Source organism: Ptychodera flava, chromosome 15 (genome assembly GCF_041260155.1).
Source record: "Ptychodera flava strain L36383 chromosome 15, AS_Pfla_20210202, whole genome shotgun sequence".
Classification (NCBI taxonomy): domain Eukaryota; kingdom Metazoa; phylum Hemichordata; class Enteropneusta; family Ptychoderidae; genus Ptychodera; species Ptychodera flava.
The window spans coordinates 22,132,930-22,245,265 of NC_091942.1; the positions used below are offsets into that span (position 1 = coordinate 22,132,930).

Sequence of the window (112,336 nt, forward strand, 5' to 3'; positions counted from 1 at the left end):
AAACTTTCATTCATCAAATTAAACAAAGACAAAAGTATTATTTTTTTAAATGTGCTATTTATAAGCGTCTGCTCTAACCATTAGATGTCTTTATTCTCACTTGTAATGCTCCTGATCATAGTCGTTTTAATATGATTGAACATGCCTGGGCCCCCTTGTCAAAGTTTCTCGCTTATTTACCGCCCCTACCAAGTACAAATTGCGTGTTCACAAAGACAAAGAAAAGCACAAGAGATTCAAAAAGGGAAAGTAAAATAAAATGAAACTTTTATGCGTCAAATCTGATCGATTACTTTAATTGTAATGTGGCAAGGGGCATACGTCTTTAGTAGCTTTAGCAAAATGCAACGCTGTACTCTCAGGCAGACATGAACATTTCGCACTTTTGAAGTTTCGTTTAGGGGAGGGGAAGAAATTTCGTTTATTGAACTTCTGCGACAATCCGAGACGGTCCCTAAAAAGTCACAGTTTTTGCCACAAAACACTCTAGGACGCATGCGCATTGGTAATTCCTGGCAATGCGACCTCAACACCATTGTGTAAACAGCTGTTTTGCATCCGTAACGTGCATATGTTGTTTTCCGTCGAGCTCGAGCTCGCACCAGTTGTTGACAAACTGAAATGGATGTACAGAGGCCACGGACGAAGACACATCGGCAGAAATGTAAGTTCATAAATCCCCTTTAGCGTACCGTGTGCCGATGTTGGAAGGGAGTGACTGTGATGTGATTCAATCGGCGGTACGGTAGCCTTGTCCTTTTAGGCTCAGAGCTATCCCTCCACATTTTGTGGAGAGACCGTGGTCTCAGGAGGGACTATGCCTTGTCGTGATATGGTTGTGTACTTGACGCATGTTGCTCTTTTTTGGAGGGACTGTGTGTTGATTAGGGCTCCATGGTTGAAGCATGGAGGTAAAAAAAGAGAACAGTCTAAATGTTAGAAGCAAGGAAGATGTATCTATAGTACCTTCGATGGGCGTTCCCGACCTCCCACCACAGCCCTGCGAAGGTCCATATCGGCGACGTGATGCGGTCCGAATAGGGACCGCACACGGAGAACTACTTTTCTGACTATTTTCGGCCAAATTCATTTCCATTCCGCTCTATGCCTACCCGAATAATTCAATCGATCACAGACTGCATAAAAGTTCGCTCTCGTGACGCCCCAAACCGCTAGTTTTCCAGCGAAGCACGGTCAAGGGCCTAGTGGCCGGCCATGCCTCACATGAACGTATCTAGTGGCCGGCTACTGGGCCATTGACCGTGCATCACTGGCAAACTCGTCACGAGGGCATTAAAAACGCCGGGGACACACAGCATCGTACGCAGGGCTAACAGGGCTAACGCATAGTGCTGCTACCACAGCTTTAGTAAGGTAACAGTTGTAGTCCTCGCATGTCAAATGACTCAGGTTGAAGAAAGACATGACCTATTCCAGTCTCGAATGGAATAGAAAAACACTGTAAATAACTTTTTTAATGTAAGGAACCATCTTGCTTCTACTGTAGATGATAGAAATAGAGCTGTTTAAATTAAATATTTAAATCAAGGCATATACAAGACTGTACATCTGAACAAAATCAAAGTTTCTCATTCAAGGGTATTATTTGAGATTTAAACCAAAAGTTGTTTAAAGTTCTTGAAAATCATTTGAATGTACTTTATACAGGGCTCAAAATTAGCGGTAGTCCCGCGTCCACAGACTACCATCTTTTCCCTGGGGCTACCAAAATCCATGAAATGGTAGCCCACACGGACTAGTACAAAAGACCGGGACAGAAAATTCAGCCAGTACTTGGCGTGCAATGGCAAATATCAGAACTGACGTACTTGACAGGCGCTGGAAACGATGATCAATGAAAACGCATTTTCATTGCATTTGATCATAATGTATCAATCAAGGCAATATGCCTCCTCCCTACAGAAAGTCCATGGCCTATTTTTAGCACTGCTCTACAGTATGTCTAGTCTGGACGTACTGAGAAGGTCGTGGTCATTGTCATGACGACTATCAAAATTTCATGCAACTCTGAAGATGAAACAAGTTGCCAATAGATCACCAAACTTTTTAGTATCACTGCTGTCCATTAGGTTAAAACAGATCGCTTCTGGTCATGGTGTGCATCAATTCAGAACCTGCACATCATGGCATTTTTATTGGGTACTAGGTGTGTAAGTATTCACATCAAATGACTAGAAAATTCACTTCATGGACAGAATCTTGAAAAATTGCTTTTTCCTTGTCTGGTTAATGAAAAAGAATATCCCTAAACTGAAATATGCATGGTTTACCAGCCATTGTCACTGGACTACCAACTTCAGAAAATGGTAGCCCAAGTGAACTACCAGTTAATTTCAAGCCCTGACTTATATATTGTCTATCAAGCATGTCACTGAATCCAATCAAAGCAAACCACTCGACTGGGGAAAAATTCAAATGTTTGATTTTCACAAAAGTAAGTTGTTGAAAACTATATTAAGCCTGAATGGTTGAAGATTAAAAACGTATTGTAGAAGTTTGACATTCTGAATATGTGTCACTGAGGTGCATTTCACATTAAAATAAGAGTTACATAAATTGGGAATATAATTTTTTAGCACAATTTCATTATACTGTACTTTTAGTGGTGTAGAATTCATGGAGACTTGGGTGTCTCCCTGCTATGGCCATACTACAGTACATACTTGATTCAACACAACAAAGAGATGATTGCAGATCTGTTTCTTCAGATAGTGCTAAGTAAAGTCAGACAGACTACTCCTGATAGGCAAAAAGAGGAAGGGGTTTGCAAGAAAGTGCAAAGTTATAGACCAGTCTGGGTAAGAGGATAGTAGGAAAGAGCCATACCGTATATCTAATGAGGGTCAAGGCAAGAACCAATCACATACTGTATATGTAATTAGGGTTAAATGTTCCATGGGCTCGCTTTGAAATGTTATGCTGAAAACATGATCTGACCTGACAGATCCACCAATCGAGTGTGACTGTTGTCTACCGGGAAGTGTCTCAGCCTGATTCGATTTGCGATGTGCTCCCATATCAAAATTTTGAGGATTTCTTCAGGAATAGTTTTCTGATTTTCTTTCCCCTTCCCCATGTTCAACAAAGAGTTATTTGACGTTTTTCATTCTCTCTTCCTATTTTTGGTTAACTTTTTGGCAATTTCATCCAGTGTGCATTTTTGGAGCGAAGGGTCAATCGTACCGGGAAATGCATGGTGATCGAAAAAGTCATACTCCATTGTACTCCAATGACCGACAAGAACAGTTCACCCATCGTTGCAAAGCTTGAAAAATGCTCCATGCTGCAGATGGCAAGGTGATATTTGGCGTCAAATAACTTATTGTAAATTTACAAGAGTCAAATCCTGATTTCTAGGAGCAGTACCTGCCCAGGAAAACCACCTAAAGAAGTATTTTTCTATGTACAGTCACAATCTCGACAATACTGAACCATGTGCATCACGTTACATCTAAAAACTACTAAGTGCTAAAAGAAAGAGTGAAATCTAGCCGAAAACGTCGAACTTGTTGCAATTATCTATAAGCGTAATTTCACATGTTTTATTATTCATGACATTGGCAACTTACGTTCACTGATTGGTCAATCGTACTATGCTCCATGGTGACATAACCAGGATTCACAGATGAAAGGTTTATAATGAGAAGAGAAGGAGCCAGAGAAAGGAGGGAGAAAGTGGGAGGAAAGAAAAAACACAGCAGAGTAATTGCAGAAGGCATTGCTATGTTACATGTCTTTTTTCCAACATAAGTAACAATTCCTTTTTTTTGTTTACAGAAAACCAGGGGGAAATATCGCACAAACAAATGTTGGATGTTGACAGAAGCTGACGGCATGCATACCAGTAAAGAGGTAGACAATGGCAGTGTGGATAAGGAGATGGAGAAGATGGTATATCTGTGCAAAACATGGGATAAAATACCGGGTCAACTTCAATGTAAAGTCAAAGAATACTGCTTTAAAATCATCAAGGGTGATGATGTTGAGAAACTACAGTGCTTGTTGAATGCTGGGTTCAGTCCAACCACTGAATTCAAAGTGGATGTGTTCATGGAATGTTTCATTGAAAGTCGTGATTACAAAGAAAATTTTGATAGTGATGATCAGTATGAGCTAGATGACCCTGGTCTTCATCCTGGTCTTCATCCTGGTGTCTATACAGCTTTGGAAGTCGCCATTTCCAAATCAAGTGTCAAATGTGTAAAGTATTTACTTGCAAACGGTGTCGACCCAAGCAAGCCCACAACTCAGAATGTATCACCACTGTCTCTAGCCTGTTGCAGTGACCACATTTGCGAGATTGTAGAACTACTGGTCCGGAAAGGGGCAAGATTTGAAACTGACAAGTCACTGTTGGTCTGTTTTGCCATATATGGATGCTTAAAGTGTGTGCAGTTATTCATCGATTGTGGTGCTGACCTCGATGTGTGTATTGCCGGATTTAATGGTGCGTTACATGTTTTGGCTGTACCACAGTCTTATGAGAGTCATGCTGTTGCCAAGTTACTCCTGGAACATGGTTGTAATGTTGATCTCCCAGACAAAGAGGGTAAAACACCCCTTTCTGTGGCTATACGGACAGGCAACGTTAAAGGTGCTGAGATACTCCTGGAGCATAATGCCAATGTTAATTTGCATTGCATTAAACAAGCCTTGCACACCGCATTTAATTATGGCTGTGTTAACTGTGTAAATGCTATCATTCCAAAACTGGATGATTTATTCTATTTGGACGATGAGGATGGCAGTTCCATTCTAGACATAGCATTGATTAACTCTTCAAGTTATGTTCACAGCCACTGTAACTACACACCAGAAGGGCAGGAATCTTTTATAGATCCCATACCGTACATCAGTAAGCTTCTCATCTATGGTGCACGGACGAGTATCTTCTGGAGCAGTCACTTACGAGACTTGCTTCAAAATCCAAAGCTGTCAATTGAACCCATCGGTGCCGCTGTGAACTCTTTCAGGACCTTTAACCTTGACCTCAGAGGCTGTCCAATCCCAGAAGATAAACTGAAGCAGCATCCAGACTTTTACAAGAAGCTGTTGAATCTCCAGTTTACACCAAGATCGTTGCAACATCAATGCCGTTCATTTCTCACACAGCATCTGAATCACAACTACTATCAGCAAGTGATTCAGTATGACATACCGGCAAACTTGAAATCTTATCTCCTGTTCCGTGATCCAGCAAATCTTGATTGATACAGAGACATTCCAGACCCTTCGTCTGTTCCTCTTCAAATGAAAGGGGAGTTAGGACTTCCGGATATACATGTAAAGTCATCCATGAAAATATATGTTTAAGATAGAATATTTTTAAGGTAAAGTGTGCCTCCTTGACATATTTGGACTCAACACAATTGGAACTAATTTGGAATAATTGGATAGTGAAGTAATGTCGATTTAATCTTCAAATGTAATCTCATCTGCCCTTCTTTTTATATTATATTACCATGCCCTGCCTGTCGCATTTTGATTGGTCGAGCTGAACCACGTGACTGACCACAAATACACAGTAATGGTTTGTTTAGATGCCCGTGAATATGAATAATAAGATTAACAACTCAAAGTATCGTAACTTTACCTCAAACGTAAATCATAATCAATCACAAAATAAAATGGAGCACTTGTAGGTCAAGTTGAGATACTTTTTTTCTGAAAGCATCTCCGGATTTGCCATTTTTTTACAGCACGCGTGACAGTGCGTCGCGTATTGCTCAGTTTCAGGGGCCCAGTTGTCGTTGGCTCCTGAAATTTTCGGAAATTTTGACGGTTTCTTGGGTTCGCTGATAATATAATGGAAATAACAGACTCCACTCTGACCATTAACATTTATTTGTGGGCGCGGGCTCGAGGAAAGCCAAATTAACGGACTCGGCAAGCCTCGCCCGTTAATTTTTGGCTTTCCTCTCGCCCTTGCCCACAAATAAACGTTAATGGTCAGCGCGTCGCCCGTTATTTCTATGTTACACACTCATTTTCATGAGTAATTTGCAATATTGCAACGTTCGGCTATATGGCACCTGTTTTGAGAAATTTGAAAAATATGAAAATCCAATTTTCCCAAATAAGTTCCAACCGTGTATCTCTCAAACTTGTTCAATATTTTCCTGATCTACCCACTTGTTTAGGTTCATTGTAAAGCTCCTATAATGCGGAAAGTTTTCACTGTTTTAGTTTTTTGAAAATTCAAAATTGTATTTTTTCGCATTGAGTTTTAATTTTATAGAGATGTTGACCATTTTGAATATCAATATCGATATATGTTAGATTATTTTGTTTCTCTGCTACCAAATTTGAACAGTGACCAATTTTTATTCTCCATTTGGTAATATAACGATTGAAAGTTTTATTGAAAAATGTTTAAGTGACATGTAAGTCTTTCATCTTTGAGGTGCATACTACCTTAAGACTGCATGAGGATTTACGGTGGTTCTACATGTACGTGAAAAATTTCAAGAAAGAGATAAGGAAGTTAAGTTGCCAGTAGAACTTCAAAGAAAAAAAAAAGTTGCCCATAGAATCCTTCATCTTAGTATTGTCTCTGTTCTTATGACTCTGTTCTTATGATCATTGATGAATAAAGTCTTTCTGTTTTACCCCTTCACTGCAATGGGCTAGCCCAAGCCGGCTGTTTTCAATTTAGAAGTTAGGCTATAAAACTGCAAAAAGGGGTGAATATGTTAAATGGCCTTTTTCGAAATAGAGACAAGAAAAGGCAAGTGAGAAATGTAAAACTGTTAGCCATCCTTTCTGTCATTTCCACTGTTTACAAGTACTCTTCATTTTAACAATGAACAAATGTCACAAGAAAGTTTTGTTTTTAGTCAATTGTTTTTCAGTTGTTCTATCGAATTGCTTTTTATCGTTCTCTTAATTTTGTAGCTTGAATTATTCTATATACCAATTTTTATTTATACTCTAGTGGGTAAAAGAGAATGGTTGAAAGTTTAATAACAAAGTTTAAGCACCATGTAAGTCTTTCGTTTTTGAGGAACATTCGACCTTAAGACTACATGAGGATGTAAGGTGAAAAATGAAAAATTACGAAAGAAGTTAAGTTGCCAGTAGAACGGTTACCCTACATCTTAGTATTGTCTCTGTTCTTATGGTCATTGATGGATAAAGACTTCTGTTTTACCCTTTCACTGCAATGGGCTAGCCCAATCCAGCTGTTTTCAATTAAGAAGTTCTATTACAGCACTGCCAAAAGGGGTGAGTGGGCTTCACGGCCTTGAATGGAAAAAGATTCAAGAAAAGGGAAGTTTGAAACTGTTAGCCATCCTTTCTGTCATTTCCACTGTTCACAATTACTGTTCATTTTAACAATGAACAAAGGTCACAAAGGTTTCATTGTGATCGGCTTTGAAAGTTTTGTTGAGTTTTTGATCGTTTTTTTGTTGTTGTATTGAATTCTTTGTTATTTTGTTCTCTTAATTTTGTAGCTTGTAATTTTGTGACTTGAATATCATAGAAAAGGTGAAGAAAGAATGGTTTTCACAATTCTGCCCCCCCCCCCTATTCAATTGTATTTGTTTTGTATTACTGATACATTAACCTATTTGAAAATCTCATTAAATCCAGACATGAAAGACAGATTTTCATAATATCTTGTTAAAGTCTTTTGTCTGCTGATCTCAATCCCACCGTACATGGATCTAGATGAAACATGAAAGCAGTTTTGACAAACTATTTTTGAAAGATTAATGATTTTTCGTTGTTATGCATTTTATGTCCTCCTCTTTGCTGCTGTCTTTATCATGCAGTAATTCATTTATTAAAGTATTTATATTTTCACGTTCGAACATTTTGAGTCATTTGTCTGATTTCACCATCAGCGTTCTTCTTTTAAAGTCCCGTACATGATGATGGAATCAATGTGATGTACAACTGATTCTCTCTGATTTCAGCGGTACAAGAAAAATACTGGTTTACTAAGTTTCTCACAAATGGAGCTGGGGGAATGTGCATTTCTTTATTTTGGCTCAGTAGAGTGCTTTTAATGAAGCATTTGTGCAGTTTATCATCTCTTGCCAAGATCCCCTCAGCATACCCAGAATCACACTTCTGTCTTCCAAAACACACAAGAATCATCGATGTATAATTGAACGAATATATATTGCGGTTTGCCTACTTTCTGTGAAAGTATTCTGGAACCTGTAATTTCAACTCTCAAGAAAAGAATGATGTTGCTAAGAGAGATACATTACTTTCAAATCATATCAGTATATTGGTGGCACAAATACAGTGATCTGACTGGTCGAGAAGCGAAAAGAACCGTGCTATATTCGTGATGTACCACAGCTAGTATACGCACAAGCTCTTAGCTTGAGCAAAAATCCGTTTTTGAAGTTCCGTGCCAAAATTTAAATATACTGTTATGATATAATAGCAATAAATCACACCCAGCGACGGTATACCACTCGATTTTGACCAGTTCACTTCATATATGCTCTCGCTATCGCTCGTGCATATATGTCGTTAACTGGTCAAAATCTCGTAGTATACCGTCGCTGGGTGCGCTTTATTGCTTAAATAACCTCTAAGTATTTATATCATTGTGTACTGACTTCAGAAAAGGAAAACAAAATTGAGAATCACCTGTTTTCACTTTGTACACTAAAGAGGGCTTACTTACAGACCGAAGAACATTTTCAAAATCAAGTAAACTATTAAATTGAAAACATTATGACAGTCCTGCAAATTTCGATCCTCTTTGATTTTCCTTGCCCATTCAACCAAAATAACTGAACGCTTCACAAGGAACGAGACTGTATATTTTATACAAAATCAAGTTAAACCGAGAATAAATCACAGCTTAAATTCTGTATTTGCTGTGTCTTGCAAAATAAATCTCAAAAATCCTGTACGTTTAACAGCATAACGTTCTGTGTTGCCTTGTGTTGTATGAACTTGATAAAAGTTTGAAAGGAAAATTACGGAATGTCACTATCATCGTGTAATAAATATGACGTTATCAGGAACTAATACGAGAAAGGGTGATTTAGGACTACCGCTTTATTGTCATAAGATAAAAATCGATTTATCAAAGACACACATTCAATGTAAATTGCGAACGATAATATGCAAATACTAACACTTCTCTCCTCGCATCGCCTTCGTAGTAGGCTGACAAGGCGTACAACCACGACAAAAAGGCTACCAAAACTTGTTTCCGTTTACGCCCACATTCAAGTACTTTTATTATAAGAGTCAGAAAGTTTCGACAGAAAACTTAACACGAAAATAGTATCTTGCTTTATTCTCAGACACGCAGTTTCCCCGCCCTGTTAAAGGAACGGATAAAGAAAAGAGGAAGAACTTTTCGATGACCATTTTTAGTTATAGACTTAACATGTTTGCGGTAATATCTTTAGAAGACAGTATATAACGCCCGATTTCTTTTGGCATTGACACGAAATATTGCACGGACATCACCTTCATCACAAATGTTCCTACAAATTTCTTCCGAATATCAAATGAAGGTGGGGTGATAGATTGAAAGACCCGTCGCTTGAGGATGCTCTCCACGCTCACCCTTAGCGCCCTCGAGCGACGGATCTTTCAGTCTTGGTGGGTGACTACGCAAAAGTAAAAATATTATTATTTTCTGCATAATTGCATATGTTTTACAATACATTGCAGGGCTCGAAATTAGCGGCAGTTCCGCGTCCACAGACTACTAACGTTTCCCTGGGGCTACCAAAGTCCATGAAATGGTAGCCCACACTACCAAAGCCTGGGACATGAATTCGGTCAGTACTACGGTAGGTATGCCATGTCCGGTCCGTCACTTTCGAAAGAGCGAAATGCAGTCAAACTAAGCTGGACCCAGAAAGGCCAGACCATGGTCCTTTTGTTGAGAGACTGCGGTTTTGTTATACTAGTCATACATTGCGTTCATTTTCAAATGGGGAAATTAAGTTACACCAACCCATCGGCCGCACAGCTTACTATGGTGATAGGGCGTTTTCAATATGTGCGCCTCGTCTGTGGAATTCTTTGCCGTCGCACCTTCGTGAATCTCAGTCACTTGATAATTTTAAAGTCGGGTTAAAAACTTACCTTTTTAAGTCATTTTATACTTGAGTTTAATTGGCTGATCTATTTTAACCATTTATTTAGTTTTTTACCAGCTGTTACTTTTATTGAACATTTACAATTTACTGTTTTATTTGTCACTTATTTCTTTTCTTTTTTTTTAATGTAAAGCGCATTTAGATATTTAAGTATGTAATGCGCTATATAAGAAATAAAGATTATGATTATGATTAAATGATAAAGAGGACCGTTGGGTGGAACTATGCAACAAAGTTTTAATATCTGAATTGATGTACCTGGATGACAGACACAGAAAATGATGGCCACCAAGAAACAGTATTTTATACATTGCATAGAAATATTGGAAAATTATTCAATACAGCCTAACTATACATGTGCGCTGCATAATAAAATGGAGTAAGGGCTGTATTGAAATTTGCAGCGCATATGTAGGGCCTATAGTTAAGTTGTATTGAATTTAGCAGCGCATACTTTGTTCTTTTCTGCAAATACTATCAACAACAACAACAACAATAATAATAACAACAACAACAAAACCAAATTTACTGAGTCCAAATACATTTTTATTTTTCGTCATTTTTAAATATTTAATCGTAATCAACATCATCATCATCATCATCATCATCATCATCATCGGAGACTGAGGACCCCATTCATTGTAACATCAAGATCAGGCCAGAGAGCAACATATGGGAGACCAGAAAGCTTAACACTTATCAGGGATTGTTGAATTCTGGCATATGAGAATAATAAAATTTTAAAGAAAAAAGACGGGGTCACTATGCTTGATTTTTACAAATGTACGGTAAAAAGTCACAATTTTTGCCTCAAACCCTTTAGGACGCATGCGCATTGGTAATTCCTGGCAAAGCGCCCTCAACATCATTGTGTAAACAGCTGTTTGGCATCCGGAACGTGCATGGATGTACGTGCATGGATGTTGTTTTCCGTCGAGCTCACAAACTGAAATGGATGTACAGAGGCCAGCGACAAAGACATATAGGCAGAAATGTAAGTTCATAGATCCCCTTTAGCGTACCGTGTGCCGATGTTGGAAGGGAGTGACTGTGATGTGATTCAATCGGCGGTACAACGGTAGCTTGTCCTTGGGCTCAGCGCTGTCCCTCCACATTTTGTGGAGAGACCGTGGTTTCAGGAGGGACTTTATAGCCCTGCGTACAGGTCTGTGTGTTCCCGGCGTTATACAGCCTCCACCACATGTGATGGAGGCCGTATAACGCCGGGAACACACAGACCTGTACGCAGGGCTAAGGAGGGACTATGCCTTGTCGTGATATGGTTGTGTACTTGACGCATGTTGCTCTTTTTTTGAGGAACTGTGTGTTGATTAGGGCTCCATCGTTGAAGGTAGAAAATAGAACAGTCTCAATATTTGAAGAAATCCAAAGCCATTCCCGTAGCATATTATACACGTAGTGCTGCTCCCACAGTTTCAGTAAAGGGAGTGCACGAATAACCAATATTACATGGATGTGGGGATTGGCTTGGTCGCTTCGCTCTTGAATTTCATATCAGTTTTATAGGTTTAACCCTTTCAGGCCTGACTTTCTGATCACTTACCAGAGCTACCTCTATATAGGGGTTTAGGCCTGCAAGGGTTAAGTATGTAGGCCTTGCATAGGGGCAAAGGCAGGAACCACAAAACTCAAACAATGTATTATGACAGTAATTGAAGCAGCACACAAATGGCAAAGGGGTGACGTGACGTCATAAGCTCAAAGTGGGATAAAAAAGTACCCAATACTTTTCCCCTTGTTCCCCCTCCCCTAAAGCCAGACTCCTTTCTTTCATGTCAAATGAAGGAAAACATGACCTATTCCAGTCTTGAATGGAATTGAAAAACACTGTAAATAACCTTGTTTAATGCAAAGAACCATCTTAGTTCTCCTGTAGACGATAGAAATAGGACTGTTTAAATTAAATATTTAAATCAAGGCATATACAAGACAATACAACTGAACAAAGTCAAAGTTTCTCCTTCCAGGGTATTGTTTGAGATTAAATGTCCAAAAACTGTTTAAAGTTCTTGAAAATTTAAAGGGTACTTATACGTTGACAAGCATGTCATTGAATCGGATCCAATCAAAGCAAGCCACTCAACTGGGGGGAAATTTAAATGTTCGATTTTCACAAAAATAAGTTTGTGAAAACTTTATTTAATGGTCCACGAGCTTTAATGAGCGTGAACAGTTGTAGAGCAAAAAAATATTGTAGAATTTTCACATTCTGAAAATGTGTCACTGAGGTGCATTTTACATTAAAATAAGAGTTACATAAATTTGGAATATATTTTCTTTTGAACAGTTTCATTATGCTGTACAGGTCCGTACTTTGAGTGGTGTAGAATTCATGTCAACTTGGGTGTCTCCCTGCTATGGCCATACAACATGCTTGATTTAACACAGCAAAAGAGATGATTGCAGATCTGTGTCTGCAGGTAGAATTCTTATGTGCTGACACACTAGTGCAAAGTAAAGTTAGACAAACTGCTGCTGCTGATAGGCAGAGAGAAAAAGGGCTTTGCGAGGAAGTGCAAAAATTATAGATCAGTCCGGGTTATGACTTAATAGAGGATAGTAGGGAGAGCCAATGGTATACCATATATGTAATGAGGGTCAAGGCAAGAACCAATCATGTACTGTGTATATAATTAGGATTAAACATTACGTGGGTTCACTTTGAAATGTTATGCTGAGATTGCGATCTGACCTGACAGATCCACCGATCCAGCTCGACTGTGGGCTACCCGGAAGAGTCTCAGCCCTATTCGATTTGCGACCATCTCTGGTGTTAAAAATTGCAAGGATTTCTTCAAGAATAGTTTTCTGAGGTTCTTCACCATGTTCGACAAAGAGTTATTGGATTTTTTTCATTCTCTTTTCCTGCTTTTGGTTAACTTTTCAGCGATTTGATCCGACACACATTATTTGAGTGAAGGGTCAATCGTACTAGGAAATGCATAGTGATCGAAAAAGTCGTGCTTCATTGTGCTCCGATGACCGACAAGAACAGTTGACCCATCATTGCAAAGTTTGAAAAATTCTCCATACTACAGATGGCAAGACCATATTTGGCGACAATAACTTACTGTAAATTTACCAGGGTCAAATCCTGATTTCTAGGAGCGGTACCTGGCCAGGAAAACAAGTAATTTTGTATGTACTAATCCACATGTGTTGGTCAACTATGTGTGTAACATTTTCATCTAAAAAGTACCGACTGCTCAAAGAAAGGGTGAAATCTGGCTGAAAAGTTCCAAACTCGTTGCGATCTATAAGCCTAGGTTCCCACAGTTAATTATTCATGACATTTGCGACTGAGGTTTACTGATTGGTCGATCATACTATGCCCAGTTGGGACATAACCTGTACTGCAGATGAAAGGTGCATAATGAGAGAAGAGGAGGAGCCAGAAAAAGGAAGGGAGAAAGTGGAAGGAAAGGAAAAAGACAGCAGAGTATTTGCAATAGACAATGCCATGTCACCTGTCTTTTTTCTATCACAAGTATCAATTCCTTTTTCTTTTTCTTTTTGTTTACAGAAAACCAGAGGAAATATTGCACAAACAAATGTTGGATGTTGACAGAAGCTGACGGCATGCATACCAGTAAAGAGGTAGACAATAGCGGTGTGGATAAGGAGATGGAGAAGATGGTATCTCTGTGCAAAACATGGGATAAAATACCTGGTCAACTACAATGCAAAGTCAAAGAATACTGCTTTAAAATCATTGAGCGAGATGATGTTGAGAAACTGCAGTACTTGTTGAATGCTGGGTTCAGTCCAACCACTGAATTCAAAGTGGACATGCTCTTTGAACGTTTCATTGAAAGTGGTGGTAACAAAGAAATTTTCGATATTGACGATCCGTATGAGCCAGATGAACCTGGTGTTTATGCTGGTGTCTACACAGCAATGGAAGTCGCCATTTCCAAATCTAGTGTCAAATGTGTAAAGTATTTACTGGCAAACGGTGTCGACCCAAGCAAGCCCACAACTCAAAATATGTCACCCTTGTGTGTAGCCTGTCGCAGTAGTCACATTTGCGAGATTGTAGAACTACTGGTCCGGAAAGGGGCAACTTTGGAAACTGATGAGGCACTGTTGGTCAATTTTGCCCTGTATGGATGCTTAAAGTGTGTGCAGTTATTCATCGACCATGGTGCTGATGTCGATGTGTGTGTTGCAGGATTTGATGGTGCACTACATGTATTGGCTGTTCCACAATCTGATAAGAGTCACGCCATCGCAAAGCTACTCCTTGAACATGGCTGTAATGTTGATCTTCTTGACAGAGATGGTGATACACCTCTTGCTATTGCTATAATGAGAGGCAATCTTAAAGGTGCTGAGATACTCCTAGAACATAATGCCAGTGTAAATTTGCGTTGCATTAAACAAGCCTTGCATACCGCATTTACTTTTGGCTATGTTGACTGTGTAAATGCTGTCATTCTGAAACTGGATGATTTATTCTATTTGGACGATGAGGATGGCAGTTCTATTTTAGACATGGCATTGATTAACTCTTCAAGTTATGTTCACAGCCGCTGTAACTACACACTGGAAGGGCAGGAATCTTTTATAGATCCCATACCTTACATCAGTAAGCTACTCATCTATGGTGCACGGACGAGTATCTTCTGGACCAGTCACTTACAAGACTTGCTTCTAAATCCAAAGCTGTCAATTGAACCCATCGGTGCAGCTGTGAACTCTTTCATGACCTTTAACCTTGACCTCAGAGGCTGTCCAATCCCAGAAAATAAACTGAAGCAGCATCCAGACTTTTACAAGAAGCTGTTGAATCTCCAGTTTACACCAAGATCGTTGCAACATCAATGCCGTTCATTTCTCACACGGCATCTGAATCAGAACTACTATCAGCAAGTGATTCAGTATGACATACCGGCAAATTTAAAATCTTATCTCCTGTTCAGTGATCCAGCAAATCTTGATTGATACAGAGACATTCCCGACCCTCTGTCTGTTCCTCTTCAAATGAAGCGGGGAGTTCGAAGGACTTTCAGATATAAAGTCATCCATGCAAAATATGTTAAAGGTAGAACATGCCTTCTTCACAGATATTTGGACACACAAACTTGTTTAATATTTTCCTGATCTACCACTTGTCAAGGTTCATTGTAAAGCTCTTATAATACAAAAAGTTTTCATTCTCTTAGTTTTTTGAAAATTGAAAATTGTGTTTTTTTGCATTCAGTTTTATAGAGATGTTGACCAATTTGAATTGCAAATATTGGTACATGTCAAATTATTTGTTTCTCAAGTACCAAAATTTTAACTGTGACCCATTTTTATTCTCCATTTGGTAAGTTAACGGTTGAAAGTTTTATTGAAAAAATGCTTAAACGACACGTGAGTCTTTCATCTTCGAGGCGCATACTACCTTAAAGCTGCATGAGGATATACGGTGGTTCTACATGAAAAATTACAAAAAGATCTAAGGAAGTCCAGTTGCCAGTAGAATCCTTCATCTTAGTAATGTCTCTGTTCTTATGACTCTGTTCTTATCATCATTGATGAATAAAGTCTTCCTGTTTTACCCCTTCACTGCAATGGGCTAGCCCAAGCCGGCTGTTTTCAATTTTGAAGTTGGACTACAGCACTGCAAAAAGGGGTGAGTGGGTTACATAGCCTTGAATGGAAAAAGATCCAAGAAAATTTTAGAAATGGCAAGTGAGAAAACTGTTAGCCATCCTTTCTGTCATTTCCACTCACTTGTTCATAAGTACTCTTCATTTTAACAACCAACAAATGTCACAAATGTTTTATTGTGATCAGCTTTGAAAGTTTTGTTGAGTTTTGGGATGTTTTCTTTCAGTTGTATTGAATTGCTTTTTATCGTTTTCTTAATTTTGTAACTTGAATATCATTTTTGTGATACTCATGCTGCAATCCATTGAAACAGTGAAGAAAGAATGGTATTCCCAATTCTGCCCCCCCCCCCCAAAAAAAAATTAAATTTCTGTTTGGTATTTGTTTTATATTACTGATACATTTACCTATTTGAAAATCTCATGAAATCCAGATAGCTTTTCATAATATCATATGAAATTCTTTCGTCTGCTTGATCTCAATCCCACCGTACATTGGATCTAGCTGAATCATGAAAACAGTATTCACAAACTATTTTTGAAAGGTTAATGATTTTTTTCGTTGTTATGCATGTTAGTAACTGCTGCTGTCTTGATCATGCAGTCATTCATTCATTCATTCATTCATTCATTAAAGTATTTATATTTCATGTTTCAACATTTTTATGTCATTTGTCTGATATCACAATCAGCGTTCTTCTTTGAAAATCAGTTATCCTGTACATGATTATGGAATCAATGTAATGTACAACAGATTCTCTCTGATTTCACTGCAGAGGTGCGAAAAAATTACCAGTTGACCAAGTTTCTCACAAACAGAGCTCAGGGACTGTGCATTTCTTTATTTTGGCTCAGTAGAGCGCTTGCAATTATGTTATTGTCAGGATTCTTAGCTCTTGCCAACAACTAGCCCCACGAGTATTGCGAGTGTGTGCGGCTTTGGCTACCGTAGCCAAAGCCGGACACTCTCACCATACTGGTAAGTCTTGCCAAAAACATGCCAAGATCCCATCAGCACACCCAGAATCACCCACACCCCTGTCTACAAGCGTACACGAGAATCATTTTATCTATAAAATGATGTATAATTGAATGAATATGGAGAGATGTTGAAGTGCACGAAGTGGAACCTGCCTCGTGAAAAGGGAATTATGGGGAAGTATGCTGACCTGATCAATCAAAGCACATCTTACCACCACAGCAAGGCTGGTGAGGATGTCGAAGATAGACCTAATTAAAGTCACGTGCAGAAAAAAGAGTTTCGGATGTGGAGTTTAAAATAACGGTTTAGACAGGAGGCAGAGTTTGGTCAAATTTGTAACTTTTGTTCCTAAATATATCCCGGTAAATTATCTCTTTTTGTGAGCAAAGATTCCGTTTGAGTCCTGTTAATACTCATTCATTGTTCGCTATAATCTATCCAATCTTGTAAATAAGAGGACCCTCTGCAGGAAGTTTCCTTTTCAGACACATGTACCTTGTGATTTGCCCCAGAGTGCCCGCCTATGCAATCACTTAGGTGTATAGGGTGTTTGTGTGGGTGCATAACACCTTGCGATGTCAAACAAAATCAAATGTACATAAACATCACAAATCATTATCTGTCGATCCATATCCACGAACCAATAATCAAGCAAAAAAAGCATATTTTTGACATGTCTATAATTATCCCATATTGGTGATCAAAGACATGTACACATTCATTGAATCTGGAAAATCGCAATATGGATATAATATGACAAGTCTTTCATTATTTTGTCCTACAAAAACGAATAATCTTCCCATTCACCCTTCAGTATTGATGAGGTAATCCTCCCCCGTACACAGCGCATATATACAAAATACACATACAGTCTCTTTTCACAGGTTGAAACTAAGGATTTCTAATTTTTTTACTGTTTTACATGCAAAGCAATAGCGGGGGAATAAATTCTTAGCTTCCAGCCAATGAAGTTTATATTTGCAGGGACTATCTGACCTCTGTCTGCGTTAAAGGGTTAAAGTCGGCCATTATCTGCAATTTTTTCATGAATTTGTTTGATTCGAGACATTGGCGGGTTGTCGGGTAGTAATTTAACCTAATATACTGGTATATTAGTATATTACTCAGTGTGTTAATTGGTCACATTTCATCCAATTTTATTCAAGTCAAAACGGATGTTCCTCAAGGTAGTGTTTATGGACCGATATTATTCTTACTTTATGTCAACGACCTCCCTACATGGCATCAAGCCACAACTACACCAATTTATGGTTTTGCCGATGACATAAACATTCTCAAAGCGTCCAACATTTCTGATATTGACATCCTTCACCATGATCTGGAACATGAAATTCACCGCTTGACTACTTTGTTCCATTCCGATTCCCTGAAACCCAACATTTCGAAATATCAATACATGCTCTTTGGTACTCGGCAACAACTCGAGAAAATACCAAAGTTCTTTCAAACCAAAGTTTTACAAGCATATTCTACTACCTGTGAAGATTTGACCGAACAGTCGGCTGGTTCAACCATATTGCCTAGGCCTACCTCCGCCGAGCATGTGGCTTCCGGGATGTTGCTATCGTCAGACGAAATTGGCCCGTGTCAGACGGTGTATCCCAGAGAAAATTCGGAAGAATGTTATCTCTGCTGTGCTACAGTTTTCTCCCTTTTAGACTAACGTGACACTGTCTTTTCCAACTGTAATATCACTCTTAAAAGCAATTTACAATGCATAATTAATTTTGCAGTTCGCATTCAGTGTGGGCTCAAAAAGTAGACCATGTTACATTTTACAGAAATTGACTCAACTGGCCAACTATCCAGGAAAGGCACGACCAACACTTGAAAGTCTAGTTCACAAATGTACCAACAACAAAGTTCCTATCTGCTTGTCTGACCTTCTTACCAAAAATTCAACAAGTCAGCAGTATAACACCAGAAGTAAATATCATGTTTCTAAGAATGAACACTCTGTAAGTTTAATATGTTTATATTTATGAAGGTTACAGGCCTTGACGTCTGTAAGGCCATTAAATGAATTACAGATAAGTTCTTAGTAACATTACCTGTCACGTTTTTGAAGTCCTTTACAGCACCACGCCGTCGAAGGGAGAGATGTTCCCTTTCTAGTTCATTTTGCCATATATTGATCGCATATTCCTACACTACATTTCTCAATAATAGAAGTCTACTAAAGGGATGATGTCGCCAAGAATGCTCTATGCTATGCATCTCTACAAGCAAGACCCGAGACTTTATTTTTGATTTCGAAAGGGAATGGTTTAAGGTAGTATGCGCCTCTAAAAAGTAAAAGACTTAACCTTTCGATCAAATTTTCCTCAAGGAATCTTTCAACCATTCTCTTTCTAAATCAAAAATAAAAGTCGGGGGTCACCGCGCAAATTTTGGTACTAGAGAAACAAATTACCCCAGATTTATCGTTATTTGAAATTCAAAATGGCCGCCATCCATGTGTTAACTCTATGGCGAAAAATAAAATTTTCGATTTTCAAAAAACTAAAACGGTAAAAAGTTTTCTTACACCAAGAGCACTAAAATGAACCCCACAAGTGGTAGATCAGGAAAGAATGGAAAAGGGTTGAGAGTCCAAATATGTCCCCGAGGCGCAATCTACCTTAAAGCTCCCTTTCGGAACTTTCGAGCAAAATTATTATTACTATTTCGATGCGCGTACTACCTTAACATCGATATGTTTTAATGTGTATTTTGTTGATAATGAATGTAAAATAAAGACTTTAGAATTATATTTCGTATCTTAAAGCCCCAGTATTTGTAACTTTTAACAATTTTTTTCATATTTTTTATTAAAATGACATCCTCAGTATGTGAAAGTAGACCATAATTAAACCTGAATCACATGGTTTGCATGCCCAGCCCGCCTCACGATTAACAGTAAAAGGAGTGAAAAATGACTTCTTGTCCGGACCAGAAGTCAGCTTTGTTGACACACGAAACGAAACGTAATCACACCACTGCGCATGCTCAACCACATCTACGCAAGTTTTACTGTGGCGTCCGTAGAAACTATACGCTCTTCGAAAAGGTCTGGTCCATCGAAACTGGAGACTCAGCTAAAAACGCGCCAAAGTTGGGTGAAATACCGGAAAGATATAAATATGTAAGTGTTTACAGATTGTTCCGACTATAATGAGCCGTGCAAACAAACGTCTTGAACAGCTAAACTAAAGACGGAGGCAGTCGATTGTAAGCTTCATGCAAGGCACTGCACATTGTGACCGATGGTACGGAGATCAAGTTTGCTGAATGAATTGAGAGAGAAAAACATATATGAATAAAAATTCAACACTTCACCATTGTAATCATTGAACTAGTCGTTTCTTCCATTATGGAGTATAATGAAAATTTCGTTGAAAATAAATGACGGGACTGATTCTGCTCCGTCTACTCAAACGAAGTTTTGTGTACGGCCAGGCTACGCTGCAGGCAACACAGCCTATCAACTTCGCATATCGTTGCCGTACGGCGTAATTGAAAACGCTCAGAAAGGAAAAATTATATCTTGAATGCAGTACAAAAGTCTTACTTATTAAATTTAAAAGTATTTCAAAATAATATCGAACGTAACGGGTATCTAATCCTCACAAGGACTACAGTAGTACAATTATCGGCTAGCTACGATGCGATGGAGCTCCAGGCAGGCATTGTAAGCTTAGAAGTTCGAACACAAGAGAGATCCCGCCCGGCCTCACTGCAAAGTCGTCCCCTGCGCACCCGGCCGACAGCAAACTAACCTCTTGGTTTGATTCTGTTGTTTATATATTTTTGTATAAAGTTCATGATACATATATCTGACTTTCACAACTGTACAATTTGCTCAGGACTGTGAGTTTGGCTGTAGTCTACAGACGATCGGAGGGAGCTAAGGCAGGCCCCAAATTTGCATGGACAATGCCCGGGACAATTATAGACGCAGCTCGATGAGAAAGTCATTCACATAAACCTAAATGAAGTGATCAATACAAAACTTTTAAACATCACTGGTTCTGAAAATTTATGATCAACGGTTCTGACCTACGGATTTTACACTGTGACGTTGTTTTTTGTGTGTTTGGCCGGCTACTAGTCCTGTAAGGCTGTACTACATGTACATGGAGGTAGTAGACTGTACAAGTGCAGCGGGCGGCCGGGCCGAGATTGGTGTGGGGCCTGCAGCAAGGTAAAATTGACAGCGTCCATTGCAGAATGCCCGCGTGTTATCTTTCTCGTCTGGGAGGAAATTAACCGCTGTATTCAGAATGCCTTTTTACCAGTTAAAAGCTCAGTAACTGATGCATCAAGAGCCAAGAGTCTGTAAATTTCTTAGCAGTAGCTCCATTGTTTTTTTCTAAATTTTCGCTGAGATACAGCAGTGCGTATACTGGTCCCGATCGTTCTGACTCAGGCGTTCACAGCTGTTTAGGGAGCCGTCATTATTTACGATCTGGGGGTCGGAGAAATTACATTAGAAACTCCGAAATTTTGAGTCACACCCCAGCCAACCATGATGACTTTGAGTACCCCCTCTCTAACAGAAAGTTTGGCTTACCTGAGCCCATGTAACAATATGTAGATATAAAGCTCACCTAATAAGCAGTCTCCGACCATATAGTATTGCTAAATTTGGATGGGTAGCATGTCAGTATGGTATGGTATGGTTAAATGTCCAAATGGTTGTCTGAACTCAAGTCAAATAAAATATACATTTCTATGATAATATAAAGGATGAATTCACACCAGTTCAGTTTTGCCCTAGATCCTGTGCACTTATAGTGATATCTGTCGAGAACATTTCTCCATGACCCAGCCTCTCCTTCCAACCCTGGTAACGACTGCAGAAAACTACTGTGTGACATCATCATCACCAGTGTTGATCCTCATCTTTACTGTCGCTGGTGCCATTGCGTACATGAACACTAATATCATTCTCATCGTCACTATCTTCTCTTTCATAATAAGTATTGCTAGTAGTACCACCTACTTGTAGTTTTTTGCCTTCCTTCATCTAGTTGATATTTATTTGTACTGTTAGAGTATTTTTCTTTTTATTTAATATGTATCAGAGTAAAATATATATAATCAACTAATCATTATTTCATTGAGGACAGAGTAAGACAAAGAAAAAACATTTTGAGCACCCCCTTATAACTTTCAATTTTTGAATGACCCCCAGGTCGTAAATACTGACGGTTCCCTTACTTGCTGCCAAAGGCCATCGCGTTCACTGCATTCAACAGCCTACCATACATTGCCAAACTATGTTGCTTCGATTTTGCAATCACCTTGCCGCTAAAGCAACAATCAGCTGAAATTTATTACTTCCATTACATTCCACTTCAATTTTGATAGCTATTTGCCTACAGAAGTGAGCCAAGTGTATAAAGTGTCGTCTTGATTTTACATCGGTACCCGGAGTTCTGAGTGACTGCAGGGTGCGCATCGGTGCACTGCCGACTGCAATTTGTAATCCTTAGGTGACGCACACACTACCAGAATATAATGTTAACCTCCTCTGCCAAAGTTCTGTATCCTCTGAAACACAGTAGCAGTACGTATTTGAACAGAGAAGAACAAAATAAAACCATTCGCAGGTCATTCAGTCGGCGACCATGGGCGATTACCCAGGCAGTGTGGCGTGGCATGGCAAGGCCCCAGGAATGTTGCAGGCTCAATGATGTCATCAGTATCGGCGTTCTCGGTCACGTGCACAGCCAACAAGTTGTCAACAAACCCGCGCGGCAATCCAACTCGATCGGGCAATATTTAGCGTTTGTATGTCACTACAGGAGCACAAATTTGGCTTATTTCTTTACTAAACAACATTTCACGATGGATGTAAGAGAATAACATGTAATTTCGAACATAAAAAAAGGTTAAAAGTTACAAATACTGGGGCTTTAATTTTGTTGTCATTTTATTGCAAACAAAGCACTAATTTAAAAACGCAAGACATTGTCGTGATTCTGGGAGGGGGAAATATACACACATGATGCATGAGGCGAAAGTAAAATTCTCTGCATTGCTTAACAGTTTTTGAAGGTAAATTAATAAAGTTCCGAAAAATATAACACAGTTGCTTTTTGAGTTGACCTCGCTGTAACTGTTACGGTGTAATGCATGAAGTGCTGTAGACATGTGTAATGCAGTCGCAAATAGATCAATGCGCACTATCGTTTGAATCAACATTTGCGTCTCTGTCTGTCTGTCTGTCTGTCTGTCTGTCTCTCTCTCTCTGTCTGTGTCTGTCTGTCTGTCTGTCTGTCTGTCTGTCTGTCTCTGTCTGTCTGTCTGTCTCTCTCTCTCTCTCTCTCTCTCTCTCTCTCTCTCTCTCTCTCTCCTCTCTCTCTCTCTTCTCTCTCTCTCTCTCTCTCTCTCTCTCTCTCTCTCTCTCTCTCTCTCTCTCTCTCATGGCTTGTTATGTGATAAAGCCGACAAGATGCGTTTACTTTTCCCGACGCACAACGAAGAATATACACGACCTGAAAAATTACCTATTTTGGCCTTCTTCCACACATACTCCAAGTTGTCTTTTGTTTTGCTTGTCGAGTTGCATGGCATGGAGCAATGGCGACCCTTTCACTTCCTTTCAACAGAATCTTGAAGACATATGTGACATACGGATCTTTCTACAGAACACATACAATTTATCCTATTGTTTTAAAAAGGCTTTTCCTCTCCTTCGAAGACCTTAATGGTGAATGCCCCCCCCCCTCCCCCGGCTTACCAGAGATGGGTTAAAAGAATTTGTACTTTTTTTTTGACAAATTATCATCAATACCGTTCATGATCCACAGACACACAAACCCAGTCAGAGATATCGCCACCTTGTGAAAGGTCACTGATATACGATTATGTCAACTTGATAAAAGTCGAAACGATAATTTGAAAAGACTGTTTACATTTGATACACGATGGATGACCTCAAAAACTTTTGTAACGTATGGTCTTGCACCATAGATCATGGCTGCTACACACGTCTTTATTTTTCTTTCTTTTGTACGATATGTGCTAGTCAGAATCATGCCAAATTAACGAAAGCCACCGAAGCTTTTGGTTCATAATCCAGGTCAAGTATATCAACTTATCGTTCTAAACTAAGATGAATACAGGGGTTTTTTATGATATTCGTTGTAGACTTTTCCTGACTATAGGCTACGCACTGCAATACGTGTAACAGCTTTGAAAACACAAATGTGAAATTAAAGAATGTTGGTAGAATACCCTGCGATAAAAGTGTCGTTTAGTGTCAGCAAATTGCAGGACTTTTGCGAAATACTCGGAATTTTTCCTAAAATTATCTGTACGTAAAACAAAAAAACTGTTAAAAAAGATACTCGCAATTTATTAAAGTCTGCCTACTACTCCTATATTGTACAAACGTCCTTTTTACATAGCATTAGAATACATGTCACTCTTACATACACGTTTTATGCATTACTACATCACATGCTTTTCCGATTCCTATTTTACAGAACTGGGAATTACCATGGTTACAGGCATACAACTCTACAAATGCAGATAAGTTACATAAAATCGCGTCGCATTGCCCTTTTGACCGCGACGCGCCTCTGTGGACAAATGGTGACGACATGGTTATCAGCAACAGTCATTGATTGTGAGGCGTCACGGCGTCAGAGATTGGAAACAACGTTGACGGTGGCCAATATTTACATGGCCTTCCGTGGTCCATCCCTGTGTAGCAAAACACGGATTTTGAGCCCCCCTTTCTTTGCAAGGCGACGTGCTGCTTATTAAGTACTGGTATAGTTAGCGCTGATAAAAAAACTCACTTCGAATGATTTTAGCCTAAATTTGTGGTACTATGAGTTTCTGATGCAAATATCGGTAAATGTCATGTAATTTGTTTCTCTAGTATCAAAATCTGCACGATGACTCCTATTTTTTTTTTTTATTTGGTGAGAGAATGGTTGAAAGTTTCATTGAGGAAAGTTTGGGCAAAAGTTGAAGTCTTCACTTTCGAGGCGCTTACAGTACCTTAGACCTCTAGTATCCCATAAGGTAAGTAGGAGATCACACTGTTCTTCTCGAAGATGAAAGCGTTACATGGAGGAATTGTCAGGAGAATTATCACAAGCGTCCGTGGGCTGGGTACGACTGCTTCATCGGTGGACCGTCTACTCGATCTAGCGACCGCATACTCGTTACGTGATCTGCCCTCTACCGCAACTAAAGTTTAGTTTAGTTAAAGTTTAGTTGCGGTGGAAGGGCAGAGCAACGAGTACGTGATCGTTACATCGAGCAGACGATCGATCAAGCATACTACCCAGTCAACGAACGCCTGTGAGAATTTTTATATATTTTTACCTGAATACATGGGTTTATGTGCCCGAGAGTAGGTGACAATTTGCCCGATGCCAGGGGGGCAAATTGTGTCCTACTGCGAGGGCACTTAAACCTATGTATTCAGGCAATGATATTTTTATTACATGCCTCTTCACAGTTAATACTATATGGCATTTAGTTACAGGGCATTTTCAAACAATTTTACCATTATCGACCAGTATCGAACAGATTTTAACGAAAGTCAAAATACCAGTGCCCGCATGAATATTTTACATCTAGCGTTAAGCGTCTACTTTGACGTCGAAAACATCGAAGGGCTTCACTGGACCTGGTAACCATGGAAACCGGTCAGTACATCGTTCACCGGCCCGCCAACTCCCCGGATGTTCTTATTCAGATCAATGTACTGACTTGCATTCACATCGAGGCAAAAAAAATCAAGAGAGAATGGCTGTAGGCATTATAACATTTGTTCTGAAGGTCGCCAGAGAATTTGCACGACTGTAATGGAAGGTTAACTTTCTTTTTCAATGCTAATATCGAAGGAAAGCAAAAAAAGTTAGTCGTGTTTTGTTTCTGTCTCTTCAGTAAAGGTCGATGTTTTGTTCAAAATGTGATGAAGATCTGGTGTGTAAAATATTTCTCTAACACAGACATACACAGTCTTTGACAGTAACCTTGTATGTTATGGTAGACCGGTGTTTTGAGTCGACATACTATTATTGGCAGCACAATGAACACAAGAATGCAGATACACTATGAAAATCTAGACATAATGCAATTTTTTTGTTCAATCTGTGACGAAGAACGAACATGACAAATGTGTATTATCGGGCATATTGGAACAGTGAGCAGTTGTAAATGTATGTCGATAGACGTCGGGAACCACGTGTGCATTTCTCCACATATCTCATGTATCTGTTTCCAGTCGTAGAAAGGCCCCGGCATGCATTGCCAAAGAGGCCGTTAGGACATTCATACCCTAGGCCTGGAACCGGTAGATGTTGGTGGCACGTGGCAATTAAGTCAGTCAGACGTTTGACCTGTCGATGTCTGTCCCTGCCCCACCAGATAATTGCACGTTCGTGTAACAAACTAGTATTTACAACGTTGATATAGAGGCCACCTTAATTCAATCTGCAGGCTGACAGGAAAGGTGTGTCGGTCTGAGATTAATTCCTGGTTTCTATATACGTTTTGAGATCATGGTTCGTTTCGATGTATGTGGAGTCTTGTTGTTATATGGGTCGCAGGTTTTCCTTCGCCAAATATTAGCTGATATAGTTGAATGGAAAGAAGTTGGCCGGCAATTAGGCATCGTTGATGAAGAGGGTTTCGTTCAGTATTGTATTTTTCTATTTTCTAATTCTCGAAAACGCTGTTTCGCCTGATCATAGCAGGTAGACGAACAAATGATTTATCATAAAATCACGATAACACAGCAAGTGTTAATCCTTTGAGCACCAAAGTCATTTTTGTCGTCTTTATAGAATATGTCCAAGTATTGGCCACAATTTTGATGAAAAACTGTAGCCAATGTAATTTGATGTCCACTGAGTCCAAAATTATCAAAATATCACAGAAAAACTCGTAACAATTCGTAATATTTTGCACTTAAATTTTTGTGGGAAAATATTACAACACTTAGGCCTAATCAGAAATTCAGGATAGTAAAAGTGCTTCCTTCGCAGTTGAATATACCCTTAGCATTGTATCCTGACACATTGTCAAGTCCCGTGATCTTAATTTTGTATTCGTTTTCACCGCATGTTTATTGTGAGAGAGAATTTGATGACATAGCTTGAATTCGAATTACTGGACTAGTAGAACTTCCGATTGGTTGGTTAAACATGGAAAAGTGTACGGTAAATTCATATCACTGGGAAATGATTAAAAATGTGGAATTTCGGCAAGAAGTATACATGTCGCATGTTTCCTTCTGGAACAAAGCATCCCTAATGAAAAATATAATTCGAAAGGCTTAACGCTTCTCGCAAATCGCATTCATGACAACTTTTCCCCACACACACTTAGACGGGGTGGCTGAGACCAATCTCTATTGAAATTGGTCTCAGCCACCCCGTCTATTAAAATTCATGAGTTTACTTTTCTTGTTTACGTACATACCTATATCAGATGGAAATCTGAGGATTTGCGATTACATCAGGTTGACAACCCCCCACACGAGAGCAATGAATGTAAAAAGTGTGAAAGACGCTCCCACCTAACTATCAAAAATGTTTTTGTGTCGAGTTTGTGTTTGATTCGTTTCAAAAATGTGTTCCTACATTCTTATCCGATTGTTTGTGTTAACAAAAATGTTTGTTTCGCCTCGGATATTTGTAGGGAGGTTTGGATCAGTGTGTACGGTAATGTTTTGTTTGTGTGGGGAAAGCTTATGGCGAGACGCAGCCGGACCTATTGTGTTAATACAGAGTTGATAGAGTGGCCCTTTGACGCTTGCGTTTCGAAACCCGAGTGTGGTTTCTCATCAGTCGCAGTGTAGATTCTTTCCTTAGTTTGTGTTTGTGAAAAATTATTTTAATGCATTTTAGTGGTCTTGCTCTTCGAGTAGCGAGGCAAGTATATTAATGTTTGGGTTTCGTTGTGAGTCCGTTTGGTGGTTCAGTTTGTTTGTTCTATGTTTCTTTACTTCAGTAAATTTTGTTTTGAATAGTGTGTCTTTTAGAATTTTGCCGAGGTTTGTTAATTTTTAGGCAATAATTACCACTGCGGGGTACGGATTTCATGTTTTCTTGATCAAGATACTTACAAGTATCATGATCGATGTGTTTGTTCTGGTACATTTTGTTTAATAGTTCGTGTACTTTGTTTACTATTTGTTCTGTGTCGTCACTGGCTAGTTGTGTATAATACTTAGTGTTGCGTAATTGCCTTTCGCATTCGTGTACGTAATCTTTTGTGTTGACAAAGACAAAACCCGACCCTTGTCAAAGTTTTTTTACGGTAATTTGTCTACTGTTGGCAAGCTGGTTTATCGCGATTCTTTGGGCACGCGACATGTTTTGTTTCCTTGTTTGAAAGGGTATCTCTAGAAGTGCGAGTTTAGCAGCTTCAGATAGCTTTCAGGTTTTTGTATTTTTTGCTGTTCGTGGAGTCCAATTTGACTTTTCTTTGAATTGGTGTTGTTGCGATTGTTCGTGTCTCATGATGTCTCCGTTAATGTTAATTGTTTTCCAAGTCAACTATCCAAGCATTTTAAGAGGGGTGATCAAAAAGGCCAGAACAGCCAATTTTGACCAACCGGGTTCAAGAACCCGGGAAAGGTGTTTAAAGTGTGCGATAGATGTGTTTACAACATAAACATTACGAACAGTAGGATTAAGATAGGTATGAATAATCCAAACTGCCCAGTTTCTGTGTGGGGAAAAGTTGGAATGTTCCGTCCATCCCTAATGTGTGCGTCGTGCCGACTGAACCGCTAAACACACTTCAGCGCGGCCATGACGTCACGTTCATGCAGCCTTGTCGGGTGATACCGATATCTTGAAATCCCTCTCCTTCAGAAGCAAAAATGAGCAGAAGTTTATCAATTGTGTTATGTCATGTCTGTGGTGTCGGTTTTTTAGTTTTCAGTTCGAGCCACACGCGGAATTTCAGGGTAAAATGTGCCTTTCCAGGGCATCGCGAGAATAGGCCGAGTCATGTTTCGACTGTCAGCCACGTCGACCTCTCTGATGCGAAACGGAGGGGTTGATGCTTGATGTGCTTGGAACTTCAAATGGTTCCTTTTCAGAACTGAGAGCAAATTGGCGTATTTTGCAATCGTAGGTAAAATCTTTCGTCAGGGGCGCAAATGCTTGTGAGAAGTACTTATTTCTAAAGCTGTAAAGATTGATATCGCGTACACTCTGTGGCCTCTGGTTCATTCATTACCGGAGACTGACAATATTGTGAGCAGTAGAATTACATGCAAGCACCACGTGACCCAATCAATCATTTCAAGTCTACCCAACTCAACCATCTTCAGAGAAGGCGGGTATTTTGATCCGGCCGTTTGAGTGGATGCGAAGTAGGGCGGTGACACGTTGCACAGGTGTTCAACTCATCTACTAGCATTTCGAAACTTTTTGATGTCCGTTTTTATCGTGCGCCAGACGAGAGGTGTACCTCAGTTGGATGAGGGAGATTTTTTAAGTCTAGTTGCCCAGAAGCAGCAAAAGTATCAGATTTTTTACTTTTCGATAACCGGGTAGACAGTAAAGGGGGGGGTTGTGGTCTTCCCCCTCTACTGTCTATGTCTAACGAATACATTGAACTACTCGGAGCACGGGCATCTCAAGATCGACTATAGGCTCCAGTCAAGAAGACTAAGTATATCATTTTGTACGAAAAGCTACTAAACTCTTATTTGTGCAAGATCCGTGACTTTGTCAGAAACCTCACAAGGCCTACATTTCTTTCATTGAAATAAAAGGTGAGTCTGTACCATTGTCGTTTACCTATCAGGCAGGAGTAACTGTAGGCCTACAGCGATTTCTAGTGCAGACCACTTCATTCAATTTTAAGTGGTAGTGCTACGTTTCGGTATTTCTATTGAGAAATTGTTGTATAAACACGATTGGAACTAATTTAAGGATAATTGGATTTTCATATTTTTCAAATTTCTCAAAAGTGTTTGGTGCCGTGTAGCTGAATGTTGCAATATTGCAAATTACTCTTAAAAAAGACGTGTTTACTGTAAACAGAAAAACAGATGAGATTACATTTGTAGATTAAATCGGCATTACTTCACCATCCAATTATCCCAAATTAGTTCCAATCGTGTTTATATCACATTTTATATTTTCAGGGATAACAGTGCACTTTAAAACTTGGCATGCGTTTAATCACCGGAACCCAGCCTACTGTTTCCAGACAGCCAGTATCTTTGGTATTGAAAAAGTTCTAGCTCTGAGTATATGTCTGTCTTTGCGCGCGTCGACAACGGCTGCGCGTCCTAATGTTGAATTCACAGCAGGTAGCGACACACAGACACGTGTCCGCGCAGAGGTATGGGCTTGTACCGTCAGGCCGGATTTTCTTGCAAGCTGTAAGCACTGTCCTCGGGGACTTAGGCCTGTAAGGAAGGGCTGATACGCTTCCTCACGTCCTGATGAACACCAATTTGAGGTAGATGAAAAGGCATTTCAGTTTTTTACAGTTACTGTAGTATGTATTCTGGGTAATTTTTTGAATTTGGCGCCAAAATCTCGAACTTTGACGCGGGTATACTTTGGGCTTAGAATTCTTCTTTTGCTGTTCCCAAGACAGTAATGATAGAGTTGACATGACCGGAAAGAAAAACCCTTGATGTCTGTTGCTTTAGCCATAGCTAACAGCAATATCGTTCAACGGTGAGTTGAAGTTGAAGTCGGTTCAAGAAATTCGGTGAATCTTACAGACCGAGCCCTAGGCTCTATGTGCGTGTGGTGGGATACAAAAATATACACTAACTGCATATGAGTATTTCTAACAGATGAATTTATCTGGATTTTATTGTCACACCTTATCAATTGTACAATTTCAAAACCATGGCTTCTCCCAGAGCATTGCCACTGCTCATTTGGTCAAAACATTTTTAAATACTTATAAGATTTCATAAAAATTATGGATGGAAACATCGATTGCTGGTTGAAATTGCTAATGCCTATTTTGATCCAAAATGGATCAAGTGAGAATTTTTATATTTGACCGATTACAAAGACATTGTAAAGCTTCTTGGCCTTTACGTCTTCTGCTCATATCTATGTTGATTAGTATAACCTTCGACCCTTACATGGGAATGGGCAGTTTTGAATCACGTGACAGTTCGACTGCCTCCATGTCATTGCAATGACTACGGTTGGTGTTCAAAACTTGAAACCTGGCCTTATAAAGAAACTACATCAAGTTTTGAACAGTTTTTGTCAAAATTTCTGGCAGGAAAATACAGGCAGTGAGAAAACATTTGAAAGGCGATTTCTTGTTTTTCAAGAAATGTAGGTGTTCCAAATGTAAATAATTTCAATTTAGTCCAATTCCATTTATATGTTATCACACGGGCTTGCAACCGCAGAAAGAAAAAGTTCGCCCACTGCATACCCTAAGGATTGTCATTTTCATAGAAGTCGTATACTTAAACACAAACAAACACCACACAGTAAAGTCAAAATTGTTGAAAGTTATTCAATCCGACACAGCTCGTCACTAAACAAAACCGTACAATATATTAAGACTTACATTAATTTAACACGCTGAATGAAAGTGGAAGGATGTTTCATTCAAAATTAATTTTGTATACAGAACGATGTAAATCATTCAAAAGATATACTGAGAGGGGACAGTAATAAGAATCTCCCTCCCTACACACTGGGTGAATGCACCCAATACACTGATGGTATAGCAGACGGTTGGGTCAAACCATTTCATGGTAGGTAGGTCGGTAGGTAGGGAGGGAGGAATGAAGAAAAGAGTGTCTTACTGATTAGTTTCAGGGGACCTGAAAACACAGCAGAAGATAAAGGGCAGCTGATAAAGACGACAGATGCAAAGCGACACACAAGAAAAACGTTAGGAAAGCATCACTAATAATAAGCTTAAAATCGAATTTTCTGCAAAAGTATTTCATTTAAAATATGAATTTTCATATCTGTTAAATTTATCATATTAAGAATTCAATCTTTCTGTACAGCTATAATCGTAGACGGATTACTGGCATTTCACCATTTAAAAATATTACATTTTTCAAAATATATATAATGAAGAATAATTATTGGATTTTAGCGATCACCACCCTGTACACACTCTATGTACAAGAAGAAAAATAGGATCATTGGTTCATGGCAGGATAGTTTACACATCTATTTCATAAAAACTTTGGTATTTTTTAAATACAAAACGTCTACTCAAACACTTCATTTGCTTCAATACTAATCAATTACAATAATTTTTCCTTTTTTCAGGTTGAGATTGTTTGACAAAATGCTTGCGCATATTTATGGCACACAGCGGAAGCTGAATTCAGTGCTAGCATGAAGCTTGTTATTTGTGAAATAAATTATATATCTATACGTGCTTTGCACACAGTTAATTGTCTCGTCAAGTAGAGTTACTAGTTTATGGTATTACAGATTTCTCTGGCACAACAGATCAAGCCGAGCTCTACCAAGGCCTTGAGTAGATTACCCAGGGTACACTCGTCTGGATATTGTTCTCTCCATTTGTATAGCATTTGGAATGCTTGTTCGCGAACATCATTCGGATGTTTGGCCTCGACTGTGCACAAATCCCTTTCAGCTAAGCCAAGTGAGTGTCCCAGTCCTCTCCATTCAGAAGTGATTGATCTAGCGACGAAAGTCAGATTCTTCTCTGTTAGCTCTTTGTCGGCATCGATCATCTGCAAGTCACGGCGTGCTGTGCTGCGAGCGGCCGGCGGCGGATCAAGGTGCGTTGGCGTAGAAGTCAACAGAACCGGTGTTGAAGGGAACGAAGTGTAGTCTAAGACTAGGTTTTCAGACGGCGGTGTTGACCCTCTGTGTACAACGGTGTACGGACCATTCCCATCGAAGAATTTAACGGTCTCGGAGTTTCCGGGGGTCTTCAGACCAGGAAAGAATTGCACCACCGCATCCTCGTCGAACCTGAAGCTGGAATCAGGGGTGGTTTTCATTTTCTTCCCAGGACTCGGCTCCCCAGATGATGGCCACTTCCTCTTCCCTGATGCAATTCCATCCATTAAATCAGCTGTAAACAACAACAACAAATAAGTAAATTGTCATTTTGTGTCAACCCAAAAAGTTATGCATAATTGTGATTTGACGAGTGAATACTCGAAGTTGTATCAAGAGTCTTTTTTTCGAAGTCAAGTTTACACCTTCTGAAAGCGAAATGAGTATCTTACCATGGCAAGATGCAGCTGTTCTTTCGGATTTGGAGCTTGGAGGAGAACAGGGATCTAAGGTGGGCGTCATCAGTAGCAAATAACGGGAAATATCTGTGGTTCGAAGGACATAAATCGATGGTTACCACAAAAGACAGTACTACAACTACAAATGGAATCACAGAAGACTGGCGAGGCACACAGTTGAATATAGTCCAAAAACTCAGTGATGCAGAAAAACAAAGTTGGCAGGTCACAATGATAGGAACTGAAAATAAAAAACCGTACAGTCTTACCAATTGTGACTGTAGTCTTACGTGTACTGTATGATTCACTGACTAGCATAAATATACTTAGAAGCTCTACATCTGCCATTGAAACCTTAAGTAAAAAAGTAACTTTTTGATAACACACATACCTGTCAATTCTGTACCAGATTTCAACATTCCAGGGCCTGTCATCTTCTCTTCATTTTCATACTGAAAAGAATAATTGAGATTTTCGCTAAATAAATTGCAAATATATTATTTACGAACTGTCTACACATGAAACCCGTCTCTTTTTCTCGTCCATGACTATTTTGTCACAATCTTCCAACAATGTAGAGTGAGAGATGGGGTAACACACATTAACTTTCACGATGTGTAATCTCAGTGACCTAGGACAATATGTCGCATTTTTCAAAGAAAACTGTACCAGATCATCCTGGCTTGCAGGTCAGATGAGCAATGCTGGGGTTAAAGGTCAAGAGTCATAAACCATTCATGCTTTCATTTCACCAGCGCACAGACTAAACTTTACTGTCCAGTACACTTCAATTCCCACACCCACATGGTACCTCAAATCCGAAAGTTGAATCCTGGGTCACTTGTGAAAGGTGTTTTTTTTCTGTCTACATACTTAGGTGGGTTTTCAACATTAAATTTGAATACATCATTCAAGGTGAGCTATCTTACCATGAGCAGATTGAAGTTGAAGATGTCCTCCTTGGTACCATCAGAAAGGCGGCGTTCAACGTAGACCTTGCCGAATATTTCGTTCTTCTGTGGCCTCTTCTTGAACTTGCATGCAAACTGCTTCTCAAATTCACGGCCCCTGAAGTCCTGCTCATTCTGTTCCAAGTTACGATTCTCGCCGGCGTTGGTGTCTGCCTCGAAGCATTCGGAAACTAGTCTGACACTCAGGTAACCTGTAAAGACGAATAAAAAGAAACACATTCATATATTAATGACCAGTGTTTCTTTACTTTTTCAGCATATATTAACAACAGCAGTTATCTTTCACGTTGGGTTTTGTATGTAGCAGTATGAGAAAAAAAAGTGAATTGGGTCGATGTGTACCTTGCTTTAGAGGCTTTCCAACTGTCGCTTCTCCGACCAAATGCTGGTTTTTGTCAGTTTCTGGTGATTTCTCGTCGGAGGGATAACAGCGCACCGCAAGGCCAAACGTGTTGGTGTTTGACGTCTCGCCCATCAGCGCAAGACATTTCATTGGGTATTCTTTGTCCGAGAACAGCTGCCTCATTCCCTGTATGGCCTTGTTTAGCATCGTGCCGGCTATGTTCACCAGATCTCTAATGAAATATACCATGCAATCCTTTTTCCAACGATGTCGACAAGGGATGTAGTTCTCTCGATGCAACAGAAGACGACCTGATCAGCGTAGGTTCAATGATGTTCCAGCGCGGGTTCTGATATCTCGGTAAGGGAGCGTTTAGACGGGATTGGAAATCGATATGTGATAGGAGTCTGCTTCGAATGGTCTGTATTTTCTACAATTGTAACATCATTTGGGATTTGCTATCAGACAATCCTGAGAAAGTAAGAAAAACGTGAAAAAGGATGGGTTAGAAAAGAGAAACAACCGTTACGATACAATTGTATTGCAACAAACTAAGAATATTGAAAACGTTGTTTGATTTGATGTTTTAAATGTTGAATAAAAATAATTCTAAGCCAGTTGGAAAGTTCTTTTACTTCGTCTTGTGTGCTCCCAGTTGGATATGTTCCAAAGGTACCTTTTTGATAATAATATTACTCTTTACTAAACTTGTTTTAAGAAGAGACAAATCATTGAAGAAATGATTAGTGAAACCCCAGTTTCGAGAAACAACCCCACGGCAAGTGTTTGATAAAATATGTAGATTTAGCGCACATTACAAATAAACTGATGAGCGTCTCTGATCCGATGGGTAAATCTGTCTGAAGTAAGCAAAAGCGGAGTCGCTTTCAAATGCAAAATAAATGTAGCATCAAAACTCTAGCCAGCGAAATGATATAGCAATAAAGCAGGACACAATTAACTTTTTATTTCATCATAAAAATCAATTTATTAAAATCTCCAGGTGCGCACCGACCTGGTGGGTCGGCGGGAATTTTCATATCTCTCGCGAGACTGAAACGAGAGTTTGAAATTACTTCTTTCTCGTCCAAACTCGGAAATTTTGTCAAGTAATTGATCCCATATGGTATCAAACGAATCGAAGGGAACCCCGAGGCCCAAGCTACCCTGGATATAAATTTCGAAAAACAGGGTATAATGAGAAACGAAGTCAGAATCGCGCAGGTCGAAAACCTGCGACATGTGTGAAGAGGTCATATCGTAGTGGTTTGCTCGTGCACTACACCGAATTGGCCAATCACGCTTATTTCTCCTCCGCACTCGATGGAGCGAAAAGAGGATGCCCCTATTTTCCATGCACCGAATTTTTCTGAGTGTCTTCATTGAATCTTTGTCGACATTGCTGTAGTTCCGACACGGGGTTACAAGCCATACCCTTAGAGCCCAGTTCACAACGGTCTGCTTCCCACATCCCTCAGTGTGCACACTGAACTCTTAGAAAAAAAAAGCGTTCTCTGTACCGAACAATGCTTTGGGGTATGTCTTGACAATTTTACTGCAAGACATAGTCTACATGTTTTCCAATGAGTTGTTGATCATAAGCATTTATGGGTTCAAAGATGAATTGCTCTATCGCGCTTCATCAACACAGAAAACAAAAACACATCCGGGGCCACATTGCTTCAGCTATATTATAACATAAACGGCAGACATTAATTAGTAATGTGGCCATTTCCCCCCTCGAACAGTGAGTTCTATGATTCGGCGCCTCTGTTGAGAATAAATTATTAAAGTTGCCCGCGAGCCATCCTATCATTTGGCTTTACGCACCCGACAAGACTCGTGTTCCATTGCTCAGTTATAGCCCAACCATATTGGAGGGACTGGATTGTCTCCTTCCCACTAGCCCTTCGTCTACCCACCCCACGACAATCTCATGACTATCTGCGCAGAGCACGGAGGATATCAAACTTCGGAGGGTCACCAACAATCATTTGGAAAATCACGATTGCGATTGAGTGTAATTTATTGGTTAAGGTTTGGCTCTTTCGATTGACAGAATAGCGTCCGCGTCGATCCAAATCCCCTCCTCCATCCCCCTACCAACCATCCTCGTTTCTGCATCACTAAGGTCGGGTATATAAATCTACGAGAACTGGTTCATGTCCCATAATGCCTCACATGTTAGGTGCAACAAGTGATTTGTGTTACAGTAAGTTTGCTCCGACCGGATGGAAACGCTCGATTAATTTTCTAGTGAAGGTTACACGCTAACCCCAGAAGCCATTGATGAAAACAAGAGGTTTTTTTGCGCTCCAATTTAAGCTGCGTGTCAAAACTGGTGTTCTCACGTAAGTTCTCATACGTCTGTGCGCGAGAAAATATATAGGACGATTGTGGCCGGCGGGGAAAATTGAGGTTGTTTTATTTGTCTGGCTGCGGAAAGTTACTTCCTGTCCATGAATGGAAATTTAGATTACAGCAGGGATCAACAATGAGACGAACATAGGTAATGAGCCATGGCTATCACACGTTGATTTTTTTATGCAAACCTAGGGGGTATGTTTCCGGTCCCCTTTTGTTATCCTAATTTTTAACATTTAAATACAGGTGGCACGACCTGCGACTAACTACCTTCTTTCAGAACATGAGCTCAGATTGCTGGCTATGCTTAAAGTAGAAACTGGCAGCTATATCGGTTATTGAGTTCCAAAAAATCGGGATCAGCGCGAAGATGTGGGTAATGCGACATTGGAACCAGTGGAACGGCCACCTCGGCCTACAACCGCAGTGGAATGAGTTTTCCGCGTGCAAGGAGGATTACATTTGAGGCGCTAAGATACCAGCTCCTTGGATCGTTTAGGATGTCACATCCTTTGTCCGAAAAGATGCAACGATATTAAGATATATAGCTATCTTAAGAAAAGCCAAGGTTTCGACCTATCAACAGGTGTCTGGCCATCATCAGGTGTTGTCTCATACTTACATCAGGTAAGAAAATGATAAAAAAAACATTCATTTGTTCACTCTTTTAAGATTTGTCTTTTATTTGATTTTTTTTCTTGTTATCATTTTCAAAGATGGTCATGGTGAATAGGTTTCATCTTTTGTGGGCAAATCAAATCTAGTGGAACAAAAGAAATGCAACTGGCGGTTTGTTTGTATCGGTACTAGAAGCAGTCGGGTAAATTCATCCTATGCGCACCATCTTTCAAATCGTGGCTCTATAAGTTGGCGAACTCTTCAAATTCCATAGCTAACTGTACAGGGTTAGAAGGCAGGTGGGGACCAAATTCAGTTGTTTATATCTTGTTTTGCCAGTAGCAGCAGCAGTAGCTAGCAGCTGCTGCTCATAGAGATAATTCGTGTTGATCTTTTGATTTTAATCATTTTTCTTGAGCGCAGTTATGTTTGCTCACACGTGGACTGTGTCATTGATAATCTCCAGCCACTGTCTCTGACTGAAATCAAAGCCCGTGTTTCAATAACTGTATCTCTCGCGACAAAGGGAGCGCGCTTCAGCAAAACATACATCATGAGCGATCTTCATCCATAAAGAATCTCTTTGTACTGCAATTTTACCACGAGAACTTCTCTCTGATCTGCGTGATACTCATCAGCGATGATACGATGTCGGAAATGAATACTTCTTAATGTCTTGCCCATAATGAATTTATTCCGGTTTCTGATCTCTTTATGTCGCTTATCACCTCAAAAATTGTATACATGTCAATTTTTATCAAGCTTGAACTTAGACAAAATCGAGTGTCTGCCGGAAAGAAACATTCGGGAGAGCCACTTAAAATATCCGTTACCTGAGTGACAATGTTTACCGAGAATTATGTGTATTACATCAGTATCAGGGGGACTGCGATTTGATACTGACAGAAAATTTTAGTATCTTAGCAACGGCATGAAACAAGCAATTTTGATGCATCTTATTGACATGAATGCGGAATATTATCAAGTGCTTTCTAATTAGATGCAAAGTCTATGAATGAAAGAGGAAGTTTTTTCCTAAAACGAGTTTTGTAGACAGTCTCAATAGCTCCTTTTATTGGCTGAAAGCTTATGTTGTTATCGAGCTGATCTACGGAGCGGAAACACGGAGCCCTGTGTACACATTGATTAGAAGAAAGGTTACTCGACAAGTAGGCTTTATGAAGGCCAGAGTGGCTTCATAGAATCTGTCACTGATTGCAGTCGATGAATGGTTTTGGAGTTCTTTAGTAACGCAAAATGCTTTAATGATCCCCAGTTGCAGCCGCAGAATCGGAAAAAAAATGTGCTGAGACATCAAACACTAGGAAGCGGAAAAATCATGCCAACTCTACCAGGGTTCCCCATAGAACGCGCAATGTTTCGATGAAATACATAGGCTGGAGTTGATCTGTTATTGAAAACCTCGGGAAACCTAGTGAATATAGATTTCTGTCTGTTCCGCCCGTTTAGTTGTACATATACGTCACGTTTCAATTTGGGTACTGCAACGGGAGGCACGGATAGAGTACGAGATTCAAGGATTTGTGGTCGCAGTTAAATGTTAACTTGAAACTCAGCTCTATTAATATGCAAATATCCATACCACATGATTGGTTTGCGTGATGTGCAGAATAGAGCCCCGGGGATTTGGCGGGAAGGTTGAACTCTGGTTGACGGTCGTTATTTCTGGAGGGAGAGTACACTGAGTAAATAGAACAAGTGTTTGTTCTTAGTCCACCAATCAGAATGCAGCGCGGGAATTCTGATTCAGGCGCACATTGCTTAGGCTTTTTAATTCAAGGACCGGGTGTTCATGGGAACCATTAAACTTCGATATGAGAAGTGATGTTCTGCTTAAGGAAGTTATGGCACATTATGTAAAATCTAACATATGAAAGTTAAGTCTGAGATAGCCATAATTTCAATATTTTTTCCTTCTAGCAAACTATTAAAGTTCAAAATCTGACCAGAAGAATAAGCAACCTCGTGCTACCCAAACGGTGTGAGCATCAGTCAGTCTCATTAAAATCTCGGTTTCCTTTCGGCTTCATTGGATATTCAATTGATCTCGACTTCAGCAAATTGTTTGCAAAATTCAGCACTTGTGGCCGGCCATTGAGCACCGGAGCTTGAGATCAATTATTCCCTGGCGTGTCTGAAAAGGCTGTCTTGGTTCAATGATGAGCTATAAAGGGGGGTCGGCACCCAAGCATGTCACGTTACCTCTGCTGGTCTCTGTTCGAATTAAATGGAAGGATTTCTTTTTGTTGAACAAGTGTTTGTCAGGTGTTTGCGCCGTGATCTTTTTTGGCTCAACGTGCTTAAAATCTAAGCCTAATGGCTGTACAGTACATCAAACCATATATACTCATGTCTTAGATAGGTCTTTGGAATATTTAGGTTGCTTCAGAACTGTACTGTCTGTGCGGAATCCATATACATGCACTGTATACGAACATAGCTGATCCGGCGGTAAACAGTCCACTGATATCAGCTTATTCCGGCAGTACGTAGAATTTTTTGTACAAATCTAGGCAAACTGTTTTATGGGAAGACTACCTTTGTCGGCTGCTAAATGGGTGTGTTCAAGCTCCAGGGTCTAGTGATTAACAAATAGTTGTGAGCAGTAAAATACCAAAGCTGTATTTGTCCTGGCACTAATGTCCTACCTTGTGTTTCGTATGATTACGCGTCTTTGTGACTAATCAGTCTGAAAACAAATTTCGTTGTTGATACTACTCACCGGCATTTTGCTGCCGCTACTGTTTTCCCTCGAAATTGCTCTGCAGAAGTAGGGGTCATATTGGCCAGATTTCCAACACCGTGTACCCTAGGCAATGTCTACACGGCCTACGTGTGGTGAATAAATCAAAATGTTATGCGCTGTGGCAATTTACATCAATCACCGTGTACAAGTATTTCACGCCAGTGATCCAGGACACCTGCAGGGCTTTGGTGTCTCTTCGGTATGTTGCGATTATTGATTCATTTCTCTGCCTTATTTACTTTTCTCCAACGAGCGACCATTAATTACGAACTTGATGACCCCATGGGTCCTGGGACTCGGCGCCCGGACAAGTGCTCACCGCCCAGTGCAACAGGTGGTTGTACAGGCACGCAGAAGAAAGAATTCAATTTTGTGAATTTCAGTTATGGGAAACTTAAATCTCACATCGAATAATTAAATTCATCTAGAATTCAATGATTTGGGGAAAACTATTGCCATTCTTAAGTACTCAGACATGCTTGATTACCCATTCTTGTCGGTCCAACTTTTCTTCTCAAAGAAAAAAAAAACGTTGTATGTTCTGCCTAGGGTTTCAGTTATCAGATAAGCTGGACAATTGCAGTTTATTCTATTCACATGATGTCGTCAACGCTGTTTTTGTGTGATAACAAGGTGACATGACCTGTTCGGCATGTCGTGTGTCAATATTTGCTCCGGACAATCTCGCAAGTCGTGTGCCAGAATTTTGTATAGCGCCCCCTAGTGTCCAATGTTGCTATTCGTCACCCATGAGCGACCATGTTAAGCGTGGCAAGTGTCAACGGTGTTACAGTACAGTTGTTGGTCATTGCTATCAAATTACAGCGGCAACGCCAATTTCTCATGTTTCTTTAGCCCGCTTTCACTGTCTTCAAACAGTTGATAATTCAATGACCTAGTAAAGCAGGGGACTATACACATGATTGGGACCCAGGCCAGAGTTGCCTTACTTACAGTACAAGGCACCTGAACTGTATCTATTTACCGTTTGTGTGGCATATTTCATTGAAATGTTGTTGAGAACAGAGTCAGAGAGTTAGCACCAGTTTATCAAGGGTCGTGGCAGTACATGTATATATCTCATGCTTGAAGTCAACACCTGGGACTCAACTGCACCTTGAAATTTGGGTCGGCAGGGTCTTTTGTAGTCAATGTCAAGAATTCCCATTCAAATAATGAACTTATGTGTATGATTCGAAGATTGTATGTGTACTACAGGTTTTTTAAGTATTCTGGTTGAGTACAAGTGAACATTTCTGAAGAGAATTTTAGAAGCGTATGAATTGTTGCCATGGAGATACAGATAAAGCGCCATAAGATGCTACCATTGTTGACGTTGTTTGCAGAAGGTTGACACCATTCCTATCGTTTTTTCTCTTACAGACTCATGTTATGAGGTCTTTCAAATCCATAAAATGATAGTTAAGTAGTAGGTGTATGTGTGCTTGCCTCAAAAATAATAGCCAGGTACCTGGTGGGACCCCCTACCACACTGAAGATTCGAGACTGGCCGTTGACCGAGCAAAACCGCAGAGGTATTATTCGATGGAATGTACCTTCTCGTTGGAAATCAACATCGGTGATGACGTCATCGTTTTCTATGAAATGTTAGCACAACACAAAAAACCCCTATTCAGTAATGCATTTCAACAAAACTATCACCCACGCAGGAAGAACTGAAAACAAAAACTCTAATCACATTTATTAATTTTGTTGACTTCTTTCCGTTTCAGCTTGAACAGTTTATTTACAATGGTAACGATCCTTTGGATGTACAAATAACCGAAGAAATGGTGTTAAACGTGTACATTTCTACACCCATGTAATCACGACTGTTCTGCACCAGGAGATTCTTCATGCCACGCCACGAAGAGAATAAAAAGGCTTGAGAATACGCTACTACTTTGAATTTCAGCTGTTTATCTTTTTACGCTTTTCGCGCTGCTTTGCTGTTGGCGCGTGGACAATCAGAAACATATACTGTTAACAGAGGAATTTACTTTTCATTGCTGTTCCAGAGATACACTGAGATCGGACACGCAGAAGGACCATCAAAATGAGGGCTGGATGTATGTAAGAGGATCGAGGTACTAGGGATGGTGACTTTTCTCATGGTCAGTGCTGAGGGATTCACCTGTGCAGGAACGGGACTGTATGAAACATTATCCAAATGGTATTTCACACACAATAGTCGACCTACTGCACGACCTCAGTGTCGGATTCAACAGCAGCTAGGGAGCCCTCTGTCGCAGCGGCAACTCTTTGGACGATGACGTTCAATGAAGCTTTTCTTGTAATGATTAATAAGTGCGTCGCGACGCCAAACCAGAGAGAGAGACATTAAAAACGAGAAAACCAAACCTGTCGACATACCGGGAATACGGGTGACGTTGAATAAAATAACCGGCGAAATGTTGGAATAATATGTCGAAAATGGCACTTGACTTATATCCGAGCGGGCGGTATCTTTATCTGGAATCTGGCTGTATGAACCTACCCTAAGCAAACAGACCCTACCTGTCAATTGTACTATGGTACCGCTGACTCTAGACCGTGTGTAGACTCCATGGGATCGATTCGGAGGGAAAATCGCTGAGGAAAGGGGGAAGAGAGAAATGTGGTTGAAGAGGTGTGAAGATTTTGAGATTAATTTCAAAATTGATAAAACATGGGGAAAAGTATCCCTGATTAACCCGGACTTTGGGGGACATACAGTTAACTGCGCGTTGAATGGCACCTCAGATTATTGGTAATCCCTTGTCTGGGCTCCCGCTTTAGCGACAATTACCATCTTTGATAGCGAGCACGCACCCGGTGAGAGTTCACTGTTCTTATGGCTGGAGACGGGTAGATTAAAGGAGATAGGGCCTTGCAAAACCGAGCAACAACAAAAAATTTGAGGACACAATTGGCAGGTCTCCCACGGTGTTCCCGGGTCCTACAACTGTGCGCTTTGCTGTAGCCATTGCATAATCTTCTGACCGTAACGGTAGCACTGGAAGTCGAGGGAGAGAAAAAAAAAATCGATGTCTTCCATCGATTGGTAATTTGCATAAAGCCCAGTGAAAAACACAGATTGATTTTCATGGCATAATAAAGGTTGGAAAAATAATACGGAGCACGGCAGATCGGCCTTCAAGCCAAGACTTAAGCATCACAGGAGACCAACCTTGAACTATTAACAACCAGATACCTGGGCGCACAGATCAGCTCTATTCATGGAGGGAACAGTCGATAAATAAACTGCCCAGGTGAATGACGCAGACACTCTGCCCAGGTACCGAACGAGATATCTCCACCAATCGAACAGCACGCATAGTCGCACCAGGCTTGCGTTTGGCAGCATTTCGTAAGACAGGGGTAGTTCCAGGAGAAGTCTAAATAACGTAACTGCCTATCATGAGCCGATAAGCCGGTGTAAGGTTCCAACACAAACTGTAGCTTTGCTCCCTGGTTAAACACAACATGATTATCGCTGATAGACGTTTGCACAGCGCAAGTCACGACTGCCGACTGGCGGGCAATTCAAAATAAAAAAATCTGATCTTCAACGCATATTGCCAGAAGCTTACTATTCTCTGTATATATTAGACGAGAACGAATAAAAATATGACAATCTTACACTTTTGGTCAATATTTTTTTATTTTGCTCTTCGAGGCTGCAACTGAACTTTGTAACGTAGGACAATCTGTTTGGCCTAACTAGGGCGCAGGGGCGATTTTTTGCGTTTTGCAAGCTATCGAGCCATCAAGACAGATAACGTTCTTGCAGAATGTCCCGAAATGTCTACACGAACTGGTTGCCGACCGCTGCAGGGCTCTTCAAAATTACTGAAAGTCCCTCCTTTCCAAAGAAATCTTTCAGGAAATTCTCTAAACGCCAGCTCTCTGAATTTCAAGTTATAGCATCGCCTTGACATAAATATTTGCAAAATGTTGTGCCAATTTTTTTTAAACGACGTTCTTAACCGTTGGACCGAAATATTATCATTGAACTTTATCAATAATCTCTTCGGAGGGCGAGATAGACATATGTGCCCGCGTGAGTATTATTTGTGTTCACGGTGGACGCTACCCAAACCCTTGCATAACGCATTGCAGCACACGGTAGTAAACATCGCCTACCGGGTAAAAGCACAGTTTCAAAGGGCGACACACTGACAACCGTGTTTACGTGCAAGGCGACACACAATGTGGTGCGAACGAGTTTGCGATCCAATTCGCAGCGGCCGGTCCCTAAGTAGTTCCGCCATGGAAGCCATGCAGATACCGGGTACAAGGCGTGTGTATCATGTCATCACTGTCGTATCAGACGTCGACAGCTAGAAAAAAAAATTTCAGAAACTTACCTTTAACGATATAGTAAACCATGTTTTTCGCTGCCACAATAAACTGTATACTCTAAAGTGTAAGTCGACGTTAAAATGGACGGCTGACAGTGTTTTGAACTCCGATGCACATTTTCCTATTTCCGTGATTGCGTGTTCTCACCTCTCTCTCATAGTGCGACATTGGTTATAGTATGTTTGAATCTCGCGCTCATTTGATATACCATTTTAAGCGATGCCGTCATTGTGTCACGTGACCCAAATAGCTATGTCGCCATAGGACCGGTGAGCGACAGTACTGCATGGATCGAACAATGAATGTTCCCCCACCCACAGTCACCTTGACAACAAACAGAACCCGGCAAGTTCTGACATGCATGAAGCGGCTACTGGCTTCGTATTGGTGGAGACCATATCAACACTCGACGGTGGCGAAATTCAAGATAATAAAAATGTTGCATACACAAAATCCCCTAAAAATCAACCCCTAACCCCGAAACTAGTCTTACAGTACAGTCGCGAATGTAGTACTTGTAGCTGCTTGGCTAGAGAAATCTCCGTTTTGCATTAGAGCCGGCCCATTTGCAATGTTCTGTGGTCAGACCGGTGAAAGAGTGTGACGTGTATTTGTGTATGGTCACTCAACTTTATGGCGGACTATTTTGAAACATAATGTCGGGCTCTCGGAGCTTGGTTTCAACCACCTGTTGATTCCTGCTCTATGCAATATACTGATATCCCCGATAAATATTTCTCACACTCTCTCTCTCTCGTCGGAGAAACAATTGTTTATTGCGTTTGGCTATTCGTACACGTAGGCCTATACGGGTATCGCTGAAGTACCTGGCCAAAAAATTAGGCCTGGACAAATTGACAAGGGACGTTGAATAATCTTTACCCGGCCCCCGGCACTTGACCTCTCTCCCTCGCTGGTCTTACAATTCATTCTCTAATTCAGACACCTTCAAAAATTAAAAAAAGGACAACAGTTTGTCCTTTTTTTTCGCGGCGCAGGAACTCGTGCGGCGCACGACCACGGCAATAAATGAGTTTATTCCACAGACCCTGTTTTTCATCATTAACTACCGTGACGGATGGAGGAAAGGAGCAACTAAAACAAACGGCACAAACACAAACATGATTTGTAGGCCCTGGTATGTCGTCGTGTCGTTAGACGGTTAAGGAATGTGGTTCCTCACTTTTGCTGTTTACAGACACCAAACAGGGATGCAAAAATGCATCAACCTATCAAAACTAGCCACTCAAACGTATAAGAAGTTTGAAATAGTGCATTCCCAGTGCTTGCATCGCACGTATTTTTATTATTTACAAACAGGTATACGCGTTCCCGCCCAAGAACCCTACTTGCAAACTGTCTGGCACGGTGACTCTCGGGACGAAGTACCTTGCGGTGTACTCTGGCGGTGCTACGTCACCGACATCAGTGCTTATTAGTCTCTGGTCCCGTTGATTAAACGGGCGTCACAGGGCGTGGGCGAGTCACGCTTTTCGCTCTCATTTGATAAAAAAAAACTCTCGACAATTAAAACCACTAGCCATTACAGCCAGTCCAATTCCTTCATCAGTTGGAATGTGCGCCTTGCATGCCTTATTCTTTCGGATAAAACTGACTGGCACTTCTGTGATTTCGTATACCACGTGATGTGGAACGGTGGGCAAGCCGTGTACACGTATTTCACCTGTTGACATAACACAAAATCGCTCAGACGTCACGAAACAACCCATCCCTATACACAACAATGGAAAAGCCCCGCAATCGAGCTTGTATCGTTTGCCCCCGCAATGTTTTATGAAGGATTGGAATTTGCATCATATACTTTGGAGAAAATTAAAAACAAAACAAAACAAAACAAAACATTGACGCTGCCTTCCATTTGTTCCAGCAATCATCGATTTCTGGTTCAAGTACTGCAGGCTCGTGGCTTTGCACAAATTTCTACTACGCTGTTTTGCAAGTTAATAAGTGTTGCATTCAGGCGACGCATGGCCGACAGCGTTTTCTTCGTTCCCTGGCACTAATGTCTCAGAGAATTCGGCAATTTGAAACTTTACTCTCCATTGTGATATGCTTATAATATGAATAGTCACTACACTGGCAGCCGTTCGTGGGAGCCGGTTAACTATTTCTGCACCGGCTGGGCCGAGGCAAGTTCCTTGCACCTATCTGGCGAGAGAGGCGAGACAGGTAGCCCGATACACTGGCTGTAATTATACCCGTCTGCTGCCTTGCCAAGTTTCGCTTTGTACGCATCCGTTCAAAGTGGTTGCGATAATTGTGGAATTCACACCTTCGTCGCGCTGTCTTTTGTGATTAGAAACGTGAGGTTAAAAAAATCGTAGGCGATACGAGTACAGAAATGTGTCTCTCTCTTCAACACTTCTCATACCTGGGAAAGGGACAATAATTTGCATGGCCCGACAACCCTTCTGCGTAGCTGTGCTTGTGTGAACATTGAACAATGCCGTCCTTTCAGCGCAAGTTTGTCTACAAACAAATTGATCTACACACATCCATGACTGGGTCCTCCCAGGGGCTCCGATTTTGTCCTAAGTCGGGAAATGTATGCAGATGATGCCCGTTTTCACGGGCATTGTGATACTGTAATCACAAAATCATCAAAGCGATCAAAATGATGGGGTTTCGAAAAATAAAAATGCCCCCGCTATTGATTACCAGACCTGAATCTTTTAGGCGTAGTCCGCGGTTGCTAGGCTAGACTGATACAAAAGGGAGAGTATGGTAGTGTCTTCATGACAGTAAATTATCCTGGGAGACCTCGATAAATCGGTCAAGGCAGGATTCACTTTATGATGTTCACGCTGAAAGAAGGGCGATGGGTTTGAAGCATGTCGCGGTGACAAGCTTAAACAAACGCCGATTTACTAGGCACGTGGATGGTTCGAGTGAATGGCTAACGGTTTGTAAATGAATGGGGTCCAGTGTGGGAACGAAGAGAGACAGAATACACAGAAAGGAAAAGTTTGTCCTTGTTTCAGGTTCATTTATTTCTTGATTGATAATTGTCACAAGAAAAAAAAATCTTCCTTGCGGTACTCTACCAACCGATGCTCGCCACGGCAACGGTATAGAACACCCGACCAATGTGATAGCGATTAACGTGTATAAGCTTATGGTTATGCTGATGGCGAGGTGATTCTCCGGGGTTGGATGCGCAATTTCTTTACATCATAACCTCCACCAGAAATAGACTGTCAGGGAAGTAAATGTTTATGAGGGTCCTACGCGGGGACTGTGAGGAATTCACACGCACCCTGTCATTAAACGGTACATCCATCATAGACACCGTTACACGCCAGATATCCACCGTTCTCCACGGAAGCGGCACGGGATCACGTCCTTAAAAGCAGAGAACGATTGTTTTTTTAATAAATCTAATAGCCGGGGGTTGGTGACGAATACTCGCTAAACCCTTGCCACACACCTAACCATCCTGGTGATGAAGACATTTAATTAAAAAAATCGTCGGTAACATATCTGCAAATCCTTGGAATGCTAAAAGGCGGACGTGCTATTTCTTTCATAGTTCAGTTTCGTCGGACGCTTTAATCGCCGACAGTGACAGTGTGTACCATGAGAAATTCGCGCCTAAACCGTCGGATATTGTGCTTTCGCAGATCAACCCCGGCCATTCCAGTCGTATGAAGTAATCAATATCGAATAAGCTGGAAAAGACGAACTCGGGACAAGTTTATGGCCCGTTGGTATCATCTCCTAGTGGCCAACAGCAGTAAAAAAAAAATATTTTCATCGATTGAGTTTTATTCACACTGAACCCGGTGAGGACGATTCCAAAGATGACGTCAGGAGATGTGAGCGATGCTGGGCACTGAGTCCCGTGATCCAGAATTTCAGCATTTGCTCGTCTTCCTCTTTGGCTCCCAACACCTTGAGCAGGCGGTCGGTGTCATCTTTACTGGCTGTTCCCGCCTTCGAGAACTTGAACAGGACTTTCACCTTGCTGTGGATAAACGAAAACATGAGAAAAAAAAAATTAATCGGGCTCATTTTGTCGGGCTGATTGAAGTTCGGGGTTTACTTTGGCCCTTTCGGGCGTGCAATTGGGAACTTTACGACGTGTATTATTCACAGTACAATGCAGTGTAACAGTTTACGAGCGGCGTCCCCGAACTGCGCACCACCCTCTCGTTGCGTTCGTACTCTATGACACCAAATCAAACTCCCATAACAATTAAACTAGTGAACATATTACAGCTCTACTGAGAATTACTGCTAGTTCGAGACATTCTCATTTACTTTCTGTCTCGTTTTAACTCAGACATCGATTGAATGTAAAAAAGAACAGCGTTCACAGAGTCCGAGCGTGATGAACTTGTCACCACAGCAGGGCCTAGAAAGGTTGTCAACGCAAAAAGAACTCGAGACAAAAGCTTTGTTAATCGTAGCATTCTTCCTTTGAAACGAACCGACACAGTCGGTACGGCAGGATGGATATATTTTGGTGTAAGCAAAGCCCCCCTCCCTAGCCCTCCACACCATAGTGTAAGTCAGACGATCTCTTTTGGGGAGGGAGTTACGCACTTCTCCCTGGTACTAATTGCTAACGAGTGGCGTTTAATTAGCAGTCTTCATTTTAAGCAGGCCCATGGGATCGATCCTTTCAGCGGCCAAACCCCAAGTGCATCGATGAAATTACTATCAGGTACTCACTAATATCGCAAGATAATGTTTTTAATGCATGCGGCTCTGTCCAAACAACGTTCCGCATTATACACGGCACTTCGCGACTTCCTCAAACTGCCGTTTACGACGCCGAATCATCATATTTTATGTGGGAATACGACATCGTCCGGCGCTTTTTATTGACGTATGGCATGCGCATGAGCGTGTTACCTTGCCGGTTAAGCGTAACTGCATGGTCCGCTAAGCAGTGCCTGACGTGCCATATCAAAAATAACACCGTAACGCGAACCAGGCGCGAACGTTAATCCATTAAAGGTACCGAAAGCGTCACTTCCACTAAACCTTACACTTAAACCTTGCCACGGCTTCAAAGCGATGGCGACCCTTCCGAGAGGAGCTCGGATTAACGGCAAGCTACCGCACCTTGGGCGAAATATCCGTGTCGTATTAAAAACTTGACAGAATCTGGATCACACAATATGTATTGAAAAACTAAACAGAGTTGCTGCAATATTGAACACATTTCCCCGAGGCTTGCAAGATACTGATTGCCGTAAAAACGAACGACAAAATATTTAAGAGACACATTTTGGACATATGAACTCAATAGATCCATAACTTACATCGTTTTTGAAGGTTTTTATTGAACAGTGAACTTACATCAAAATAGCTGTTTTTGATACTACAGCCATTAAAAATATACATCGATACTTGTATGCTTTGCGTTATCATTCACTCTTGGCAGTATTTTCATTTTTAACAGGAAACAGTTTTGTGTTAAATAGGTGGGAATCTGCTCAACTGTTGACTCCTATTGCCATGGCGATAATCAGACCCCGACACGCTTAGTCACTTGACATGGCTTTGTAACCCTGGCAACTGCTAAGAAGCTCCACATGTTTTTTCGAGTGGTTAGAATCCCGTCGGCAAACTCCCGGCCGCAACCCATCTCCAGAAAGCAAGTTTGTTTTCCCAATGATACCCCCACATGGCTACCCAGGACTTTAATAAAGTTGGACTCCATCATGCTAATGCCTGATAAGCCAGGGGGTAAGCCCGGTTGGTGTGAGGGTGCCGCGAGCTATCCTACCAGGAATGGAACGTGCGATGTATTTGTACAGGTGCCTTTGTTTCTACAGGTTCTCTCCCTTCAACGGATGTCAGTATCAACATCTCGTTCATATCACATGCTACCATCTCAGCTTTTCCCATACACCGACAATAATCAGGATTAACAATCTCAAAATATGCCTCATTTTGGGGTGGGATTCGACGAGTACCATCCAATGACAAGATCGACAGATAATTTTCTTTCACATGATGATAAGAATTGCTAAAACCAGGAGTTGGAATTCTCACGACAACTGATAAAATTAACAAAATAGAGACTTGAAATATTGATATGACCGAATATTTGAAAGACGCGGCTGGCCAGCATAATCAACGGATATTGCTTACTGCATTCTTTGGGCACCAACGCGGACATGAAAGAAAGTCTTATATTTGAGGTTTTCCATGTTTTCCTTAAATGTCTATATAACAGAGATACAATCGGCTGCTAAAATTTTCCAAAAACAAGCCAAGTGTTGTTGCTCTGCTCCAAACTTCAAAAACTATTACGGTTCCATCATCAATCGTGCCGACAAATTCACGCTATTAACGCATTTGGCATGAGGGGGGACAAAATTCCCCAAGCCGCTCCACACAGGTATTTCCACCACAGGCGTGTTGATGTAGGTTAGGGCATTCACCTCAACGTAGCCGTGAAGCTACAGAATGGCTCTGGAATGTCATATCAACGTATCTGGCCAACGAAAATGACAAACAATTCACTCCTTATTTTTGTCTTTAGCAAAAATATTACACTACCCCAAGCCAGATATTACAACACATCCACTTTGTCAATACCATAAAGTCATTACCGGAGAACACCAAGTGATCAGCTTGTGGGTAACAGAGTATATGCTACCTCATCAAATTTGGAATTTTTGTCAGGAATTTAATAAGTCCTTTGGGAACAACACAATAATTCTAATGCCGAGCTGGGTGCATTCCGCAATTCCCTGACCACTAAATGGCTTTCTTTTTCCGCTGAGTTTTTTTTAATTATTTTTTTGGGGGGTGTACAGTTATCTCCGGATCTAATGTATGTATGCTTTCATTCAAGACTTGAACAGGTGTGTTTATTCGATGACATGTTCTTGTTAAACCAAACAGAGACTGGTGCGTGATGCCATAGAACAGATGTTACCTGTACAGTGCTAGTGTGTTTTGCATAAAACTACCTTTTTTTCCCACTGTATTGTAATGTTTGGCAATAGTATGAATTGCACTGCTCAGAATACATTATCATTTTTGTATTGATAGTTTTCAGTTCTGGATACTGTCAGTTTTCTGATTCACAGAAAGTCTTTTGCAAGATTTCACACTGTAGCAATAATTTCCTGTTTTGATGTGAGTAATAAACTTACTTGCAGTAAACATTCAGAAATACATACATACAAACATAAATATACACCAACGAACATACATACATACATACATACATAAATACAAACATACTTACATACAAACATAAATATATACCAACATACATACATACATACATACATACAAACATAAATATATACCAACGTACATGCATACATACATACATACATACATACATACATACTCACATACACACATAGATATATAGATACATACATACACACATACAGACAGACATACATATATGTACATACATATACATACATACATACATACATACATACACATACATACATACAGACATACAGATCAGGTAAGCACTCATTGGTATATATACATGTACCAAATGTGAGCTAGAAATTGGAAGATAATAAAAAAATATACTTATAAATTAATATTTTTGTTTCCATTCAGCTTCATACTTATCTGGCGATTACCTGGCCGAGTGCTCTCAAACACCCAAATTCTAACAAAATCCCATACTATAAAGACCTAACATAAATGGCATATTTCAACTCCATTGCAAAAACTGAAATACAATTCTACTTCTCGTGATCACCTGCCATATTTCAACCATCTCCTACCTGCCACCCCTTTCCACACAAAATATTTTATTCTCACTGCTAGGGGATCGTTCTACTGTCTACGAGTACAAGGGGGTGTATTATGCATGCTTACTTCATCCATTCTTCCTTCAGTGCCACCAAGAATGCACTGACCACTTCCTCCGTCAGACTGTGATTGGACAGTGCCAGGTCTATTCTGCATAATATGGCCGGAGCTGTAACACAAAGACACGGATAAACAGAAAAACACACACTGAATCAGTCATTTGCATAAAAAAGTCGGTTACATTTTTTGAATTGAACTTGAAGCTCACTGTCAGTTCACAGGCTAGGTTGAGAAGAATTTCAGGAAATGCATTCATTGGTTGGCTTTCCAACATTATTGACTGGACAGAACATATCATAAATACTTTTATTAACTTTAGCACTTTCTCTTTTTGTTTTTTGATTCACTCACATCATTATAAAATTTTATATTTATTTTGACAATGATAATAAGCCCCTTTTTACAGATTCAATATAAGCTTTTGCTCTTTTTTACTATTTCAAACTCTTCTTTTCATTTTACTGCTACTACAAAATGATTACCCCCCCAAAAAAAACATTAAAATACCCAGTATATTCTACACTTTATTAAACCTCTGGTCAAATGTAAGAGTGTTAAACCAGATTTTTTTAAGGATTGTAAAGTTTTGAGGGATTTAAAAATTTGAACCAAAAAAAAATGTTGATACAAAACTTTGAACTTGTCCGTGACCTGAGCCAAGGATGACACGGGTCATGTAGATACAATAACCTGAACTGGTGTCACTTTGACATTTGAGGAGCTGCAAATATCAGCAAGGGACACCACTGCTGCTGGGACAATGTGAACAGAAGTGGATTTTGAGCAAATAAAAACAGATTAGCAACAACAATAAGGATCTCAACCACACAATCTGTAACAGAAACAGTTTGCTTTTTGATACCAATGGAGTTGATAAAACCCTCACTTGAGCTGGATGAATGGGGATGGAATATTCGATTGTTTCTTATGACTGGTGAGTGCTGTATTTTCTGATCCCAGGCGGGTTAGTTAGATGCCACTTGTATAGCAGCCGGAGTAATCCTGGATAAAGGCACTGAGTAGGGAACAATTGGACAGCTACGGATTTAGCCATGTTGCTTTACCGACAGCAAACACAAAAATCACAAAAGTATTCACGGTTACTTTCCAAGGATTAAAATTAAAGTATCTCCCAGTGATGCTGTATGCAATTGATCTTCTTGTTTCTTTAATTATGTAGTCTTATCCCATGAAGAATTCCGATACAAAAATTACTGGTACCTTATCCTACATTTCATTACACTTAAACCTAATGAACGTGAATCATAGCTGTGAGAAAGGAAACCCCCAAATTGTTCTAAAAAGCTGGAAGGTGCTTTGAGACTGAGAAACAAAAGGACTGGTTATGAAAATAGTGTTTGGTCGATGAGTTGAGGTGCATTGAGGTAAATAAACAAGGGCAAGCGCTTGAAGGGGAAAAAAAATCTGGTAATGGCTTTCACTTTGAGTAAATAAAGCTGTCTCTGTGAGTCAAGGTTGCCAAGGTAATAGGGCATTGAAAGGGAGAAAAAAAATGTTCTCACAATTCACTTGGCAGTGTTTACAAAAGACCGTGGGGATGTTAGACAATGCCTTGTTCAAGAAACTACATATTTAGGAGTGGACGTTCTGGGAGTTGACCGGACGCACTGAATGCTCAACTCACACAGAATGTCACCAAAGCACTCGCTGAATGGACTCAGTTACCGAAAAAGTACTGTAAACTTTGGGTCAATGCTTTCACACTTTTCTTGAATACAGTATCGCAAGGGTGGGGTGGGGGTGTGGGGGATTTCCAAAGGCCATACAACAAAACCCTACGATGACATAGTTATAGTCGTACCTGACCGGCGGTCACTTGACATCATCACTATAAAGTTCACCACGTCCACTTTTGTAGACAGACAAGCCAAAAAACATTTATCAGTAAATTTAGAAAGTTTTTGTCACATGATTCCACTGCACCGAGCGTAATAAAAGACGCTGCCTTCAAAGTTTTGAAAACATGATTTTTCATTTTGACACAGGCTATGAATAATTACACCAGATTGGCAGCCACTTGACATCGATGCTAAAGCTTGTGGACAGACCATAGACTAATATTTATCGGTGTGTAGTCATGTGATCTCAATGCACCTAGCTAAATTGACACCTCACCTTCGAAGTTTTGAGAAAACACGATTTCTCATTTTATTTTTAGCAATGATGTCAAGTGACAGTTGATCAGGTATAATAACTCATAGCCTGTCTCATCGTGGGTTTTTTGCTGTATGGTCTATGGAATTCCCCCTCCTTGCTAACTTGGGGTCTGGCAGCATTTTTTACAAACCATTTGGACATCAATCACACTCTGATAAAACAAAATCAGACCTTTCACTGAATCTTTGCTGTGGACTGGCTGTTGACTTTTATTGTATCTATACCAAAGAAAACAGCAATCTGTACTCCCATTCTACAGGCCCTCATTAAAGAGAATTTCAATGCTACAGGTGTTAATGTGTTCATTTTGATGAGCCCTGTTGACAATAACTCATTTGCTTGCTATTTGCATGTCATTAGCATGACACTGACCCAACAAATGCTTTGCTCAAAGTTCGCCTGCACCAAGACAACCCAGTGGAGCCAGAGGACGTGATGCCCTGGCCTGGCCTGCCGCATGATGACGACAGTACAAAAGGTTGCTATTTTTTTTTGCAAATCCTACCTGGGGAGGAAACCTGTTGTGTTTATTTCTGTCTCGGTGACCTTGGTCAGTCAGCGCAACATTGTCAGGTTAATCCTTGGAAACTTTACAGCTGTGGGAAAATGCCTTGCATAAAAACAGGATGGACATGTGACTAGAACAAATCTCATTTTTTTGTTTTTCGCTGTACACAGTAGTAAACTGCTTCTTGTCCTTTGCCTTGTAGCTAAGCAAGATTGTTTGAAGTCAGTAGAGGGTGGAGTTAACATGTCAGACTGCCGCTGTTTTTCTAAAATTCTGCAGTCTCATCCCATGCTGTGTGTCCTTGCATAAACCTGATTTGGCGCGGTGAATAAAACCTCTCGAAACCGCAATAAAAAATTTTGCAATGATTGCATGCACTTTACTGCGCCTCTTTTCTAAGCAAAAGGCAGTCACCATTCAATTGTAGGTTTAGTAACAATAATCCTTCGGCATATAATCATGTCCCTGTGGCCACAGTAAAAAAGGCCCTTCTGTGAGTGTGAGTGGCCGCACTGTCCCCAGCCTGACAGCTAACCGCATGCCAACACAATGGCCCTACCTGCGTCATCAAAGGCCAGAGGGGCTGCTGAAATTCCTGGGGCCGCAATTGTTCAGCCAGGCACCCTGCAGTCTGTGCTATTCAGCTAGCAAATGTCCCTTTTGGCTTCTGAGGTGGCAAAAAAATGAGAGTTGCCGGTATCACTCACTGAACATTCACAGGTTATCGAACAAAGATGAAAACTGACTAGCTGTCTATTGTTTTTGGCACCTGGTCAACTAATTGTTGTGCAGGCTGGGGCCAGGACAGTCTTGATATAATATTAACTGTCTGCATTCTTCGGCAATTATGGAACCATTTGCGGGACTGGGGGTATGGTTCCAACCAACTGTTGACACTTGCAGGGAGACACCCATTCATGGTTTCTATGGAGAAAACTATCGCCTATTAGTCTTGATGGTGCCATGGAATGGTTCTAAACACCTGACAAACAGACTAGTGCAAAAATAATTGCTGAGAATGGGGAGAACAACACTTTGCAATTCCAGACAGATCTGATGATACCAAAGTGGAGACAATTGAAGATTGCATTGGGAGTAATTTTCAAATAATTGTCGAGAGTGCATTTCATCAAACAGACACACAATGGGCGATGATCAGCCGTGACTGGGAGAGTGGTCTTTCAGCAATGGAAGAAAACACAGAAACAAGACACAAACACTCATTGTTGAGACCCGACAACAGAGTTTGCAGTTAATGTTTGCGAACTGTGACACGGTACAAGATACACGTTCCATTCTGTTTGTGTGCAGATGCCGGCCAAACAAAGTTGGTTGGTTGACACCGATGATAGATGACGACACTCACTATTAGTTCTTTTTTTCCACAGCTCCCCCCTCCACCTTTTTACACCACCCCGCTTTGACTCGCCTCCGACTGCTCGCCGACTGCTTGTGCGACCAAAACGTGCAAGCCATAAAATATGCTTGGCTAGCTCAATGAATGTCAGATCTACTCATCGATGAATACAATAACAGACACAGCAAGGTTAAAAAGCTGAGGAGTAAAAGAATCGGTCCGGGCAGTCCTGTCAAAGAACTGTAATGACTTCCCCACTGTTCATCACTTCATCTGATTGCCGTGTTTTACCTTGAGAGAGGCATTTACTCGACACAACCCAGTACACATCATTTCAGCTATGTAGTCTCAAACAAGGGCGATTGTCCAGTAAATGCTTTCTCCGGTAACTTTTAACTGCAAAATTGGTTTATTTAACGCTATCCGCGGCCTGGCACTCACTCTCAAATGCTGAGGCCTGGAATGCGGGTTCAATGACCTTGCCGCACAGGCCTTGTCAGCCCATCTTCCCATTAGAATGCACAGCACAATCGGTCTGACTGATGAATTTTTTATTCATTATCAATTAGCCTACAATGACTACAAACTTTTTAGAGGGAATATTTATGCGATTCAAAAATCAAAATTTGGCACACAAGTTGTTTGTGTCCAACCTATTACCATGTTCTGTAGACATTTTTTTCTGAAGTGTCTACCACAATATGAAAGCCTCACTGTGTCTGAAACCACTGATCTGAGAAACACAATTTAGTGAAATTACAATCCAATAGACTTGCTTCCAATGGTCTGCTTACATCATCAAATCAACACTGCCTTGAGAGATGTGAGAAGCGAATGGTGGTGAATATCTTGTGAACATAATTAAGATGTCACAGCAAGTAGACACTACCGGACAAAAAAAATTAAATCTGAAAATCCTTGAGGAGAGTTTTGCCTTGCAAATATTCTCTCTCTTTCTCTCTCTAGTTTAACAATATTACCTATGACCTCCATAGCAGCTAGCTTTATTCACATTTATTTCTTTGTCTGCTGCTAGGTCACACAGCACTGTACTGCAGACAAAAATGTATACACTGTTTGCGAGGCGTTATCTTCAACAGAATCAGATAAAATGATAATGTTTTATTGTATCCACTGAAACCAGCTTTTTCTACTCCCAAAAATATGGAAGTGCTGACAGAAATTTTGTTGCACTCTGGGCCTTCGAGTGATTTGACACGGAAGATGTTTTTTATTAATAGCTTTTTCTGCCTCCGTATTAGATTCTTATGACGCAGTTTGAAGAACAGGTTGTTGTTTGTGAGTGATTCTCTGAAACTACAAAAATCGTAAATTTGGAAACTGTAAAACAGTTTTTGTTAGTTTGTATAAATCACCAACTTTTCATATAATACTACCATAAAAGTTGACATTTTAAGGGGGAGAGGGCAGGGGGAGGGGGGTACAGCAAGTGATCCAAGGCCACACAAATATCAAAGTCTGAAATCCTCCTACGCCACATATATTTGATTATCTTTTACAATATTTGCGAGAAGTGACATGTTTTGACTTGCTCGGCCTCAAAACACCATTTGTTATCACTGTCCACACAGACTGACATCATTCGAAACCACAAAATTACATCATCGTTTTATCTGGAAATTTGCTCTCTGAAACTGCGGACTGCAAATTTATAATTCACCTCGTGCCAGGTACAACAGTTACTTTAGCATTAAGTTTTACGCAAATAAGCCTTTGGAGTTTGAATCATATGCACCTCGGGGGCAGATATTTGGACTCTTGAACCTTTTACAATGCTTTTTTGGTCTACCCACTTGTGGGGGGATTTCATTTTGAAGATCACTGAGTTAAAAAGTTTCTACCAGCTTATTTTATTGAAATCGAAAAATATAATTTTTCTCCATACGGCAGCCAATTTGAATTTTGAGTTTATGGAGACCACCTGATTTTTATTCTTGATTTCTATATAGAATGGTGTAAAGTTTCATCGTGGAAAGTTTGAGCAAGTTTTAATTCTTTCTATCTCAGGTTTTAATACACTTATGAAGAGCGTACAACCTGGGAAATACAGCCTGAAATTAACGATCTTCCTTAGAGATTTAATTTTCGATGACTAAGGAAGCTTGGGCTAACATTTCGCATGCAAATGACTTTGAAATTTGTTCTATGAAATGAACACAGGAGTATGGAACATGATTTTTTGCTTATCACTTCACACAAAAATCACTATGATATGCCTGGCTGTAGTATGTTTGTTTGAAAACACACTTCAAGAAAAATCTCACCTCTCTCTGGAAGATTTCCACACGATCCAATCACAATTCCATATCCTTTCCAAGGGTCATCCGCGGAGACATCCACCAACATTGGCCCTGGAGGAGATTTACTTGGAGAAACGATATCCACCAATATGTATAATTCCGAAGACGTGACATGATCCGGTAGAGCCGTTCCAGGCGGAAGGCCTAAGAAATTACACTTCCAGGAATCCTCATACTGGTTGGAGTAAGGAATTATCCGGCAGCATCCGCTGGGAAGAAGTTGCTGTGGTAATCCAGAAAGGAAAGTGAATTGGTTTCTGAGATCATGGTTTGGCTACTGCACTCACTCTGCCTGTACTGGGCACACCACAGCTGTGAGTACTACTGGGAGGACTGTGTTGCAGTTTTTCAGCTACTGGTCACCAAGGGACATGTCTCTACCTGCCTGCCGCCACTGCAGATATGTGTGTATTGGAAGATGCTGTTACAGTTTATAAACTACTGGTCACCAGGAAACATGCTGCTACCTGGCTGATTCAAGTTGAGACTTGCTCTCTGCTCAGAACACGCGATAAGACTTCTAAAGTCGGACACGGCACGTGCCGGATACACCCTGCTGGGAATTTTGCCAACACATCTGTGCATTGCAGACTCACTCACCAACATGCGATTAGACTAGAGTGGTGAGTTTTCACAGAATATGCTGACATTGGCTTTTAAATATCATGCAGGCAAATTTACAGTTAATATAATATTGAGTTTTTGTGAGCAATCTCCTCTGTCACATAAAATGATCTAGATTGTGCTATTTGGCAAGACCAAAAAACCCAATTACCAGTTTCATAAATGACCAAAACACTTTATTGAGAAGGAAAGCTTAGACTAATTCAGACACTTTGGGTCATAATCTGGAAAAGAGTTTGGCCAGCTGCAATATGTTAAAACCCAAAGATATACACACTGACACACACACAAATGATCACAAATATTGTGAAAAGTTAAGAATTCATTTCATTTCAAGTAAGCAGAAATTATTTTAACACTACGGTATTGACATATTGTAATTTTGAACTGTCCAGAATGAGTGACATTCTCATTGGCACAAACTGTGAAATTATTCATAGATGTACTTAGTATTGTTCACAATACATCTTCTTCATTTTTTCATTTTTTTTTCAAACTTCAATACTTCAAAGTGTCTCCATAGTAATGGAGACTCTAAAACTACATTTTTTGATGAATCGACCCAAATAAATCAAACCTGACTTTGACTTCTGAGTGACAACCCTTCACTGCAGAAGATCAAGGGAAACGAAGATAGCACGGATCAACCTTCAACCGACATCACGGCTGAGTAGAGATCTCATGTCACTTGAGAAAACTTACATGACAGATTTGTTTACCTCTGATTCAATATGTACAGCTCTCTGCTTGTCTAAGGGATTCCGAGCAGATAGCGTGATACCACCCCATTTCATACACTGTCAAACTTTTTGAAAAATTCCTGTCAATAAACTTGAACTGATTGGCACTGACGCTGGGTGCCCTATCATGTTATCACAAATACCTGCAAAATCTTTGACAAGTTACGCTGGTAAATTGCCATGGAAACCCACCTTATCAGTTGGCTACATTTCAAATACACTGACTTCTCCCCTGGAGGACCCCACCTGTGTTGACCCTGGGTCAATAACGACCAATGCAGGTGTGAAGAGAGGCCTGTCTCACACTGTTTGTACAGCAAGCCAACTGGAGTGGAGGACAGGCCCATTGCTTAGATCCCAAGTAATTCCTAATTGGCATTTAACTGGTTACAGCATTTTTAGCTGTTGGCTCATTTTGTTTTCACAAGGCTTATAAAACTATCAGAGTAACTGGTGACAGGTATATGAGTCGGTAAACACACACAAAAATAATCCCGGGGGTATTATTAAACTTCAAGGACGTGCCCAGATTTTTGTAGAATTTTGGCAAATTTTCAGGAGAAGTGGGGATCCGTGGTTAACAGGGGGCTCCACTGAAGACAGGTTTTGACGATGTCTGTTTTCAAAAATTGTTGGTTTATGCGAAAACGCTGGAGTGGCACTGAGCAAACAGTTGAGGACTCTGAGAGAGCCTAGAGAAGTGCGGTGTGTGTGAAAAGTCAACAGGGCAGCTTAAACAATGCTTACCTTCAGTACGTTGATGGCAGATTCCACAGTCTTGGGATGATCACAGCGGATGATCACTTGATTCCCTATCAAGACATGATGGGCAACGCTCTGAAAATCAGGAGCTCCGAAGAGCTGCAAAAAAAAAGAAAGAAGAAAGAAAGAGGATTTCAAATTTATCTCTGATTACCATGGTTACTGCAGCAAAAATTAGTCATACACAATGTTTGAAGTTGATTTGTCAGAAAAAGTAAAGAAATCAGTGACACACATATAAAGAACAAAAATGTTTAAAAACATATTTCTCTCATTATATTACTGTGAACAGTATTTTTGATGACTTTAGGACCAGCATGCTCATTTACAAATGACCTTTGAAGCATATTCAATATCGTGGCCTGCATATATGTGCTTATTATAATAGCCATAACAAAATACAAATGTAGACTTATGCTCTAAATCTTTAACATGTTGAATGCACTATTAGCAGAAAACAAGGATTTAGCTTTTGTCTTCTGTCAAAATAGAATGTCGATATTTTCAACAAACACTTTGAATACATTTTGGGTACAGGAGAGCCTTTCAAAGTCCCAGGGTTAAGTCCATTAAAAGGACTTGTCTAACTTTCCGTGACACGGAAAAACAATGCGCGCAAACAGCCATGAGATCTGAGCAAAATATATGCAAATCCATTAGAAAAACCATTGTCCCATAAGCCAGTGAGTCTACACTTGAAACTCTATGAGCCATCATGGTGTTGTGTAACTGACATCACAGTTTAAAACTTGAATTTACCAAGTTCAAACATAACAGTCTTTGATGGGTGACAGTTACTGCTGAAATCATTTAAAAAGCCACAATCGAAAAAAGTTAGAAAATTTGAGAAAAACCAGAATGAAGAAAAGAATCTGACATGTGACTTTTTTAACACATTTAGTGTCATTCCTAATAACTGCCTTGCTAAATCACAGGAAAATAAAAAGCAAAGATGATGTATTTTGCTAAGTAGCATGTATTTTGAAAAGACTGCCAACATACGGACTGTTGCACTTCTTCAAAGTGACAGAAAAACTTGTATTCATAATCTGGCTGGGGCAGTTACAATGACTTTTGTACACAAACATTGATTGATCTGGGCAACTTGACGTATTTGGCCAATCCTTGAAGTGATGGGCAGTTGACCATTTCTCCTCAATGCATCTCACTGACTCTGCGTATCTCGAGAGTTGTAAACACAGTTCACGGCTCTGTTCAAGTGCAAAACAATTTAACTTTTGGCCCTCCAAGTTCAAAAAGATCTTGATCTGAACTGATAATATTTGATAAATTTTGATTTTTCTGACACACCTGACCGGTCAATCTGACAATGTTGCCATTGTCCAGGTCAGAGCCAAGGCTGGGGGGGCAAAGCCAAGGTCTTGTCAGTTATCTGCACTTCGACACTGACCTTGCTGCTCGTGTTCTTGCACTTTTTATTCAGGCAGATACTAAAACACTTGAACCACACTGTATTAAGCTGTCAAGTACTTGACTTTTCATTGCAAAGGGAGGAAATTTACGTCAACAACCTTGAGCACAGTTACAGACCAGAAGTATACACCTATGGCAAAGTACTTGCATGTATGCAATATACTGTCAGCATGATTTATGGGACATTTTCGGAAAACACTGGGGGGGGGGGGGGGGGGGGGGAGGAGGGGAGGAGGTGTTACAAATCTAGAGCTTTGCGAACATAGTGTGGATCTGATAACTTGTTGATTCAGTGGTCCACAAATGTTGATATACCGAATTCACTTGACATGATCATCTCAAAGCATAAATAAACAAACTACACCAGGTACGCATATACCCTTCTTGTTACCTTGTTTGATACCCTTGCCAACTTTCAAGAAAACCAAACTGAAATGCTCCTTGGGCCCCCAGTATTCTTTAAGAGCATGGAAATCTGTAATAAATCAACATATTTGAACCTGAGATACGCATCAGAAACGGACAATTATCTGTTGATATTCCAGTTTGCATGCATGTTACCTGAAGGACCCTAGATTGTCACCATGGAAACCCGGCCGACCAAATTGATTTGATTCGCAGCGTAGTGAGAAGGGTTTGGTCATCTGATATCACCCAGGTATCAATGGGTTTTAATTTACACTTGAACTTCCAAGCCCCTCTAGCACAGGTATGTCAACTCGACAGCATCAGGACTGTGACTGACTGCACACAAAAGGGGGTCTGTAGACAAAAGACTGTTGCTCTAATTTACTTTTTATCAAAATGCAAATGGGATTTCCACTTTTGCTTAATATCTTGTTTTTTTACTCTCACATGCTAACTGTTTTACTGCAGCCGCAGTAATTGCGTGTCGGAAACACAGCACGGATATTAATTGCTCGGGGAAAAGTGAGAAATTTCACATGCCCAAGATTTGACAATCAACCTGTCCATCACTAGATCTGATTTAAGCTATGAGAAGCCCTTGAAATCTAGGAATCTAAATTTCTACCAATCAAAGCAAAGTTATTGTAATAAATATCCTTCCAAGGAATTTGTTTGTGATAAGTGCCATCTTCGTTTTTCCTTTTTTCCATCTGCCTTTGTTTCCTATTTAAATCATGGTTACTCTACACAAACCGTGTTTAAATTGACTGTTAAATTATGCAAAAACTTCAATTGGCTTTCAAAAAGGCAATACTGGAGTGCCAATGATTTTGAGATAGTTTGAGCTCTGTTGCCAAGTACTACACTAAGTGTCGCCGACACATCTCTGCCAAGTTCAATATATTTTAACCTGACTGTGAATTCCTACCCACCCTGGCATTGGTAACCAGGTAGCCGGGGCTCCACCGTTCAAGGGGCTACTGTTGCATGGCAACGCGCACCGGTTAGCTTGGCATTCCATGGCAACTCTGGACTGAGCATGAGCAGAAGCCCCGGAGCCTTGGTTACCTGTCTGTTGGGTCAGTGGAGCGAATCTGGATTCCCACAGTCTTGCTCTGAAACAACGGACTGAGTCAAGACGCGCACAAAATACCGAACATAATGTTTGAAGTCAGTTTTAAGAGAATATGTTCGACTGTTTGCTCTTTTTAATTGATTTACCCTGAGACCAGCTTGTTTAGCTTTGCCTTAATCAACTTAAGTTATTGAGATGTAAATACAGTTGACACTGCATTGAAAAATGTGTTGATAGCCTTTAGAAGAGCTGTCCCGCCACAAAGCCTAAGAACTGGACTCCAGCTATGCGGACAATGGAGTCAAAAGCAAATATAACACCCGGCCTTTTCTTCCATAGGCAGAAACAGAAGATGGCGCACAAAGGCGAATCCGAGTACAAATGTGGTGCTGACACACCTGAGACAATGAAATGACAGTTTTGAAGTTGAAACTCGGGATGTCAGAGAAAGTATTGGCCTCCTTGTTCAACCGGTGAGTGCCTGCGACACACTCCAGCAGTTTGATTGCCAGCTGTCAGGGTCCACTAGCAGCAGCATGAGGTCTACATCCCCTCACAAGAACACTTAGAAGTTTGGAGATTAGGAAGAAAGACTCAGTTGGAAAGGAGTGAACTGCTTCAGAAACTCTGACAAATGTGTGTAGGCTATTCATGTCCGCCGTCCGAAAAGCTGTGACCAAACTTTTAAATTCCCACTTTCCCTCCTACTTGGGAAACAATGCCGGCAAACTAGCCTTCTTATGGGCAAAAGCCAAACTCTGCGCACACCTGCACACTCCTGAAGTCATTGAAACTAAAGCCGTCATTAGGGCAATGTAACACAGCATCTTTGTTTCAGGGGATTAAGATTTCCCGGCAAAAATTTTTCAAATTCACAACAAGGAAACAGCAGGACTGAAGTTTGCTTCATATTTATACAAAAAAAAGAGAGAGACTCGGCAACAGTGCTATACAATTTCGCTCTGAAAGAAAGGAAAAAAAATATGTTTGGTGGGGTAGACTTGTTGGTATTTGAAGAAAAAGACAATTCACAGGTTCTATTGAACTTTGACAGGAGTTTGCATGGAATGGGTGGGGATTATTCCACTGCCAAAATAAACAAGACTTCTTCACAGACATGGGAGCCCCTGGTCTAATCAACTATAACTGATCATAAAGCAAACATCCAGAAATGTTCAAGACCCTTCACAACCTTTTTATTGACTTTGGTAATTTTCGAAAAACAACTTTTAAAGTTGCCAAGTCTGTCACAGATAAATCATCCACGCTTTGCTGATTGTGCAATGGAAAAATGATTTAATTTCACAAGTACAAGGTGTCTCTGTTGGTAATTCTTTTTGCAAACAAAAAATGCATGGATACAATTCTTCTTTGCAAAAAAATGCATGGTTATTATTCTTTTCGGCAAAATAAAAATGCATGGGTGTGAAACGATGACTTTTCACACACTAGTAGTAAACTGTTATTTGTGCATGGCTCTTGCAGGCACATCATGTGATGCAAGACTATTTTGGTAAAGTACAAGTACGACAAGGTGTGCCATTTTTTGAAGTAAATCATGAATAATTTACAGGGAGGGTTTGTCAATTATCAAAATAATTGGACAAAAATAAGATCATAGCTAATACCAAAACCGAGATCTTGTGCACAGAATACTACCATTCAACAATCCATTCTAGCAAAAAAAATTTTGCTATTTTTTTTTAAGTTCAAAGTGGTGAGATTTTTTCCTGAAACCTTGCATTCTAATTTCCTTGCACATGTCCAACAACACATGATATGCAGCATGGTATGGGATGCAGATAAGCAAGCTGGTGATCACACAATTAAACTGCGATATTTGGCGGGATCTCTCAATTTTGATGGACGATTTTCAGTCTGGGACTTTGTCCCCTGTCTGAAGACACACCCAACACTACGTTGTTGTTCTGAGTTTACAGAGGCCTGCACAACAGTTATATGATCTTGTTATTGCTGCGTTGCCTTTGGTTATCACAAAAGAAAGTGTAACCACGGAGGTTCAAAGTCATGAGTACTTCTGTGTGTATCTGGGATATTTTTGGTGTATTTACCATGTGTGTGTGTCCACTGGATGAAGTTTTCATTTGTGTCCACCTTTGCAGTATTTGATATGCAAAACACTGATTTATGTGATGAGATCACTTTACTTTCAAGTGTTTTGCTCACTGTGACAGTGACACACACCGAGTGGGAGCTGTTCCAGTGGGCGTACATGCAATACATAGAACAGCCAACCTGACCAATAACAGAAAGAGTTCAGCTTTAGTAGCAATCCTGGTTTGCAAAATTGCGGTGGATGGATTTTCAAGAAAGTACATTGTGGTGTGATATATCATATCTTTGAAAACTCACAAGATAAAATTTTGTTTTACAGAAATTAAGCGACATAGTTTTATGCAGTCAATTATCCTGAACATTGCTACATATTCAAGAATAATCACATACAGTATCTTTTTTTCAGAAACTCAATTTGCCGTAAGAAGTGAATAAGTCATAAGAAGATTATTTCCATTATATAAAGAGATAATAGTGTGAAGCACTGATATTTTTCCAGTAAGTTTGCCCAATGTTTCAACTGAAACTCTCTATTCTTCCTAGTTGTGCAATCTTCAACGGGACAATGGCCAGCTTTCCACAATGAGCGTAAACACGGGTCTTGGCGGAGCAATCCCTTTAGCGCTGGGTGGTCCCTGGGATCTGTACACAGGTATATCCCATGATTCTGCACGCAAGCTTGTACACATTTCTTATCACAATTTTCATTCATCGGCCGGCCAGGCCAATGCGATTGTATATTCAGTTATCTTGGCTGACAATGATGGTCCGGGACCCTGGGGCTATTCGGTTTGTCTATTGAGGTGACCTATGCACTGTTACCGTTGACAAGAATGTACGAGACTTGGCCCAAATTTGATTGGATGACATAACTCTTGCCATCATACCATATTTAGTTCCTCACGGTTCAGTAAGTTGTAAATTGATAGAGATTTTGATTGCTTGGGCAGCATTGTAAAAAAAATACCGCAATTATACGGTGTCGCTTAAATTTGATCAGAATCGGTATATACCAGTATGGGTTACCAATGATCAACAATAAATGTTGTTTCTATCTGTTCAGTGGAGGAAAATTCTACGTTGATGTTATGACAATGATTTCTGCACAGTACAACCAGAAAAACAACAAGAAATATTTAAACCAGAAAAACAAGAATGACAAAAGTAATTAAGGTTTAACTTTAGGTACTGGAGGTCAACTTTAGCAACATGCATATCAGAAACAAGCCCCTCTTAGTTTAGTATAAACGGTCTTCCCATCTACTGTCTATGGTTGCAGCTGGTCAGTTAATATGTAACAGTTCATAAACAATGACAGGAATGAGCAAGATCAGTGGAGTTTGCCTGTTTCTCAATGGCATGCCTCCTGTACATTTGCAGGATTTCACTTTTTCTTACCTCATTTGCACATTTTTGACACTGATGTGTTCATTTGAACAAATTCACATCTCAACCCCTGCATCTACCTGTACACCAAATACTGAGATGGTAGCTTTGGCGGTATGGGAGCCTTTGTGTGTGACGGACATACATCCGCACATACCCACAAATATACAGACATGCAAATCAGATGCAAATGAACTGATTCAGCCCATAACCTCACATTGGTAAACCAAATGTGAGCTAAAAAGATAAAACTTCACAACTGTAGTTCCTCAAAAATCTTTGAAGAATCTGTCCCCAGTATACAAAATACATAAAAATGTGTAACTTGTGAAAAAGCTTGAATACAGATGGGTTTGAAAGTGATATTGTTTCCTATGATTACATCAACATAAGGCAACACCAAAAACACATCAGATCTGCTCTACAGTGGGGGGAAAAGTTAAAAAGAAATTCTGATGAAGTTTTCAATGAAAATGTTTGAAGTGAACTCCCACCTGTCTCATGTGCCGTAAACTTTCAAACACTGGCACACTCAGATCAACTTCATCGTCAGAACCAGGACTGGTTGTTTCATCACCGCCAACTAAAAATGGCCGAATTTTGTCCTCCTCCTCCTCTTCTTCTTCCGTTTTCTGTGGCTTTGACCTCTTGGTGATCTTGATAAAACCTTCTTCAGTTTCTACAGGAAAACAATGAAAGAAACAGATCTCTTATTTGACTGTTTTTTTTATCACTTTGTCATTTTGCCTACCTCTCAAATTTACCGATCAAAATATCCCACTCTTTACAAAACTTTTCATATATTTCCTTTATGTCCACGTCCACTAATCCAATTAAATATGGATGGAATTGACAACAAAAAAGGATAGTAAAAAGAATAAACAGTGGTTTCTGTCTTTTTTTCATTATCATGTCCATGCATGGTAGGATTTCAAAACAAGTCACAAAATTGTAAATCTATAGTCTAACTTATATCTGATGACAGAGCAACACCAAGCCTGCAGCACTAAGTGACCATTCGACCTTTTGACCTGCAAAATGATTTAACATCAACTTTGGACTGGCGATGCACTATTAATGTGATGTAAATCTATTAAAATGATACTGTTTCAACTGTTATTTACTTCATTTGACAAGATGCGGGGTAATAACAGATAACTTTTGTCATAAATCATTTTAGGAAATGGCAGAAACGATGACATCAGGTTATACACAAACAGTCAAATATGGATGAGGGATCCATGTATGGTTTATTGGACAAGCTGCAGGAAATCTAATAATGCAATACACGGAGCCTGGGTGCAGAAAAGATCACTTTTTTCTGCATAGTCATGATATTATTGTATGCATTTGCTGTCTCTATAATCACAAAGTGCCCTGAGATTTTCTTAGCCCCTGGGTGCTGTAATTTTTCCCGCCAAAATTCTACTGCAACATTTTATCAATTTTCATAAATTTTTCAGCAATTTTTTGGATAATTTTGGACCAAATTGACATTACTCGTCATTGGCTACAGTTTTTTACCAAAATTTGGGAAAAATTGAAAAAAATTGTCTCGATCTGAAAAAAAAAATTCTATTCGGTCGACAAAAACTGGTTGTGGCACTCAAAAGGTTAAATTACTGGCACCTTCAGAAGAATTCATCCTGTGTCAAGATATTGGATGCATGTGACTACCAAGCAGAACTACCAATAATCAGTTATCAAAATTCAAACTTGCTGCCTATCTTGCATCAGCTTCTGACAGCAATGAATTATATTTTATTGAAAAATGCTATGCTAAAATATGCATTTTTCAGGTTCACTTGGTCTTGAACTTCATTTTTGTGGCAAATTAATTTGTTTATCTTGATTTAAAATAACTTCAACTTTCATAGTGGGAAGAAAAATTATTTTTTTACATTTGTGACGATCACAGGTCAAAGTTCAAAAAACCTGAACACCTAGGTTAATTATGCATGATGGAGTTGGACCCTGCACACATTAAAAGTTCTATTCATGTCGTGCAACATTTGCCATACTGTATTTCAAATTTGAATGCATAGCCTACGGACAGAAGTGAATAATAATTTGCAATATAAATATATGTGGACAGAATGAGCAGGATATTTGCTTCACATAAAAATTTGTTGTCTACAATGCCACAATTAAACCCTTGGTATCACATGATTAACTGATCAGAGCAGAGTGAAACTTTGTTTTCTTTTCAATCACAGACACAGTGTCACAACTTTATCAACAGAAAGTGACTGAAGGTTCATAGGAGTTACATACATATCAGACAACGACACCATTAAGTGCAAACTACAAGATGATGAGTTTCATGTCACTTCAATGAACGTAAATTGTTACATAGCCAGTATTGCATTCACTGCACATTCTGTCTAGTGGACTTTAAAAGAAATTTTGATTTACATCGTAATATTTAGGGCCATTTTTTTGAATATGATATGAGGTTGGAAGGGATACTCTGAACTCTTTTTTGTTTAAGTAAATCAATTTTGTGCGAATTAGGGATTTTATGTCAAATGAAGAGAATTACAAAACAGATTCATTAAATTGGCTTTCCGCAGACACAATACGCTGACTTTTAGAGTTGGTGATGTTGTTTAACACTATGTACAAAACCTCACGGAGTCAATTCAATGGAATGCATCTTACGTAGTCACCCCCCTACACAACCTCATGAACCGTCTTGCCACCAGTTCCACAATACATAGAAACATTGCCAAAGCCGATGGCTTAATGCAAGGACAAAGACCGAAAATCAACCGTTTCACTCAAATTGATGACACATAGTTTCTCTGTTTGATATTGTTCGGCGCGTACACCCATACTAATGTCTCTGGAGTCCATTCCAGTCAGGAATCAAAGGGTTGCCAAACAATGGGCTATTTCAGATGATGATGTCGTACAGGCCTGATTAAACACTTTGAAAAAAGCGCTTTCTTCACGCATTCCCCCGTAAATGCTGGGCAGACAACTCCAGCATACTAATTACTTCTCCAAACACTCACTATTTGCCGAGTGTCCTGTAGATGTTTGGCAACTTTTGACAGCGGCCGTATCCTGGGTACTCCGCTTCACTGCAGTATTTGCACATTTATATCAATGATATGCAGTAGTTTGCCAGTCATGCCAGAATGCAGTTGATAAATTATATATAATCACCGGAATGTAGTTGAAGAGACAAAATTTGATATTGTTGGTCCTTTGCTTCTAAAAGTTCATGCAACAAGACAAACTTGGTATCTAGGGGAAGTACCTTCTTTTCAGACAATATATAAAATCTTGATTTATTGTTCATAGACATGGCATTAGAAGTGGAAAATTATCAAGTAGTTTTGACAGGTGAATATAAATCTTGCAAAGCAGCCAGTGTGTCTCTGTGCTTCACAAATAGTTCACATGTCACCATGTTGAAATTTGCGGATGCAAACCCAGAATTTTGCACACCTCCGCAATGCCGCTGAGGTGGCCCTAATCAGCCGACTCATCTAGCCATAACAATTATCATCAATCAGTGTAAAAACCTTGTTTTCTTTTGCGTTTGAAACCATTAGTTTTGCATAACGAAGAGCGATTAGCATAAAACCCAGTACTACTACCTGGAGCCAGCACAGTGGCTGCAGGGGATATCGTGGGATTGTACGTTTTCAAAAAAAGACAGCAATGCAATGTACGGTAACCTTTTGAGTTTGGAAACAGGCAAATTAATCACTGAGTCTGACACTCATTGTCGATGACTTGTTTTTTTGCTTTTTTTTTCAGTTGGCTTCAAGAATTACCATTTTGGTACAGAAGGACGAAAAGAAGTTGCAAGTAGTTTTTTTCATTTCTCGATGATGCTAGAAGATTTAAGATTTTGATTAATGTGTTATTTACTGATTAATTGACACACTTTGTAAACCATCAATTTTTTTTTTTACCTTGATTCATTCTTGCCACTGATATATGTGCAATGCTACTACTCGGAGCCACGAACCATAGAAAGAAGAGATTGAGCAACAACACCTAATGGGCAACACTGACACCAGACAATGACAGAAAAAAATGCCATCCTTCGGGCAAAAAACCTTTGAAAAAGCATTCATTGACCGGCCTGAATGTGCCAGGTTTTTTGTGATTTTTCTGAGGATGAAGTGTTAAAGAGAGGTGCCTGAGGGGGTTCTGTGTATTATGACTGTTGAACTCAGAGCAGTTAAGAGGCTTCTGTGAACAGAATGCTCCGTGCAAGGGTATCTTCACAATGCACTCCTCTGAAGGTTGGTTCCCATTCAGCCAGGCTCTGCAAGAAAAAGTTTCCCCGCCTGGTATATCTTTGCAAAGAGTGCAAAAACCAGCAAAATTTTGCATGCGAGAGGTGGGCACTGTTAAAAACCATCACTGAAAAAGATAACTTGTTTCGAGAAAAGGAACGGATTTTCCCAGTACAAGACCTTCAGCACAAGAAAAACATGATCATCTCCGCCTGGGGGGGGGGGAACTTTTATCATTGGAGGTATTCAATCACAAAAGCTACTTTTTTACGCAAGCATTCACTGCCTGGAGGAGTGTCCATTGTAGATCTCAAGGCTCACATCTTTTATCAACATGTCTTGATATTCCACAAATGTGTTTCATGACTTGAAATAAAATATTCTGTCTTGCTTCAGTGATGGGTGACTAGTGGATTTTTGCCTTGTATGTCCTTCGATAGACGGTTTTCTTTATCTAACTGTGGGTACCTGCAATACATAGTTTATGCAAGAACCCGACATTTGCTTTTTTGCTTGCTTCGTATGTGAGTGGGAATTGACGAGTTTGAGGATGCAGAAGCAAAGAAAGCCAACATGGCAGATTTAATCAGCCCCACTAAAAAAAATCACCACAAATGCACCTTAAAGAGCTGCGACAGACTTGCCAAGGGTACCGACACAATGGTCACTCCAGGTTTGATCGGAGTAACGTGTTTCCATCAATAGTTTTTCGGTTTATAGTGACACAACAATGGCCAGTAGCAGGTGGTTTTACTGAGTCATTCTGAGGAGTCATCCCCATGACGACACGGGCCGGGGTCCTCTCCTTTTGATATATCGTCGATTAAACACATACATACCCGCCGATATGTGCCCTTCAGACAGGACAGAGGCAATAGACTGCATTCTTCAGATAACTTGAATAGAATTGGAAATGAGACCGGGGCTCAATTTGAGCCAGACAGGGATGCAACCTGGGGAACCCAGGTCCCCAGCATCAGGACCAATATTGCGTAAGACATCGTGAAAGCATTTTGATGCACACTACACTACAGGCGTTTCAAAATAAAAAGTTCATTTCTACAAATTTTATTGCATTTGATTTATAATGGGTTTTACCAGGACACTGACTAATGTTGGGTTATGACCTGTTTGGATCCCGCCAACAGTTGGGCATTACTAGGTCGCGTCACACATCATGTGTTCTCTCACCTCCCGGCTCAACCCCCCTCTCCAGGGCACACAAAATAAATAGGAAAAGCCTGTCCCACACACGTATAATCAGACAGGAGCGAGAAAAACATCACGACACAAAACCTACTCTGAACTTTACGATGTCTCAATTTATTGCCACTTGCTGCTCCACAGTCCTGTGCACGGCATTGTGAAAAGAAAGAGAAGAGCGGCGTGTGAAAGCGCTGCAAGCTTTGCAAAGTGGTTTCGTACTGTACCTTGTCTAAGCCGTGCCGCGATCAGTGCCTGGCATGGAGCCTGATTTTTTTATAATACCTGTGCTAGGTTTTCAGTGAAAAATCCTACAAGTGTCAAACACAAGATGCCTCGAGTGCATTTAATGCAGAATTCATCTCAGGCATTCAGCAAGCTATGTCATGGTTGCTTACTCAATGGCTGGCATTTCCTTGAATATCAAATAATATGAAAAGTTATGCTTTCAAAATTGTTTGAAAACAAATTCTCCTGCTTATTCTATTTTTTAAAAATTTTTGTAGGCAGAAAATGGGAATGCCGAACCAAAGTTCTTTGGCTATTAACTCACAGACGTTTGTTATTTACAGTTCACAAACTGTTTACAGTGCAGAAAATGTTTACAGTGCACAAAATGAGAAAAAAATTCACGTTTCAATACTAGAACACTGAAAAAGTGTCATTGTCATGTTGGAAAAAGTGTGAGGTTTTTGCATTTTTTTCATAGTTTACAATTTGGAATGATGCAACAGGTGTACAAGTGTTGGTAACTTTGACTTCCACCCCATTGAGTGCTTACGGTTTTTCCCATCAAAAGTTTACTGCAAAATTTTACCAACTTTTATGAATTTTTCTGTGATATTTCTGATAATTTTTGACCAAATGGACATCACATTTCATTAGCTACAGTATTTTATCAAACTTTTGGTAAAAATCTGAAAAAAAAATGAAAACAGTATCAATATCACCACAGCAATCATCGCTAGTGTTGTTCACATTCATTTTGACTTTAACCCCCAACTGCATCAAGGTTAAAATCACAGTAAATGATCCCACTGCCCGGACTTAGCCTTCAAATTTTCACACATTTCAATTTGGACGAAAAGTTATCAAGTATGAACGGTCCCACACAACCACTCAGAAAAATCTTATCTTTGGCATCAGTAACTCTAAGTTGTTTTAACACCAAATTGCCTTGTTTTTGGATTCCTGTCAGTTGTTGCACGCAGATTAAATTGCAAATATTGGCTACGTGTCACGTCGTTGACAACACAGGGATTCAATCTTCATGGTTGGGGGAACTGCATTTGAAAAGGCAGCAATTGGGAACGTGACGTGCAATACGCATCAACTGTGAAAACTTTCAACTTTCTCTGATTGAGTGAGTAGAGACAATGAACGAGGCATCAATTGGACACCAACCGAGTGAAGGCATTCACAGCAAGTCAGCGTCCAGAAGTAATGCGTTCACTTGACTGGAAAACCAAGTGCTTTCTTCTGTGCTTGTAAATTGGTTTTCCAGCTCTCCCTGCTGGGTTTGACATTAACACCCTCCCCGGCAATTCAATATTCTCCCCGGAGCACTCTCAAAAGAAGCGAGCTTTTGCTCTGTGCCTCTGCTGTTTTTGGGGGCACCAGTCTGTCTGGACCGACTGCTGCCACAAGGATGGTCATTAGCACTTTCTGGTTTGTCGAACACAGCCCCTCGGTCCACCCACCACGTTAGTGTTTTTGTTTATAAAACTATACACGCAGCTTTTTTACTGTTAAGGAAAACAAAGCAACTCAAGCATCACAGGCTTAACATAAAATAACGCAAAAATTTTTCTGAGTACGGTGGAAAAAGATCTTTTTTATATATCTACACGTATATCTCTTCATTAAAACTTGTTACTAACTGTGTACTTTACTGGTACTTGGTGTTATTTTCAAGAAGGTTCGAAACAATAGACTAATCAGGTTCAAGTGCAAGCATCAATTCACTACAAAGCAACAAATTCCATTGTCTCAGCCACTTGAGAAGAAAAAGAACTTTCTTTCATGCGGAGCGTACACGAAAGATCCATAAAAACACACACTCAGGAAATAAAAATCACCGAAATTGTGCCAAAGGAAGTCTGAGAAATACCCAGGAATTGCAGCCGGGGTGAAATCTGAGAAAGTGAAAACTGGGTGATTAAGACAGCTAATTATCAATTGTTGCTAATTGTCAGGCCACTTTGTGGAGGCACCTCCACTAAAAGGCGCACACAAAGGCAATGTGGCAAGACCACAGCAATGTACTCATTAAGAGATTCACATCCACGGCCGGCACAAAACAAGCCGTAAATCTCAGACTGCCCACCGTGCCAAGAATCGACACCTCATACAAAAATTGCACCCTCCCCTGTGCACATGAAATTTGCACTAGCATCTATGAAAAAGTGTTTGTAAGCTAACAATTAGAAATAATCATTAGCTTGGGCAGCTTACATTGATGCTTGCAGAGAAAAGAGCATTTCGTATTAAAACAGTACACTCACAGACAATAGTATTGAGACCTGGAAAATGTGGTAATCACTACATGCACATGAAACTTTTTTCTTTTCACTTAAAAATTTTTATCTGGGGAAAAATTAATGTAAATTTAAATGGATTATGTATGTTGAGTAATATTTTGTAAACTTCCAGCGTCCATCTTAGTGTCTCATGGTTTTCAAAGTACTGAATCTGTAAACATTTGTAAGCTGAATCCAACAGGTGGTTGTGCCCATTGAAATTATACGGACCTGTGATCCACACACTCATCAAGCAATGTGCAAGTTTTTTATAATTGCATTACAATAAATTCTGGATGATGATTTTCTGCCCATTTCTTGCAAGTTACTTGCCTGTTAACTCAAAGTTTAGGAGTTCGTCATTTTCCAGTTCAGTTAACCCTTTGAGAGGTGTAATTTTCCCCTCCTAAATTTTAGCGCAACATTTTCCAAACTTTCATGAATTTTTCTGTGATTGTTTTTGTAATTTAGGAGCAAAAGGCCATAACTTTTCGTTGACTATATTTTTTAATCAAAATTTTGTGAAAAATCTTGAAAAAAATTGTCTGCACTATATTTTATGAAGGCAACAAAAGTTGATTTTGGAGCTCAAAGAGATAGAGCACGCTCCATAGAATCAAGGACTGATTTCAATCCCAGTTTCATCATAAAAAGTGGACAGATTCTCTCATCTCTGAAACAATTGGCGATATTTCTTATCTTGAAAAACACACACAAAAATCACTTGTCTTCTCCGAGTGTGATTTGTTAGAAAAGAAAACAAGATCAACAACGAGGGTACGTCAGACAGTTTGAAAAACAAAACAGTATTTTTAAGGAGCCTTTCCTACAAGATTCATTAAAACACACTCAGCCCACAATTGAATGAAACCAATGTTTTGATTGCGTCCATTGCATCTTCAAGTTCAACCACTTAAATTTCTTTTCACAGGAAATCTGAATGAGTTCAAGTTTAGAAATTGCCCTTTCAACTAGCCTCATCACAGACATTGAAATAGCCTGCTTTAGAGGTCCAATTAACTCACTTCACGATAAGTTTTTGTTATTTTTACTGGGCACAGATCTCCACCCCTCAGGTTTCCTTGACTATAGCTGTATTTCAATTGTATTCAATTTACTTAAGTAAACTGTCCCATTCACGTTTTCACCATTCAAAATACAAATACTAATTGCCCTGTGTTTTACATATCCTTTTTTTAACCAAGTATTTTTTGTGCCATGTTAATTTCTCATTTCTTCTCAGCATCACTTTTCCACAGTCAAGAGCGCACATCAACTTGACCTAGATTTCTTTTTTTTTCCCCTGGACTGCACACTCTCACTGTCCGACTGTTACCTTGACAACAAAATTGACATCGCCATCAAAGAGTGGAAACTTGCGCTCAGCAACATTCTAGTAACCTGGTTGTTTGTTCAGATGGACCATGACAGACACTTGGCTGTGTTTTTTTTGCCGAACCAACGTAATCAGAGCATCTGACCACAGTTAACATTCGATAAAATGTGCCCACGGTGGTACCTAGCTGAGAAATGAAGTTGCTTTTCAAAAAAACTAGGGCACAGAGTATGAATAGCTATGAAAAAACAATACAAGTTGCATCAGAAGTTGAATTAGACCTGAGGCGTATCTGCTAGAAGACTCTGATGAGTTACTAAAATTTTTCACAACTGTGCAATTCAATTGACAGAAACAACTATAACTTTTTATACCCCACTTAGAATTTTACTGCCAAAAAATCTGTGACAATGGCGATCCCACGAACAGGTGAATTCTTGAGTGTACATTTGCAAGCTTTAAGAAAAAGTGGAAAGTGAGTAGGTTTGTGTATTTGTTTTTTACTGTATTGTGAAAGTGGACACTTGAGAAAGCTATCAGCTTCGGGCAAACTTGATTGCAAAACTGTGGTTTTTTTCTTTAGCCATTGTCTCTTTGCCTGGTTTTGCGTTCCACTGAATGATTTGAATGTGAAAGCTTTTATATTGATTCTGATTTTGGATGTCCTTCCATTGTGGGACATTATAGCTCCGGGTTGAAATGTTGGGTGATAATGGAGAGCTACTACCGACCATACAACTGCTTTTAAGTCTCTCTTTGCACTGCTGACTAAGCCAAGCACTTCAATTACAACACAGTGTGCGGGGATTTGTCCAAATTAAACTAGATTAGAAGAACACAGAACAGAACACGGTGAAATAGTATCGGAAACCTTCTACCGTACAATCATTAGGAGAATTAATGGGGGAGTTGTAGTTGAAAGTTAACAATGGCCATTTTGAGGCGGTTTTCTGCCCGTAAGTCGGGCCCGGGTTTGACCATCAATGAAGTGGACAATCCGGCCAATCCTGTTATTGAAGCCGGTTAAGTTTCAACAGTGAAGTGGGCTGGGACGCACACAAAGTAAGCATCGCCCCCAGGGCTGGATTACGTCTCGCTGATGACTGTGTCAATACAACTGTAGAATTGGACACTCTGGGAACATGAAGATACACAATAAAATCAAATAGAACAGATAGTCACATTGAGAAATACGGGCCTTGCTCTTCTTCTCCTTGTTTTTACTTTTGTCGACTTAAATGTAAATGAGGGAACCAAAGGGGAATGGTTTGAAGAGATTCACACGGCCAAAATAAAAGCTAAAGAAATACACCGCTTAAAAAAGACTTTTCTTTTTTCATTCCCAAGAATTGATACAATACCTGGTTGGAATTTGTCTTTCTTGCAAAAAAATAGAAGACTTGGAAATGTTGATGGGCTGGTTATCCTATTACTACTCTTTATGGACGAGATGACACAATCGGCAACTTAAGAAAATTTCAGGTTCCACAGGAAGTAACTGCTATTTTCTTTTCAAGGAGAAATGGTTTTAAATTTTCCATTCTAAGACTGACTGGCTTAGCCATCAGAGCTTTTGAATTTCTCAGTCTACTGCTAGAAACTGTTCAAAAAAATACTGATTATTTGATGAATAACACGTCGGTGTCTGATGATTTTTGTTTCTCCCAACTGTGTATTCTTGCCGAACTGTTTTGCAAACCTTGCTATCAAACTGAAAATGTAAATTTTAACCTGGGAAAACAATTAGGTATTCTTTCAGGTAAGAGGAAAAAACCAGTTTAAAGAGCAGAAACTTTTTGTTTGGTCAAAGAAGAAAAATCCTTACTACATTTTGACTGAGTACATGCTCGTTTTGATTCAATTTCTGCGTGTGTTGGTATGTTTCTGCTTCTGTGTGACAAGAGCAAAGCATTCAGCTTGGCTTGATTCTCAGAATCACCGAGAACAACGTGGAAAACAAAGCTCAGGAATCTTTTTGTTCCGTTTTGAAAAGAAGAGAGGTTTTCCGCATAACAGTTCCACATAGATACTGATTTAATATCACATTCATTCTGCACGAGATTTGGAAATTCAGCAGCGTTAAACGGCAAAGATTAAACGACTGCACGCCGAGGAATTACTTTTACTTATTTGAATGTTTGTAAACATTGCAGATATTAGTGGTAATGCCAGCTAAGAAGATAGTACAGCCAGGAATGCAAGTGTGGTTTTAAACAGTGTAATATCAGATTTGAAGATTATTCAAACATGACCGCGCAAGTGGATGTCGTGAAATTAGGAAAATCTTTTGATTAGTCATAAATCTTTTTTGTGAGAAACTGACAGCAGCATATCCTTTGATGGTGGTCTTCATTAGCATAACTCCATGACAAAAGAGATCCTCGGTGCACTGTCATGGAGCCCTGGTCATCGAAAGTGACAGTGCCCTCAGTGGCTATACCTAGAAATGTGCACTCACTTCCAGAGTATGCATTTCTTTTGGTACAATTGCTTTTTTTTTGAAAGCACATGCACCATTTCTAGCATTTGTGTTGACTGAATAATTTTTTTAGGAGTGTACTGGTATGAGAGTCAAGAAAAAATGATATTCACACTCATGAAGAATGTCCAGATATGATGCCACAGTCAATAAATTGAGTTTTTATACGGTCTAATGCACCCAAGGGACACGGACATTAAACTATGGAAATGGTGTGCTCGACTTGTTTCAACTGTCGACTGAAAAACTGACTTTTCTACAAAGATGCATCAACCGAATTTTAATATTGATAATTTGAGATGGCATAGTTCTCTAAATGAAAATATCCATGGTCAACTCTAAAATTCTATTTTTGATGATAAAGAAAAGGTTTTTAATTTCCTTGAGATGTCTTTGAAAAAATGTATCAAAACTAGTCTTTTGAACAAGTCTTTTTTTAAAATGACTTCTGCATTTTTAGGATCTGCATACTACAATTATGTATCATCAGCAGACGTTGTTTGCTTAGAATTCCAAACAAAAACGAATTTTGGAAAAGATAATTTCCTAAATTATATCTATTGTCAGTTGTGGCACTGTATTGCTAGCAGTCATATTGCCAACATAAAATATCAGTTCACTCCATTTTTGATAAGATGCATGTTTTCCTGAGAATGGAAATTGAATTTAAAGTAGTGAGTAAATTCTGTGTAAAATCAGTGTTCACGTTTCTCATGACAGAAAATATGAAAACTAACCTTCCTGTTTCTCCAAGTCTATGAGAGCATCTTCCGTCGGAGTGCCTTCCAGTAACTTTTCCGTCAGTCGATTGCCACAGGCTTTCAAAATCCATGCAAATGACATGTGTAAATACTTGAAAATATTCCTATCATTGGTCAGATCAATAAGGGACCTGGCCACTTTTCCACCGGCACTGCGCTGACGCCGGAAGTTGCCGGGTGTCATGAATTCCATGGTCATTCGTTTGGCTCTGGGAGGAACCTCCGCCGCCTTGTAGACCTTCTCCGCCTTAGACTGGAGTTCGTCGATGAGTTGTCGGATGTTGGTGACAAGAAACGGCCACGAGTTGAGCAGGTAGATTCTGTCCATCATCACGACGATAATGCTGTACCATCGCTGTAATCCCCGGGCTTGACTGTCCTTCATGAAGAAAGTGTGGCTCAGAACATGGCCAAGTTCATCACCAAAGTAAATAGGACCTTCCCTGCCCGGGCAAACCTACGAACGGAAAAATAATTAACAATTTGACAAATTTATGACGAGCACAGAACAAAACTTTTTCAATGTCTTCAAACACATATTAAATCTTCTCAATTTATTGAAACATTCCGAATTCTAGAACAGGATACTAAAAGTGCAGTGCAGTTACTTGATCAAAAGATATTTTTTTGTAAAGTGGAACACCCATGCCTGGTTGGGCCTGGCAATCCCTTTCACCCTTTTCAAATCATAGTTGGCTCAAACCCATTGATTTCTGACGCAAGTTTGGACCACTTTAATGGGGGATGAAAATATTCACTAATTCGTAATCAACCTTTCTCACACGTAACATTCTGTTATAAGACCATTCAGCCAATGTTACAGGTTATATTGATCGGTCAGTTCTAAGTATTTTTTGTAGCCTGGGTGAAATGTAATGAAACCATTCTTGTTTGACAGGTGTTTGATGATCTGTCAAATGAGACATAATTTATGAGAAGTGATACCTGACATATGTCCACTTTCTTAAACACTTCACACACACACAGAAAGCCTTTCATGAGAATGCATACATAAGAAAGCCAGGGTATTTTGTGTTTCCGTTTCCGTATAACCCACTGGAACCATAGCCACGATATCAATGTAGCTATGGAGTATTTCATGGCAGGCTTGATGAACCAGTAAATTGCAATTACATGCCAGATTTCATCGACGTTTATTCCCAGTCTTACAGTTTACAGAGGGCTAAAATCGGGCAAACAATGCACTGAGTGCCTGTGGCATATTGGTAGTGTATATGTTTGCGCTGGCAGTATACATTTCAAGTTGTTACAGAACCCTCAAATATACCCTGCAGAGTGTTTTCAGTTGATGATTATGCTTTTTCCTGGGCTAACACTGGGCTCGATCTGATCTACAGCCAAACTGGTCTAAACCTGGCTACCTAATTTTGTGAAGCCAAAGTCAGAAATTTGCCAAAAATTCATGACTTTGGTCATTCTCTTCAGAAAGCACCCTGTGGGCAGATATTCACTGACAGACATTCACGCTCTCAAATTTTAGGATACTGTGTTGGCCTGCTACTTGTGTGAACTCTTTGTGAAGCCTTTCAAAATAAATCAAATATATTCACTTTCTTGCTTTTTGGGAAAAGTAAATATTTAATTTTTTTCCAAATTGAGAGGACACCAGCAGAAATTTCATTTCAAATTTTGGCAAATTTAAAGTAATTTGTTCCTGCAATCTCAAAGACTGCAAAGAAAGCTTGATTTTTGTTCTTTTTCTATGAAAGAGAATGGTTTCAAGTTTCCTCACAGAAACTATTCAATTCCCTTTGAGGCAGGGTATTACCTGACACAACTGCTGATATCTGTTACAATCCTAATCTACAGATACAGTATCACTGTACTCAGCCACTGCTTGGTGACACAGGCAATATCTGTGTACATCGGAGATGTGCACTTGTAAACATGTAAACAAAAACAGATCATGATTTCATTTTTTCATTTACTCAAATTATGATCTGGGATGAGTTGTTATATAATGTCTGCCGCAGATAAGACGGCTATCTAAATCTTTTGATGTGACCCGCTGGCTCAAAAGAACTGGCATTTCGCTAATAAATTACTTCTGTGAGAATTCTATAATTCCACCTTTCCCCAGTTCTCATGAAATGGATGAATGAATCTCAAATATAAATATTGCAACCGTTTTTTTTTCCGTAATTGTTAAAATATTGGACATTTAATTACTCAAAGTCTTGCAATTTAATTTAGTCAGGACTTTCCTTGTCAAGATTATGGTGTGAACTATGGGGATAAAAAAGGAGAATTTTAGGTCCATGATCAAACTGTACTGAACATGGATGATTGGGTTAAAGGTTAACCCTTTGAGTGCCAAAGCCGATTGTTGTCATCGCACCTGTAAATTTCATATAGACCATTTTTTTCAATTTGAGATTATTTTTTGTTCAAATTTTTTCTAGATTTTGGTCAAAAACTGAAACAAATAAAATGTTATGTTCATTTGGTCCAAATTTATCTAGAAAATTACAGAAAAAATTCATCAAAATTGGAAAACTGATGCACAAAAATTTTGGTGGGAAAAATGCAGCACTCAAAAGGTAAACACGTTGGCCAGGGATTCTAATTTGTTCTAACTGAACTACCTTTACAGCCAAGGCTATGTTTGTCAAGGCAACCACAGTAAAATGTCCATCGATGCATTTGTTCAAGAGATCCTCTTGAGATTTGTTTTCATGTTTTTCCCTGTTGTACCTTAGGTGAATAACAGAGTTCATTCGGTTCCAAATTTCCACAGAATGCAAACTTGGAGATAAACACAATACTGAAGGGATTCTTTTCTAAATTGTTCAAATCTTGACACACTCTAAAAGGTGGCCAGCACATTATGAGCAAAGTGTGAAAAAAAAACTGTAAGGGCTTGGGCAAACAGAATGGCCAGTGATCGGATCCAGTTAGAAAATTTCCCAGAATGAGCAGTCGTAACAACAATCGGATCACAACTGGCAACACTCAGAATGTAACCACTCCGTCCAACATATAAAAATACTGTTTACTGGATTAACTGTCCTATTGGACAAGGGAAAATGTGCGTGTAATTTTATGAGAAAGAAACCATTGATGGCCGGGGATTTAGGAACTGCTGATACAAAGGCTTGCAAATTGGGCTAATTAACTTTCAAGGCACTTCTGTCTTTGCCCGAAAAAAAAAGTGGTATTCATCTTAGACAATTAGTCATATCCATTTCGAGAGGGAGAATAATATCGCCCCCCAAGATCCAGAGTACTGCCGAACACTACAGGGTATTTGTTTTCCATTAGACTACAACAAATGAGATTGGTTCTGCATAATGAGCTGTGACAAGTAAATTAAACTGTGGAAATGAGCTGGGAGGGTGGTTTTTGTCTAATGGCATGGGACAAATGGCTTCCCCGGGTCTTGAGAAATGTCAACAGTTCATGCAGCTACCCAAAAGGGCTTGATTACAGAATGACAAACCAACAACACTCACAAAAACTGTTTGCAAAGCGAGTAAACAGTGAAAAAGATTAAAAGAAGAACTTGGGGTTACTTCAGAGCACACACACATGCACACACAGCAACTGTGCTAACAAACTGCTCGGGTTGTTTCAAAGGAAACCAATGAGGTATAATCTTGGTTTGTATTCTTTTTTACTTTGAGGAATCAAGTTTCAAAACAAAGAATGCACCCCCTCGCATGCATCCACCACGACAAGCCTTGGGCTAACTGTCTTAGAGTAAATGAGCCAGGTATTACTGCACCAGTAGTTTGAGTAAATTTCCTAAATGTACGCCAGTTTCATGTGACCTGGCTAGGTTAAACCTGTGGATTAAGGGTTGCAGGTATACCTAAGCTGGTATCACAGACCTTATCTACTGACACCACAATCCTATGATTATCCTGTCTCCAGCAAGGAAAACACAGATCTGTTGATTCTGTAAATATGCAGCTAGACTTTTCTTACAAATTTTCACTGATTTGAAAGGTGCGCGATTGTACCCCACTGAAGGTGGGGAGATTCAAATGACACGAGCAGCTGGGGACATTTCATTGACCTTGACAGAACAAAACAAAACACAAGTTTAACATGATTGAAAATGGGAGATTCAAGGGCCTTAGTGACAGCCTGTTGCAGAGTTTTGGTAAATCTTTTTGAACAAAAAATTATGTCAAAATTCAAGCAAAATAATTGCTTTTGATCCCGTTTTCCCGGTTTTAAACAGACATTGAACTGTGACATCAATAAATAGTTCACTTCAAAATCTGTATCATCTACTTATCATGTACAGCACAAAGTTCCTTGTTAATATGAAATCCCCAGCAAACATGCATGATGTCATTTTTTTTTTAGTTTTGGAGGGGACTTCACGCTTCATTGTATGCCCGTAATGTCCCTACTTCTATTTCAACTCATTTGACCTCACAGGCCCACTGACAATCAAACGTACACGTACCTTAACAGTACCCTGTTACAAGTTATCACAATTTTTCCTTAGCAAATGGTCAGATCATAGAGTGACCAATTACTGCAGGAGTACAACAACAATATGTGTAAGTCTAGATTTGATTGGATGCTGCAGTTTCATTTCTCCAGGGGCCATGTTCTACAGTTTCGACAGTTTTTCAACATGTCCGATAAAATTTATAGAAAACGATAATGGATTTTGATGCAGACAAAACAGTTCAAGCAAAAATATTGCTACTGATAGTAAAAATGTGAATTTTTTGTCTGAAAATTTGTTGCAAACTTGTAATACTGATTTTAATAACTTTATACCATGAATCAGATGTATGTTGAATATTCTGAGAATTCAACTACACTTTAGGCATTTCCTGGTTTATAACTTGTTTCTGATCCCCAAGAGACCAAAATAAAATTATAGATTTTATTTTTTATCTTAGGTTTCTTGCATAAAACTATTTGGGGAGGCAGTTTTTTCCTTTCTTTGAACTGACAAGATCTGACTTCTGACATAAGCACAACAACACAGGAATGTTTATTTGAATCATGGACCCTGGAGCGAGAGGGTCTAGGCTTGCATCGCACGTTGGTATTTGTGACACGCAGGTAGAGGACGTTCACTATTCATAATTGTATAGTGCATATGTGTAATCCTAGAGATATGTTCTACTATGAGTAGAACACAGTCATTTTTTTTACACTTGTGAAATTTTTCAAGTGAATGCAGAAACAAAATGGCTGACATTGCTATCCTCGACAGACAATGAGAAGAAATAACATCTTTTCTTATTTTTGGCATACTATGCACAATATTGCTTTGAAACACATTACCCACAACTGACAAAAATGTTCAATTTCTACATCATTAAAGAAATTAAGTTATAAATTGGATTGCCAAATTGAGGTTTGAGAAAAATAACATTTGCATTGTATTTTAAAACTCACCGCTCCTAGAAACAAGCCAACAAGTTTACTGAACATATGTACTTCCCTCCCCTGGGAGACAGATATATTCATGTGCCACTGTTAACCACTTATAGATAAACTAATCTTACTAGATCTCTGGGACTCAACGGTCAGCCTTGACACTTAAGACAATATTTCATGGAATAAAAGACTTCGAAAACAATTTTTATCAGTGATGAACATCTACCTCAGAGTACCACATTATCAGCAATATCTGCCCACGGTTCAGCTTGTGTGAAATCACATGAACACTGAATGACAAATTTTTAGAACGTGCATCACTCGAGCAAACAAATCATGACTAAAATTAGAAGCCATGTCATTAAAATTCAAAAACAACAATTTATTCACCTGAATTCTTTTAGTTTCGTACCGTGGAACACACAAAAGCACACATTCCGATGCATATACACAAGTAATATCTCAAAGTGTTTGTACATGAATGCGTCATCGTTGCCTAGCACCTACCCACCATTTACTCATTATCTTACTAACTTTACATTTTCTGTGGAAAACAGGACTCTAATGTCGGCATATTTGATGCCTGGGGGCTATATCTAACCTGCTCAGTCTATGACTATTGGATATATTGAATGCATTAACTTCAAAACATTGTGTTTTATCAGCCTATACTCAGGTAAGGCCTGTGCAATTCGCTCATCAGACTTTGAACTCAGTAATTGCTTGTGTGTTCTACAAAGTCATGCTGATAAATTTACCTGATAAATTGATATAAATAGCTAGCCTGCCCCATTTGGCTGGCCCAAATAATTCTCACGCTGTTATTTCAAATCTTAAATCAATAAGAAATTACACACACATAAGGCCTATGCAATTCGCTTGACAGACTTTTGAGCTCAGTACTTGCATGTGTGCTATACGAAGTCGCGGTGATAAATTTACCTGATGAATTGATATAAATGGCAAGCCTGCCTCATATGGCTCGCCCAAAATAATTCTCACGCTGTTATTTCAAATCTTAAATCAATAAGAAATTAGTTACACACACATAAGGCCTATGCAATTCACTTGACAGACTTTTTGAGCTCTATACTTGCTTGTGTACTCTACCAAGTCATGCTAATAAATTTACCTGATAAACTGATGGAAATGGCCGGCCTGCTTCACGTTTCCCTTGCCGAAATGATTCTCAGGTTTTTATTTGAAATCTTAAGTCAGTTAGAAATTAAGACAACAAAACTATGAAAATTACAATGGTTTTAGTGTTGAGACCATCTTGTGTAATGACAGATGTGAATTACTGGTAAATCCATTGCTTTATGAGACGACAATACCCTCTGGATCCAATTTCTAGGGTTTCATTTTATCTTAACGTTTTGTTTGTCATGAAACTGCAATGCATGTGGTGACCACAGAATGAATATTTGAAATATCACGTACTATCTTAACAACATACGAAGATCAGAGATATCTTGAAATAACGAGACAAAAAATCACCCCACTATTTATAGCTAATATTTTACTAATGATTACTGCTACGTTGAAATTATCAGGAAGTAAATGCTGCACATCAAAGAGGGGACAATGTTATACAGCGCCCTCTAACAGCGATAATATTTTGATGGTGTTCAAAAATTTGCAGACACCTCATTAGCTAATTTTGTTATTCTTTAAAAGTTTGTGGCCTGCACGAAAGGGGAGTCAAGGAGCTTTGCTCTATAATGTACTTTACAGATACATACTTTCAGGAACCTAAACATGCTGCACTAGACTTCCTGATTATTTCCCGTATGCTGAACAGCTGCAAAGAATTCACATTATTTAAGCAATATGTACCCCTTCCCAGCCTATAGCGGGCAAAAGGAAACTTTGCACGATGTAACGTACGAGGCAAAGCCGAGTACATTATGGAATGCAAAATTTGCTTGAGTCTATTATGGGCCATGAAGGGGTACATTACTGTAGTATTATTCCGTAATGTTGGCAGTGCCAGCGATTTGTAGCTGAAAACATCTGGGGCCTCCATGTCAGATAAGCGGATACATTATCAGTAATAATCTGAGGGCACGACATCACAAAATTCACTGGTATTGACAAAGCTATACTATAATTCTCATTAATGAACGGATATTGTAACAATGATATGTGTGTGAATAATACCAGATGAGGACTAACTGTCACTGTGTGCAATTCAAGACATTCTGGTTAATGTCTGTCCCCCCCTCCAATGAACTGAATGGACTTACCTCACAACTAAGACTCCTGAGACATGCTTGTCTTACAATACTGTACAGTCTCGAATTATCTGGAAATTGACTTGATGTGTAGTTAATTCCAGCTTCTGTGTCTTTACTGATGAAATATGACTGGCCTGGTAGGAATGATCGACAAGCCTGGGGAGAGTAAAGGATATCCATGCTGAATTCTCTAAAATACACTGTTTCTATTTATACAAGGCATAAACTTTGACTGGTAAATTTAATCATATTATATATCCCTTTACCTGCCAGACAGTATCACTTCCCCATCTGCCAAGTCATTTAAAAAACCGGTATTGAGGCAAAACCATATGTATTTTCACCCACTTGGCTTGGTATGTTATAGCAGCTTTAGTCTGTTAAAATCATGTAGACAGTATCTCTGTCTTCAGGGACCTTCAAATCTTCAAGTCTTTGTTAAAATGCACCATATAGGACATGTTTTGCTTACTAGTAACTAGATCTGATGGTGAAATATTTTTCACTTTATTAAACGTCAATGTGATAAAATGTGTGCCAAAAGGAATCACGTAAGTCATGTTTTTCTACAATCAGATGTTGAAATTACTAGCATTTCAAGCGTTCCATTTTATTGCATTTGATTTGGTTAGGATGAAAATGTTGCTTGTTGCAGATCTATCATTGCATTGCACTTCATCGTAAGTAAGGCCATAAGTTACAGCAGTCTCCATTTTATGTTGATGCTACTATCAGTGGATAGTTGAGGGCTTCCTCATTGTTTGACACTGGTTCCCCTTTGGAAACAGAAGCAAAACAATGAAGTTTTGTTAGCACAAAGTATCAGCCTCGTTCCCAAACCATATCCTCTAGATCCCTGGTCCAACTTGTCTGATCTAAACAGAAAACACTGAATCATGCCAGGTAATCATAAACCTGGAGTGACACTATTTGACCAAGGGAGATGTCATGAGTGGCAAAAGACACTACAATTTTCAGAACAGACAAATTTGATATATCTGATTATGACAGAGGGAAAACCATATTGGCAAACAGGGAAACAACAAAAAAATGTTGGATGGCCATCAAATGCTAATATGTATTTACTGAATGAGTTAAGTTGAATACAGTCCATTAACCATTAACACTGCATAATTATTAAAGAGGCACTGAGACAACACAAAGGCAAATAACAGTAGAGCTAAGGAGTCCTGTCTGAGTACTTTAAATCTCGTACCATGCGCAAATTTCCCGCCTTTCGATTCCGTATTGGAAAGAGACAAATGATGAACTGCATTTAAATTTCTGAAAAATATTGAGCGAAAAGTTTTTTTTTTAATGATTGCACTATGTTCATTTGATTACAACATTTAAAACATTCTGGTCTTCTAAAACTGAGTAGAATAAAAATAATTACGTAATGCAATTGCGAGGTGGATTTCCTTACCTATTTACTTCTATGAAACATTTAAATAGCTGCAGTACAAAGTAGATCTTGGGCCAAACAGCAAATCAAGAGGCAAAACCTCCAGCTACTAAGCTACTGAACTGCAGCTTGGAGGTACCTTATTTTGACAATCACAGATCTCCATGACTGCAGCTACACATACATGAGACTTTATACATGTGCTTTTCGGTTACATACCTCACAGAAATCGGACGTTTTCGCTGAAGGTGGCTGAATGTCGCTAGAGGAAGACGACACAGAGGTTGTGGTCGGGGATTTAACTCTCCGATCGCAGTACCAGGCACTGTCTGCGGTTAAATCGGCGTCAGCATCTTCGCCGGACTCTTGTTGAGCGTGAAAAGGTTGTGTGCAGAACACTACGCTTGGTCCGTGAACTTCACAGAAGTGGCACAGAGAGATGATTGCATTCATTGCTCCAAGATCACTTTAAACATGTGTGAATAAGGTGTGAACGTTTTTGTTTACCAATGGAAATGAGGAAGTGTGGTTTTCGCGGGGTTTCTGAAGTTCAAAGTTATGCAAGGTATTGAGGTTTACCTTTACCATGAATACCACACTTTGCCGGCGCAAAACGTTGTTACGAAGACGGACAAAGCAGCATCTGTGTTTCCCATTCTGTCCAGGAATACATTCGGTTGACCCAGCGCCTTTTAAATTCCGAAAGTAAACCATTCATTCCGATTCCAAGCTTGTTGACATCCTGGTCGCAGGGCGAGATATCGGCAGATCAGGTGACAATCAAGTATTCCCGTTTCATATATTCACAACATTATGTTGCTGTCTTTCTCGTGATGACGTCCACCTTGCTACAATACAAAATAAGTGGAAAAATCGGCATAAACGCTACTAATATACAGTCAACGGCCAAGCAGTGGTTTGAGGCTTTGTCATGCTCAGCTGATCCGGGTCACGTGCTCGAAAATACCGGAAATACAATTAGTCTGTTATTTCTTTTCTCAGCGGTAATCTTAGCGTTACAAAACAAACTCTCTGATTGGAGAGATTTTAGAGCGTAAATCAGTGAAGGCCAATAAAATTACTTCTTGCTGTTATTTGGGAGTCTGCCAAGTTTGAAGATATTTTCAAAATGGCGATACCACCGGGAAATCCATCGTCAAAACATTATCGGGTGTGTACCCTGTCTGTATTGTTTCAGAAATAGGTTATTTTGTCTGAATATTTTCGACTTGAAGTAGTTGTTTTTCTTTTAATTTCTAGTCCTGTTTGCCAAGAAGAAAGGTAGTTAAAGGGTAGGATAAACAACACTTCCTATTCGTTTTAACGACCAAAACATTACGTCAGGGGTCACGAGAGGGTCGCCGTGCAGAATTTTACTGCTCGAAGGCGATAGCTTTCTAGCAGTATAATGGGACGAAAATTAACCATAATTTCGGCGTAACTCGGCTCCAAATAAAATGTTGCAATCGAACTCAGAATTTAAAACCTCGAAGAATAATTGCGGGGTCCTTGTCACAACTTGTCCAAGATCGTGGGAGATCATGTCACATCTTGTCACAAGAAATAACGTACACTCAGTTCAATTTGTTATTCTTGGCGTGTGTCAAATCACTACGTGCACGCTGTTCAAGCTCGCGTGCCTCCAGCGTTGTAAAATAAGTGCTGCTAGTTTTGAGACAGCGATTCCGCCATGGGCGAGTCTCCTGAACAACTTGTGACTGAGTTTAAGTTCCATTGCAACCTTTTGGTGAGCATTACATTTCCAAAGTTTTGTGTGTGGCAGTACTGGATCCTCTGTTTAGCCTTTATGCTCGTCTAATGACAGACTTTGCATGCTGTCGGCGCAAGAAGAGCTGTCAAAGTACATTGTACAGGTTTAGTCATGGTGTTTGGGTGATCTTACTCCTGTTTAGCCTTTCTTGCAAACGATTTTAATTTGAGAACTCCTGAATGCAGAGGGCGAGTTTTTAGAACGTGTGAAATTGGCCTTCGGCGATGTGACAAACTGTTGTAGACATGTATGGCCATGTATTACATACTGATCGGAGCCCTTGAAAGATTTTCAAACAGGCAGTCAGTTAATGAAAGCAGATAAATACCAGATCAGTGGTTAAAATTGTAAATCTACAGGTAATGAATTACCTATACTGTGATAGCATTGTTACATTTCTGGGTGACAGGGTGAGTATTCATATGACTAATGCATGATGAGTAAGCTGTATGACCAAAGACCCTCCACCCATGTGTTTAGGATACTAGTTGTTACCGTACACTAATACCACAGAAGTTCCTGTACATTGTCCGCTGTATACCTCCTTTGAATATATGTGCTCCAAAGATGGAAGATTCAAGGTCTGAAGTCTTCCCTTTTCAGTTGTCATTACATTGACCAGTCATGACTTCGACCTTGTTAGAAAGTTCTGGTGTAAAGCAACCGTTCATTATACTACTTTGGAGTTTTTTATGACATTTTGTGGCTGTTTCGTTCATCCTCTGACAAATTAAATTACATGCGTGTTTCCTTCCAGACTTCTGCAATGGCAATGATGGGAGACATCACTGATTTCTTTGAAAACCAAATGCAAGCATTGTGTACTCTGAGTGAGAGTATGATAACAATGGACAAGTTCAATACAGACTTTGTGTCACTGATCAAGATGGATGGAAAGCCAATCCCTCCACCACTGGTAAGTTTCTAAGTCATCAAGATATAGACACACACCAATGTTTACTGTTTTTTTATTAACTTTAATACAAAACTTAAAGTAACAGTACTCAGGCCATTGTTAAAAAACGTGCCATGCATCCATGAAATTGTTAAGGGACCGTCTCAGATTGTCGCATAAGTTCAAGAAACAAAATTCCTTCATTTACATCAAAACCACCTCCCCTCCCCTAAACAAAAGTTCAAGAGTGTGAAATGTTGATGTCTGCCCGGGAGTACAATGTAGCATTTTGCTATAGCTACTGAAGAATATGTTTCCCCTGACCACATTACATTGTCAAGTAATCGATCAAATTTGAGTACTAACCACAGTCAGCATGACACAAACGAGATGGAAATAGTTACAGCAAAATTTGTTGGTACGAGTTTTTATTTTTACACAAAATGTAAAGAGAACTTGTAACCACAAAATATAAAGTTCACTAAGTTCCCCTTCCCCGTAAACGAATGAATTTTGCTTTTTGAACTTCTGCGACAATCTCAGATAGTCCCTATGGTCAGTGCTGCTACTGATGTTCACATGTACTGTAATATGACTTTAATCCACTGAAGGGCTGTCTGCAATATTGCTATATACTGTCTCAAACTATTGTAATCATGTAGTTCTAATTGGTGAGTGTGACACCAATGGAATGTATGATTATTTGTTAGATAGCTTTTATGTTGAAAAGTAGGTCAGCCATTTTTTCCCAATAACTCTGTATTCGCAGTTTAGTTACGGCACAAATAGGTGTTCAAACCTTTGTTCTTCAGTGTATATCACTTAGTTTGAATGGTCAGAACAAGATGCATAATAGCGCTGATCCCATACAATGTCATTTTCTCTCTCATTATGCATAAATAAATGTTAGTCTGCATTTTCGGCATATCAACGAAAATAAAACCTACTAGTGTTTACAATGGCAACTAAAAGTCACTTTTATTCATGTGAATTTATGGCTCGGACTACAAGCTGCAACAACAGCCTGCATACCACAACAAAATTTGTCCAAATTTTAGGCAGTGTTGTCCAATATTGCGCGCGTGCAGCTATATTTAGTAACAATCCTGAAATCGCAATCAACACTATTCTAAATCATTGTCGTATGACTCAACAAGATTGCTGTGAAACAAGTGCACAGGATTGAGGTCAAGAAGATACCCGTTGAGATATTTATCCTTGTCAGAATTTTGTGCTAAAGAGACATTAAAAAACTGACGAAGACTGTGTCAAAGATTTGAGTTCTTGCCCACAATAGCAGGTGTGGTCAAAATAGCGAACGAGTGTAGCACTTTTGTTTACAAGTATGGGAAATTTCCAAGTGGAGGTCCTGAGAAGTGGAAGTTGTGGTTTGCATTTTGGGGCTACTGTAAAAATATCAACTGAATCAGTGGAAATGAATTTTATCTGTATGTGTTCAATATTTTGGATGTCATAAAAACCAAGCCTGACCTTGGAAATTTCTTTATCAGGTAGTAAGGATGATTTACCACAGTTGTGAATTACAAAAACTCTTTGATAAGGCCAAAAAAAAATTTGTTTCTGGTCAGGCCTTTCTTTAAAAAATGGTGCGGCGACGCGATTTTTTAAATTTTTTTTTCCCTCAAGGGAGGGAGGAGGGTCAGTTTTACAGTTTTATCAATATAGTCACATATATACTGTTCATGCAGTCACTGATCATGCACCCCAAAGAATTTTCTCTTTCTCTTCAGCCGTTTTGGTTTGGTATCATAGCAATCAGTACATAGTTTGCCGCGGCCACCGGCCACAAAGCAGGAAAAAAAGGGTGACGCGCTGTTGTTCAAGTGACGCACACGCTGACCAGAAACATTTCTTTTTTTTTTTGCCTAATCCTCAAAGTTTTGACCTGTCATTTGAACAATATGTGACATAGATTATTTCATACGGTGCTCATTTTTTTCACCAGTGTGTTGTGTTCATGTAAATATTTCAACATTCCAATAGCAGGACAATCTTAAGTTGTTTACTATTTATATTGCTTTATAACCTACCCAGTAGCATGAACTAACAATAATCTGCTCTGACTCAATGCAGATGACTCCTGAAAGGATAGCGGAAATGCAGAAGTACAAACAGCAGGCTGTAGAACTGGAAGCCAAACTGCAAGCCCATCGCAAGAGAAAACTCTTATCCAAAGTACAGGCCATTGTTGATGGCATTGATGTAAGTTTATTGAGAATGTCACTTAACCCTTTCACCACCATAGGTTTGGCCCAAACCCATTGTTATCAATGGTGGCTGTGGACTTGATTACAAGGTATTAGAGTGAATAGGTCAAGGTAGAAAGTGCCTCAAAAGTGAAAGCCTAAAACTTTTGCTCAAATCTTTCCTCAGTGAAACTTGCAACTATTCTTCTAACGAATCAAGAATGAAAATCAGGGGTCACCGTGCAAAGTTTTGTAGTACCGTACAAAATAAATTACTCAATATTTACAGACATTTGAAATTCAAAATCGCTGTCATTCCTTTGTTAACTCTATGGGAAAAATACATTTTCCACTTCTTGAAAGACTAAGATCATGAAGATTTCTCTTTGCCCAAGAGCTTTTAAACAAGTCCCCACAAGTATTGAAAAAATTTGGGAGTGTGAATATCTGTCCCCCAAATGCATTCTACCTTAATAAATTAGTGATCCACCTACGTTGTTGTCATCAAGGGTCACCACACATTTGCTACTTGAACTACATCTTCATTCTGATTCATTTTTAATGTCTGAATGGTTTCAAGCATCACATTTCTTAATATGTCAGTTTGCCAAAACTGGACAATTGTTTTTGTTGAGTAGACTTCAGTAACTGCCATCCTAAAGACTTTCATCACTTATAGTAGGATTTCATCTTATTTTTCAGGAAAGAAAAACCCCAGCTTAAGTGACATCAGTACCCCAGAATGTAGCCCCGTTGTACCTGATGATTCCTACCAGATTGTTGACAGTGGGATGGGCTCCTCCTACACACACTCCATCGGTGAAACCAGAGACAAAGTTGCATCAACGACCATCGAAAGACTTCACACTGATGTCAAAGAGATTCCGGAAGATACAGAGATGGATGACAGTGGTAATGCGTCAGGTTCCGGACAGGCTATACTGCACCTGGATGCGACAGAGCCGGACGACGTGGCGGTCGTCGGCTACAGGTCTACCAGCAGCAGCAGCGACATCAGCGAACTCAACAGGACGGTCATCACCGTAAACGAAAGCGATGACAGTCTACCCAATTCATCTGGCTCGAGTAAAACTGTGACGGAGAAAGGAGACAGCCCAGAGTCACAGAAATCTGCCTCGTCCGACGACGATGATACAGTCTCACCGAGAAGTTCATTGACCGGGAAAGAAGATGATTCAGAGAGGGACCAAGAAGAGACAGGATCAGAGATAACGTCACAGGAGGATGTTGAACAGAACAAGCAAGACATGTTTCATGACAACCAACAAATCAGTGATACCGAGTCTGCCCTGTCTCTCATCGGCGATTACAAGCCACTTCCAATGCCATCTTCTTTGCAGATCCCTCATCTGGCAGCTCTCCCATTCAACTCAGCACCATCAGTACCAGACAGCAATGCCAAGGACAGCCCAGTGACCTTGACTGCTGGTGAAGACAATGACGCTGAACAGTACATCTCAGCCATAGAAGTCCAGGAAGAAGATAGTGAGAAATACGACGAAAGCTCCAAGCATTTGATAAGCACGGGAAGCAGCGATCAGCACACGTACGGCTCTGCAGCCGATTCGTGCTCGTTGCCGATCAGCTGTATCACCGACAGCGTGGACACTCTCAGGGACATACAGGAATCTCTGGACACCATGAACAATGCGGTTTTGTCAGCTGTCAGTGAGGAGGACACCTTGAACGAACGTGGTGCCCCAGTTGGTCAGGAGAAGGGAGAGCAGTCATCGAAATCTACGGTGGCTGGCTCCACATCAAGCCTCAGTGATAGCACATCGCCCTCTCAAACAGTTCGTCGCAGGGGCTCATACACTTTGGATGAGCCCTCCCCGGCCTTGATCAAGGCTCACTCGGACAAGGAGGACTCCAGCGATTTAGAAAAGTCCCATGAATCATCGAAAAACAATTCAATAAGGAGAAGTCTAGAATTAGAATTTACCAGTGACAATGAAAGTAAGGTAGACAAGGTGCCGCAGAAAGCTGATGTCAGAAAGGGATTGGATTACAGTGAACAAAGGCGGGTCTTGAAACGCAGCAAAGAACATAGAGAAAAACACCAAAGTGTCACTCCAGATGTATCATCATTTGAGAGAGACTCCAGCCGGGGAGCGACTTCAGGACATCTCTTTGAGTTGCAGCAGCAGCAGATGGACTACTTTGAACAGCTGCGCACTCAACTGCACGAACAGCAGAAGCAGCAGCTGCAGGAGGTGCTGCAGCAGCAGCAGCGGGAACAGATGCTGCTGCAGAGGGAGTTTGAAGAGGAGGAGAGGAGGTTCGAGGAGGAGCAGAGGTTGCTGATGGAGAGACTGACCAGACAGCATGAGAGGACGGAAAACGAACAGTGGCTGGAGAAGCTGGATCAGCTCAGGAGCCTTGAAGGAAGAGGTGGGTATTTCTACAAAGCATCAACTTAAAGGTAAAATATGCCTCGGAGACAGATATTCGGACTCTCTAACTTTCACAATTCTTTCTGATCTACCACTTGTTGGGGCTCATTTTAAAGCTCTTGGTGTAAGAAAGATTTCTACTGTCTTGGTTTTTTAAATCCAAACTCGTATTTTTCTCCATAGATTTAACACAGGGATGGCAGCCATTTTGAATTTTAAATATCGGTAAATCTTGGGTGATTTGTCTCTCTGGTACCAAATTTGCATTATGACCCCCAATTTTTATTCTTGACTTTGGAAGAAAATAATTGAAAAATTTTTTGAGGAAAGTTTGAGCAAAAGTTTAAGTCTTTCATTCTTAAGGTGCATACTACCTTAAAGGGACCAATAATGTCACAGTATTCTACCTCTGCTTTTACATAGACAGTAGAAGTATCTGGTTTTGTCAGCATTGTTGCCCATTCTCAGTGTTGTATTTTACATTGCAAACTAAAACCTGCATAGCAATTTACCCACAGAGATTGTCATCCTCCTTGCTTGTTTCATATGTGTCAATGGTAGCATAAATGTCTCAATATTTTCTTTTCTGGTCTGTGAAAGAAATCATATACTTGAAGCTTAGCATATGTGTCATAACAGGAGTCAATCTCTGACTGTCAACAACATAACATTTGTCATTGATATGCAATGCATGATTAGCTTCTTGCCTGCAACAAAAGTAAATAGATGTTACTTTGCCCATTCATATACCTGACAGTAGTCTGGTGGACATATCAAAGGGATAGTCTGACATTGTGTCACAGCAGTTGTAGTGGTGATCTCATGTTCAAAGACAAGCCTTTGTCAGGTCAGTTCAGATACAAGTAATTGTCTGATGTCTAGACGGGTTTCCATGTAAATATTGAACTTTGATCTGAGTGAGATGTTTTACTACAATGATGAAAGCATCCATGCTGCATAATTTCAAGGTGAAGCCGGGTAGAGTAACTGTGGTGAAATGCAGAATGGATGAATACCGGTAAATCAGATCAGGGTCACTGATAACAAAAGCAAATCACAAGAGTTTTAATAATTCTGAAATGTTAGTGAATGGCTAAAGTGAATTATATTACTGTATCTTCATTGGATTCAAATTGTAAAGTAATTTCCAAAATGGCTATGTAGGTGAAAACAACTGTAAGTTGCTGAGATCTTATTGTCATCAATACCCCAAGCCCATCCTCACAAAGTCAGCAGTATTTTGCCCAACACGATGATATGCAGGTATAAGTGTTGCATGATTGATGGCATGTGTTGATGTACATACAAAAGTCATTTGATGATAAGTTTCAATAGGATGTACGGTGTCTTTGTGACATTGCAAGGACATCTCCATGCTTTTAAGTGTCATTATAGATAGTAGAAACCAGACCTGTCTGTGACGTAATCAAGAATTGTCACTCATGGCTCCCAGCATTGGAGGCTGTGTAAAGCCATGAACATAAACTTTTCCATTTGGTATATGACAGCTCTAAGCAGCAGTTGAGCTGCTCGTGACTCTTATATATCTGTGGATGTTTTAAATTTCTTCTGATAATACTTCGGATGAAATTTTCATCGGATGAAATTTTTTTCTTACCCTTTTTAAAAGGGCAGGCCAAGCAGCAGTAACTTTTAATGATTTTTTAGCTATTTTTGTTCTGTATGTCAATTGCAAGTTTTTGTTATATTCCCCAAAGCATGTTGAAATACCCACTATTTAGTTTGTCAACACCACGTCTAAACATGTAAAATGCAGTTATTGTTTTACATTTGAATTCTAGTCCAGACCAGAATTCACTTGTCAACAATAACAATACATATATTTGTACATGCGTGTACACTGTACAGGCTGAGTTGACAAGCTGAATACTGTGTATCTTAATATTCTCTTGGCAGTAGAACAAGAACCGGTAGTTCTGAGTTGACATTAATTAACCTTTTGAGTGCCAAAGTCAATTTTTGTCACCTCATATAAAATATACCCCAGTCAATTTTCAGATTTTTGCTAAATTTTTGATGAAAAACAGTAACCAATGAAATATGCTGTCACTTTGGTCCAAAATTATCAAAAAAATTACAGAAAAATTCCTAAAAATTGGTAAAATGGTGCACTGAAATTTTGGTGGGAAAAAATTTACATGCATAGCACTCAAAGGGTTAAAAATGAGAATAGGGGTGAAAAAAAATTAAAATTGCAGCTCTTGAACTCTTTGAACCCGGCTCGGACATAAATTTCCGATGACATCATAGAGTACCAGGGGGTCAGGGTGCAAAGGGTTAACAGTGAACATGCTGACATTGAATTCCATACTTCAACCACATGTCATGTAGCAAAGAGATAAGCTTGGCAACTTGTAGAGAACTGGTAGATGCAGATGGATGACGATACAGTACATAAAAGGACTGAGTCATATACTGTTGTGTGTCTAGAAAAGTAACAATAGTTGTAAACGTATAGCTGCTTGCCAGTGAAGCCCGCAAGCAGCAAGTATTTTTTTGTTGTGTGTACAAATGCAGTGTAAGGCTACCATCACAGTACTACCATAAACAATACCACCCTGCTATGTTGCTTTTAACTGTTACACATACAGGGATACCGATTCCTTAAACCTCAATGCATATAAAATTTCTTTGAAAATCAAGATGGTGTGTAATTAGATATTGTTAGATTCCATTACACATCAACAAATACAGATTGTCACTGGGTCAGCACGCGGAGTATCTGGTGTCAAGAGATGGCCCTCATCCCCACTACTAGGGTGATATTGTATCATTAGGAGGAGAATGCAGTGAACTATGACAACAACAGATTGTTAGGGCTTCATGTTGACGTCAGATTCAGAGTGAAATACATCTTACGTGTTCATCAAAAGATATTTCTGTTTTTTCCGAAGTTTAAGTCACTGGAACTCGATTTGCCCAGTAGATGAGGAACTTTATTCAAAAAGTGCAAAATGGAAATAACAATTGCTTTAAGTTGACACCTTTGCAAGTCACCACTGTGATTTAGTTTGAAAGTTTGAATCCCCCTTGAGGATTGGGGTCAAGGGGTCAAGTTAACTTACCCATGGTATGCCAATGTTTTTTGTCAAAATACTGAACATGAATACTACATTAACCCTGGTAACCTCCGCTTGTTTGTGATCTGGTCCGGGCCGTACCATTGAAGACAACGGGGTTCTATGACAGTTTACCAGAGAAAAAACTTGAACACCGTGACTTATTTGATTCTTTATATTACAGTCGAGTCTGACAGTGAAAGCGAGAGTAAACATTACAAGCCGGGCTATGCAGACAGCTTGGAAGGCAGTCAGATAAGGCTGGATAGATCGGCAGCTCTACCACCAGCTAGCTACAGACCGCATACTGCAGACCCTGCGGTCACGAGGTATCCGTTCTACCTGGAGGGACATTCGAGAAATGATGCGTCATCCGATACGTCTCACAGTACAAGTAGCGTGACCAGTTCGCCACAGCTGAGTGTGTCGACACCCTTGATGTCCAGCAGTCCACAGACTAAGGCACTCATTAGAAAGGTAATATTATAAATCTGCTTGAACTGCCTCTTCAAAAATAGCCAATCCAAATGTTTGGTACATTACTCCATCTTGGTAGGAGAGAGATGGAGGGTTTGTCTTTGGTAAGAGAAGAAATATGTTCAAAATCATTTGGCAATGCTGAAAACAGCATAGCTTACTATTTATCAGAGGAACTATAATTTGAATAGGATGAACTTGTTAGTAATGCAGTGACAACTGAAGATATCCATGAACGGATGCAAAACAAGGTGATGCTATGCACATACTTCTTCCCTTGATCCCACAAACTACAGATTTTTCCTTGTTCAATTAAAACAATACCGAAATAAATGAGCAATAGATATGGTCTCGCCTTGCATTTTGGACTTGTACCTAAGTAACTTATTTCTGGTTCTGCATCATGTCAAAATCTGACAGTTTGAAATGAACGTGATTTCCCAGAGCTTTCCCTATTATCACTATCAGGGTTGTGGTTTTCAACAGTCTGCGGCATGCAGGGTGTCACTATTAGCCAGTCACAGTTTTATGCATGTGTGAGCCTCGATGCTCTCCGCCCTCCCGAGTGTGTGTGTGTGTACGCGATTTCTGTATCCATCAGCGTCAAAATCAGCTTGCCGGCTGACACGAAGCACTTCCAGACTTGATACATTCCTCAGAGGCAAAGAGTTATTCCTACTTGAGAGTAACCCGGGGGTTGTAAACAGTTCCGTGTTTGTGAAACGGAAACCTCACGAATCGGCGCAAGACTGTGTGAATCATGAGCCGATGTGGCCTGCGCACCAGGCATGCATAGCCAAAATGTCTACATGTTACCAATACAAAGCTAATGCACACTTTTTTGGTCAGTTAGGCTTGGTTTAGTTGAAAGTCAGTCCCACACGGAGTCAGGGTATCACGTTTCACTTTGCGCGTGAAATGATAGATCATGTTACCAATTGTACTCTGTATCTTACCTGCTTTCTTAATGTATGGCGGCCAATCTGTTATTGACTCAAGCAGGCATGTAATCAAGGAAAGCATATCTCAAATTTCTTACCTCAGATCCATTCAGCGGCATACAATTTGTTGTATGCTGCTCTATCGTGGTTCTTTCTCTACCCAATTATTTACCCACAACTGAGCACCATCCTGCCTTTACTTTAAGACCAAATTCTTACATATTTTTGTTAATTAAAAAATGCTTCCATTCATACAGTAAAGTAAATCCCTTGTTGATCAAAAGTTAGATACGTTTTTTGTTGTGTGTTGTATTCAACTGCGCTAAAAATCTTATATGCAATTTCTTAACTCTGTTTTCTACGGTGACATGTTTATGTGTAACAGATGCAAATTGATGACACTTTACCATGTAACTCAGATTTCTTGCACACATTTTTTTTTCACCAATATTCTGACACACTATGTACATGCTATGCAGGTGGCTTCAAGAGAAATGAAGAGCAAGTTTAATTTGGTGTCTGCCGCGGTCAAAGGTTACCTGACAAGGCGACTGCTGAGAACAGAGAAAGTGAAAACCATTGCAAAAACCATCAAGGTGGGAAAAATTTTGGTTCTTTGCCAACCAGTGAATAACTGAAATGTCCTGCACTTTTCAGGGGAAGATTTAGTTTGTACCATCTGACTTCAAATCCAAATGTAGTCTTCAATAAGGGACTGACTCCAAAACTTTGAGGTGATGACCACTATGAAATAGTCAAATTTGCTCTTTCCGATATTTTATGCTACAACTTAGACTTACCCCAAGGCTGTGGGCATATAAATATCAACACAGAATAAATCGAAGGAATAACCTTCAACAGACTGTAGCTTGGATTGTATGGTGAATGTGATGGCTAGGCTAGCCAGTAATTACTGCCAGGAAAAGCAAAGCAAAGAGGGGGGGCAGTCTTGCTACAACTGTAAGATTGGTTGTAAGGTGATAATAATTTCATGATTTGTGCATTTTGATTCCTTTCCATACCATTTTGTTCAGTCCCCCCTCCCTGAATGATGGGGATCAAGAATTGCCCTTTTCAGTGCTATGCCAAGGCAAGACATCAGGTATGTGAGAGGTCTGAAATCGGCAGTCTGCGCCCCTAAACTGCGCTAGCGCATTTCAATTTGCGCTATCAATCTGCGCTCCTATTCTGCGCTATCAAACTGCGCTCCCATTCTGCGCTATCGATCTGCGCCCCCATTCTGCGCAGGTATGTGAGAGGTCTGAAATCGGCAGTCTGCGCCCCTAAACTGCGCTAGCGCATTTCAATTTGCGCTATCAGTCTGCGCTCCTATTCTGCGCTATCAAACTGCGCTCCCATTCTGCGCTATCGATCTGCGCCCCATTCTGTGCTATGGAATGTTGTAAGTTTAGTTTTGTAGCTGCGACATTTACGAAACTAACGCGATATAAATCCGTGGCACTTTGCCACAGATTGATAAAGCTGCCAGCCAGATCGTAGGACATATCAGTGTCGAAATATATTTGTATTTACTTGTAACTTTATAGCTGTCGGTTGCCTCCCACCATCATGCCATTGCCAACACTTTGCAACACTATTTTTCATAATATTAGAAAACTTTTCAGTATTTTCCTAATGTATTTTAAAAATCTTCGACGTATGTCAGGACTGTCAGGACGACTGGTTATGAGTAACGTAAGATCGAATTTATTTCCGGTACAATCACGACATAAATACATTCTGTGGACAGTGGATCCGACACAAAAGATATGTGAAGTAGTAAAAATTAGATGATTTTCTTTCTCGTATAAGGAGGTCGGGAAGTGATCAAGTAGTGTAAAGCTCAAAGTCAAGTTCTGACTAAAATTATGTTAGTATCCCCATGGTTAGACCATAGAGGTAGGAAGACCTCCATGGTTAGACGTTGCTGCTAGTCGACGGCGACTATTTCCCCGAGTCCAACAATGCACAGCAGAGTGAGTGGCAGGGCTGGCGACGCAACCCTGCAACATGGAATGGCACAAGTGGATACAAAATATGTATACGTTAGCATCACGATTTTCAACTTCTTTTCTGACGATTTCTTTGTCGATACTGAGAATTTCTGTTCATGTTCTCAGAAACGTTTGAACCCGACAGATCATACATGTTAGCGACTTCCGAGATGATTGACAAGTCTACGTCCATGACGTCAAGCCTGCCGACGCGGTGGGTGACTTGTCGATGACGTAAGACTGACGAGGTGTGAAGTAGGGTGTACGTACTCGGTTTCAAATCTTCAAAAGTATCACTTGAAGTTGATCTTTTTGTGAAAGGAATCTTCTCATATTGTGTTCATTTTAATGTTTCGACATTTGGATATTCTTTGAATTCTACTCACTACATGATATGTTGATAAACTAGTAACACTGTTGTTTGTGTCGGAATGAGCAAGTGAATTGAGCAGTTTTACATCGTCTTTGATTTCCCGACATTTCACAAACTAGCCATGTAAGGGAGAGAATAAAGCTTACAACCAGAACATCAAGGAAATCAACTACAAGGAATCCAGTGTTACTCATATCAGTAAATTACATCATGTTTGTTTCTTGGAAGGTTATGACACATAGATGCACGTCCATGCAGCGGCAATTTTATAAGAGCGGCAACCGTTCATTATTTAATTGTTCAAACTTGTACATACAGTTCAAATTTTGTGAGTAATAAAACTTCCCTACGCATCTATCAGTACATTTTACGTGAACTTATTTTTGTTAGAAAGTAAAATCGTGAGAAAATGCAAACAAATCGCATTTCACAAGGCTTTAGGAGAGGTTACATATGCAATTTTCGACATTCAAAATCAAAAAACGGCCAACGCATTTCGATCAAAGCTCATGCAGTACAACAGCAGCACGATCTCGTCCCGTACAACTCGATACTGGGAAACATTGATATTTTTCACCTTATTTGCGTTAACATACATGTAAACGAACTTCAAACGAAATTGCAATCATATCATTGTCGCTACACTGCACGGCGCGGTGATCATGCAGAAGTCGGACATTTCAACTCTCCGGGGATCGGATTTACAATGGGGATACACTATTAGTTTTACCGCCGTAGAGGCACCTGTCTCATTTACGATATCAATCAGCTATCTCTATAGGTTACTTTATTAAATAAAGATCCATCGTGTGGTAAACAGTGTTACCTGAAATCTGGTAACAGTTGTGTAACAAGCCATCGAATATGTTCCCAGCGAAACTGATAGTGATTTTGTAGCTCATTCTTGACTATTTTTCATAGTTTTTGGTAGCCGTTAACAGACACTTCGTGTTCGTGTTGCGGCTACATGGACGATCTGCCCAACGATAGCCTAAATTCGAGTGAACAACCGTTTTCAAAGTTTTTGGCAAGTGGGGCACAAGATGTCGGAATGGAAGATCACCGTGACGTTTTCAGCAATATCATCTCTTCCTACCTCCATGGCAATATAGATATTAGAAACATTAGAAACATAGTGGTAGTGCCAGTGGCCACCCCCGGCAGCCACAACTCTGTAATCTCGCCACTTGCTAGCATTTTTGGGGGTGGTCACGGCACTCAGTGGAATATAGACTTTTGACCAGTAGTAATAGAGTTACCCCTACTTGACCCAAACACCGTGGTGCACGCATGTATTTATTTCTATACCGGAGACGGCAACATTTAAAACCGCAACCACATCTTTGCTAAACCTGGTTTAAATCCAATTTTCGAACGTTTAACTAGTAGATTAATTGTATACTGTTGTCATAACAGTTACAATCTGGTTACCAGAGTACAGAGTCAAGATGAAGATGTCAAAACTTGTGTAAAAAAATCTATCAGATCGAGACATGTGTGCTGTCGTCGCGCGATCGCGTTGGACATTCACTTGTTCTTGACTTACGTTGTCTACTTCCCGTCTCGCGCGGCAATTTATGCATGTTCTTTGTGAAAAATGATTGTCAAGTTCATGTCAGCGCCGACATCTGTGCACGGTCCCTCCACAAATTTGTGGAGGGACCGTGATCTGTGCAAACGGGACGTCGGTTGTAGTTTTCCTACCTCAAGATGAACACATCTAACTCTTGACAACATAAAATGTTTGTTGTATTTTCTTATAATTAATAGCTTTTGCACCGCGCTGCAAACCTGTCGCCCTTTGTTACGACGGGAGAGATTGACTCGTGTTATTTTTTCAAACTTTATTTATATGTGTTCTTGTACCGATTTTAGCTGATAGTTTGCAATTTTACATGTAGTAATATTTCAGGAATTTCCCGGTACGATGTGACCCAACACTTTTCCCCAAAAGAAAGTCCTGCAGGATTTTCGTTTTGTTTTGGAGAGAATGTATAGTAGGACCGGATTATCGAGCAACGAAAATCGTGGCATGTTGGTCGAGATCAAGCGTCGCAGCGTCTTGTAAGCGTCTGAAAGTACATTTTCAGGTCACTTGAAATGGTTTACTTCCTTCCTTCCGGTATATAGGGCCCCCCCCCCCCCCCCCCCCCCCCGCGCTCAGATCTATATCCGTCAGCCAAGCGTACGTACAGGATCTACCGATGTACGGTCGATTTTAAGTTGGAATAAGTTAAATTTAGTTCGAACTTATTTTAAATTCTCAGTCAGAACAGTAAGCTCATTCAAAAAGGCTTGGCTAGAATAACATTTGAACGAGATCGTGCGCTACTTCATTTCTGTATAGATGACCGAATATGTTGAATAAAATACGCGTGTCATCTTCCTTGAGTACGGGGACAGATGATGAAGCCGTGTCGGTGTGAATAATGCATATTGCATGGAAAGTTTTTGTATTTTCATCGACCGGTCATCCTTTAACGGCTAGTTTTATGCACATATTTGCACTTCAATGAGTTTTAACATTGAAAACCACTAACTTGTGGGCCACAATTCGAAAACCACTAACTGTGGGCCACAATTCAGCATGACAACACGTACGTCCTAGCTGTTCAGTGCACTCACAATCACATCGCTTGTGAACCTGTCAACTAGCGGCCGAGTGAAAGTACAACCTTACTGGACCTGTATGTACACACCTATTTGATTTACAGGGGACTGTCTACTGATTCTACAATATGTATATTTCAAAAAATTGAATTTTCCGAGTCAATGAATGAGCCGGACGGGGCCAGGGTTTGTAGAGCGACAGTCACCGTCCAGTCCGAGGGACGTAAATGTCGGAACTGTTTCAAACCGCAGATACGTGGTTAAGTTAAGTGGTTGTGTCGTTTCTATCACACTCATACATGTAGTTTACATGTTTGGAAAGTCAAAAAAGTACGTAGGTGTATATGTCGAGAAGGCAGAATTTTGAAAGGTCAACCCTATCTCCACGTAGATCTAGCAGCCATCGATGATACAGGACTGGCTACCAGGGTCCTAACTGCAGCTCCCTATAAATGTGCCTGTAGCACAATGTCTCGATCATATGGCATATCAAAAAATCAAATGATGGAAATAGTAAAATCATAATCGACGTAGTACGTTCTTGTGCTAGTTGGGTCGTTTTCACAGCACATGTGGTTTGGAGAAATAGAGAGCGCAAAACAGGGGCGCAGATCAATAGCGCAGTTGATAGCGCAGTTTGATAGCGCAGAATTTGACCGCAGATTGATAGCGCAAATTGAAATGCGCTAGCGCAGTTTGGGGGCGCAGACTGCCGATTTCAGACCTCTCACATAGCTCAAGACATTGCAAATTAAAAAATTCTGTTGGTTCAATTTTCTTTGGTTTATGTATAGGACACATACAGCTTTGTGTACAGATTCCAAGAGGAGACGCCTGTCAAGAGAGGCAATCTATCGACACAAGATGTCAAGCTGGCTGAGAGAGTCATTGCCCAGGTGAGACATAACAATATACATGTCTATGACACTAATGGAAAACAAGTCAAATTGACTCCCAATTGAGAGTCCCTCACCCGAACAGCTGAACTGCACAAATACCATTGATAAATTCTTCAATCTGCAGTACCCCACTATACGTCTATTGTGAATGTCAAAGTGATGTGAAATCCCTCTCTCTAATTCATTCCGCATGAAATAATCTGGGTAATAACAAATTGTTGGTGAGCGCCAACACTTTATGAAGTCAAAAACAGTGTAATCTGTGGTTGAATTTCTCATTCTGAAGTGAATTAGGAACTTTCAGATTGCAGGTGTTTTGCTGTTTTGTACAGTACACTCTAAATCAGCTGTCATGAACCTTTTTTAATGTGTCCTTGCTCTTTGATTCAGCCATGAAATGACAATAAAACAATCCAGCCTTTCACACCAAACAGTGAAACATGCGCAGCAATTACAGTGTTTGATTTTCTTTATTTCTCTTCCAGCTCCGAGCTGCCTTATTGGACATGCACGAGATATTTTTTGAAATTCCAGCGTATGAGAGAATGTCCATCATCAGACATGACAGAATACTGGAAGAGGAGAGACGTCTCCTCAAAAAAGAGGTAATTGAAACCATTATTTTCTCTATCAAAGAAAAAGACCTGTTTTACACCATTCCAATGTACCATAATCATCCATGAAAAAGATTTGAGAGAGACAAGGATTTGACATTCGTTTTGTGAAGGTAAAATTGAATTTTGAAGTCAAAACTTTAAATTTCCATTTCTGCTCATAAAGTTTTTTCGATGACTTTGTTTACAGAAGCAAGAACCAAGCAAGAAAATCTCAGAAGCAACAAAGAAAGTCATGGAAAGACGCAAGCAAGTCAAGTGAGTAGTTAAATCAACAAGTAGAATTTTTAATCTGTGGGACAACTTTCCTTCAATGAGTAGCCTGCTGTGAATGTCAGTTTTATGAAAAAGCCATCAGTTCGCTTGATATCGTTACCATCAACAGTAACAGCCTTGGGAAGGAACCATTGACACAGTGATGGGCTGACCCTTAACTGGCATAGGCCGGCACTCAATTGTCACCATCCCTTGCTACAGGCCAACATGCATCAACCCAGTATAGCATAGCATAGCCTACATTCAGTTGCAAGTGTCTCTTTGGACAGTAACCCCCTCAGACCTTTACAGACCAAATACTTACCCTCAACCGTATTGCTTACCCCAGCCTCAACTCTGCAACTCAACCATATTAGTTGCAAGAGACTCATTCAACCATCATTGATAGGCTTGGATATTACCTCCAATTTTTTTAGCTAGAGATCTGGAGCTATATTTTTGAAGCAGTGTTAAGCTAGGATAAAGTGTAATGTGCGTTTTGATACTCAAAATCAGATTTTATGGCCAACCCACATCAAGAAAATAAAATATTGTGCACAGCACTAATGATATTTGCAATAGCAAGAAGGATTAATTTAGTTTGTAATAATAATGTTAGTGACTTCGTACAATTTATTGGTCATCAGTAGTTATTTATGGGCTTTTGCAAAGTTGCACTAGTCTCCATTTATCCATAGATTGACACAAGTACACAAGTACATTGACACAGGTTAACAGGTACTTGCAATGTAATTGTGAAGTCAGATCTTCATATTTGTTGCGTATATTTTCTATGTGCAGTCTTGTAAACCTAACTGTCACTGTGTATTGTGTGAGAGATTGGAAACATGGGAACATGAGTGGGGATGGTCATATCTTGCGCCCTCTCGAGGCAATTTTCCTCCATTTGCTTTAGATGTCTTATGGCCTCCTGTGTCTTGCCATTCAAGTGAAAAATAACCGAAGTATCCATTCGTGGTCAATGTTTATGTTATGTATTAGAAAGATGAGATTTCTATTTGAATGTCAGGATCACAATCTCTGATAAGAGTGAATATGTATGAGTTCATTGTCAGCTCAATCTGATTATTAAAATCACATCATTCAAGCTGAATGAGTTGAATGCCTTTCTACGCTTGCGGTCTTCACTTCTCTGCAGAAGCAAGGACAGCGGAGGTAAAGAAGCATTCTGAAGAGAGACCTAGAAAATCTTTTACATACACTTTTAATCAGCTTGACAACACTTGAGAATTATTCCCCACGTTGTGCCTTGAATCTTTGTATCAGTGGGTTTTCACTGTGTAGCAAAGGTCCTTTTTCTTTTTCACTGAAGTAAGTCAGGCGTAAAATGCAACAGTCAAGTAGGGCGTCTTTAATCTGGAATTAATAGACACCGAGGCAAACACTGGAATCAAAGCTCCATTCATCACAAGGGTTACTTAGTTACAGATACCCAACACTCAAGGTTGAAATGAGCGTTGACACTTTTTACTCAATTTACAAAGCTAGTGATAGTGTACTTCAGGGGTAAACACAGAAAAGTTTGTATTTGATCCCATAATAATTTGACTGTTAGAGTTTTAGGTACAATGGTGAAGCTTCATTGCAGTTGAACACAGGCAAACATAAAATATATTGCGAGTGAAATCAGATATGTGTATGTACGATGTGAAATATATTCATGTCCATTTCCATGTACACTCTTGTTCCCTCAGTCTTACGTCTGCGTGTATCTCTTTTGTCTGTATTTTTTTATCTTTCCAAGCAGAGCAGTAAATGTTGCTTCTCAGACTTCCAGTCGTCCAAAGACTGCTCCTCCGTCTGTGTCAACAATGAAAAAAACACCCTTTGATGCCAGGTAAATCCACTTTATCCTCCAAGCTATCATTGCTCTGTAATCCAGCTTTTCGCTTTTTTCTCAGTGCTATGTGTTGTTATTGTAAAGTCATATGAATCCCATCGCTGTTTAATCTATGCCTATCCCTGTTGTTTTTCTTGAATCAAATGTCCTGCAACGGTCCCGTGTCTTACCTGTGTAACTGGGCACAATTTCACACCAACTCTTCACTGTTTAAATAAACTCTTGATTTGCCAAGGCCAGGTCGCGATAAATATTTGTTGGGTTGGCGTGACCAATCTTTGTGTCCACAAAAGTTACAATGTGTTTGTTTTCTAGAAAAATAATCCAAATCGCCGGCATTCATTTTACTGTTTACACTCACAGGTAGTTGATACAATTCATCAGATGCAGTCATACCAATTCACAGTAACTGCATATCCATCATATAATATACATTAAATGTCCTTGCTCGGCCTTTTCAACTTTGCAAAATTTGATACACACATAGCAACTGATTCAGACCACTGACAACGTCAACTGCAACAACTAACCTGCTGTTAGGTGTGCCCTTCCACAATACAAGCAGATCATTTTATTTAATTTCTGCAAATTGTCATATCATGGTCTTTTCGTGTTTTGAAAAAAATAGCTATAAGAGAATGCAGTTTCACCCCTACATAAAAAAGTTGTTGATAGACTGTTCAAAAAAACTGTTTCAGGCAAAACTTGAGCAACTCATCGTAAAATTGACAGAAAATTGACACCAGTAAATTTTAGTGCTGAGAAAACGTCTGTAATAATTGAAACGATCATACCACTAGAGGGCGCCACAACACAAATCCTCAAACTCTGCCGCTGAGAGTGTGATTCCATTGTAGTTAACAAATTGTGTTTCTATCACCTATGACTCTCGTTTTATGTTATGATCATAACATTTAACTGTTATCTTTGTTCATTGGGATTTCTGGTGTTATCTTGCTGTCTCCTTTGTCATGTGGTGCAAAAGTATAATGGTTAAAAGGTAGATTGGTATAGGTGGAGGCTTTTCATGATTTATCATCTGACCTATAAATTATCTATGATCTGTGGACATGTGACCAATAAAAACTTGATTTACTTACAGAGTGTTGAAACCAATACAAGGAGTGCAGTCTCCAAGACGACCGGCAGATCACTTGTACAGGTAAGATCACAAAATAAAGCTAAGTCTACAGAAGACAGGGGACAAAAAGTAGAATTGGCATACCTACACTCATCTAGAACTAGCACTTCCTACATAAACAACCAACTTTGTCAAATCTGTTTTGCAAGCAGTTTGTTGATTTTGACCATTATTGTTGTGGACAGAGACAGTGAAATTTTAGAAAGAGGTGAAATTCTTTCTTTATCACTTAACTGTGCGCATTGATTAAAGTTACAAAGGCAAAGTTTTACATGAAAAAATTTGAAAGAATGAAAGGGAAATCTGACTTAGGCAGACAATCGTGAAAACAAACTTTCAGTCACATTTTTAGATATTTGTGTAACAAGCCATGTGTTTTGCTGTACAACATTTGCTGCAGACCTGGCAAGTATGTGTCCAGCAAGCAAGAGAATCGACCGAAGACTGCGCCGGAGAAGGCAAGGGATAACCCAGTCATGCAACCAGTGGGCAGCAAAGCAGGAGGAATTCACGCCACAAACACTGCCGTGACGGTGAAGTCAAAGGGAGCAAGGAGATCTCTCTATCCCGTATCCGCTGTCAGTACTAAAGCCAGGCCGAAGTCACCAAGGGGCAAAACTTCCAAAAGAAAAGTGTAATGAATGGATTTCTGTGTTAAATGTACAAGAAAATAAATATGATGTTAGAATATTTATACAGTCTGGATAACCAGCAGTGCCTTGGAAGGTTTTATAGGTGACAGCAGTCATTCACCCAGCCTACATCAGTTTGCACACGCTGGTTTCACAAAGAAGTTGACCAATCAGAGAAAACTTAGCAAGGCTGCCAAGTGCAAGCTCAGATGATTTTACCTGCCGCATTGTGCCTTTGAAAGCTGTATTGAATATTTGATGAACGGACATGCCATAACTCCAACAATCACTTTCCAGTGTTGCAGTAACACTGACTGAAATATTCTATACATGTAAGTTAATGTTACATCAAGAGGTGAAGTACCAAAGCTCAATGGCCTTGTCAATCAAAGGAATGTCAGTTTGACCCCTGACCTTCCACCCCTGCCCCTGTACTAAAATCAGCCAAAGGACAATTGAAGCTCAAAATTGTACTTAAAATACCCAAATCATTGTATCAGTGGCTAAACACTGTAAATCATCGAGCTACTGTGTTGTAAGTTTCCCATGTGTATTCACAATCAAAGTCAAGTTCATGGCCTATCTGACTAAAAGTCACCTCTTGCAATCATGATACTACACAAGCATAATTCCTTCGCCTGTTTCAAGACACATACCAAAAAAAGCCAGTATTTAATTTTTTTATAGTAACACGGAGTTATATTTTTGTCTGACGTCTGATCAGCGTGTAATTCAGTTTTTGTTTTGTATATGCCTGCATTCTTGCACACAAAGTTAGATGTGTTTCTTTTGTTTTTATCACGTTTGTTTTCACTGAACTTACCAAGTGAGTTGAAGAGTATTGTTTGTAAAAAAAGGAATTGCTCGAACAATTATATGAAGTGATACTGCCATCTTTCCATGAATTTATTGAAAAAAGTGCCTTAGACATTCAACTTGCGTGTCATCATTGTGTGTACATTTTTACAAGAGAGGGTCTAACTCCTGCCTTAAGTCTTTCACCCCCAGTTCCCTGTATACAGGTCCAACTTTACCATAGAAAACAATGGATTTGGACAAACCATGGTGGTGAAAGGGTTAATTTCTTGTACGTCTCACCAAGACTGGACATTGACACAGGAAGCTTTTCATTCAGGGTACTTTCTTTGCTTTTGGGACAAAATATAAACAAGAGGGTTCACATAAAACAAGAAGGCTATCTCACAATGACTGAAATACCTGTTTCTTTAACTTTCATTTCTGTCGCCTTTCATCAAAGTCTATGCACTATCGGTTGCAAAATTCTATAATATAATAAACATATCCATGTGAACATACTCATGGTCTCTATGTCGTCAGGATCTTTTCACCTCCAAAAAAAAGTATAGATGTGTGAAATCCAAGTCAGTGCATCTCATCCTGGATGACTCTTAAAAAGAGTATGTCTCGTCAAAAAGCACGGAACAGCTGTCTGTGTGAAGGGCGAAACAAGGAACCACTGAGGACAAGGATGGTGGTTTTGTGCATGTGACTTCAGGGACACAAAACAGGCTGTGTCGGTGTATTTTAATCTATTCACCACACGGAGTG

General features: G+C 39.8%; 5 protein-coding genes and 1 long non-coding RNA gene across 7 annotated transcripts; 4 read left to right on the forward strand and 2 right to left on the reverse strand.

Moving 5' to 3' along the window:
• The first annotated feature begins 536 nt into the window (after positions 1-536).
• LOC139151547 (ankyrin repeat and SOCS box protein 10-like) lies at positions 537-7,835 on the forward strand. The gene is made up of 2 exons (XM_070724437.1): positions 537-664; positions 3,799-7,835. Exons 1-2 carry the CDS (start codon positions 572-574, stop codon positions 5,230-5,232), a joined length of 1,527 nt encoding a protein of 508 aa, XP_070580538.1. The 5' UTR covers positions 537-571; the 3' UTR covers positions 5,233-7,835.
• Positions 7,836-10,970: 3,135 nt separating this feature from the next.
• On the forward strand, positions 10,971-16,383 carry LOC139151548 (ankyrin repeat and SOCS box protein 18-like). The gene is made up of 2 exons (XM_070724439.1): positions 10,971-11,103; positions 13,654-16,383. Exon 2 carries the CDS (start codon positions 13,689-13,691, stop codon positions 15,072-15,074), a length of 1,386 nt encoding a protein of 461 aa, XP_070580540.1. The 5' UTR covers positions 10,971-11,103; positions 13,654-13,688; the 3' UTR covers positions 15,075-16,383.
• Positions 16,384-30,504: 14,121 nt separating this feature from the next.
• Positions 30,505-44,516, reverse strand: LOC139151551 (uncharacterized). Its single transcript, XM_070724443.1, has 6 exons — positions 44,338-44,516; positions 34,239-34,710; positions 33,855-34,087; positions 33,317-33,377; positions 32,920-33,012; positions 30,505-32,762 (listed from the first exon to the last, which is right to left on the reverse strand). Exons 2-6 carry the CDS (start codon positions 34,486-34,488, stop codon positions 32,131-32,133), a joined length of 1,269 nt encoding a protein of 422 aa, XP_070580544.1. The 5' UTR covers positions 34,489-34,710; positions 44,338-44,516; the 3' UTR covers positions 30,505-32,130.
• LOC139151552 (uncharacterized) lies at positions 36,864-43,609 on the forward strand. The gene is made up of 2 exons (XR_011556453.1): positions 36,864-37,230; positions 42,007-43,609. It is a non-coding gene; the product is annotated as an uncharacterized lncRNA (long non-coding RNA).
• Positions 44,517-47,318: 2,802 nt separating the features above from the next.
• LOC139151550 (folliculin-like) lies at positions 47,319-89,588 on the reverse strand. Its single transcript, XM_070724442.1, has 8 exons — positions 88,823-89,588; positions 87,208-87,354; positions 79,565-80,045; positions 67,526-67,710; positions 60,638-60,751; positions 58,491-58,749; positions 52,169-52,271; positions 47,319-48,317 (listed from the first exon to the last, which is right to left on the reverse strand). Exons 1-8 carry the CDS (start codon positions 89,054-89,056, stop codon positions 48,122-48,124), a joined length of 1,719 nt encoding a protein of 572 aa, XP_070580543.1. The 5' UTR covers positions 89,057-89,588; the 3' UTR covers positions 47,319-48,121.
• A 61-nt stretch (positions 89,589-89,649) lies between these two features.
• Positions 89,650-111,760, forward strand: LOC139151549 (centriolar coiled-coil protein of 110 kDa-like). 2 transcript variants are annotated; one of them, XM_070724441.1, is made up of 12 exons: positions 89,650-89,774; positions 91,132-91,290; positions 93,364-93,492; positions 94,179-95,888; positions 99,155-99,447; positions 100,868-100,984; positions 106,160-106,261; positions 106,750-106,869; positions 107,069-107,136; positions 108,902-108,991; positions 110,097-110,156; positions 110,536-111,760. In XM_070724441.1, the coding sequence occupies exons 4-12, from the start codon at positions 94,268-94,270 to the stop codon at positions 110,771-110,773; spliced, it is 2,709 nt and encodes a 902-aa protein (XP_070580542.1). In that variant the 5' UTR covers positions 89,650-89,774; positions 91,132-91,290; positions 93,364-93,492; positions 94,179-94,267; the 3' UTR covers positions 110,774-111,760. The 2 variants fall into 2 exon arrangements, with proteins under 2 accessions (XP_070580542.1, XP_070580541.1); XM_070724440.1 differs by lacking the exon at positions 89,650-89,774 and adding an exon at positions 89,983-90,350.
• The last annotated feature ends 576 nt before the right edge of the window (positions 111,761-112,336 follow it).

What these genes read in the sequence shown, in the direction of transcription:
- LOC139151547 (XM_070724437.1), top strand. Translation starts at nt 572, where the DNA reads ATGTTGTTTTCCGTCGAGCTCGAGCTCGCACCAGTTGTTGACAAACTG. An exon ending in GAAGACACATCGGCAGAAAT is followed by an intron (nt 665 to 3,798) that starts GTAAGTTCATAA and finishes TTTTGTTTACAG; the next exon opens with AAAACCAGGGGGAAATATCG.
- LOC139151548 (XM_070724439.1), top strand. Translation starts at nt 13,689, where the DNA reads ATGTTGACAGAAGCTGACGGCATGCATACCAGTAAAGAGGTAGACAAT.
- LOC139151551 (XM_070724443.1), bottom strand. Translation starts at nt 34,488, where the DNA reads ATGGTATATTTCATTAGAGATCTGGTGAACATAGCCGGCACGATGCTA. An exon ending in TGGAAAGCCTCTAAAGCAAG is followed by an intron (nt 34,088 to 34,238) that starts GTACACATCGAC and finishes TCGTCTTTACAG; the next exon opens with GTTACCTGAGTGTCAGACTA. An exon ending in ATCTGGTACAGAATTGACAG is followed by an intron (nt 33,013 to 33,316) that starts GTATGTGTGTTA and finishes TTCGAACCACAG; the next exon opens with ATATTTCCCGTTATTTGCTA.
- LOC139151550 (XM_070724442.1), bottom strand. Translation starts at nt 89,056, where the DNA reads ATGAATGCAATCATCTCTCTGTGCCACTTCTGTGAAGTTCACGGACCA. An exon ending in GTTTACGGCACATGAGACAG is followed by an intron (nt 60,752 to 67,525) that starts GTGGGAGTTCAC and finishes TTTTTTTTGCAG; the next exon opens with CTCTTCGGAGCTCCTGATTT. An exon ending in TGGAAATCTTCCAGAGAGAG is followed by an intron (nt 52,272 to 58,490) that starts GTGAGATTTTTC and finishes TTTGTGTTACAG; the next exon opens with CTCCGGCCATATTATGCAGA.
- LOC139151549 (XM_070724441.1), top strand. Translation starts at nt 94,268, where the DNA reads ATGGGCTCCTCCTACACACACTCCATCGGTGAAACCAGAGACAAAGTT. An exon ending in CTGAGAGAGTCATTGCCCAG is followed by an intron (nt 106,262 to 106,749) that starts GTGAGACATAAC and finishes TTTCTCTTCCAG; the next exon opens with CTCCGAGCTGCCTTATTGGA. An exon ending in GACGTCTCCTCAAAAAAGAG is followed by an intron (nt 106,870 to 107,068) that starts GTAATTGAAACC and finishes CTTTGTTTACAG; the next exon opens with AAGCAAGAACCAAGCAAGAA.